General features: G+C 45.2%; 1 protein-coding gene across 2 annotated transcripts; it reads left to right on the top strand.

The window, feature by feature from the left end:
- Positions 1-57,523: 57,523 nt before the first annotated feature.
- On the top strand, positions 57,524-103,379 carry ABHD5 (abhydrolase domain containing 5, lysophosphatidic acid acyltransferase). 2 transcript variants are annotated; one of them, XM_075316639.1, is made up of 7 exons: positions 57,524-57,732; positions 89,372-89,457; positions 93,938-94,310; positions 97,508-97,662; positions 101,039-101,150; positions 101,482-101,668; positions 102,289-103,379. In XM_075316639.1, the coding sequence occupies exons 1-7, from the start codon at positions 57,629-57,631 to the stop codon at positions 102,376-102,378; spliced, it is 1,107 nt and encodes a 368-aa protein (XP_075172754.1). In that variant the 5' UTR covers positions 57,524-57,628; the 3' UTR covers positions 102,379-103,379. The 2 variants fall into 2 exon arrangements, with proteins under 2 accessions (XP_075172754.1, XP_075172753.1); XM_075316638.1 differs by having other exon boundaries at positions 57,538-57,702.
- The last annotated feature ends 40,800 nt before the right edge of the window (positions 103,380-144,179 follow it).

The following is a 144,179-nucleotide window of genomic DNA, read 5'->3' on the forward strand; positions in this document are numbered from 1 at the left end:
AATATCAGTTCATAATGAAAAAAATAAGCCGTCACTGAGCGCCAGATCCCAAAAAATGAGAACGCTATGGGTCTCGGAAAATGGTGACAAAAGTGCTATTCTTTTTTTTTTTTCACAAATAGCTCAATATTTTGTTACCGCTTAGATAAAAGTAAACCTATACATGTTTGGGATCTATGAACTCGTACTGTCAAGGGGAATCATAATGTCAGGTCAGATTTCCCATATAGTGAACATGGTAAATAAGAAACACAAAAAACAATTGTGCAATTGCACTTCTTTTGCAATTTCACCACACTTAGAATTATTTTCCCGTATTCCACTACAATATTGGGCATAATGAATGGCGTCATTCAAAAGTACAACTCATCCCACAAACAACAAGCGACGAAAAATAAAAAAGTTATGGCTCTTGGAAAAAGGGCAGGAAAAAAATGATAAATTGCTTGGGGATCAAGAGTTTAAGGGGTACTTTGCACGCTGCGACATCGCAAGCCGATGCTGCGATGTCGAGCGCGATAGTCCCCGCCCCAGCTGCGATATCTTGTGATAGCTGCCGTAGCGAATATTATCGCTACGGCAGCTTCACATGCACTCACCTGTCCTGCGACGTCGCTCTGGCCGGCGATCCGCCTCCTTCCTAAGGGGGCGGGTCGTGCGGCATCAGAGTGACGTCACACGGCAGGTGGCCAATAGCAGCGGAGGGGCGGAGATGAGCAGGATGTAAACATCCCGCCCACCTCCGTCCTTCCGCATTGCAGCCGGGACGGAGTTAGGAGATGTTCCTCACTCCTGCGGCTTCACACACAGCGATGTGTGCTGCCGCAGGAACGAGGAACTACATCGTACCTGTCGCTGCACTGGCATTATGGAAATGTCGGACCCTACACCGATGATACAATAACGACGCTTTTGCGCTCGTTAATCGTATCAAAAGGGATTTGCACACTACGATATCGACTGCGATGCTGGATGTGCGTCACTTTCGATTTGACCCCACCGACATTGCACCTGCGATGTCGTAGTGTGCAAAGCCCGCCTACATATCAGATGCAGATCTGTGTACAATAAGGCACTGTGACCTTCTGGTACCATACTTGCGAGAGATCCCCCCAGAGTGTGGCACACTCATGACATTATCAGAGCATTTTAAATAATTTTCAGCCAAAAAACAGCATTGGAAGTCAGAAATGATCCATTGATACTGACAGCAATCAGTGACTGTAAAGCGGGCTTTACACGCTCCGATATATCTAACACAATGTAGGCGGGGTCACGTCTTAAGTGACGCACATTCGGCATCGTTAGTTATATTGTAGCATATGACAGCTATGAACGAGCAGAAATACTCACCTTCTCGTTCATCGCTGACACGTAGCTCATTTTCTAAAAATCACACGTCCAATTGTTCGTCGTTCCCGTAGCAGCACACATTGCTCCGTGTGACACCACGGGAATGATGAACACAGCTTACCTGCGTCCCGCCGGCAATGCTGAAGGAAGGAGGTGGGCGGGATGCTTACGTCCCGCTCATCTCTGCCCCCTCCGCTTCTATTGGCTGGCCGCTGTGTGACGTCGCGGTGACGCTGAATGTGCCTCCCCCTCCAGGAAGTGGATGTTCGCCGCACACAGCGAGGTCGTTTGGAAGGTAAGTGTGTGTGACGGGGGGTTACAGGATTGTGCGACACGGGCAACAAAATGCCTGTGCCGCACAAACGATGGGGGCGGGTGCAATCGCAAATGCGATCGCACGACACATTGAAGCGTGTAAAGCAGGCTTTAGGGACTGATTGTTCCTCATTCTTGGAACCCTACATCTGATGTAATTTGTCACTATTAGGTAATGATTTCCTGCCTAGTTTCACAAGTGTTCGTTCTTTTCCATGCAGTGAACAAATAACCTAGCAACTAATATACAGTATGTCATGATTCTGCTCAGCGGTGCTCTGCCCTCCTGCAGAGCCTATGCTGGGCCTCATATTTTTCCCTGGTTCTGGATCGTGTCCTGTGTTATGTGGAAGGGGTCTGTTCTTTGAAGCCTCATTCCGAGTGATTGCTCCGCTTTATCTGGGAGCTGTTTCACCCGGAACGCCGCCAGTTATAGTTTCTGTTTTGCAGTGCACGTCTCTGGTTCCTGTGTCTGACCTGATTTTGCCCGCTACCTAGTTCTGCTATTCCCCTCCCATCTCCTTACCTACTGACTTGATTCCCTGTCTCCGGCTCTGCTCACTCCCTTGTACTTACGTGACCTCTCTGTTTACCGACCCCAGCTCGTCCCGTGACTCCGGCTCTGCTCACTTCTTTAGTCATTTACATTATTTCCTGGCTTTTTTGACAGCCCCTCTCTAGATGTGTCTAGCGACACCTAGTGTACAAACCCGGCAGATCCACTCCCCTAGTTTGCCTGGCAACACCTAGTGGTTTGGTGTCCTATTACACCCGGGTTCTCGTCACCACACAGTATAATTATGTTCTCAATTATTCTTTTCAAAGGGGTTGTCCACCTTTGGGGTCATTTTTGTTCCTCATGTAAATGCATGTAATTGGGTATAAAAATAGCTTCTGCAATTTGGTTTAATTAAAAATTGTTGCCTTCTACGGTCTGTGTTGCATTCGTCAGTCAGCTTGCAACATTTGTAAATTAAATCCATTTGTAAAAATGTTTTTTAAGCAATACACACATTTAAAGTCCTGCAAGGTGGCCAACTTATTTAAATTTTAATGATAACTCACATTCACAGATAGGCTCCTGGAAATACAGTTAGGTCCAGAAATATTTGGACACTAACCTAATCTTCTTGATTTTGGCTCTGTATGTCACTATTTCTTATTTAGCTGAAAGTGGATGATAAGGATTAAAATCAGCGCTGCTATTGAACGAGGAATGAAAGCAAGTTCTAAAAGGTGATTTTATTCAACTCATTTCAGAGTGGAAACTCCTTCATCAGGACATTCACCATTGTTATGGTCGCCAAGGAGCACCGAGCATCCTGGAGTGGACCCACTATGCCGTATGCAGGACTCCCCTGGAGGAGCTAACCTCGAGCTAATGCCCTATGAACGCAGGGACTGTCAGGCGCAGCCCCAGGGGCCTAAATGCACGATTGCCAGGACCAGTGGTATCAGCTCTAACAGACAGTACGGATGTGCATAGCTGTAACAGCAACAGACGTGGCAACAGGACATGCTATCTCGGACGTGGCAGCATGGAGGTGGTGACTCAGAGTTGGCAGCACGGAGGTGATGGTAGTAACTGACTCTAAGAAGAGACAGATTAGTAGGTACAAGTAACTGGTACTAGGACATATGACATAGGATTATACACAGTAACGGGAATGGGACCTGAGCATTAGCAACGCACTACAGATAGGCAATATTGCTCAGGTACCTCCCCTAAGGGAGGAATGTTTTAAATACCTTCAGGGTGATCGCTGACCTCAAGGATCACTTCTGGGTAATAGGATGCTGGCCCTTTAAGAAAGGGAGCATGATCACACTCGTACCCTTCGGGCACTCCCAGAAGGCTTGTGTGTGGCCTGGAAACAGGTGGAGGCTGCCGCAGACCCGGGACAGGAACAGGGTGATGGGCCCGCCGGTCGGGCTAGGAGAACAGCGCCCCCACTGACGCATGAGAATGGGAGTGTGCGGGGGTGCTGCATCGGGATCGGGCCCTACAACCATGTTGTGCTGTTAGGTAAAAGGACTGGTTAGCGAGGCCCCTGACTGGTGGCGATCGCTCACATGTAATCCTTTCTGCGAGTGTTTTCAGGCAGGCAAGCAGTGTACAGCGTCTTAGTGCGCGTGCAGATGGTAAATTAGGCTGTAATCCTTCATTGCATGTGATGCAGGGTTCAGAAGTAGGGAGGAGAAAGGAAAAGAACAGACAGAGGCAGACAGGAAAACATTGTGCAGAGTGTTTTTCCTCACATCAGAGCTTGATTCTGATCAAGACAGCTCAGCTCTGCAGTATAATGTCCTCCATATTGCTACAGCTTGTCTGGCTGAAGTTCTCAAATTCAGTCAAGAAAAAAACATTTGTGCACGAGATTTCTGAAATATCATAACTTTTGCTGTACTATAAATAGCAGCTGTTAATTTGCAGTAAAAAAACACAAAAAATGCTGCATGTAAACATAGCCTAAGGCCTTTTTCAGACATCCGTGCAAAACGTGTGTGGTCGGTGATGTAGGTGCATATGTGTGTGTTTGTGTGTGTGTTCAGCGTGTGCTGTCTGTGTGCTATCCGTGTGACATCCGCATAGCACACTGACAGCATGAACCTCTATACTTACCTGTCCATGGTGCTGCTTCCGGTCCAAGGTGCAGTGAGCATAATGAGCGGGGGTCGGAAGCGAGTGACAGCAGTGCTGGAGACATCAGCGGTGTAGACAGGTGAGTATAGAATAGAAAAGCATTTTATTTCACAGATATGTGTTTTCTCCGGTACTCGTCACACTGATGTTACACGGAGCACATCAGTGTGCAGGCCATGTGACATCTATGCTACCAGAGAAAAATGGACATGTCTACGTGTGGAGCACATGGACACATGGTCCATGTGAAAACACGCAGCTGTGAGCAAACCCATTGATTTTATTGGGTCTATGTGCATCCGTGTTTTCGGTATATGTGAAAACGGATGTCACACATACCGGAAACACAGACGTGTGAAGGAGGCCTATAGCTGTTTTTCATTGGAGTAGACTGATGGACAGGTCTAGTCACATGCTCCTCAACATGCTGGATTTTTGAGAACAGGAGATCTCCAAAGTCTGTGAGGAAGTCTACAGTAACAAGCTGATGGCTCTTCACATATAAGGTGATTTAGGCTAAAGCTGGTATTATCTATATATTCGATGTGTAAAAAAAATCATGTTACAACATATTTACCATAAAGTGGACCACCCCCTTTAAGAAGCTGTTAATAATGTTATCCTATAATATAACCTTCATAGCGTTTCTAAGGTGGAGTCTTAGTAATAAGAATATGCATGTGAAGTGTTAGAGATTAGCATTTACATGCTTTAAATTGTAGTTGTCTCGGTGTGCTGACCCATCTAAAATAAGGTGAGCTCACTGAACAGTATCACTGAGTTAGGATAATCTACTTGACTTGTTTGTTTCAGTACGCCTGCAGCTGTGTGGATTTTCTACCTTGTGAAGAACAAATTTTACTTCCAGTTCAGTGGGTTCTGTCATACAGTGACAGATCATATCTAAGAGGGATTTAAGAAGCATTGTACAGAGGCTGGGTACGTTTTCTCAAGCTGTTTAGCTTCTTTGGCTATTTCTAGTAGATAGAACTAATGAGAACACAGTTTCAGAATCCAGCATTCTTCATAAAACGTGACAAACCTGTAGTGAGGCCATCCCTTTAATGCATTTGATATAAAGTCATTTTTTATATATAGGTTATATAAGGTACACAGTAATTAAAGTCATAGTTAAATACTTGTGAATTCACACATTGCACATGTAGAAAACCAAACAGGTCGCCAATATGGCCAGGGATTGGCTGCAGTGGTCAGATGTATAAAACACAAAAAAACAAAAAAACTGAGCTGAAACAATGTTCAGTAAACATGCAACATTAAGCATGTGAATTGCAGCCTTAAGACTAGAAAAAAAACATAGAAAATTGCATGAAAAATACCCTGACTATAAATAAATAAATTGCAAGTGCTTAATAACAGGGTACTTAGTGTATACATTTTTGCAAAAAGGTAAAAAGCTGTCTTACCTCGTCAAGGTGTACCCATCTGAGACAGTCCCTAACCTACTGAAGTTAAAAACATTATCAATACCTGACTTGTGCTTTTTACCTTTTTGCAAAAATGTATACACTAAGTACCCTGTTATTAAGCACTTGCAATTTATTTATTTATAGTCAGGGTATTTTTCATGCAATTTTCTATGTTTTTTTTCTAGTCTTAAGGCTGCAATTGACATGCTTAATGTTGCATGTTTACTGAACATTGTTTCAGCTCAGTTTTTTTGTGTTTTTTGTATGTTATCTTGCTTTTTTGCAAGTTGGGGGCGCAGCCCTCCTAATACTGAGACTGAACAACTAATTGCGTCTCACTTCACTGTGTATTTAATCTGGGACACAGCTGACCACTTGCCACCATTCATATTGGAGTTTGACATGACACAAGTCAGGTATTGATAATGTTTTTAACTTCAGTAGGTTAGGGACTGTCTCAGATGGGTACACCTTGACGAGGTAAGACAGCTTTTTACCTTTTTGCAAAAATGTATACACTAAGTACCCTGTTATTAAGCACTTGCAATTTATTTATTTATAGTCAGGGTATTTTTCATGCAATTTTCTATGTTTTTTTTTTTTTTTTTTTTTAGTGGTCAGATGTATGTAGCATAAAACAGAATGTACAAAGACTGCCAATGGTCACCACTTTGACTAGTGATGGGTTGCAGCAGTCTTAAGCCTATCCAGGCTGGATGGGGAAACATAGAGGGTGGCAAGGACATGGGCAGAGTTAGAAGAGAAGTGTTTTGGATCTATAAGATTAGTATTTTTTTAATTTTATTTCTTAAAGCCTTTTTGAATCTTATGTTTTTTCTTGTATCAATATTTGCAGTAGGAAGTTTTAAGCAAAGTTTATACACTGTACAGAAAATCTGCAACGATTTACAATTCTAAAACATCTACATGTAGCAGATAAAAATTCATACTGTAAACCTAGCAATCTGTGAGTTAATAATGGGAGAGTTAGGGTAAAGGTCCCTATACATATTGGAAAAAAATCATCCATGCTCACCAATTTTGGTGAAATCGGCAAGCCATCTAACATGAATAGGGGCCTCCTGATTCTCCCATGATAGGTGACAGATCATGTCAGCGTGTCTGCTGTGTGGAGGATCAGTGAAGCTAAGCACCGGTGGAATGGAAGCGAAGTACTGTATGTGTCTTTTTTTCATGTTTCATATACTGTATATAGGGGACTATGTGGGGTTCATAGTATATAGGAGGCTATCTGGGGCTCATCAAGTATACAGGGGGCTATGTGAGGGCTCATAAAGTATAAAGACTATATGGGGCGTATACAGGAGGCTATATAGTGCTCATAATGTATATAGGAGGCTATATGGAAGCTTATAAAGTATATATGGGGCTATGTGGGGATCAAAAAGTATATAGGAGTCTATTTGGGGGCCATAATGTATATAGGAGTCGATGTGGGGCTCATGCTGTATGTTGGAGGTTATGTTGGGCTCATACTATATTTAAGAAACTATGTGAGTCTGTTATTTTATATGGTAAAAATTCTTGTATATATGTGCATACATATATGAGAAACGGGTTTTAGCCGCGCTAAAAAACTACTGTTGCCAGGGTATTAATTAAGGATCTCTTTTATTACAGCATGCCAACGCGTTTCAGAGACATAAACCGTCTCCTTCAGGGAAAAGAGAAAATGTCAAGACATTTTCTCTTTTTTTCTTTTTTCTCTTTTCCCTGAAAAAGGAGACGGTTTATGTCTCTGAAACGCGTTGGAATGCTGTAATAAAAGAGATCCTTAATTAATACCCTGGCAACAGTGGTTTTTTAGCGCGGCTAAAACCAGTTTCTCATATATGTATGCACCTATATACAAGAATTTTTACCACGTCCATTACGGGGCCGCTGCTTGAACCACGCTAACACTCGCATGCTCAATAAGGGGTTGTGACTGGCACAACCTCATCAGGTGAGTGTATTACGTCTTTACTTTTTACACGGTTATTACCGGGTAAGACCCTATTGCGCCTTTGTCTCCCCTTCTACAGCAGTTATTTTATATAGAAGACTATGTGGGGCTCTTAATGTATGTAGGAGACTATGTGGGGCTTATGTATATAAAAGGCTTTATGAAGGCTTATGCATGTGGAGGCTCATGCTGTATTATTAGGCTACATGAAGGCTCATACTGTATGTAGGGGGCTATGTGGGGGCTCATACTGTATATAGGAGGCTATGTGGGGCTCATAATGTATGTAAAACTATGTGGAGGCTCATTAAATAGGAGGCTTTGTGGGGCTCATGCTGTAAAGGAGGCTTATACTGTATTTAGGACGCTATGTGGGGCTCATGTGTATAGAAAGCTATGGTATATGGGGCTAATAATATTTATAAGAAGCTATGTGGAGCTCATCTATATATATAATTGCCTTATTCTGTCTGTCTGTCTGTCATGCTCCAAAATTGTGTCCTTACGGTGACACAAAGCTGATTGGCCGCTGGGCTCGCCATGGCCCCGCCCCCCCACACGGATTGGCCTCTCGCCCTGGCTCTCTGCAGGCCCCGCCCCCCTCACGCAATGCACGCTCGCTCTGGCCCAACTGACACGGAGCTCCGACTCCCAGGTGAGTACACACACACACATCAGATCACACTCACTCTCACACACACCTCACACATCACATCCACACACTCACAACATCCTGGGATATCGCAGACATAACCTTGCGATGCTGGGATCTTGACGGAGCCCGTGAACGCTGGTAACCATTATACACATCGGGTAACTAAGGTCCCTTGGTTACTCGATGTGTATCATAGTTACCAGTGTACACCGGCTCACACTCACTCTCACACACACACCTCACACACACATCACATCGCATCCACATACTCACAGCATCCGGAGATATCGCTTGCTTCTCGGCCTCGATACTGTGCTGTTGTGACCTTCCAGGACCTGCCGGAGGATCACATGGCCAGAAGCATGTGGTATCTCCGGATGTTGTGAGTGTGAGCGTGGATGTGCGATATCGTCAGTGTGTGTGTGTGTGTGTGAGTGTATGCGATCGGGTGTGTGTGAGTGTATGCGATTGGGTGTGTGTGAGTGTATGCGATCGGGTGTGTGTGAGTGTATGCGATCGGATTTGTGAGTGTCGGCAGAGGAGCACGGCGTGCTGGAGGAGGCTGGGAGGAGAGAGGCTGATCTTGGGGAAGGCTGGGAGGGGGAGGCTGATGCTGGGGGAGACTGGGAGGGAAAGGCTGATGCTGAGGGAGGCTGGGAGGGGGAGGCTGGGAGGAGAGAGGCTGATCCTGGGGAAGGCTGGGAGGGGGAGGCTGATGCTGGGGGAGGCTGGAAGGAGAGAGGCTGATGCTGGGGGAGGCTGGGAGGAGAGAGGCTGATGCTGGGGAAGGCTGATGCTGAGGGAGGCTGGGAGGAGGGAGGCTGGGAGGAGAGAGGCTGGGAGGAGAGAGGCTGATCCTGGGGAAGGCTGGGAGGGGGAGGCTGATGCTGGGGGAGGCTGGAAGGAGAGAGGCTGATGCTGGGGGAGGCTGGGAGGAGACAGGCTGCTGCTGGGGGAGGCTGATGCTGGGGGAGGCTGGGAGGAGAGAGGCTGATGCTGGGGGAGGCTGATGCTGGGGGAGGCTGGAAGGAGAGAGGCTGATGCTGGGGGAGGCTGATGCTGGGGGAGGCTGATGCTGGGGGAGGCTGGGAGGAGGGAGGCTGGGAGGAGAGAGGCTGATGCTGGGGGAGGCTGATGCTGGGGGAGGCTGGGAGGAGAGAGGCTGATGCTGGGGGAGGTTGATGCTGGGGGAGGCTGGGAGGGGGAGGCTGATGCTGGGGGAGGCTGGGAGCACGATGGGGGGTGCGCAGCATGGGGGATGGAGCACGTTTGGGAGTGCGCAGCATGGCGGATGGAGCACGTTTGGGACTGCGCAGCATGGCGGATGGACCACGTTTGGGAGTGCGCAGCATGGCGGATGGAGCATGTTTGGGAGTGCGCAGCATGGCGGATGGAGCACGTTTGGGAGTGCGCAGCATGGCGGATGGAGCACGTTTGGGAGTGCGCAGCATGGCGGATGGAGCACGTTTGGGAGTGCGCAGCATGGCGGATGGAGCACGTTTGGGAGTGCGCAGCATGGCGGATGGAGCACGTTTGGGAGTGCGCAGCATGGCGGATGGAGCACGTTTGGGAGTGCGCAGCATGGCGGATGGAGCATGTTTGGGAGTGCGCAGCATGGCGGATGGAGCACATTTGGGAGTGCGCAGCATGGCGGATGGAGCACGTTTGGGAGTGCGCAGCATGACGGATGGACCACGTTTGGGAGTGCGCAGCATGGCGGATGGAGCACGTTTGGGAGTGCGCAGCATGGCGGATGGAGCACGATGGGGGGTGCGCAGCATGGGGGATGGAGCACGATGGGAGGTGCACACCTCCCCCCAACACACACACACACAACACACCACACACACGCTGGGAACCACAAACACCGCCGTACACAGACACCCACACACACAGACAACGCTGCACACACACAACACCCAACACACAAACACCGCGGCATACATAAATATACGCACATACCACGCAACACACACACATTGCACAAAACATACCTCCCCCCAAAACACACCACACCCACACAAACCGCGCAACACACACACACACAACGCTACAGACACACAGCGCTCCACAAACAACGCAACACACGCAACACACATACAACACCGCTCTCACCCCCCGTCACACCCAGACAACACCCAGAACATGTACAGCGCCCTACACAAACACTTGGTAACTACACACAACAACATCTATATATATATATATATATATATATATATATATATAAACAAAAATCATACATTAACTACACAATACGTAAATTCTAGAATACCTGATGCGTAGAATCGGGCCACCTTCTAGTAATGTATATAAGAGGCTATGTGGGGCTCATGTGTATAGAAGGCTATGTGCGGATTGTGTATAGGAGGGGCTCATTAAGTAAAAAAGAGGCTACATGCAGCTCATTAAGTATATAGGAGATGATGTGAGGGTTCATAATGTTAATGGTGGATATGAGAGGCTTATTCTGTATTTAGGAGGCTATTTGGTGCTCTTATTGTATATAGGAGGCTGGTTGGGACTCAATGCATATAGGAGGCTATGCGGGGGTTGATAATTGTCACACCAATGTCACGCTCGGAGATGGCAGTTGCTGAATACATAGCGTGACAGCTGCGCTCAGACCCACAGAAGTCTGGCGCACTACACGACAAACAGGGGACGAGGGGGCACTTTTACAACGGTGTTTCTTAAGCTCTCTAGCATCCCTATACGGAGTGTTTCAACCCGTCAGCGATCCGGATACCTAATCCCTTACTAGCCCTACAAACACCCTGGCTAGTGAAATGGATGGTGGGAGACACTATCCCCACCACTGTAATAACAGGTAGGGAAAGGTAGACAGACAGGGAATACAACATAACCCAAACTTGATAGCTGCAACAGCACGACCCCAACAACTTGAAAAGCAGCAGAAATCTAGCAGCTCCTAGAGACGTGCAGTCATCTAGGTGGTGAGGAAGAGAAGATTTTATTTCCGGCAGAAGCTGCAGGATGGAGAAGTTACTTAAAGGAGATGGGAGGGGTAAAACACCGTCTGTACATAAGGTAAGGTACATAAGCAGCAAGGAGCCGCTAGCAGGAAAAACTGACATTTAACTTATGAAGTGCCAACAGAAAGCAAATACATTTAATATGCTGAGCCACCCAATAATGAGTGAAGCTCAGATCACAGGACCATCACGCATCCCTCAACCGCGAGAGACACTCTTAACAGCCCGGTAAAATCGACGAGAAGGAAATGGGTCCACTGGTCCAAGATACCATTCACTGAACAGGAGAAGCGGACCTGATCTGACAGAGTCTTCACTACAACCACAGGAGGTGGAAATAGGTACACACGCGGATAGGTAGCCGGCAGGAGGCAGTCCCGGGGGACCCTAGTACTTCGGCAGCTGGTGTCACAGGACATAGACAAGGAGTCAGAGCAGATGAGGCAGAAGATGGTGCAGACTGGTGCCGACTAGTTCCGTTAGACACAGGCAGGTGGGCGGATGCTTGCAAGGTCTAGAGAACACAGGATGAACACAGGTGGGTTCACTGATAGTACTAGGCAGAAACAGAACAAGGTCACTGGACAACACAGAGTGCGGGTAAGAACACAGGTACCTGACAACTAGCACAGACAGATTAGCTACTGGGACATGTTTAATGGAAACCTACCAATGGAGGAGGATGCCTTATATACACTGTGTCTCACTGTGGGTGGCCGCTCCCTAAAGAAAAGGGAGAACAGCTTAGCCGCTCCCTAAATGGACTCCCGAGACTCCTGCAACGCATGAGTGGGCCTTGGAAACCAGAGGACGAGAAAGACAGCGTGGATAAGGAGGGAGCAGGAGAAGGACGTCGGCGCTCCCGACACACGGGGATGGAAGGCACCGGCGGAACAACACAAGAAACTCGGCGGCCACGGGACCGTGCGGAGGATGCAACAGCAGGGGAGGGGCGCTTGAGCATCAGCGCCCCTGATCTGGGAGCGCCGACAGTGTGACAAAAATGTATATAGAAGGCTATGTATGGACTCATGATGCATTTAGGAGACTATGTGGGGGCTCATACTGTATGTAGAGGGTTATGTGGGGGCTCATACTGTATTCAGGAGGCTGTCTGGAGACTTATACTGTATAGAATAAGGCTATGTGAAAACTCACTCTTTAAACAGAGGGGCTATGTGAGGGACACATACTGTATATAGAGAGGCTATATGGGAGCTCATACTATATAGAGATAAAGGGGGTCTGTGTGGGGGCTCATACAGTATATAAGGAGTTGTGTGGGGTTCATTCTGTATATAAGGAACTATGTGGGGCCTCACACTGTATATAGAAAGGATATGTGGGGGCTCATACTGTATATAAGGGGCTATGTGGGGGGCTCATACTGTATATAGGAGGTGTGGGATCATCTTTGATATAGCTAGGCTATGTGGGAGACTAATACTGTAGATACGGGGTTATATCATTGCCTACCCCTGCTCCAGAGTATAAAGTCCTAGTAGTCTTCATATCTTTCAGCATGGAGCCTGGCAAATTGAAGTTACACTTTTTTTGTGCATGGGCTTTAAGGCTGGGAAGTCAGATGTCAGAAAGTTCTGCTGACAAAACTGCAGCCAAAAAAGCAGCAAAAAAGCAGGAAATAAAGCAGCGTGCGCATGTAGCCTTAGGCTACATGCGCACGCTGCTTTTTTTCCTGCTTTTTTGCTGCTTTTTTGGCTGCAGTTTTGTCAGCAGAACTTTCTGACATCTGACTTCCCAGCAAAGTCTATGAGAAGTCAGATTTGTCATGCGCACACTGCAGTTTATTTGTCAGCGTTTTTTTTGTCAAAAGTTTGTGACAAAAAAAATGCACCATGTTCATTCTTCCTGCGTTTTTGTCAACATTTGTCACCCATTGAAATCAATGAGGGCATCAAAAACGCAGGAAAAATGCATGCTAATCAAAAGTGGTGCATTTTACCTGCCTTTTACCTGCGTTTTTGCTAGCAAAAACGCAGGTGATTTGTCAGGAAGTGAGGTCAGGCAAGTGGTCCCGTCCCGTCCTCCACGTGTTCCCCGAAGTACCGCTGTCCCCAGGGGAGATGATGTGGAGGACGGGACTATCAGCAGCGGCAGCGAGAGGGGGATGGACATTGGCAGCTGAAAACATTGATTTTTCCCTCTTGCTGCTGCCGCCGCCGCTGGTAGTCCCGTCCTCCACGTGTTCCCCGAAGTACCACTGTCCCCAGCGTGCACGCACAGGGGAGATGATGTGGAGGACGGGACTATCAGCGGCGGCGGCAGCGAGAGGGAAAAATCAATGTTTTCCGCTGCCAACGTCCATCCCCCTCTCTCTGCTGCCGCCGCTGATAGTCCCGTCCTCCCCGTGTTCCCCGAAATACCGCGGTCCCCACACAGGGGAGATGATGGACCCCTCTCACCGCCACCGCCGCTGAAAGTCCCGAGCTCCACGCTCCTGCCGCCGGCTCCACGCTCCTGCCGCCGGCTCCAGGCTCCTGCCGCCGGCTCCAGGCTCCTGCCGCCGGCTCCACGCTCCTGCCGCCGGCTCCACGCTGTAGCGCGATCAGCTGAGCTGTCAGAGGTTACTCGCGGCCACCGCTGGATTCGGCGGTGGCCGCGGGTAACCTCGGTGACAGCTCAGCTGATCGCGCGGCTGTCTTCATTAGCTGCATGGAGGTGACCGGAGCGGCGGTGTCTGCTACTCCGGTCACCTCCATGCAGCACTGCTGGAAGCGACGCTGGAGCATGCTGGATTACGCCGGACATGGAGGGCTTTGTCGGGGTTAATAAATTGGTAATGAGGGAATGTGTTTGTGTTTTTTATTTAAAAAAAAAAATTAGAAATAAATAATTAAAAAAAACGGCGTGCGGTCCCCCCCAATTTTAATGCCAGCCATACGGCTGAAGGCTGGTATTCTCAGGATGGGGAGCTCCACATTATGGAGAGCCCCCCACCCTAACAATATCAGCCAACAGCCGCCCAGAATTGCCGCATACATTAGATGCGACAGTTCTGGGACTGTACCCGGCTCTTCCCGATTTACCCTGGTGCGTTGGCAAATCGGGGTAATAAGGAGTTATTGGCAGCCCATAGCTGCCAATAAGTCCTAGATTAATCATGTCAGGCGTCTATGAAACACCCTCCATGATTAATCTATAAATTACAGTAAATAAACACACACACCCGAAAAATCCTTTATTAGAAATAAAAAACACAAACACATTCCCTCATTACCAATTTATTAACCCCGACAAAGCCCTCCATGTCCGGCGTAATCCAGCATGCTCCAGCGTCGCATCCAGCACTGCTGCATGGAGGTGACCGGAGAAGCAGCAGACACAGCCGCTCCGGTCACCTCCATGCAGCCGCGCGATCAGCTGAGTTGTCACCGAGGTTACCCGCGGCCACCGCTGAATCCAGCGGTGGCCGCGAGTAACCTCAGTGACAGCTCAGCTGATCGCGCTACAGCGTGGAGCCGGCAGGAGCGTGGAGCCGGCAGGAGCGTGGAGCCGGCAGGAGCGTGGAGCCGGCAGGAGCGTGGAGCCGGCAGGAGCGTGGAGCCCGGGACTTTCAGCGGCGGTGGCAGTGAGAGGGGTCCATCATCTCCCCTGTGCGTGCACGCTGGGGACAGCGGTACTTCAGGGAACACGTGGAGGACGGGACTATCAGCGGCGGCGGCAGCGAGAGGGGGGATGGACGTTGGCAGCTGAAAACATTGATTTTTCCCTCTCGCTGCGGCCGCCGCCGCTGATAGTCCCGTCCTCCACATAATCTCCCCTGTGTGTGCACGCTGGGGACAGTGGTACTTCGGGGAACACGTGGAGGACGGGACTATCAGCGGCGGCAGCGAGAGGGAAAAATCAATGTTTTCAGCTGCCAATGTCCATCCCCCTCTCGCTGCCGCTGCTGATAGTCCCCGTCCTCCACATCATCTCCCCTGGGGACAGCGGTACTTCGGGGAACACGTGGAGGACGGGAGGGGACGGGACCACTTGCCTGACCTCACTTCCTGACAAATCACCTGCGTTTTTGCTAGCAAAAACGCAGGTAAAAGGCAGGTAAAATGCACCACTTGTGATTAGCATGCATTTTCCCTGCGTTTTTGATGCCCTCATTGATTTCAATGGGTGACAAATGTTGACAAAAACGCAGGAAGAATGAACATGCTGCATTTTTTTTGTCACAAACTTTTGACAAAAAAAACGCTGACAAATAAACTGCAATGTGCGCATGACAAATCTGACTTCTCATAGACTTTGCTGGGAAGTCAGATGTCAGAAAGTTCAGCTGACAAAACTGCAGCCAAAAAAGCAGCAAAAAAGCAGGAAAAAAGCAGGAAAAAAAGCAGCATGCGCATGTAGCCTTAGGTGGAGGATGACACCCATACATCCAATACATGCCATTCCTCTGCAGTGTACACCATATTGTGTCATGGAAAACACTACTCTACTTTGGCCTTGTACTTCTTCAGCTAACTGCTGTAAACTTGCATGTCAATTTTCTTCAACCCTTTTCATCAGAAGAAGCTTCTGCATAGGTGTTTACTCACTTGGTCAACGTGGACGTCTCTGTGATATGGTTACAGTTCCATATTTGTTAAACTTTTGTTTTAATAAGAAAGTGCAGCACTCCAAATCATATAACTTGATGCACGAATTGGGTCCAACCCCATAAAGTCACAAAATATAAATCCGGCACTCAAAGGAAAGTGAAATTTTTTAAAAAGATTTTGAAAAGGCAATTGTGTGACAAATATAACGTTTCAGTCTAAATGACTTTCATCAGATGCACACTAAAAAAAACTGAACAAAAATCGTACAATTTTTAAAAAAATATATACAAAATCATATACAAAGACATAAATGCACAAAATAATATGTATATGACAATATACAAAATCATATACAAGGACTTACTGTATATGAACATAATAAAATGTATGATACAATAGGATTGCAAAGATGCATGAAAATTGTTAACGATTATATTTGAAAAGAAAAAAACAGCAGATATCATAAATTTCTACAACTTTGGTAATAAAAAAATCAGTCTTATGTAGTAATGTCATATAAAGACATAGCTATCAGAAATGCTTTAAATATAACAGAAGAGGAATGGCTTTTTAAGCATATATTAAATGGTCTCCAAATATACAGATTATCATAAAACATCATGTGCCTATAAAGAGATATAAATAGTTCAGCAACATAAGGTATAGGTGGTGGCATATCAAATTACGACAGCCCTGATGCAGTTAGGTGTAAATCTGTAACATAAGGAAATATGTAAGTCCTGGCAACTAAAGAAATGTAGAATGTAGTAAAGCACTAATAATATGTGTAATATAAGATGATAGACTCACCGATTAGCCTGTGTAAATAACTGCACGTGGAAAAAGAGTTCGTGGAGTATTCCACCGCTGTGGTATAATTGAAATGAGCTCTGATGCTGGTGGGTAATGCAATATGCAAAGTTCCTGCATCCAGCGTGAAAACAAGCCCACTTTAAATACAGTAAATGACGAAAAATGGGCCCGCGTCATCCAACCACATGACCAGAAATGACGCGATAGGCGAAGGTTCTGCATCTAGTGTGTGAGCTTATACGCTTAGAATACAGGGTTTGGTGAAAAAAAGGACCTGCGTCCTAGGATCACATGACCGGAAGTGATGTAATAGGCGAAGGTCCTGAATCTAGTGTGTAAGCATACACACTTAGAATATAGGGTGTGGTGAAAAAAGGACCTGCGTGTCTGGATCCAGAAGTAACGCAATTAATTGGTAATGTAATGGAACACATGGATGGCAGAAGTACGCATGTGCCAGTTCTTCAGATATGTGGCTAATGCTACTATAAGTGTGTGGACTAGATATGTCCAAAAATGGCCGGACATGGACATGCAGTTATAAGGGGGTGATGTGCACAGGTCTAATAGGAAGTCTATAATAAATGTTAGTGGATAATAACATGGAATTAAATGAAATCTTATATAGATATGCATACAGGAGGTATGTTAATGGACCAAAAAAGACTTGTATATAATCAACATGAAGTTAGGAGAGCAAAAAAAGGGCACACATAAATTACTGTAAACACTATGGATAGGAATTGGTAGAGGAAAGTTAGGAATATGGATCAATATGAGGGAAGGTGAAGAGGGAAAACAAGATTGAACAAGGGGCAGGACAAAGGAGGAAAAGAAAAAAAGGAAAGGACAAAAAGGAATAGAGACAAAGGAAGGAGGGTATTGGGAAAAGTGAGAGGGACAGGTACATAGTTCCTGGATGTACTTTAGATAGGACTAAGAAATGAGAAGCATGGATTTATAAGGGGACGAAGGAGAAAAGAAGAAGAGGATCAAAGGAGGTTTGAAAAAAAATGAGATGGGAAGGGTAAAAAGAAGGAAGTAATAAAGGAGGGGGGGGACGGAAAAGGAATAACACAATTAAACAAGGTGAAATAGGGGGAATAAGGGGAAGGTATAGACAGGGAAGAGGTTGAAGGAATACCTATTATTCTCAATACTCCCCCGATTTGACAATCAGGATTTTTGCTACAATTGTATACAACAGAAAAAAACAACTAGTTATGGTTATACATTATTGACAATTCACATGTAGCGAGAAGTGTCGAAATCCCTATTTAAACCCCTGGGTTCCAATGTCTGGAGATTGAATATACAGTAATGTTACCTTTTTTTGAGAAGTTTTATCCTGTCCCCTCCCGTCTGTGGGATAGAAATTGTTCCAAAACTTGAAACCGTAGTTAATTAAGATTATGACCAGCTTTGTGAAAGTGAGAAGGTAAAAGTAGTGCCAATTTTTCACATCGAATAGTAGAGATTTATGGTGTGATACTCGATCCTTGACTGGCTGAGTCATTTCCCCAACATATATCAGTCCATAGGAACACGATGACATAAATTACGAACGAGGTATCGCAAGTAAAGTAATCTTTGATCGGATAACCATGGCCACTATGAGGATGTAAGACCTTATCTCCTTTCAATACATTATTACATTGTGGGCAATTTAGACAGTGCCCATTTTTTGTGTCAGTAAAGATGTTTGTGTTTTCCTTGAGGAAGCTGTGCCCAAGTCCGCTCTCAGTAGTTTGGTACCCAAATTTGGGGGCTGCCGGAAACAAGGTAAAAATTGTTTACCAAATTCTGGAATATTTGGATAACCCTTGTTGAGGATATGCCAGTGACTCATAATAAATTTGTGCATTTTGTATGCATAAGGGTGAAATGTATGGACAAAGCCAAAGCGATTTTGATTATCCAATCTGGTACATGTAAAAGTCCTGTCGATGTCATGCCTCAAATTTCCTTGGGATACCCGCTTGCTTTAAATTTAAGTTACGTCTCCTTCGATATTTTTGTTTCAATTCTGGCTGGCTTACAGTTCTGTCTACCCTCGAGAACTGTGACTTGGGAACAGATCGTTTGGTTGCCATGGGATGGCAACTGCTAAAAAGAAGTTGTTTCTTTTTTTTTTTTAAATTCTTTTATTTATAAATGTAATCCTTTAACAATACACGTAACAGTTCTTAAGATCAAATGGACCTTTGTAAGATACATTCAACACACCAAAAAATAGGACATAAGGCACACTTTACATTTTTACATCGTGACAGAAAATGTTCCCGCAAATGCCCCCTTTCAGGTGTATAGACATTCAAGGTTCCATCTAGCTGAAGTAAGTTGTTTCTGTTAGTGGGCTTAGACAAATCTGTATGTATCTGGCCCTCAGAATCTTTTGATACTGTAGTATCCAAAAAACTCAATTTTAAGGGCAAATTGAAGCTCTGACCATACTCCATTCAGATATTGATGAAAATTCAATAGTGAATCCATTGGGCTCCCCAAATAAAAAAAACATTATCAATAAAATGTTTCTAACAAAGACAATGTCTCTGAAATTGGTCCTGGGGTAAATGAAATGTTCCTCAAAATATGACATATAAGTGTTTGCATACCACATGCCACATTAGATCCCATAGTGGTTCCTTGTGTTTGGACATAGAATGTGTCCTGGAATAAGAAAGTTTTCATCAGTACCACTATGAATTAAGGCCATCTTATTGAGTGCTCTTAGATACAAATGGGCAAAGACAGTGGCCCATTTAGACAGTCCCCAGATATAGCCTATCTTCCCATAGTATGAAGACGGGGGCACCTCAGACGTAAAGGGGCGTACCCCCCACCGGTCTAGTGGAGAATGGGAGAGACATGTCTTTGCCCATTTGTATCTAAAAGCACTCAATAAGATGGCCTTAATTCATATGGACCTACCATAAGTCCATTGAACCCCTGATGAACGAAAAGTGGGGGAAACGCGTCGGGATGTTTCTTTGCATGATCCCAGTGGATAAGTTATACCTCTGGCTGGGATTTACCTATTAATATTTTTTGGCCTCTTGCATATTCTCTAGGAGTAATTAATATAGTTTGTTTCTCTTATTGAAAATTTAGAGCTCTTTTGGGCTCCCAGCGGATCTATATCTGCTCTGATTTTATTCAATGGATGATTTGCTGCTATCTATTTGATTAAGATTTTTTGTGGAACTTATTTACTGACTACTTAGTAATTACCCTGCAACGCCTATGTCAGCGTCTTTGCATTCTCCTGTCCCCCTCCCCCAGCGAGCACTCTGTTCCCTCACCTGCCCAGGCGTCCTGCCGCAATAGTCCCATCCTCGTCCCATGCTGCAGCCTCACGGAGTGTTTCTACTCCTGACAGGCTCCAGGCGTCGTGCCCATGACCTCGCCCCCTTTCTTACAGGCCAGAGTCCTCCTAACCCAGATGTGCCTCCCAGGTCAGCTGGGAGGCTGCAGGTATTTAAAGCAACTCTGCCCATTGACAGTTGCCTGGGCAACGAGTTAGACTTAGAGTCATTGCTGTAGTAAGGTTCACTTGCACAGTACTGCTACCATTTATACATAGTACTAGTTTAGTTGCTGATATCTGTTTGCAGTACAGAGTGCTGCTGCTGTATTCCTACCTGCTGCTTATGCTACAAGCCACCACACCGGTTGTCTATCATGATATTTGCTACCTTGAAGTATCATCACCAGTTGCTACCATCCATTGATCTTGGACGGAATCTCTACACCAGCTGCTGTCGTAACCCTATACCAGAGACTGTCGCTCCTGTACAATACACAGGTAGATGACAGGATTAGCAAAAGGTGAGGCCCCCGCTGACTAAAATAGGAAAGGACAGGAAAGGGGACTGATGGTGACCAGAGAAAAACCCTACAAAATACCAACTTCCTGATAGTACAAAAAGGCCCTCAGATCGCTCGATCTGAACTCCGTCCTATACCAGGTGCCCTTGTCATACCAATGAACAGAAAACAAGAATCATAGCAAATTCAACAAGCCACAAACACATGGACTCAAAGGAGCTATACTCCACACAGAACTGCAGGGAGTTCCTCAACAATCCACTGAGGGGAAAAATCCCTGCAAGCAAATAAACTGAAACCAACCACAGCAAATGACAAACCCAGATAAACAAAAGAACCAGACAATAAATAAAGAGCAAGCACTTATCTGGAGTAGATGTGGTGTAAAGCAGGATTAAGCAGGCTGGAGATACAAAGAACAACTGACATCCAGCAACAGCCTGCAATCAGACCAGGACTTAAATAAGCAGAGAGTTAGCAAAGGAAACACCCACTGCACAACACACCTGGTCCAAGTCCAAACCATTCCTGGCCACCAGAGGGAGCCTCCCAGCAGCCAAAACATAACTAACATTCACAACAACTAGTCTTTCCGAGTGGCACCCGAACCAATATCTGCAGCGCAACACCTCAACCATCAGAAGCTCTAGAGACCAGGCTGAGGTTTGTGGTCAAGCCTCTCTGGGTTTCCAGTGTGTTGTGGACCAGTGGGTTCACTAACATCTCAGTTAGTCCGAGGAGATAACATACCCTAGATTGGTTTTTGGCACATTTCTGCACTTTTTCTGGTGATGGGTGCCACTTTGTGGCAACAGTAGGCTAAATAGGGATAGAAAAACAAAAAGCCAGCACTAAATGTGCACTTCAGCACTAAAAATTCCAAACTGTACTTATTATAAACAATGTTGAGATTTTTGGCAAAAAATTGCAATTTCTTGAGCTGCCTCGCCACGTCACGGCAAATCTCATTTGAGGCAGTCCTACACTAAAATATTTTTATAAAATGTGCCATAAGGCCTCACATATGAATAGTAGAACTGCTCTTAGCAGCACTCACCTGGTCTATTTCAATCCCGTACCCATGACTGAGTCATGGCTGTGGGCGGGACAGGTCCAAGCAAATGCTGCATGAAGTAAATAGCCTGTGGACAAGGCCTGATGACAATGTGAACAGTCACCAACCGCCAAAATCTAGACAGATGGAATACATCCCAAATTGGGGTGCATAGCATGGTGGGGGTCAGCCACCGACCAATTCAATGAAGAAAAACAAAAAGCCAGCACTATTTCAGCTCAAGAAATTGCAATTTTTTGCCAAAAATCTCAAAAATTTTTATAATAAGTACAGTTTGGAATTTTAGTGCTGAAGTGCACATTTAGTGCTGGCTTTTTGTTTTTCTAAATAGGGATAGACTAGGGGCAGCTGACGTAGAGCGGGGGGCACCTAAAAAATTATGGTGCACCTCCACTGACAGGTAGGAGAAAGGAATGGAGTATTTAGTCCCCTATTCAGTCCTTTCTTGCCTATTATCCATAAATATAACTTGAAATATACAGGTTGGTCTGCACAGTTAGATACCTTACTATCCCTTTACTTAACCATCAGCCCTTGTGCACTTATTTCACTTGACATTTGTCTGGTTTATAAATATGGTAGTTATCTTACTACATAGTTTTTAACATTTGGTTTTAACTGTGATTAATAAAGTATTTCATTTTAGAGGTTTGATTAATTGATCTTTAAGTGATTTACACAAAACCCCCACCTTCCTCAGAGCATTGACGACCACCTGGACCTTTCCCAGATGACGTCCCAATCCACCCTGAATATTATGATATTGTCCAGGTATGCCACTACATAATTCTTATGGGGTGCCAGGATCTGGTCCATGGGCCTCTGAAAGGTGGACAAAGCTAACTGCAGTCCAAACGGCACCCTGGTTTATTGAAAACATCCATTAGGTGTAGAGAAGCCAATCTTCTCCTTGGCGTTTTGTAAAACGGGGATTTGCCAATATCCCTTTGTTAGGTCCAATGTGGTTATATACCGTGCCACCCCAAGCTTCTCGATCAGCTCGTCCACTCAAGGCATTGGATATACATCAAACTTGGAGACTTTGTTCAGTTTCCGATAATCATTACAGAATCTCCATTCTCCATTCAGTTTTGGCACAAGGGCCAGCCACTCTTGGATTCCTCAATGACTCTTAGATTCAGCATTTCTTCACCTTATTGAAGATAAACTCTCACCAGGCCTGTCACAAGGTAAGAAGAGATCTCTAGGAACAGAAAAGCCTAAACTGACCCTCAGGCTAGGGGAACCCTCGCTGACCCTGATTCCAAAGATACATCTGAAGGTGGCAATGTTTGGGCCGCCTTCCATAACCTAGTTCCTGAACAACCCTGGTCTTCTGGCCCCCCTCCCTCCACCCAGGAGATGGCCGGGACAGGAGTGATTAATCCCACATATGTTAGGGTGAACTCTTAACCAGAGATCACTAGTTGCCTACTGCCTGGCCCAATTGGTGTGGACCAAGTGCATGCGTAAGGAAAATCACGTCAGACACAGTCGGATGTGAAATCTCTTCTTGATCACAGTAAAGATGGCACCAATCAAGGCAGGGAAGAGCATGCGGCCTCTGTTATAGGCTAGGGGCATACACAAGTTCAGATATGCCCATTTAGTTCATGGGCTAGCCAATGGGGAAATCCGTGTTGCTGCTGATGGGTGGGTCTGACTTCAGTGGATGAATCCATGGTGTCACCTGATATGTGGCTTGGTACTCTAGCTTGGCCGGAGGGTCTTTTCCTTATATGGTGGTCTTCTTACATCTGGACATGCCTTGTATTCCAGGCAAGGTGTGGAAAACAGGAAATGGCAGCCATCTTTAAATCTGTGTCATGTGTATGATCTGAAACCTGAATTATGTAAGGTAAATCGACATATTTCCCACAATCCCTTGTCAAGAGGTTAATTAAGTATTTAATGGAAAGACTCTCCTCAACAGTCCCCCCCTAAGTATTTTATTAACCTTCTAACCCTACTCCTAACCCATCAGTCTCCAATACCTGGCTGCAACTCTTTTCTTTTTGCTGCCCGCTATACGAGCAATGCTAAGCCTTTGCCCCCAGGGGAACAAACTTCGATTGGAGCCTGATGTACTCGCCCTACTCTGACTGCCTAGCTGGGGACTGTGAATGACTGAAGGGGCCTAGCTGTTCTATATCTACAAAATAACTAACCTCCTAAGCTAGGAAAAGTGGGAACTGACGTTTCTACTCCTTTCTCGGTCATCTTCCATACAGATCATCTTCTATACACAGGGAAAGACACAACAAACAATAATAACTGTTCAAACTTACACACTGATCACAACCCGCGCACACAGTTCAGAGGCATAAGTAATGTCCCAGTCCTTAGAACAGACTATTTAATGCCGAAGAGCTCACCCAGAGTTTTAGATTAATCGATTAGAAAGAGTAAGGCAATTGTAAGAATAAGCTTCTTACCGTTGTGCTGCAGCTTTTAGCATTACTGTTTCTGGAAGACTGATTCTCAGTCAACTTGTCCGTGTCCTCGAGACTTTTCTACCTGAATACACCTTATTGTATCACAACATTAATGGATCTCTTATTGTCTCAGGTCCATAATCTACCACCAGGAGGCCTTTAACAAAATTTCCCTTACACATGTATCCAATTGCCTTCAGTAAAAGAGTAGCACTTTTACGGCTTCAAATACCAACAAATAAGACAATACCAGTTACCTACAGGTGTATGTTACCCTTACAAAATGACTTAAACCCTTAAACTAATTGGTTAGTTCAGGTCAGATAATGTTTTTCCCACTATGAACCCTCATTTATGTAATGTTCCTGTACCCATTGTTCCCTTATCTTGGTTATTTCCCATGTATCATCCCCAATCTAGAAATTCTCCATAAGGTTCTGTCACGAACAGCCGGGGGGGGGGGGTCACACCAGAATCCCACCTGCGGTTCACTGATTTAAGAACACGACTACTCTCTAGCGCCCCCTTAGTGTCAGGTCAATTTCGGAACTGCCGGACAATAAGTAAATGAGGCTGCTGAGCTAATAATGCCAAATATTGGAGGTCTCACAGCAAGGGTAAATGTATATATCAACAATTCCCGCTAATGGAATATATATATACCTCGGTACCCTTAATAATAGCACCCCATTAATTCTACACAACAATAATTCTGCTGCCACCACCGGACGTTTCACAGGCACTCCGGTCACCCGTTACAGATAGCATAAGGCCCTTCGGGTTTTTGGATTCGTATATAAAGCATGAGGAAAGAAACTATTAAATTTTATATATTCTGAAAATAGGCAGGGTTTATAAAAAATATACAAGAATTTACAAAAAGGGAACAGTACAAGTACAGTGTGCAGTTACATAAAAGAAAAAGGGAAAAAAAAAATAAAGATATTACTACACCTGGTCACGGATTATGGCTCAGAAATAGGAGGAGAGGCACCTCCTGGGAAATGGACAATCCTATACACAGAATGTATATCCTCTGGGCATTGACATAGTGGGTACTAAGACATTGGCTTTTATTAACCTCTGTCCCACCCGCAGCCCCCACCTCTGCTGACATCATGTAAGGGAGGGGGTTTTCCCCTCTTCCAACACTATGGAATCCTCATGGTCCTCATATCTTCGTGTGGGAGCATCCCACGTGGACGATATTACCCTCATTTTTTATATTATGATTTTAGCAGAAGGTGGATACCACACAAGTGGGATTCGGTATGTTCTGGGGGGCAGATATTAATTTATGGCTCTTCCTTATGTCCTACAATTAAGCTGAAATATGTGAGATGTGCGTTATGGAATTTCGAGATCAGCGGTATGCCCGCCATATCTGGGGGGCATATGTATCTCGCAATATTAATACTTCCCCAATGGAGACAATACGGCTGCCCTAGCCTTTTGATCAGCAAAGCTATATTCCTGCAGGAAACTTGTACTCTGCCCCGGTGTATACAGATTGTAGTCAGAGCGTCTCTGGCTACGCAGGGGTCTTTGAAGAACTGAGGAGAGGTGTTGTAAGCTAATTGAAAGATACCTGTTACATCCCCTAACAAGGAAATCGTTTCCTGGCTGTTAATTTGGTAGGGCTCTGGAGGGAGGGGGGAAAATCACCCCTGATCCAGAGATCATGAAAATATATCTGCTTATTATATTTTCATGACACCTCCCCCTTCTTGACTGCGCTATGGAGGCAGGACCTCTTGGTACTCATCCAGGCGCAGCTCCGCAGTCTCCCCTCGCTAGGATAACCCGTCAGCGTTGCCATGCTCGCTGCCTTTCTTGTGAAGAAACGGCCAAGTCGTACTGCTGGAGCGCGAGGCTCCAACGCAGCAACCTCACGTTGGTCCCGGACACGGTGTGTAGCCAGCTGAGGGGGTTGTGGTCTGTTACCACAGTGAAGGAGCGCCCATACAAGTAGGGCTCCAGACGCTGCAGGGCCCACACGATTGCCAGGCATTCCTTCTCCATAGTGGAGTAGGCCACTTTCCTCGGCAGGAGCTTCCGGCTTAGGTAAAACATGGGATGCTCCTGGCCTCCCGGATCGACCTGGCTGAGCACAGCACCGAGGCCAAACTCGCTGGCATCGGTCTGCACCAAACATGGCTGCGTGAAGTCGACCGCTTGGAGTACAGGGGCGCTGGTGAGAGTGGTCTTTAACCCTCGAAAGGCCACCTCGCAGTTGTTTGTCCAATCGACTGCATGGGTTGGCCTCTTTCTGGTGAGGTCTGTAGGGGCTTTGCAAGGCTACTATAGTTTGGTATGAACTGCCTAGAGTACCCTGCAGTACCCAAGAAGGACATCACCTGCTTCTTGGTCCTGGGGGTGGGCCAGGACGCAATGGCGTCCATTTTCTCAGGCTCTGGCTTGAGAGTGCCCCCGCCTACCCAGTGCCCCAGATAGTGGACCTCGCTCATGCCCAGCTGGCACTCCCCTGGCTTGATGGTCAAGCCTGCTTGATGGATGCGCCCGAGCACCTGTCGTAGATGCCCGAGGTGATCCTCCCAGGTTGGATTGAAGACGGCAATGTCATCCAGGTACGCCACGGCGTACCCCTCCAGTCCCTCAAGCAAGTCGTACCCCTCCAGTCTCTCAAGCAAGTGATTGACCATCCGCTGGAAAGTAGCAGGAGCATTTTTCATGCCGAAGGGCATGACTGTGGACTCATACAGCCCAAAGGGGGTGATAAAGGCTGATCTCTCCTGAGCCTCGGGGCTCAGGGGAATCTGCCAGTATCTCCGACTCAAGTCCATGATGGACAGGTACCTCGATCCGGCTAGCGGTCAAGCAGGTCATCGATGCACGGCATGGGGTGCGCATTGGTGACTGTTATGGCGTTCAGCCCCCTGTAGTCCACGCAGAACCGGGTGGTCCAGTCCTGCTTTGGCACTAGGACTACCGGGGAGGCCCACGCACTCTTGGACCTCTGGATCACCCCCAGTGTCAGTATCTCGTCGATCTCTTGACGCATGACATGCTGTACTTCCAAAATTGAAGAAAAAGACCGGCACTCTTCTTTATGAATGTAGATTCTTTTTATTGTACAATTCCATGTACAGGCGTCAAATATTAATGGAGCTGATTTGGTTAGTGGGGTCAATATTATTTCTAACACAATAGCGGGGGCTGCTAAAATAGAATCAGTAAGGGCGACTATTGGCCTCCCAGGTGGACATTGCAGTGATTTGTGCACTTTAGGTAATGTATAAAGGATAGGTGTAATCGGATGTTTTTTATGTAGGAAATTGGCCATTTTTTCATCAATTATTTTTAATTCTAAATACCTATTAATAATATTAAGCAGTTTTTTGTTAAATATCAAAAACCGGATCACAATTTAATTTCTCATATACCGCTGTATTGGAGAGTTGGGATTTAATTTCCTGAACATAATCCTTCTCATCCATAATTACGACACTACCCCCTTTGTCTGCAGGTTTTATTATAAGGGAGGGATCATCCATAAGGGATTTTAAGGCATTTCTTTCATCCCGACTCATATTGTTATAAAAATGAATTTGTCTAGCCTTAAAAGTTTTAGTCAATGATTGTATATCCCTCTCCACTAAATTAACATACGTCTCAACAGGATGGTGCGTTTTAGGTGGATTCATATTACTCTTAATCCTTAATCCCAAGTCATTCAAACATAAAACATTATCACCATTACCTGGGGTAGTAACCGTTTCAGATTTTTCAGTCCCTGCAAAATGCACACGCAGTCTCAATAGACGAAAAAATGTTTTTAAATCAATGTCCAAACCGAAGAAGTCAAAGTCCGTAGTGGGGCAAAATGATAATTCTTTTGAAAGTACTTGTAGCTGGATAGGTGTCAGATTTTTAGATGAGATGTTGAGGACTAATGATTCCCTCGAGTCTGGGACCTTGTCCGTATTGGATCCATGGCTCCGCCGATGACGGCGTCCTCCTTGCCTAATAGCTCCACTCTGGTTCTTTGCTTCCTTAATAAAAAAGAACCCCTTGAGGAAGCATTGGAATCGCTGCCAGATCCGGAGGACGGAGGTCCCGTCCGACGGAAACCCCGATTGAAAAAGGGTTTGACAGTCCCAGAGGAATCTTGCCATCTATAAACTCGATTATTTAAATAATCCTCAGTGTCTCTTATAAATTTAACACGTTTCTTCTGTTCAATGTCTTTTTTTAATTCTTTCTCAGTTTTGTTGATCCTATTTTTAAGCAGATTCAATTACTCTGAATTTAATGAATCCTTTAGTTGAATCTCAATAGATGCAATTTTATCTTTTATTTCAGTAATTGCTGACTGAAGATGCTGTATAGTGAGGATCATCAAGTCCATAGAACATTTATTTAGTATATTAGCAAACTGTGTGCAATATTCAACCTTGTCACAGAAAAATGTAGGTCTCAAATTAACCCTCAAGCCACGAGGAATTCTATCCCCTTTGTGGTATTGAGCTAAGGTTGCTGCATGTAACTCATAGGAAGTAAGACGTTTCACCTCCTTTTCCCAGTCTCTTCCTTTCCACTCAGCAGTGGGAATTTTCAGAAAGTCCGTGGGAATTGTGACATTCGCAAGAATATTACTTGCCTATTCCGCGCTGTAAGACAATGTAGTAGAACTCATAAGGTAATAGTGGTGCTCGCACTCCAGAGAAAGCCAGTATCAAAGAAATAAAGTTCCAGGGCGGCACTCAGGGATGAACAGTGCTCAGGTCTATGGAAGGCATCCACAATCAAAATTGAAGAAAAAGACCGGCACTCTTCTTTATGAATGTAGATTCTTTTTATTGTACAATTCCAAAAACAGGCGTCAAATATTAATGGAGCTGATTTGGTTAGTGGGGGTCAATATTTTTTCTAACACAAAATAGCAGGGGCTGCTAAAATAGAATCAGTAAGGGCGACTATTGGCCTCCCAGGTGGACATTGCAGTGATTTGTGCACTTTAGGTAATGTATAAAGGATAGGTATAATAGGATGTTTTTTATGTAGGAAATTGGCCATTTTTTCATCAATTATTTTTAATTCTAAATACCTATTAATAATATTAAGCAGTTGTTTTGAAATATCAAAAACCGGATCACCATTTAATTTCTCATATATCGCTGTATTGGAGAGTTGGGATTTAATTTCCTGAACATAATCCTTCTTATTCCCGCTAACGGCATATATATCTACCTCAGTACCCTTAATGATAGCACCCCAATAATTCTACACAACAATAATTCTGCTTCACAGGCAGTCCGGTCACCCGTTACAGATAGCATAAGGCCCTTCGGGTTTTTGGATTCGTATATAAAGCATGAGGAAAGAAACTATTAAATTTTATATATTTAATCCAAAAATAGGCAATATATACAAGAATTTACAAAAGGGAACAATACAAGTACAGTATGCAGTTACATAAAAGAAAAGGGAAAAAAAAAATGAAAGATTACTACACCTGGTCACGGATTATGGCTCAGATATAGGAGGAGAGGCACCCCCTTGGAAGTGGACAATCCTATACACAGAATGTATATCCTCTGGGCATTGACAAAGTGGATACTAAGACACTGGCTTGTATTAACCTCTGTCCCACCCGCAGCCCCCACCTCTGCTGACATCATGTAAGGGAGGGGGTTTTCCCCTCTTCCAACACTATGGAATCCTCATGGTCCTCATATCTCCGTGTGGGAGCATCCCACGTGGACTATATTACCCTCATTTTTTATATTATGATTTTAGCAGAAGGTGGATACCACACAAGGGGGATCCGGTATGTTCTGTGGGGCAGATCCTAATTTCTGGCTCTTCCGTATGTCCTACAATTAAGCTGAAATATGTGAGATGTGCGTTATGGAATTTTCGAGATCAGCGGTATGCCCGCCATATCTGGGGAACATATGTATCTTGCAATATTAATACTTCCCCAACGGAGACAATACGGCTGCCCTAGCCTTTTGATCAGCAAAGCTATATTCCTGCAAGAAACTTGTACTCCGCCCCTGTGTATACAGATTGTAGTCGGAGCGTCTCTGGCTACGCAGTGGGTCTTTGAAGAACTGGGGAGAGGTGTTGTAAGCTAATTGAAAGGTACATGTTACATCCCCTAACAAGGAAATAATTTCCCAGCTGTTAATTTGGTAGGGCTCTGGAGGGAGGGGGGAATCACCCCTGATCCAGAGACCATATCTGCTTATTATATTTTCATGACAGGTTCTATGTGAGATAATCCAGCACTATGTGTGTTGTGACCCTCATTCTTCTGGTACGATGCACTCTTTACAGCGGCTTTTGTCTCCAGATGGGTTTTCCCTCAAGCTTCATGGAAGTTGCTGTGGTTGGGAAAAGCTGGCCCATCTGATTCTGACTCATGGCTCATTCTGACTTGTCTTTTTAGGATCTCCCAGTCTCATGGCTTGACACCACGTGCTCCTGACACAGATTTAGGATCTGGAATTGGAGGATGCACATGTTTAACACACTATATAGGCAGTTGTATAAGGCTCGTACATCACTGGTCAGGATATCACACTGTATCTGAAGTATCTATGAGAAATATAATCACGTTCTAGGTGCTAAACCAAAAATATCTTATATAAAGATCTAATTATTAAGAAAGAGGAAAACGAACATTTGTTATGATTTGCCAGCGTTCACTATTATCTTGTGGATCGTTACATTTTTATGTTATAATCATTAAAATTCCAAACATATACCCCTGTGAGTAACTATGGACACAATTAAATATTCCAATAAAGAAGGGGGCAGGGATTGGGGCAATAGCCCTAAACTCTTCCTACCTCGCAGCGGAGGTCGGCACCCTATAAGGCAAATTGGCGCCCCCGCTCACCGACGGCTCACCCTCACTATCCCTACACTGCTAAGCTAATACGTGCTGCTAATATCAATGAAGGAATATAGAAACTGTCGTGGAAACCACTTTCTTGGGAGAGCTAATTTAGGGTGAGATACAAAGTGATCTCCAGATCTGCCAGTGTTGGTCCAATTAATAGCGATGCATTGGAGACAAACACACGAACACACAGTTAATGTCCGTGTACCAGGCTTTGTCTGAATCTCAGATGCCCAGACAGTAGTTTATTAACACCACAAAAGAAAAGGGGACGGCTTAGTACATGACCAAAAATGGAATGAAAGTTGAAAATAACAAAATCGTAAATTATGGATCCTGCTGCATTCCTAAAAATCTAGTTCTGTCCAGTTTTCTGGACCTTCATTAACAAAGACATTTGAGACAAAAGCATCCTTATAACAAAGAGTACACCCTGTGTTATTGCTTTTATGAATAACACTTATGAAGCTAATATAAAAGTACAAAATTATCAAAGATATATAGATATATAAATTGCTTAAATGATAATCAAACTTAATATAAAATATTAACCATAACAATTCCTCCGTTTTTATTATTTACAGACAATTTATCCATCAGCTATATCCCCATGCTGTGACAGCATGAAGGGGCCAACCCCGTTCACCGATAGATATCTTGTTTGTAAACTTCATCATATATGTTTACCAAGGGAGCACTTTGATGTTTTGCAGATGTGTTAACTGACGGCCTGTGATGTTTGATCTTACGAGTCTCTTTACATAATGTTGTCACAACAAATATACCAATTCTTGCAGCTACATACACTAGTAGTATCAACATTCCCATCTGTAGAATGCCCATCAGCCACCCAGTGATACCTGAGAACCAAATTGTCGGATACATTTGTCTGCAGCTCGGTTATATAGGGAATGTTTAGGTAAAGCACTTATATCTAGAACACCATGAGGAAATATGAAGGTAGCGGCATAAGGCGTGCAGAGGTGTCGATCCCCTCTGCGCCCCGGGGAAGTCATTTATAGGCCTGGTGACCACATACTAGATATAAATCCTTAGGCATTATGCAGTGTATTATGTCAGTGGTTCTCCCAACACAACACATATCAGTCAAACGTCCTTTGCTTCGAAGGTTTGGTACACAAATTTCAGCAGTTTTTGAGACAGACCTCATTCCTTCAGGATGTCTTAGACTCAAAATGTTAGTTAAATTGGTAAAGTTGTTCACAAGTCTACACAGAATGTGTAAACCACAGTTCACTATTGCTCAAAACATCCATGGTCACTTTTCTGGAAACAACTATCATTACAAATAATCACGAGTAATTGAAGTACTCTCACAATTTTTCCAGTCCTAAGAGTGGGAGCATCACAGGCGTAACTTATAGTCCTCATATAGGGTCAGGGGATCTGCAAGATATGGCGTAGAATTAGAAGATATTGGGCTCGGAGTGCATATCCAACAGTTCTTAGTGCTTTAGAGTCCATATCTTGGAACAGAACTTGGTGATGCTTTATCAGTTTGTGTGAGGCAAATCCCGGGATATGAAGATGAATTATGACTCCAGTCATAATCCCTCATCACTCCCTGGCAGTGCCCCCTCCCTTCTTGTTCTCAGTGTTCCACTTACACCTCCATGGCCATGTCCTGTGATATGGAAATTAGGTGGCTTGGGGACAATGGACACAGGATGACTCCCTGCCGTGACCCTGTAGTGGGGGCTGCTAGCTAGTTAGCAAGGCTATGGAAATAGCCAGACAGAACGACTCCAGTAAAAAATGGTTCATATCTCGCAAGCCATATTTCCGATAAATATGGCAACCATAAAAATGGTGTCTCCGCATGCGGACGATGCCGGCACACCCTTTTTATGGGAGCAGGACATTGGGAAATGCCCCAGGCGTGATATCAGCCAATGGGGAACTGGCAGACAGGTCATGAGTCCCCTCGTTCTGTAGCTAAATTCATAACTGTCACAATGAGAGCATTGGCGTCCGCCTACGACGCTCCCAGGCAAAGTTATGGCCCATATTCCATGTTGTGGATTGTCCATAACTCAAGCCAGGGGTGGAGCAGTGCTCCCTCTGAGGTCACTAAGGTAGGAGGGGACCTGGATTTGCCCAGGTTGATAACCCTACTTCGGCCATTTTCCAGTGTTCTTTTCGCTGGGGGCACGTGTAGGAAACATCTGTGGGAAGGATCCTAGAAACCTGGGTACAGCGCCCCCCTGTGGCCAGACGCAACAAGGTAACTACTGGAACTGTGTATGCCTGTTTGTAACCCATGCTTTGATTGTAACTGTACTCTGACATATGTATATTCTGTAGATTCCCTATTGTATATATTGTAGTTTCTAGTGTGCTTTAGGCTGATTAAATTATATAATTAATCTTGGGCTGTTCTGTTATCTCGATCTTGAATCCCACGTCTGTGTGTTCGGCTAATAGTTACCGTAAATCGGTTGGTGGCAGCGAATTGTGCCAAGGATTATTGTGGGGAGGCCAGTGAGATTCGGGGAGATTTTATATATTCCGCCCGCGGAGGTCGGGGGAATATATACCTTACTCTCACCGGGGACCCTTCAATAATCGGCATAAGTAGTATAGCGGCCTCCTTGCTTATGGTCGGGCAATTCCATAATTGGCCTGACTATAAGAGGGGCGCTAGAGAGCGCGTCACGTGCTCTGTCTGTCGGTCGGGAGGTATAAAGGAGGGGTGACCCCCACTTGTTACCCCCCGATTGTGACGTACTGGTAGCCAGCGCGGGGGGATTTCTGAGTGACCCCCCCCGGTGGTTTGTGACAGTTTGTTATCACAGTCCTCTTTTAGTGCCTCATTGATAGGACAAGAGGTACAGTTGCCATCAGCATAATCCAAAAGGCAGAGTGGTTATCTTTGTATCTTTACCTTGGATCTTGACAGAAGTGGCAGTGGTTAGCATCACTTAAGCCCACTTTACACGTTGCAATTAGTTGTACAATCGCATTTGCGATGTGACACGCCCAGGTTGCATACGGGATCTATGAGATTTCACGTTGGTCGTTCATTTGCTGTCACACGAGCGTTAGTAGTCTATGTTAAATTGGTCAATTTTGTGTGCGATCCTTTAGATCATGTGTTCTGTGACGTATGCATTGAGCACCTTTTTTTTTTTTTTATTTATTGACTTGACAAGCGTGTGTAATGTGGGATGCGTTTTTACTATGTCATCTGCCATTCAGCTCTGCTACATGGCCGCCAACAGCAGACACAGACAGCCATGTAGCAGAGCTGAATGGCAGATGACAGCAGACACAGACAGAGCCGCACTGTCAGAATGAACTCGGGTGAACTTCACCCGACTTCATTGTGATGCTGCGGCTCTGTCTGTGTCGCGTCCTGATTAGCGGTCACCAGTGAAGACTCACCGGTGACCGCTAATCTCCTGAGTAAGTGAATTGACCAGCCCTCTCTCATACTCACCAATCCCCGATCCCCGGCGCTGCACGGCGTTCACACTGCTCCGGCGGCTTTTACTGTTTTGAAAAAGCCGGCCGCCCATTAAACAATTTCGTATTCCCTGCTTTCCCCGCCCACCAGCGCCTATGATTGGTTACAGGGAGACACGCCCCCACTCTGAGTGACAGGTGTCACACTGCACCCAATCACAGCAGCCGGTGGGCGTGTCTATACTGTGTAGTGAAATAAATAATTAAATAATTAAAAAAAACGGCGTGCGGTTCCCCCCATTTTTAAAACCAGCCAGATAAAGCCATACGGCTGAAGGCTGGTATTCTCAGGATGGGGAGCTCCACGTTATGGGGAGCCCCCCACCCTAACAATATCAGCCAACAGCCGCCCAGAATTGCCGCATACATTATATGCGACAGTTCTGGGACTGTACCCGGCTCTTCCCGATTTGCCCTGGTGCGTTGGCAAATCGGGGTAATAAGGAGTTATTGGCAGCCCATAGCTGCCAATAAGTCCTAGATTAATCATGTCAGGCGTCTATGAGACACCCTCCATGATTAATCTGTAAGTTACAGTAAATAAACACACACCAGAAAAAATCCTTTATTAGAAATAAAAACACACACACATTCCCTGGTTCACCACTTTAATCTGCCCCAAAAAGCCCTCCTTGTCCGGCGTAATCCAGGATGATCCAGCGTCGCTTCCACCGCAGCTGCATGGAGGTGACCGGAGCCGCAGCAGACACAGCCGCTCCGGTCACCTCCACACAGCAAATGAACACAGCCGCGCGATCAGCTGCTGTCACTGAGGTTACCCGCGGCCACCGGTGGATGCAGCGGTGGCCGCGGGTAACCTCAGTGACAGCAGCTGATCGCGCGGCTGTGTTCATTTGCTGTGTGGAGGTGACCGGAGCGGCTGTGTCTGCTGCGGCTCCGGTCACCTCCATGCAGCTGCGGTGGAAGCGACGCTGGATCATCCTGGATTACGCCGGACAAGGAGGGCTTTTTGGGGCAGATTAAAGTGGTGAACCAGGGAATGTGTGTGTGTTTTTATTTCTAATAAAGGATTTTTTCTGGTGTGTGTTTATTTACTGTAACTTACAGATTAATCATGGAGGGTGTCTCATAGACGCCTGACATGATTAATCTAGGACTTATTGGCAGCTATGGGCTGCCAATAACTCCTTATTACCCCGATTTGCCAACGCACCAGGGTAAATCGGGAAGAGCCGGGTACAGTCCCAGAACTGTCGCATATAATGTATGCGGCAATTCTGGGCGGCTGTTGGCTGATATTGTTAGGGTGGGGGGCTCCCCATAACGTGGAGCTCCCCATCCTGAGAATACCAGCCTTCAGCCGTATGGCTTTATCTGGCTGGTTTTAAAAATGGGGGGAACCGCACGCCGTTTTTTTTAATTATTTAATTATTTATTTCACTACACAGTATAGACACGCCCACCGGCTGCTGTGATTGGGTGCAGTGTGACACCTGTCACTCAGAGTGGGGGCGTGTCTCACTGTAACCAATCATAGGCGCTGGTGGGCGGGGAAAGCAGAGAATACGAAATTGTTTAATGGGCGGCCGGCTTTTTCAAAACAGTAAAAGCCGCCGGAGCAGTGTGAATGCCGTGCAGCGCCAGGGATCGGGGATCGGTGAGTATATGAGAGAGGGGGATAGACTGACATGGACAGAGAGTGAGGGACAGAGATAGTGACGGACTGACAGAGATTAGTGCATGACAGACATTGTGAGGCGCTTCAGAACGCAGCTTTTCAGCTGCGCTCTGAAGCAGACCTTTTTTAAGCTGCGGTGCAGAGCGCACACCTGCGCACATAGCATCAGACATCAAAATCGTATGAGGGTTGTCACACGTTACAATTGACTAGGTTCGTGCAACAAAACGCTCAATTCTAGACAAAGATACGATGTGTTTGCGATCAACGGTTTTGCGTTCAATCCTGATCGCATGTAGCTGTCACACGCAGATACCTCACAAACGATGCCGGATGTGCGTCACTTACAACTTGACCCCAACGACGGATTGTGAGATATATTGAAGCGTGTGTAGCGGGCTTTAGAATGGCTCCCTGGATCTAGGCTCCAATGGTCTCTTTATGTGTCTCTTGACCACGACCCAGTCACCTGGTGCCGGTGTGTGTGTGCCGCTTATAAACATGGGGTCTGGGATGGAGGAAAGAACACAGTTATGAGTAACAGTCAGATGTTTGTGCAACTCAGCGACATATTCAGTGAGAAAAGCATACGAGGCCTGCAATTGCTGTAGGAAATATAATTCTGTCTCAGGAATACTACCAAACATTAATTCATATGGGGACAGCTTCTTTATACCTCTTCGGGCAGTTCTCACTGAAAGCAATGTGGTGGGCAAGCAATCTACCCAGGACAAGTGTGTTTCCTCCATGCACTTTAATTTAAGAGTACCGTTAAAGCGTTCCACCTTCCCACTACTTTGTGGGTCAAAGGGAACGTGGAAAGCTTGTTCTATTCCCAAAGCAGCCATGATCTGTTTCATTTAATTCTCCATTGAAGTAAGCACCTCTGTTACTTTCTATAGTTTTGGGAAACCCATATCTGCAAACCACCTTACTTATTACTTTCTTGATGGTAATTGTGGTCTTTGTATTATCTTTCATCACGGTCTAAGCTTCAGACATACCAGGACATATTCATAAGTACCCACCTTAGGCAGCAGTATGTAGTCCACCTGCAGTCTCTGAAATGAGTAATCTGGTTTTGGTGCTGAATTTCTGCGGAACTCAAATAGGCCTACCGGGGCTGTGTTTTGCACAAACAAGACATACTTTGCAGCCATATTCGGGAACCCTGGGGCACATCAGTTTTGCAGCACTACCGCACACGTCACACCTTTTCACCGGAGAATGTGCCAGGGCAGCCATCATGGGGAACAGGCAGCGTGGGAGGCAAATCCGGGTGTTTACCTGCCATACCCCTGACTCTGACCGTACAGCGCCCACTTTGACCCACGCATTCTGTTCGTTTGAGGCGGCCTGGGTCTGGAAGACCTGCAATAGTTCATGATCAACAGCCACTGGGGCCGGTACGGTGCCAGCCTCCTTTGCTGTAAGGGGGCACCCCGCACTATCGGTCACTAAGCTCCCTGAGAGGGCTATGTCTGTTATGGCCAGTATGTCTGTCAGAGGTAGTCTTGCTGCTTCTTTAGCCGCCTTGTCGGCCAGTGCATTCCCTACTGCAAGGGGAGTTTGTTCCCGTGTGTGTGCCGATACTTTGACTATGGCTGCCCTTCGGGGAAGGGTGAGTGCTGTCAGTAGCTGCTCTACCGCCTGCGCATTCTTTATGGGTTTGCCAGCAGAGGTCAGGAAATTACGGCTTCGCCAAATGGCGCCAAAGTCGTGTGCTACCCCAAAAGCATATTGTGAGTCAGAAAATACATTGCTCTTCTTACCTTTTCCCAGACTGCACATTACAGCGAATGCCTTCAACTCAAACCTCTTGCGCAGAGTAGCTCGAAGGGAATGGTTCTTACTGCCTTACCATTGTGGACTACTGCATACCCGGTGATGAACAGTCCTTGATCATTGTCCAAAGCTCTGGAACCATCTATAAAATACTCAGCAGAGGGGTTAGTGAGTGGTACATCAGTGATATTTGTCAAGTCCTCTGTTTCTGCCTCCACCAATGCCTGACAGTCATGTGTCATATCAAACTGAACTTCTTCATCTGCTAGTTTGAAAAACAGGGGCAAGTCTTGTCTCACGGTCTCTCCCACAGGGACAGGTCTTGGCTCACGGTCCCTCCCACTTCCCCATCCAAATATTCTCCTCCCTTTTCTACAATCCACTGTTAATCATGCAGCTGGATTTAGACCATTACAGTTTGAGAGCATTATGGGGGAATGTAAAGAGGGAAAAGCTTAATATTTGTCCGGCCTTTATACTGAAAGATGGTGGGTCTGAGCCTGTTGGAGTCTTTCAGATACAGCATGAGGAGCTTGGAGTGAGGGGGCAGCTTAACACTATGTCCTCTGTCTTTCTAATAGAGTCCTGAAACAGCTGCCCAGCTCTTACACAAGCAGGGGTCACTGTAATAACTGAATGTAGTATCCCAGAGTAATACTCTGGAGGGTGCTGTCTGCCACCGTGTTCTTGGGTGAGGACGCTGGCTATATGTCCAACCTGCTTGTGGCGGTAAAGGGTTAAAGGTTTTTCCCACGTCTATTTTGCTTATGTGAACACAACTGTCTGGATTTATTCTCAAGTCAAACAACTAGCTTTGGGAATTGTCAGTCAGGATTCGGAGACTACACAGAGTGCCTTCTTTTAAGGGGGGGGGGTGGTCACCTTGGGCCCAATTAGGGTAAATTATATGCAGGTCCCAATTTTCTGCAACACGTCTGTCCTTAAATTAATAAGTGAATATGAGAAAACTAAAACCTGGGTCACAAAATAGGAACAATGAATATAGTCCCCGGGGGATGACAATGGGGTTGTGGGAGACGTCTGAATTGTCAGTTTCCTATGGTGGTGGGGGTCACGATAGTAGTTGTTGCATTTTTGGGACATTTGTCCCCTCAAAAAAACAAAACAACCTTTTTGCCCACAAGCCCAACCTTTTACATTGCTGTAGTCTAAGCCCTTAAAGCCTCTACGGCTGTGACAACTCCACACCCTGATGAAGGTGACACTAATCACAAAACCACACATTGGTTCTGGACATCACACACCAACAAGATGTCCGTAGCGAGGCACCATCCTCTCACACATTGTGCTATCTTCCCATGCAGCATGGATGACATACCTTCAGTCTTTTTAGCTGACACATTTACCATTGCTACTGCTTGCACATTTTCTCTTTTTTTTTTTTTTTTTTTTTTTTAGCACCTTACATTTACACCATTTACTTTTGTATGGTTCTTCATACATTGCTGCTGTAATATACTTCACCATCATTCCATTCTGTTCTATAAACTCATTGCCTTACATACACACGCAGCATGTTACTTTTTATAACGCATACTGTTTTTTTGTATCATTATAGGTCAATACGGGTCTATTCACATTGCTGCTTGTGGTCATCATTATAAACATTCCATTATAATCCAACATTATAAATATTCCTTTTACATATTTTGATTGTTGTGATGCTGCCCTTTCTCGGTTGTACCCACTGCACCATTTTACTTGTTATCAATAAACATTATTGTGTTATTTCTCCTCTATAATGGTTACATATAGGCTATTTTTTTTTCCTCACTCTTTTGTGTATTCTTGTAGTTTAGTCTCTTATCTCCTTCTTGTGGTGGATTCCCCCTCTACCCCTCCCTTTTCTTCTACTTGGCTGCAGGGGGGCCAAATTAACGCTTTCCTTTCTAGTTCAGCTACCCAGGGGATATTTCCCTCAAATACATCCATTTAATATTGCTCCACTTTGGGAGACTGGTACAGTGCCCTGGACTGCAGGTCTATGGGCATTTATAACACACCGCAGCAATAGTCCATGAATCTTATCATTATGTTCATACCCAAAACTGAGTATGGTCCTATGCTACAATCTGCAACAAATCTTGTCGCTTATTCTGCCTAAAACCAGTGTCTAATCCTCTGTTAAACTCCATTCTCTGGAAAGTTACCAAGATTAGGTTTTCCTATGTGGCCAGATATACCTCCTGAATACCCTGGAGATATGTTCTAAATGTAAGGGTAATTTTACAGGAGATTCAGGATCTAGGTAGCAAGGACAATATGCCTGGGCATGGGGAAACACAGGACACGCAATATTAGCTCCAGAGAGACTGTGTTGGCCACAGTGTCTGCAGGTCTATCCCAATGATCCTGCATATGGCAGGGGTGCTGACGGGGGGAGGCAGCACAGGTTTTACATCAGTTATAGAGACTGCAGCGTTCCCTGGGCCTTTATACTATCACAGATTACATATACACCACCATGAATGGTTTAATCTGATTTATGGTCACTCAGTGAGAGACGCTTGGATACTTTACCACATTCTAACCTGTTTGTTTTTATCTTTCAGTCTTCACATTTGCAGAAAAAAAACATCTCCCAAAACAAAAAAATTCCAATAACATTTTGCATCAATCCATTGCTTCATTCCCTTTTCGTCTTTCTTCTATACCCTTTGTAGGGACATGGGTGGTACCTCTGAGGCTGATTACATCCTATAGCTGCCAGTCCTCTGACTGCAACTTCAATGCCCGCAGTTAACCGTAGAACTGAAATGGGCCATAGAGTCTTAACCGCAGAAGACTCTACTCTTCTCCCAGCACCAATTTGCTCGCAAGAGAAGGATTTCTACTCCCAGAACCACTGTTCTCGCAAGAGAAGAATTTCTAGGAAGCATCAGGTTACCAGCCCTCTGTACCCGTACAATTCTGATACAGAACCAAACAAATAACAATTCATAAACTCTACTACCAACAGTTATTGGGATTACTTCTACTTCTCAATATAATATATCATGGGAGACTAAGCTAATTTCCTACAAAATCTCCATCTACCTCTGACTCAAACAGATTACATCAAACACAAAAGAGACAGTGTATCCAGACCAGAGCATATCAGATTTCAACTACTCAAACAAGTTCCCTTTCTTGTCCTGTAGAGGGTGCAGCTCCAAAAATAAAATCTTCAATAAGTTTTCCCTCTCTGGCTAATGGCTATATGTTTCTTTGTCTGGATAAACTGGATGATTACAAACTACACCTCCTATTAAGCCAATTCCCATCTTAAATGCAAATTGAAGAGAACATAAACACCAGCACAATGGTTTATCAGATTTTTACAATACATCCGTCACTCAAACATCAATCAGTCCCACATTAAAGGATCCTCATAGCTTAAAATATAATTCCAGAGATAACAGTCATATAGAAAACACAGGACAACATATAATCTTTCAACTGCTGAGATGATATACTCTTCATTCAATTTCCTTCAACAATCATTCGCACATTTAAAAACACATTGATACATATAACAGATCACAGATGGCATATCTCTATTATTTCAATCATACACACAAAATCCAAACACTGGCAGAGGTTTGATAAGAATGGTCTTGTTGGACCACTACGTACCCGTCTCGGACCTCGGTTATTGCTTTTATGAATAACACTTATGAAGCTAATATAAAAGTACAAAATTATCAAAGATATATAGATATATAAATTGCTTAAATGATAATCAAACTTAATATAAAATATTAACCATAACAAAACCGTGAAATACAGGGGATAAATAGGCGTCAATATGCAATTATATATATCAAATTCATTCCCAAAGATTAAATATTCAAACTCTGTATATAAAATAGCTGTTTGGTAGCTTAAGTCAATATGATATAGCTAATTCAAGGACCAAACCCTAAAACAAATTGAATATCTCACATGTATAACATGTACCCACTGTATAAATATAATAATAATAATAATAATAATAATAATAATAATAAGGCCAGGTAAAGTCATGAGGAGATCTTGTCCAACCACAGACCCTCCACTGTACAATTGACACTCAGGCTAATAAAAATAAACGCATATTTGTCAAACACTTAGATTGAAAAAAGGCCAACGCATTTTCTCCCCTCTTCACAATGGCAGACAGGAGTTCATCAGGTGAGGACCGTTAGTGTAGCCAGTTTCCTAGCCTGTCCAAAATAGCTGCTAATCCCCAGATACTGTAAGATCTCTATAATGACCTCTGCTATAGAATATGCACTTTTGCTACTTTTTAGGAACTCCATTTTTACATACTACCAACATCTGGGTTTTTTCAGTAGTAACGTTTTCCATACTGGATATGTTTCAGAGCAGGCCTGAAAAGAAACTCACACAACACGCACAAAACTCATATAAACCTACTCATGGTAGATGTATATGACTAATCTGCAATCACCGGAGCAGTAGAGCGGATGAGGGGTGTTTCTACGAGGTCTTTACAGTTTTTTCTACCTTAATAGGCACACGTCTTACAAGACTGGATGTGTCCGGCCACCTGGGTACTGAAGCAGTGGTGCACGTGTTCATTAACCTTGGGCCATTTTTGAGTAGAGAACTCATGGCGAGAAAGCTTACTGCCCTTCATCCACAAACGTTCCTCAGTCACTGGCTCCCTGCATCTTACACTCCACTCCTTGCTGAATCGCTTGTTCCTGTAGGGATTTAAGAACACGAGGAGTGACAGGTGCCACCGAGGTATGGTCCATCTGCATTGATAAAGGACTCAACTCTAGGCCCATTCACTACCTCTTTGTTGTCTGCACCTGTGCGAGCATCTCCTCTGGCTCCATCAGTCACCGGCTTCTTTGATAACAGGAGAGCCTCCACCTGGGCTCACACCCACTCTACAGTCTTTATAGGTTTATCACGTCACACTAGAAAAGATCTGATGCCTATATCCATATTTGACTATCTGACCCCCTTCCGCTCTACGAACCACAGTGATCACAAATCTTCATCTTGTTCTCCTATTCCAATGGGAGAGGAGCGAGTGGTTCGATTTTTAATACCTTATGTTGCGTAACCTCAGCATATCCAGTTTAGAATCAACCAGCATCTTGGTATCTGGATCCATCTACGGAAAAACTCAAAATCTGCATTAGCAATGGAATCATCTGAGACATGTTCAAAACCTGACAATTCTTGTTACATCAGAGCAATCATGAGATATATGTATGTGTACTGTGTCCTCCTCACAGATAAAAATATAAAGACAACTTAATAGAAAAACTCAATCGATGAACAAATTAAAAAATTAACAATAGGTGTGACTTTCCACATCATCTTTCCCACCTTTTTTGAATCTATTATCCAAAACATAATTAGATTAAAAAAAAAAGTGTGTGGCACCAGAGTTCTACACATTGTGTAGATTGTATATAACCGGGGACACCATAAGTATTGTTTTTATCTGTAACATAATAATAATAATAATTATTATTATTTATCTGTAACTTATAATGGAAAACTATTTCAATGACTTTTCAACCTTCGCTTGAACCACAGAAATCTGCATTACAATCTTTCCTTATAAAAAGAAAGCAGATTATTCAAGACTAAAAGAATCTAGAACAAAAAAACTGGCCATGTGGGAACACATATGAAAAATTAATTTTCCAAACAAATCACAATAAAATGCTGATTTGCTATAGAAAATTATCTAACGAACAGACTTCTATGCTCGAATATCTATCAATAAATCTAAACATGTCCACAGTTAATTTTTATTTCTTTGGGATAAAATTAGTAAAATAAAAAAATAGTTTCGATTACGTTTTCCAATTCAATTTACAATGAATTAAAGGTGGAACCGTGGAACCCCCCCCCTTTTTTTTTTTTTCTTTTTTACAGACACATGACCCTGTAAGGTGAAACTTAAATAGATAGGATTACCCCCCTGCAAGCTGAAAAAACTTCAATTCTCTTTCCTACAAACTGGGAAAAACTGTTTTTGCTCCACCCACTAAGGCCAAAATCAAACAGGCCTTCTCCTTCTGTTGGACACATTAAGAAGCCAAATCTCTCTCCTCCCTTATACATATCTTTTATTGATTTTTTTTTTTTTTTTTAAACATGCAACTCTCAGGATCAATCTATCAGATCCATAACTGGAATATTATTTACTTATCTATCATGACCTCTACTGCAAAGGTACGTTATTTATTCATTTTTATCTTAATGCTTTCTTAACCTATCATTTTTAATATTGTAATGGACTTTAACATATTGATCCCTATGTCTCACACTGCAAATACTCATTTCATCTAATTCCTACTAAAGATGGGTGCACAGCACACGGTCTTCTTGCTAAAATAGGACCATGTGGGAAGGGAGGGGTAAACTGATTTTTTCTTTTGCTCAGCTATTTCCCCCTACATTCTATAGTCTGTATTTTATACACACACACACACACACACACACACACACACACACACACACACACACACTTAGGCCCGTTTCACACGTCAGTGAAAAACACTGACGTTTTTCACTGGCGTGTAAAACACGCACATGTCCCTCCGTGTGCCGTGAATCACGGCACACGTGGGTTGTCTAAGTGCAATCCGGGCTCTGTTCTCCGTGGCCCGTGATTGCACTTAGAGATTAACTTACCTGTGCCCACTCCCGCTCTCCATGGTGCTGATCGCTCCTGCGGTGCAGCATCCGGCCGGCGCTGACCCCCGCAGCAGCTGCTTCCGGGTCGGCTGTGTCGTGCATCATGAATATGCGCGACAGTAATGAGCCGGCTCAGAAGCAGCAAGCTGCACGGGCTGCAGAGGACATCGCTGGAGCCGGGTGAGTAAAAATGATTTTTATTTTAAAAGCACGTTTTTTTCTGGCACGTGTTTCACGGACCACACCACTGCGTGGTCCGTGGGACATCAGTGATGCCAGAAAAAAATGGACATGTCTCCGTGCGGCAATCACGGACACGCGGGTACGCCGCACGGAGACATGTGCAGTGAAAAATCACTGATGTGTGAGCAGACCCATTCATTATAATGGGTCTGCGTATGTCAGTGATTCTGGTACGTTTAAAAAAAAGCACAAACGTACCAGAATCACTGATGTGTGAAAGGGGCCTTATATATATTATATACACACATTCACATATCCACAGTCCTGGTTCAACTACAGTTAAAAACACTCATTTTTCTGTCCAAGTGTATAGTACTCCATCCAATCCATTGTTCAGACATTCAAACATCCTATGGTCTTCTGATTACTTTACACATCCCCCCACTCATTCCTGTCTTTGTCGCTGGCCACCATCTTGGGTGTGACTACAAACACATGCTCTGCCTTAAAATGGCTGCCACCAGGAATAACACAGTTTATCTCACACCTCCCCCCACCTCCCCCCACTAATTTCCTTTCTTTGTCTCAAACATGCCTCAGCCACCATGTGCTTCGTCCACCATTTTTTCTCTGTAGGAGCATGAGGCAGAAGGGAAAACTGACCTCACATCTGCTCAAACTCTTTCTCTCCTATTTTCTGTAGTCTGTACTTTTTATATATATTATACACACACACAGACACACACACAGACACACACAAACATATATACATGTCCATGATCTTAGTCTAATTAGAGATAAAAACACTTATTTTTCTGTCTGAGTATGTAGTAGTCCACCCAGTCTATTGTTCAAACATTTACACAGCACATGGTCTTCTTCACACATCCCCAACTCAATTCCTTTTCTTTGTTTAAATCATGCATGCCTTGGCCACCATGTGCTTCGTCCACCATTTCAAAATCTGACCTAAAATGGCTGCCACCAGGAATAGCACATGGTTTATCACAGGATTGTGGCCTAGAGTCCCCACATCATCCAGATTTTTCCGACCACAATTAGACACAACTTCATCAATTTCTCTATCTTTCTGTCAAGATAAACACCAACAAAAAAAAAAGACAGGGAAGATGACTCACAACTTGAACACTAAGTAAAGTTTTTTTTAAGTCTGCAGCAGGCACCTTGTCACGGTGTCCCTCCCTACACAGTTCCTACATGGTCCGTAATTCACAAAGACACCAATGGTGTCACCCCTGGCTACAAGGTGCCCATACCAGCTGATTCACGTCCAGCACTCTTTCTAGACCCAAAGACACCTCATACCAATTATATCACCCAAGCTTGCGCTAAGCCCCAATGGTATCCGTACCAGCCATTCCACGCTACACTGCGCTATGCCCTAAGATTACCACGTACCAGCAGTCCCACGTATTTCCTCACACAGCCATAAACTGTACCACAGGCGACAACCGTATACTATACCACAGACAATATCCTTTATGTTTCCAGACGATGCTTACAAAACCACTTGCTCTCCTAACTACCAGTCAATCTCCCCTCAAGACAAACACACAACAGGCAGCAGGCAACTGAACATGTGACGGTTCTTCCGAGATTAATATGGCCAATAGCCATGAGACCCGTCTTCCCGTCAACAGATACCCCAATAAAACGGACACGATTAGGCAATCAGTGCCACCCCCCCCCCACCTGAAGCCACGGGAAGACTGCAGATTATGATAAATCAGCAGACTTACCGTGCTCTTGTTAGGAAGTGATCAAATTCCTGGGGTTTCCAGCACGTCATGCCATTCCAGTTGTCGGTTCATTAGGATTTCAGGTGTCTCCGTCTATTGGCTCCACGTTGGGCATCATTAATGTTAGGGTGAACTCTTAACCAGAGATCACTAGTTGCCTACTGCCTGGCCCAATTGGTGTGGACCAGGTGCATGCGTAAGGAAAATCACGTTAGACACAGTCGGATGTGAAATCTCTTCTTGATCACAGTAAAGATGGCACCAAACAGAGCAGGGAAGAGCATGCGGCCTCTGATATAGGCTAGGGGTGTACACAAGTTCGGATATGCCCATTTAGTGGGACAGTTCATGGGCTAGCCAATGGGGAGATCCGTGTTGCTGTTGATAGGAGAGTCTGACTTCAGTGGATGAATCCATGGTGTCATCTGACCTGTGGGTTGGTACTCTAGCTTGGCCAGTGGGTCTTTTCCTTATATGGTGGTCTTCTTACATCTGGACATTCCTTGTATTCCAGGCAAGGTGTGGAAAACAGGAAATAGCAGCCATCCTTAAATCTGTGTCATGTGTATGATCTGAAACCTGAATTATGTAAGGCAAATCGACATATTTCCCACAATCCCTTGTCAATAGGTTAATTAAGTATTTAATGGAAAGGCTCTCCTCAACACATAAACACATGGGGAAAAAACAAAACTTGAACTTACAGCAATCAACAGAGGTATAGACAATACATGTTCAGGAGGAAACTAAAAGGAAGGGAGGAAATAACCAGAGAAGAGTATGTCCACAAGACACTAAACAGCACATAACAGTTCACCAGATACAGGTTATCAATGCACAAGGACCAGGATCGCAAAAGCTATCATCGGCATGGGAGACCAGGCTCCACCACCTTAAAAAGAGCACAGGCAACTGTGATAGGTCTCCTGCAACATGTGACTAAAGAAGTAATCCACAGACTAGCAGAAATTAACTCCTGGAAGCCCAATTACTAACAAGCTGGTCGATGAGCGAGACTGTCAGTGCAACTCAAAAGCATCGTGTGGAGTGTCTGACTCTGCTGTGTGAACAGTGTCAAAAGTAGTCCTGACACTCAGCAAGTTTTGAGCTAGACACCGTATGACAGGGCCTCGGGAAACCAGTAGAGCTTCAAGTTCACCTGCACATGGAGTTCCATTAGAGCCTCGTGTTCTATAATCTGGGTACGCCCCAGCAATTCAAAGAACAAGTCCCTGTTCCACTGCAGGAACACTCGGCACTTCCGCTTTTGGGCCTTCGATAGTGGCGCCACTATGGTGACATCTTCAGTGTCAGCTACCGGCGCCACCAAATATGAAGTCTCCATGGGCTTTCTGTCTTGATACGGACTAATAAGATTGACATAGTTGATTTAGTACAGCTTCCGTCTTGTTGAACCTTGTAGTTCACCTCTCCATGTTTCTCTGTCACTTTATAGGGGGCCTGCCTTTTGTCCAGAAACTTACTCTTGTAACTTGTGGGAATCAGCATGAGCACGCACTCACCGGGGCTGAATTACCTCACCCTGGCTCACCGGTTGTAGACTCTTGCTTGAGCCTCTTGTGCCTGGAGGAAATGCCCCTTTACAATGGGCATTACCTCTGCAATTCTCTCCTGCATCTAGGTGACGTGCATGATAACGCTCCGGTGGGCTGTAACTTTGGCTTTCCAGGTCTCCTTCGCTATATCTAGAAGATTGCGCGGATTTTGCACATATAGGAGTACAAATGGAGAGAAACCGGTGGAGGCTTGTGGAACTTCCCAGATAGAAAACAGGAAAAATGGGAGCAGACAGTCCCAGCTATGGCTGCAACCACATTTGGACCAGGTGTAGCAAGTCAAACATCTGGGAGCAAGAGGGTTTATCATAGTGATATCTTCAGTGGTGGACTCATTGCACCCTGACTGTCATTGTCACACCCAGGCACACCAAGATTTTGTTTTTTGTTCAAATCAAAGTTTATTGACGTTATAGACAAAATATCAAGGGACAATTATCCAAGAATTAATCATTGCAACCATACCATAAGAGAAAAAATTCACATATAATATTTGTAGTTGGTACTAGATTTCTTGTGTCCGATGTACATAATATTAAAACACACTTGTTTTAATAGAAAAGAAAGACGAATGAGAAAGCGAAAGAGCGAGGAATAATGTAGAAAGCTTAGAAGGTAAGAATGCATTAAAAATAAAAAGAAAAAGAAGAAAGTAAGAGAAGCCAAGGGAGATAGAATAAGTCCTGCATAGGGTGCCCGAGCCCCAACCCACCCTCGCCCCCACACCAATCCAGCCCAGTTATCCCATGATCCAGAGTCCCAATTCCGAGGAGTCCCTAAATAGAACCCAGGAAGTCCACGTCTAGAACTTTCTCCAAAGTCTCTGTTGCCTGACCTATTAGTTCTTCCATCCTGAAAATCTCACTCTGTTCTGCAACAAATTCGGATCTAGAAGGGGTCTTCGCCTGTTTCCATAATCTGGGGATCAGTCTCTGTGCAGCTGCCAAGAAGTGCCTGAGGATGTTCTTCTTGTATTTAGCAATGGAGAAATCACTCAGGGACAAAAGGGCAAGCTCAGGGGAAGGCCGGATTACCATCCGGGAAACCTTGTTGAAGAGGTTGAACACATCGTCCCAAAATTTCCTTATAGGGTGGCATTGCCACTAGGTGTGTATGTAAGAGCCCCTCTTGCGCGAACATCTCCAACAGGTATCGGGAGCTCCGGGAAACATGGCTCTGATAGTAGTCGGACACCACCAATATTTTTTTTAATTTTCCATACTCTTAGGCGTCCTCTAAGGCGGGCTTTACACGTTCCGACATCGGTAATGATATATCGTCGGGGCCACGTCGTTAGTGAAGCACATCCGGCACCGTTACCGACATCGCAGCGTGTAAACCCTAGGAGCGACGATCACCAATCGCAAAAACGTGAAAAATCGTTGATCGGTGACACGTCGCTTCATTCCATAATGTCGTTGCTGCTGCCGGTACGATGTTGTTTGTCGTTCCTGCAGCACCACACATTGTTGTGTGTGAAGCCGCAGGAACGACAAACATCTCCTACGTGCGTCCCGCCGGCAATGCGGAAGGAAGGAGGTGGGCGGGATGTTATGTTCCGCTCATCTCCGCCCCTCCACTTCTATTGGCCGGCCGCTTAGTGACGTCGCGGTGACGACGAACGCACCTCCCCCTTGAAGGAGGGATTGTTCGGCAGTCACCGCGATGTCGCCGACCAGGTATGTGCGTGTGAAGCTGCCGTATCGATAATGTTCGCTACGGCAGCTATCACCGCATATTGCATGTGCGACGAGGGCGGGTACTATCGCGCTCGACATCGCTAGCGATGTCGCAGTGTGTAAAGTACCCCTAAGGATCGGTCATTGTCACGAACAAAGGGTAGGAAGCAGAAGCTACAGCCCCCCTTTCCACCACCCTGCCGACAGACAGAGCACGTGACGCACGCTGTAGCACCCCTCTTATAGTCAGGCCAATTATGGAATTGCCCAACAATAAGCAAGGAGGCCGCTATTCTAGTATGCCGATAATTGAAGGGTTCCCGGTGAGAGTAAGATATATATTCCCCCGACCTCAACGGATGGAATATATATATATATATAAACCTCCCCAAATCTCACTGGTTGCCCCACAATGATCCTTGGCATAAATTCGCTGCCACCAACCGAACGGTAACTATTGCACAGAGCACACAGACGTGGAGTTCAGGATCGAGATAACAAAACAGCCCAAGATTAATTATATATTTTAAATCGGCCCAAGCCACACTAGAAAGTACAATATATACAATACGGGATTTACAGAATATACATATAGGTCAGAGTACAGTCATGGCCAAAAGTTTTGAGAATGCTACAAATATTAATTTTTACAAAGTCTACTGCTTAAGTTTTTCTAATGGCAATTTGCATATACTCCAGAATGTCATAAAGAGTGATCAGCTTAACAGCAATTACTTGCAAAGTCAATATTGGCTAAGAAAATGAACTTTAACCCCCAAAACACATTGCAACAGCATTGCATCCCTGCTTAAAAGGAGCAGCTAACATTGTTTTAGTGATTGTTCCATTAACACAGGTGTGGGTGTTGATGAGGACAGGGCTAGCGATCAGTCATGATTAAGTAAGAATTACACCACTGGACTCTTTAAAAGGAGGCTGGTGCTTGGTATCATTGTTTCTCTTCAGTTAACCATGGTTATCTCTAAAGAAACACGTGCAGCCATCATTGCTCTGCACAAAAATGCTCTAACAGGGAAGAGTATCGCAGCTACAAAGAATGCACCTTAGTTAACAATCTATCGCATCATCAAGAACTTCAAGGAGAGAGCTTCCATTGTTGCCAAAAAGGCTCCAGGGCGCCCAAGAAGGACCAGCAAACGCCAGGACCATATCTTAAAGCTGTTTCAGCTGCGGGATCGGACTACCAGCAGTGCCGAGCTAGCTCAGCAATGGCAGCAGGCTGCTGTGAGTGCTTCTGCACGCACTGTGAGGCGGAGACTCTTTGAGCAAGGCCTGGTTTCGAGGAGGGCAGCAAAGAAGCCACTTCTCTCCAGAAAAAACATCAGGGACCGACTGATATTCTGGAAAAGGTACAGGGAGTGGAGTGCTGAGGACTGGGGTAAAGTCATTTTCTCAGATGAATCCCCTTTTCGATTGTTTGGGACATCTGGAAAACAGCTTATTAGGAGAAGAAGAGGTGAGCGCTACCACCAGTCTTGTCTCATGCCAACTGTTAAGCATCCTGAAACGATTCATGTGTGGGGTTGCTTCTCAGCCAAGGGAATCGACCTACTCACACTCTTGCCTAAAAAAACAGCCATGAATAAAGAATGGTACCAGAATGTCCTCCAAGAGCAACTTCTCCCAACTATCAAAGAGCAGTTTGGCACCCAACAATGCCTTTACAAGCATGATGGAGCACCTTGCCATAAAGCAGGGGTGGGGAACCTTTTTCAGCCAGGGGCCATTTGGAAATTTCTACCAACCTTCGGTGGCCGCACAAAATTATCAATGTGAAAACTACCCTTAGTATATTTGGTCAAACAATTAATTAACTTACCCCTACTGTGGTGGCCGGAGCTGCTTCTCTTTGGTGTGGCTGTGATGTTTGGTGATACTAATCATGTTTCTTCTCACAGCTGCTTTTTCATTTTTGTCTGGGTCTGGCGCACAGTCAACTCTTTGTGATAAGATTGGTAAATCATATACAGCACATAACAGACGCTGTATATACATCACAGGAGACACTGGAGGCACATATATCACATAGGAAACACTGGGACTGCTGTATATACATCACAGGAGACACTGGGGGCACATACATCACTGGAAGGGCTGGGGGCATATACATCACTTAGGAGACACTGGTGCTGCTGCATATACACCACATAGGAGAGTCTGGGACTGCTGTATACACATCAGATAGCAGACGCTGGGCCTGCTGTATATACATCACAGGAGACACTGGAGGCACATATATCACATAGGAAACACTGGGACTGCTGTATATACATCACAGGAGACACTGGGGGCACATACATCACTGGAAGGGCTGGGGGCATATACATCACTTAGTAGACACTGGTGCTGCTGCATATACACCACATAGGAGAGTCTGGGACTGCTGTACATACATCAGATAGCAGACGCTGGGCCTGCTGTATATACATCATAGGAGACGCTGGGGGCACATACATCACACAAGGGGCTGGGGACACGTATATGCCCCCAGCCCCTCCTGTGATGTATATGCCCCAGCCCTCCTGTTATGTATGTGCCCCCCGCCCCTCCTGTGATGTATATGCCCCCCGCCCCTCCTGTGATGTATAAGTCACAGGAGATGCTGGGGGGCATACATATCACAGGAGACGCTGGGGACATGCACATCACAATAGACGCTGGGTGCTTACGCAACACAGGAGATGCTGGGGCGCAGACGCCACAAGAGGGTCTGGGGCGCAGACGCCACAAGAGGGTCTGGGGCGCAGACGCCACAAGAGGGTCTGGGGCGCAGACGCCACAAGAGGGTCTGGGGCGCAGACGCCACAAGAGGGTCTGGGGCGCAGACGCCACAAGAGGGTCTGGGGCGCAGACGCCACAAGAGGGTCTGGGGCGCAGACGCCACAAGAGGGTCTGGGGCGCAGACGCCACAAGAGGGTCTGGGGCGCAGACGCCACAAGAGGGTCTGGGGCGCAGACGCCACAAGAGGGTCTGGGGCGCAGACGCCACAAGAGGGTCTGGGGCGCAGACGCCACAAGAGGGTCTGGGGCGCAGACGCCACAAGAGGGTCTGGGGCGCAGACGCCACAAGAGGGTCTGGGGCGCAGACGCCACAAGAGGGTCTGGGGCGCAGACGCCACAAGAGGGTCTGGGGCGCAGACGCCACAAGAGGGTCTGGGGCGCAGACGCCACAAGAGGGTCTGGGGCGCAGACGCCACAAGAGGGTCTGGGGCGCAGACGCCACAAGAGGGTCTGGGGCGCAGACGCCACAGGAGGGTCTGGGGCGCAGACGTCACACAAGAGGGTCTGGGGCGCAGACGCCACAGGAGGGTCTGGGGCGCAGACGTCACACAAGAGGGTCTGGGGCGCAGACGTCACACAAGAGGGTCTGGGGCGCAGACGTCACACAAGAGGGTCTGGGGCGCAGACGTCACACAAGAGGGTCTGGGGCGCAGACGCCACAGGAGGGTCTGGGGCGCAGACGTCACACAAGAGGGTCTGGGGCGCAGACGTCACACAAGAGGGTCTGGGGCGCAGACGTCACACAAGAGGGTCTGGGGCGCAGACGTCACACAAGAGGGTCTGGGGCGCAGACACCACACAAGAGGGGCTGGGGCGCAGGCACTACTGGGGGAGCACAGATATCACTTGCGGAGCCCTTACATCAGTGAGGGGAGGAGGGGCACACAAACCTAGGGTGATACACAGCATTGGGGGGCACACAGCACAGAGGGGAAGGGGCCACAAAGCACTGGACAGGGCACACAGCAGCAGAGGGCTGGCGCTGGACAAACAGCAGCGCCGGACTCAAGCACCGGAGAGCAGGCACCGGACAGGCAGCTCCGAGGACAAAGGGTGGACACGCAGCTCCGAGGGCTGGGGGGCGGACACGCAGGGCCGGGAGCGGGCACGCAGCTCTGAGGGCCGGGAGACGGACACGCAGCTCCGGGGGGCGGGCATGCAGCTCCGAGTGCCGGGGGCGGGCATGCAGCTCCGAGGCCCGGGGGCATGCAGCTTCGAGTGCCGGGGGGCGGGCACGCAGCTCCGAGGCCCAGGGGGCGTGCACGCAGCTCCGAGGGCCGGACACGCAGCTCCGGGGGGCGGGCACGCAGCTCCGAGGCCCGGGGGCCGAGCAACGCAGCTCCGAGGCCCGGGGGCGGGCAACGCAGAGCACTAAACCCGCCCACAGCAGCACATGTGCGGATTTAAAGGGCCGGTGGCCCGCAACATGGCAGTGGCGGCTCGAGCACTGCAGCCCCTGGGAATCTGCCCGCGGGCCGCATTAAAGGGCATGGCGGGCCGTATACGGCCCGCGGGCCGGAGGTTCCCCACCCCTGCCATAAAGCAAAGGTGATCACTAAATGGCTCATGGAACAAAACAGAGATTTTAGGTCCATGGCCTGGAAACTCCCCAGATCTTAATCTCATTGAAAACTTGTGGGCAATCATCAAGAGACTGGTGGACAAACAAAAACCAACACATTCTGGCAAAATGCAAGCATTGCTTATGCAAGAATGGACAGCTATCAGTCAGGATTTGGTCCAGAAGTTGATTGAGAGCATGCCAGGGAGAATTGCAGAGGTCCTGAAGAAGAAGGGTCAACACTGCAAATATTGACTTGCTGCATTAACTCATTCTAACTGTCAATATAACCTTTTGGAACTCATAATATGATTGCAATTATATTTCTGTATGTGATGTAAACATCAGACAAACACAATTAAAAACCAGAGGGCAACAGATCATGTGAAAAAATAATTTTGGTGTCATTCTCAAAACTTTTGGCCATGACTGTATATTTACAAGTAAGTTATGGATTTCAAACAGGCATACAGTTCAAACAGTTACCTTGTGCGTCTGGCCACAGGGGGGCGCCGTAGACCAGGGTTCCAGGAATTTTCTCACAGGTGTGCAGCACACTTGACCCCCGAGCAAAGAACACCTAAAAATGTCTGAACTGGGTTTATCAAACTGGCTACAATCCATGTCCCCTCCTACCTTAGTGACCTCACAGGGGAGGACTGCCCCACCCCTGGCTCGAGTCTAAAATAATATCCCAAACGGATTATTGGCCATGCCTGGGAACGTCGTAGGCGGACGCCAATGCTCTCATTTTTACAGTTATGAAATTACCTTCACAACGATAGGACACATGGGTAGTTTGATGGTCCCCCACTAGCCAATATCAGGTTTGGGATACCTCCAAAGGTCCCACACCTATATAAAATAGGTACTGGAATCGTAAGATGCCCCGATGCCATATTTCTGCCTGACATATTTATAGGAAGCACGGCTCACGAGATATTACACATTTATTCCCACACAGGGTCACCGAGGGGGGTCTTCCTCCCCCTTTGTTCTCAAAGCATAAACAGGACACCTAATTTCCATATCGTAGGAGATTGCCTTTTTCTCAAGCCACTGCTAAACAGACAAGTTCCTCAAGTTAATTAGCATACTGATTGAAGCCTCCTTAGGTCTTACTACCTTGACAAGATGGCGGCTATAGGAATATGGCTTCATAGCCCAGAATATATCCCTATTTCCTCACAGTCATGATAGGTCTTTTGTGGCTCCCCAATTAGATACATTGCCATCACCTCTGCCCACTGCTCTGGTGGGAGTTTCTCCTGTTTGGTGACCCTTTCAAATAGTTAAAAATGCCTCAATATCGTCACCTGGGGTCATCATGCGTCTTACCGACTTCTGTCTTACTGCATTTGTCTTATCAACTCCTTGATATATAGTCATCACTTGGACCTGGGAGTAGGGTGGTCGCCCTGCCACAGACTGCCTCCGCTAGGAACGCCATCTGCTGCTCAAGGCCCTCCTACCGTATCTGAGCCTGCACAAGGTGTTTGACCAGGTCCTCCATGTTGTTGATCTGGTTTTTCCTGGCTTATGGCTGTCTTCACCCATGACAGTCAGCTCATCTTCAGCAATGAAATGTATTCCCTGGGAACGCTGCCTGAACTCTAGCACCAATTGTTAAGTTCTGACTTGTTCGGTTGCAAGTTTAAGGCAAGCACAGGAATGGGTTTAATTTAATTCCAAGCGGGTTTATTCCATCCTCATAAACCTCTTCAGAACAATTGCAAAAAAAACAGCTTTTTCCAGCACAAAATAATAAATAGAAAGTTAAAAGTCAGTACATATATCTGCGGGATTTTCCCACACAGGATTTCACAATATAATATCCCACAGGAGGTATTCCAACCTCCAAACACACAATGTGTGAGACAAACAATATCCATTTTAACACATGTACCATACTAATGAGTGGGGTATGTGAGCAACCAGACCAACCCATCTCTCTGGCTGCTCGTAAACCTCAGTTTTGATGCGTCCTGAGAATTTGCTTAGTACTAAGTGTACTAGAGCTTGCACTCGGGCTTAAATCACAGACGATAACCACCTCTGTGATACATACATGACAATGTGGGCGTGATAAGATGATTTCCATGAGTCGGTAACATTGCTAACTAAAGGAAATCCCGCATGTGAAATGGGAAGGACAGGGGTGTGATGTCACAGCTCGACTTATTCATGTTGAACTGTGAGGGTCTGTATACCAGAAATCTCGCTTCCTGGCTGAAGTGATACTTCTGGTGTAGCTCGCAGAGGCACAAGACCCTCATCAGACGCTCTGGATTCATGAAGAGAAGTGCACCTCAAACATCACTGGGTCCATTGGCTTCCATTTGTGAGATTCACCAGAGGATCGGACATGGCTCCGAAATGTTAAGCAGATTACTCAGTAACAATATACGGACATGTGAACAGCCCCATAGACTGTAGCCTGTGTGCACAAGTTGCGTTTTAAGGCTATGTGCACACACTGCGTTTTGGCTATGGGCACACACAGAGTATTTGGCTACGGACACACTGAGTACTTGGCTATGGGCACACACTGAGTATTTGGCTATGGGCACACACTGAGTATTTGGCTATGGGCACACACTGAGTATTTGGCTATGGGCACACACTGAGTATTTGGCTATGGGCACACACTGAGTATTTGGTTATGGGCACACACTGAGTATTTGGTTATGGGCACACACTGAGTATTTGGTTATGGGCACACACTGAGTATTTGGTTATGGGCACACACTGAGTATTTGGCTATGGGCACACACTGAGTATTTGACTATGGGCACACACTGAGTATTTGGCTACGGACACAGTTTTTGGCTATGGGCACACACTGCGTTTTTGGCTACGGACACACAGTGAGTATTTGGCTATGGGCACACACTGAGTATTTGAATTAGAATTTTCTACACCAAATCTGCATCTTCTGGCAGAAAAACCACATGAAAAACGCACCGACATGCTGCAGGTTATTTTCTGCACCAAATCTGCAAGTAAAATGCAACGTGTGCATGAGGCTTCAGGATTCTCATTCACTTTGCTGACTTCAGGATTACTTCTATCCTAGCAAATCACTGATAGAAATCTGGGGTAACACTGAAGTGTGAATGAGCCCCATGAGCCGGACACCCGCGGCCATTGTGGGTTTGGCACTTGCTCGGCACTGTGTGCTGCACAGTGTGTGCTGATAACAATCCTGTAATTCCCGGGATTATCCCCGAGTTGGCGGCAATTTCCTGGAAATGTCGGACACTGAGACTCCACGTCCTGCTGCCCCCTGTGCCTGCCTGGTGTCCGCTGCCCAGTATCCTTTCCTCATATCTCCAGTGAGTGTCGTGACCCCTGTCGTAAACAACCTGCCCACATCCAACATGGCGGCTGTGCTCCGGTCACATGACTCGCTGTCTCCGCCCTGCTTAGTGTGAGAGATAACGCAGAAAGGGGCGATCCCGACGATCTCACAACAAACCGCAGCTCAGCCGGGGACGGCGGGGATTCCGGAGCAGAGAGGAGAGCTGAGCGGACGGAGACAGGCCGACATGGCGGAAGACGCCGTAGTGTCCGCGGACAGAGGACTGATCAGCAGCCTGAGAGCGGCCGCCTGGACTCTTGTGTACGTACCAGCGAGGCAGCTAGACCGAGAGTGAGTGCCGGGGAGCCGTGTGGCGGGATAGTATGACCTCTGTCGCGATATGGGGCGGGGACTGCGGGATGTGACCCCTGTGCGGTCCGAGGACTACACTCCCCAGCAGGCTGTCCCCTCCAGATCTCCGGGCGGTATACAGCCCCGGGGGAGGCGGAATGGCGTCCTGCATGGCTGGAGTGGGTCTGTGACGTCACATGAAGAAATTTATGACGTCATCCATGTGCAGGTGCTTGCTGAGATCAGGGATCTTTAATGGGTATTTCTATGTTACATGGGATGGTGGCCACCTGTATCTCATAGGTGCAGACATGACAGTACCCACTGGTGACCCCCACACACAGGGCGCAGTGCTGCACGTCTGCCCACATCACTGGGGGTCCATGACTACCAGAATGAGTGGGCTGTCGTGGGCAGGAAGCTAAAGTCCAGTGTTCGGGGGGTCATGCATGTCGGTGATGGAGCCGGTGATCAGCAATCCAATAGTTCGGTGATAACAGCCAGTGACATGTAGTGCCCCCGAGTGCTGGGGCTGCATGGCAACTGACGCCTCTGACCACAGCAGAAAATCCAACATTTGGAAATCTTTGTGCTTGTCACATCTCTGGGGGCATCATGCGCATGTGCAGCCCGGTGTACTGACCTCTGTCTCACCGACACTGCAACTGGGGGCCATCAGCATCCCAAGTTTGCTGGTAACACCTCGATGCTTTAAAATGGCAGTGTGATCATTACTTCCCTATTAGGCCGGTTTCACACACCCGGCTTTTTGCCGGTTCCGGTGCACGCCAGTACAGTGTATACAGTACAGTGGCAGGGCTGTAACTTCCGGGTCACATGACAGCATGTGACCGGAGCTTGTCGCGCAGCCACTGTACTGTATACACTATACTGGCGTGCGCCGGAGCCGGCCTTACCCCTCTGCTAATTCACAGTTCATTTCATGTGGTTACATCTTGTCTCCAGTGATTAGCTGCAGCGGTCACATGTTGTAGACAGGACAACAATGATAGAGCCCTCTACAGAAAGATCCCCATGTGGAAGCCCCTTAAAACATGTCTGCCCCTATGCTCTTCCGGGGTGTGTGTCCCCAGACCGGGCAGCACTTGTCTGCTGATAGCTTTCCGTAGTGCCCTGATGCTGCAGTATGATAGGTTTGCTTACTGCATAGTGATGATATGTGTCCTGCCGTCATCACTGCGCAGCCGCACTCCACCGAGCGCTGAGTCTGCCACTGCTCCACCACGGGACGTCATAGCGAGTGCCTGTGACACGGCCCCTGGTGTGTGGCATCATTGCTCTATAATGACTTCTTCTTGTGTGTTGTATCACGTTCATACTCTTTGGCCTTTTATCTGTAAGGTGCACACCTGTAATGATGGCGGTGAGCACTGGGGCCTGTTCTCAAGATCTCTGTAGGTCCCAACGTTTGGACATGCGTCTGGTGGAAAAAGGACGACCCCTTTAGGGCAAGTTTTGTTTTATGCAGTTTTTCAAAGTAATTTTAGTAGTTTATGTCCTTTAGGTCGAGTTCAGACACAACTATAACACGGTCCGTACATAGACCCCAGTGCCTGGACTCACCGTGCATCTCTGGACCTCGTGTCTGAGGCTGTACGTTTGGGTCCGGAGTCCCAGCGTCAGTCCGGCCATTGGGGTTTTTATGGATGTGAAAGTCACCCAGCTGAGCCTGGCCTTAAGCTGGTGTCACACTAAACGACAGCGACAACGACGTCGCTGTTACGTCACCATTTTCGGTGACGTAACAGCGACCTTGTAAGTCGCTGTTATGATCGCTGCTTAGCTGTCAAACACAGCAGAAGCAGCGATCATAAGGTCGCTGTGCTACATGTTCAGAGAGCAGGGAGCCGCGCTTAGCGCTGGCTCCTTGCTCTCCTGCAGCACACATCGGGTTAATTAACCCGATGTGTGCTGCAGCTACATGTCACAGTTCAGAGAGCAGGGAGCCGCGCTTAGCGCTGGCTCCTTGCTCTCCTGCAGCACACATCGGGTTAATTAACCCGATGTGTGCTGCAGCTACATGTCAGTGCAGAGAGCAGGGAGCCGCGCGCACTGCTTAGCGCTGGCTCCTTGCTCTCCTTGCTACAGTATACATCGGGTTAATTACCCGATGCGTACTGCAGCCACATGTCACAGTGCAGGAGCCGGCACTGGCAGCAAGAGCGGAGGCTGGTAACCAGCGTAAACATCGGGTAACCAGGGAAAGGTCTTCCCTTGGTTACCCGATGTTTACGCTGGTTACAGCTTACCGCAGCTGCCAGTGCCGGCTCCTGATCGCTTCATTTCGTCGCTCTCTCGCTGTCACACACAGCGATGTGTGTGTCACAGCGGGAGAGTGACGACCAAAAAATGAAGCTGGACATTCAGCAACGACCGGCGACCTCACAGCAGGGGCCAGGTCGTTGCTGGATGTCACACACAGCGACAGCGACGGGACGTCGCTGCAACGTCACAGAAAATGGTGACGTAGCAGCGACGTCGTTGTCGTCGTCGTTATGTGTGACACCAGCTTTAGGCTACATCTACACAGTGGTCAGATCTTGTGTGTGTGTTTTTTTTTTTTTTTGTTTTTTTTGTTTAAAAGAAAAAATTTTAGGTTTGCGACAATTATATACAATTAAAAGCAGCATTTGCTGCTAGTTTAGGGCATAATTACAGAAAACAAGTGATTTGATCACATAAAGAGAAACGGTGTGAAAATGTATGGGTTTTTTTTTTTTTTTTTTTTTCAGAGCGCATGCCATAAAGTCAGGGGTGTGGGGAAATGTTTCTTGCCTCCGACTAATTTCAATAGTAAAACTAAGATGTGTGTGCCCACAACCTGGACACGTTCCACGGGTGCTCTCCACAGACTGCAGCTTTCAGTGCCCATGATCAGGGTTCGGGCCGCTGCAGTCTCTCTCTGTTTACCCTGTAGAGAACACTTGCATCTCCGTAGGAATAAATTGACATGCTGTGGCTTGGGAAACCACACTGCAGGTCAGTTTATGCTGAAGCCGTACACGCACAGTGGGCACAGGATTTCTAGAAATCCCATCCACTGTGCTTGTTCTTTACAGCGCAGCGTTCTGGACACAGCGAAAACACGTTGTGTCCAAAACACTCTGAACCTTGATCGTGGGCACAGAGCCTAAAGGCTGCTTTACATGTTACAATTAATCGTGCGATTGCACCCACCCCCATCGTTTGTGCGGCACGTTCAATTTGTTGCCCGTGTCGCACAATCCTGTAACCCCCACGTCACACGTACTTACCTTCCATACGACCGCACTGTGGGCGTCGAACATCCACTTCCTGAAGGGGGAGGGACATCCGGCGTCACAGCGACGTCACAAAGCGGCCGGCCAATAGAAGCGGAGGGGTGGAGATGAGCGGGACATAAACATCCCGCCCACCTCCTTCCTTCAGCATTGCTGGCGGGACGCAGGTAAGCTGCAGTTCATCGTTCCCGGGGTGTCACATGGAGCGATGTGTGCTGCCTCTGGTACGATGAACAACCGGCGCAGAGAAGTCACATGACGTGCGATATTTAGAAAGTGAGTGACATGTCAGCGATGAACGAGAAGGTGAGTATTTCTGCTCGTTCAAAGCTGTCACACGCTACGATATCACTAACGATGCCGGATGTGGGTCACTTACGACGTGATCCCGCCGACATCTCGTTAGATATATCGTAGCGTGTAAAGCCCACTTAAGGCTGTGTACCCAGAAGGAGTTTTTAGTAAGGTTTTGACAGTGTTTTTCATGGTATTTGGTGCAGGTTTTTTTACCTCAGTATTTGTAGCCAACAGCAGGAGCGGGTGATAAATACAGACGTGGTGTCCGTGCTTCTATTATACTTTCCCTCAGATTGTCACACTCCTGGTTTTGGCTTTTAAATACTGAAGTAAACATCTCACCAAATACTCAGCGTGTGCACATGGCCTTACAAATACTGAGGTAAAAACCTCACTAAATACTCAGCGTGTGCACATGGCCTTACAAATACTGAGGTAAAAACCTCACTAAATACTCAGTGGGTGCCCGTAGCCTTTGGCTTTGTTCGCACTAGAAAAAGGATTTTTCTCAAGAAATTTCTTGAGTCTGAAAGATTACTGCACTTGCGGTCAAAAACCGCACCGAAAACTGCATGCGGTTTTACTGCGGTTTTGTGAGGTTTTGGTACGTTTTTTTCCTCAGGTTGGTCCCTGCGTTTTTTTGCCATTATATATGGCAAATACCGCAGGTACCTGCAGAAAAGAAGTGGCATGCTCATTCTTTTTCTCAAGAAATTCTGCAGAAAGAATGTTCTTGAGAAAAAACCGCAGTGTGCGTGAAGCTTTTTTTTTTCTCATAGGTTTTGCTGGGGAATGTCTGCAGAAAGGTCACAACCATTTTCTGCAGAAATTTCTGTAGCAGAACTGCGGGTAAAACTGCAGTGTGTGAACAAGGCCTTAGGCTATGTGCGCACTTACTGGATTTTGCCGCGGATTTGCTGCATGTTTCGCTGCAGAAAATGTTCATAACATCTCTGCAGTGAATCACCAGCAAATCCTATGGAGAAAAAAAATCCTGGGCGGAATGTGACAGCTGCATGTTTTGCTGTGGGATTCCCGCAGCAAAAACAAGTGCATGTCACTTCTTTTCCGCACATCGCTGCGGGATTTCACTCCATTGACTCCAATGTTAATCATGAAATCCCGCAGGGAATAACGCAGGCAGCAAATTCTGTGCGGTTCACTGCGTTTTCCTGCGTTATTCCCTGCGGTATTTCGCGGTTTACCTCCGGTAATGTGCATCGCCTGTCTGCGGTTTTGCAGGGAAGTGATGTCATTACAGGAAGAGGAAGCAAAGCAGAGAGTAAACACACACACATCACAGACACAGAACACATCACAGACATAGAACACAGACACAGACACATAGAACACACATAGAAAGAAAACGGAAATATAGAAAACAAAGAACGTGGGCTCCGCTGCATATTTACCTTCCAGCCGAGGTAAGCACACAGCGGCGGCCCGGTATTCTCAGGCTGGGGAGGGAGAGGGGCAGGGATAATGTCCCCCGCCTCACTCCCCCTCCCGCAGCCAAGAATATCAGCCGCAGCTGCCCCGGCACTGTCGCATGCATTATGCGACAGTACCGGAGTGTCCCCGGCTCTTCTTGCTGCCGTGTAGCAGTGGCAGCAAGGTAATACAAGGGGTTAATGATGGTGGGGGACCACCGCCATTAACTCCAGGCTTGATCATGGCAGCGTCTTTGTGACAGCTGACATGATCAACCCGTAAGTAAAGTGAATAAAACACACACACACAGAAAAATCCTTTATTTAAAAAAAAAAAACAAACAAGCCTCGTTCACCATTTTATTAACCCCTCCCGCACCAAAGCTCCGGCGTAATCCACCGCTCCGGCGTAATCCACAGGTCCTGCGCTGCCTGCATCCAGCCGCGACTGTCAGACACCGCGCTGAATGAATGCAGCAGACAGAGGTAATTACCGGTCATTTCCCACGGCCGGTAATGTGAACTCACTGCCGACCGTGGGAAATGCAGCGATCTGTCCTCTATCTATCTATCTATTTATCTATCTATCTATCCCTCTGTCTATTCTTCTGTCTATCTATCTACTATCTCAGAATTAAATGACTTTTTTTTTTTTTTCAATGTGCTTTATTGCATTGAATGCAATAAAGCACATCCCAACCCGCACGCGGCAATACCGCGAACAATACCACGGCAAACCGCATGCGGTTTTCGGGTGCGGTTTCCCGCGTTTTTTTTACCGCGGGTGCGGTAATCTTTGAGAGCATGCGGAATTTTCTCAAGAAAATTCCATTTCCCAGTGCGCACATAGCCTTAGGCAGGTTTCAAATCCACAACATGTCAATTCTTCCTGCGGTTACGCGTTTTTTTTTTTTTTTGTCCAGATTTTCCATTTTGTATTTGAGTTTCTGCTGCAGAAATGCGTAAACGTATGTAATCCGCACATGACTGTATCAATAAAGTTGTATCCAAGACAAAGCAGCTTTGTTTAACCCCTAAAGCGGGCTTTACACGCTATAATATATCTTACGAGAGGTTGGCGTGGTCACGTCGTAAGTGACGCACATCTGGCATCGTTAGTGACGTAGTTGCGTGTGACACCTACGTGCGACCCTGATTGTTCGCAAAAACGATCGCATACACGTCGTTCATTTTCTAAATATTGTTCCTCTTATTGAACGAATCCGGTATATTGTAACGTTTGACACCCTACCAACGACGAGCCTCAACGTTATGTACGTCATATGCGACGCGGGCGTGTCTCTCCACGCCATGCCTCACGCCCACCGATATGATTGGTGGTACCAACTGCGTAACGATTTGTGCTTTATAAGGCGTATGCAACTCGTGTAATGTTAATCATTTATCCCTGTCTGCGATCCGGTAGATCTAACGAGATATTGATCGATGTGGCATTGTATAGAATATGCACGTGTAACGGCTCAGAGACGACCTATGTACGATCTCTGCAGATCGTATATATGACCTGGGCATGTCGCATCGCATACGAGATCGCATATGAAATTGTAGCGTGTAAAGCAGCCTTTAGTGACCAGGTAACATTTTTCAATTCTGACGTGTCACTTTATGTAGCAATAACTCTGCAATGTTTCACCATAGCCCAGTGATTATATCATGACAGCTATTTTGCGCTAATGGTAAATTTAGGCAGATCATTTTATAAAAGCAAAACATCAGAAATGTGCTAAAAATGTCTAAAAAAAAGTTGCATTTTTTTTTTCTCTTTTCTCAAATGATTATCCCTTTAATCTAGATGGTCACACCATCTAGATAGCCATTATTGACATCAGCATTTTAGGGGTTACACAGCCATGATCTGGATTCCATTCACTTTTTTTATTTCGGGTCAGTTTTTAGTTGTATTGGTGGCCACTAAGGGGTTAAAATATGACATACCAAAAAGAGACAAAAACAAACAGTCAAAAACGAAATAAAAACCCATGTAAGAAAAAAAAAAAAAATACAAGTAACCTAATCCTAAATACACGCAGAAATTCTGCAGAATCAGAAACTCCCCAAAAGTTCATTCTAAGGCCCCCTTCACACGCAAGTTCCTCCGGTACGTGCTAGGTCCGTACCCGCATGTACCGGAGACACTGGTATACGTGTGCCCATTTCAAATCAATGGGTATATGTGCACGCACATGTTCAGCCATTGGCTCGTGCCTCCGTGTAGAGCAGACGTGTGCCAGTGTGCTCCATACGGAGGCATGTCCGTTTTTCTCTTGCAGCACGGGTGTCACGCGGCCCGCACACGTACCACACGGATGTAGTGTGGATGCGGTCCCAGGTGACACGCACTGGAGAAACACACGTGTCATTGTAAAAATAAAAAAAACCACATACTCACCTCCACCAGCCCTGCAGTCTCTGCCGCGGCTGTCACTTGCATCCGTCCCCCAGTGAATTTGAACAACGCATCTTCTTCACTGGGGGCCGGAAGCAGTGTCAGCGGGGCGTGGCCTGTGCCGGACACTGTCATTCAGCACCACAGACAGCTCTGGAAGAATCAGGTAAGGCGGGACTTTCCGTTCTCCGTGTGTTATTACGTATAACACAGAGAACACGCATGTGCCACAAACAACGCACACGGGGAGCAAACCACCCCTTTAATACATCCATGAAAAAACGCTTTTTTTTTTTTTTTTTTCACGTGCATGTGAAGGGGGCCTTAGGGGGCATTAGGCTATGTGCGCACGTTGCGTTCAGTTACTTGCAGTTCTAACTGCATCCTCTGGCAGAAATTGTCTTTGTCAAATTTGGTTTTGACCACAAAAATGCTATAAATACGCATGCGTTTACCGCGTTTTACATGCTTTTTCACTGCTTAAAATCAGATGCGTTTTCAATACAAATACACTACTAAATAAAGTTTAAACATACAAACACTATGGGAAAAAAAACAATAACAAATATTATGCTTAAAATCATACACAATAGTTATTTTTGTTAAGTTAAATGTGATCTAATAGTTATGTTTCAAATAACGTTAAATTATGGATTTTCATTAATTTAATTGTCGGACTATGTGTATGTAAAGGGACATATCATGACCTCAATATAAAGTAAAAAACGCATGTTAAACGCTAGGATTTTGATTTGGGATGCGTTTTGAAATTTCTCATTGACTTTAAAGGGACTGTATCGTCAGAAAAAAAAAAATACCTGAAAAAATGTAAAGTAGTATTATTTTAATGTTTTGTTTAAATATTATTTTCTTTTTTTAATTGAGCAAAATGTAAAAAGAAAATTAAAAAGTTTAATATTTTCCACTGTTAAACACTAGGGGGAGCAGCTTCTGAAATCCTACAGAAATCCCACTGTAGGAAAAAGCTCACGTTACAGCCTGCAGTAAAGTGGGCGGAGTCTGCTCTCCTGTGTGTGGTGGCACGCCTCCCCCCTCCTAATCTGAGTGTTTACAAAGGATAACAGAGAATGACATGTAGGGACACAATGCACAGCCATTTTGTTGGTGACCAGAAATGTCTAAAGTGTCACCAAGGACAGCAGTAGTATCACACAGGACAGGATTAGATACACGGCTCTGCTGACAGCATCACACAGGACAGGATTAGATACACGGCTCTGCTGACAGCATCACACAGGAGAGGATTAGATACACGGCCGTGCACACAGCATCACCCAGGACAGGATTAGATACACGGCCGTGCACACAGCATCACCCAGGACAGGATTAGATACACGGCCGTGCACACAGCATCACCCAGGACAGGATTAGATACACGGCCGTGCACACAGCATCACCCAGGACAGGATTAGATACACGGCCGTGCACACAGCATCACCCAGGACAGGATTAGATACACGGCCGTGCACACAGCATCACCCAGGACAGGATTAGATACACGGCCGTGCACACAGCATCACCCAGGACAGGATTAGATACACGGCCGTGCACACAGCATCACCCAGGACAGGATTAGATACACGGCCGTGCACACAGCATCACCCAGGACAGGGTTAGATACACGGCCGTGCACACAGCATCACCCAGGACAGGGTTAGATACACGGCCGTGCACACAGCATCACCCAGGACAGGGTTAGATACACGGCCGTGCACACAGCATCACCCAGGACAGGGTTAGATACACGGCCGTGCACACAGCATCACCCAGGACAGGGTTAGATACACGGCCGTGCACACAGCATCACCCAGGACAGGGTTAGATACACGGCCGTGCACACAGCATCACCCAGGACAGGGTTAGATACACGGCCGTGCACACAGCATCACCCAGGACAGGATTAGATACACGGCCGTGCACACAGCATCACCCAGGACAGGGTTAGATACACGGCCGTGCACACAGCATCACCCAGGACAGGGTTAGATACACGGCCGTGCACACAGCATCACCCAGGACAGGATTAGATACACGGCCGTGCACACCGCATCACCCAGGACAGGATTAGATACACGGCCGTGCAGACCGCATCAACCAGGACAGGATTAGATACACGGCCGTGCAGACCGCATCAACCAGGACAGGATTAGATACTGTCTGATGAGCTGTGTATCTAATCCTGTCCTGGGTGATGCGGTCTGCTGAGCTGTGTATCACCCAAGAGAGGATTAGATACACGGCTCAGCAGATAGTATGAAACAGGAGAGGATAATACACAGCCGTGCAGACAGCATCAGCGGCGGTACTCGCATGCAGTGGGGCAAGGGCACACACATACACAGCAGCGGCGAGCAGAGCGGTGGCTGGGGAGAGCGGAGGGAGGAAGTGTCATCGGAGACGGTAACTGCTGGGGGAGGGGCGGCACTAGCGGGGGCTGAGGAGAGCGAAGGGATGGGGTGTCAGCGGAGACGGGAACGGCGAGGGGGAAGGGTGGCACTAGCGGTAGCGGGGGCTGGGGAGAGCGGAGGGAGGCGGTGTCATCGGTAACTGGGGCAGGGGAGGGGAGGCGGCCTGTACTCACACATCCCGGCGGTTGACAGGGGTGAAGTGGAGCAAACAGCATACGCTGTGAGCTCCACGATGATGGTGGCTGAACTCCTCCCTCTGCTGTGATCTGGACAGCTCAGGGGGCGCGTCCAAGTCACAGCATACGCCCACTGTAACGTCAAACATAGGGTCGGATAGCGACCACTATTCTCCGGGAGAAGGATTACGAAACCTATAGGTCGGGGTTCCTTACCCGTATACCATACCTCAGGTACGATATTGCTCTGTGTTTTGGTGCCATTTGCCACTAGTGATATACAGATTTGCACGTATTTGCTAGGATTATATATTTATGTTTGCACATGGTATCGTTAGCAGCCATTAGTTTTTTGCATGGGGTCACTTGCCCTTATGCTTATACCTCAGGTGCGTTATTGCTCTATGTTTCGGTGCCATGTGCCACTGGTGACATACAGAGTTGCACTTGTTTGCTAGCATTATATATTTATTTTGGCACATGGTACCTTCAGCAGCCAGTAGTTTTTTGCATTTACTTAGACTGATCACATGGCTGTCTTTGTGCTCTGCATGTACAACTCTGTTTTTTGAGTGGGACTTCTATTACTGTATTTGATAGCCTTAGTGTTCAATCTCAGGGTCCCCATAGACTGCTTACATGCCACATAGGTATTTATTCGCACACTGTGGTGGGTACATCAGAGCTGGTCAGTATAGTGGGGGTTGTGGCCCGGTGCTAGTAGTTATATTTGCACTTGTTGAGAATATTATATTATTTATCTCTAACACAAGGCTTCCACAACAGTAGGTGCACATGCATGCCGATTGATCTCTCTCTTTTTTGACCATCCATTTTGGCCTTTTTTGGCCCTCTGACTGCTTTCTATGTATAATATGTGCCAGGTTGGTATGTGGGTATCATTTGGTGGGTATCATCACCTGTCTCTACTAATTTTAATTACAATAATTGTTGTCTTTTGTATTCAATAAAATTTGTATCTGTTTTTCAACTACAAAGTCTCTGTACAGATTTTTCCTCTGTGGTTCCACTAATATTCTGTATATGGCTTTTTCCATATGCTAATTATGGCACGAGACTTCTCGTGTATATTGGTATTGTTTGTTCACATGTGCTCAGTGTGAACCTGCTTTCATCTGTGAAGAGTACAGGGCGCCAGTGGCGAATTTGCCAATCCTGGTGTTCTGTGGAAAATGCCAAGCGTCCTGCATGGTGTTGGGCAGTGAGCACAACCCCAATCTGTGGACGTCGGGCCCTCATACCATCCTAATACAATCGGTTGATAACCATTTGTGCAGACACATGCACATTTGTGGCCTGCTGGAGGTCATTTTGCAGGGCTCTGGAAGTGCTCCTCCTGTTCCTCCTTGCACAAAGGCGGAGGTAGTGGTCCTGCTGCTCGGTTGTTGCCTTCCTACGCAGGGCTGTGGAGTCGGAGTCGTGGAGTCTGAGTCGGAGCTCGTTTTGGTGGCGTCGGTATAAAATGCACCGACTCCTAAAATATATAATAAATTGGGGACAGTAGTGCAATACAGAATGTGCTGAATATTTTACTAAATAATATTTAGTATAATGCTTATATTTAAGTGAAAAATGTATTGTCGTGCAATGTGAACATCAGACATTTAATAATTTTTATGATACAATAATCAAGATATTTAGAACATAAAATATATTTATTGGAATACAACTTTAGAACACAAAAAACTAATAAATTGTAAATATGTAATATATATATATATATATATATATATATATATATATATATATATATATATATATATATATATATATATATATATATATATATATATATATATATATATATATAGCCTTAGTCTGTCTGTCTGTCTTGCTCCAAAATTGTGTCCTTACGGTGACACAAAGCTGATTGGCCGCTGGGCTCGCCATGGCCCCGCCCCCCCACACGGATTGGCCTCTCGCCCCGGCTCTCTGCAGGCCCCGCCCCCTCACGCAATGCACGCTCGCTCTGGCCCAACTGACACGGAGCTCTGATTCCCAGGTGAGTACACACACACACACACCCACACATCAGATCACACTCACTCTCACACACACCTCACACATCACATCCACACACTCACAACATCCTGGGATATCGCTTGCTTCTACACCGGCTCCGTCAGGATCCCAGCAGCGCCAGACATAACCTTGCGATGCTGGGATCTTGACGGAGGCCGTGAACGCTGGTAACCATTATACACATCGGGTAACTAAGGTCCCTTGGTTACCCGATGTGTATCATAGTTACCTGTGTACACCGGCTCACACTCACTCTCACACACACCTCACACATACATCACATCGCATCCACACACTCACAGCATCCGGCGATATCGCTTGCTTCTCGGCCTCGATACTGTGCTGTTGTGACCTTCCAGGACCTGCCGGAGGATCACATGGCCAGAAGCATGTGGTATCTCCGGATGTTGTGAGTATGAGCGCGTATGTGCAATATCGTCAATGTGTGTGAGTGTATGCGATCGGATCTGTGAGTGTCGGCAGAGGAGCATGGTGTGCTGGAGGAGGCTGGGAGGAGAGAGGCTGATCCTGGGGAAGGCTGGGATGAGAGAGGCTGATGCTGGGATGAGAGAGGCTGATGCTGGGATGAGAGAGGCTGATGCTGGGATGAGAGAGGCTGATGCTGGGGACAGAGAGAGGCTGATGCTGGGGACAGAGAGAGAGGCTGATGCTGGGGACAGAGAGAGAGGCTGATGCTGGGGACAGAGAGAGAGGCTGATGCTGGGGACAGAGAGAGAGGCTGATGCTGGGGACAGAGAGAGAGGCTGATGCTGGGGACAGAGAGAGAGGCTGATGCTGGGGACAGAGAGAGAGGCTGATGCTGGGGACAGAGAGAGAGGCTGATGCTGGGGACAGAGAGAGAGGCTGATGCTGGGGACAGAGAGAGAGGCTGATGCTGGGGACAGAGAGAGAGGCTGATGCTGGGGACAGAGAGAGAGGCTGATGCTGGCGCACGATGGGGAGTGCGCAGCATGGCGGATGGCGCACGATGGGGGGTGCGCAGCATGGCGGATGGCGCACGATGGGGGGTGCGCAGCATGGCGGATGGCGCACGATGGGGGGGGCGCAGCATGGCGGATGGCGCACGATGGGGGGTGCGCAGCATGGCGGATGGCGCACGATGGGGGGTGCGCAGCATGGCGGATGGCGCACGATGGGGGATGTAGCACGATGGGGGGTGCACACCTCCCCCCCAACACACACACACACACACACACACACTACCCAACACACAAACACCGCGGCATACATAAATATACGCACATGCCGCACAACACACACATTGCGCAAAACCTACCTCCCCACACAAACCGCGCAACACACACCTCCCCACACAAACCGCGCAACACACACACACACACACACACACACACACACACACACACACACACACACACACACACACACACACACACAGCGACAGACACACAGCGCTCCACAAACAACGCAACACACATACAACACCGCTCTCACCCCCCGCCACACCTAGGTGGGAAATAGATCTGAAGCCTCTGTCACTGCAGCTCTACCATAGTACAATAGACTTATTTGAATATAAAATTAAAAAGCGGATGTCTCAGTGACGGAGAAATGGATGGCCATATAAAAAGGTATCGTTGGACTTGCCTTTGAAACAGCTACACGCACAAATTATAATTATATATGTTGTGTGTGTGTATATGTGTATATATATAGTATATGTGTGTGTGTGTGTGTGTGTGTGTGTGTATATGTGTATATATATAGAGATAGAGAGAGATATATATATATATATATATATATATATATACATACACTAGAAGGTGGCCCGATTCTACGCATCGGGTATTCTAGAATTTACGTATTGTGTAGTTCATGTATGATTTTTGTTAATATATATATATAATAACAAAAATCATACATGAACTACACAATACGTAAATTCTAGAATACCCGATGCGTAGAATCGGGCCACCTTCTAGTAATATATATATAGATATATATATAATCTATATCTACTGTATGTTACATAGTGTATTACATATTTACAATTTATTAGTTTTTGTGTTCTAAAGTTGTATTCCAATAAATATATTTTATGTTCTAAATATCTTGATTATTGTATCATAAAAATTATTAAATGTCTGATGTTCACATACACATGTTCATGTATTACAATAAATTTTTCACCCAACTATAAGCAATATATGTAGGAGTCGGTGCAAGAGAAACTGAGGAGTCTGAGTCGAAGGTTTGGTTTACTGACTCCACAGCCCTGCTCCTACGGCCCCCTCCACATCTCCTCCTGGTGTACTGGCCTGTCTCCTGGAAGCCCCTCCATCCTCTGGACACTACGCTGACAGACACAGCAAACCTTCTTGCCATAGTTCACATTGATGAGCTGCACTACCTGTGACACTTGTTTGGGTTGCAGAGTGTGAGAACACAACCAACATTCAAAAGTGACCAAGACATCAGCCAGAAAGCATTGTACTGAGATGTGGTCTGTGGTCCCCACCTGCAGAAACACGCCTTTGAGTGTCTTGATAATTGCTATTAATTTCCATCTGATGTTTTCCATTTACACAACAGCATGTGAAATTGATTTCCACTCAGTGTTGCTTCCTAAGTGGACAGTATGATGTCACAGAAGCTTGACTAACTTGTAACTTGTAGTTATATTCGGTTGGATTATATTCGGTTGGTTGTGTTCCCTTTAATTTTTTGAAGTGTGTGTGTGTGTGTGTGTGTGTGTGTGTGTGTACATATGTATATATATATATAGTATGTGTGTGTGTATATATTATATATATATATATTATATATATATATATATACACACACACACACACACACACACACACACACACACACACACACACACACACACACACACACATATATACTATATATATACATATACACACACAACATATATAATTATAATTTGTGCATGTAGCTGTTTCAAAGGCAAGTCCAACGATACCTTTTTATATGGCCATCCATTTCTCCGTCACTGAGACATCCGCTTTTTAATTTTATATTCAAATAAGTCTATTGTACTATGGTAGAGCTGCAGTGACAGAGGCTTCAGATCTATTTCCCACCCATGTCCACCCTCTCCTGCTTGATTGACAGCTCCTTTGTCTGAAGACACACGTAGAGGCAGTCAGTCAAGCAGGAGCAGGTAGTGGTGTTAGGCAGGGAATAGAGCTGGAGTGACAGAGGCTTCAGGTCTGCAAATGGCCTTTCTGCCTCATCTATGTGCATTACATATACATCTTATTTATTTTGGGAAAGTGGATGGGATTTGTTTATGGGATGTGGGATTGCTTAAAACATGCAGTGGATTTTAAGTTGCTTAACTGCAGTGAAACCTCTGACCTAAATCCATGTATTTTACACGTTTAAACCTTGAAACTTCACTGTAAAAGCTAAGAAGAGAAATTAAGGGGACAGTGCAAATACATGTGTATATAGGTCAGCAGCTGTGCTTTACCCTCTACAACTAGAGATTAGCTGCTGCCCGGGCACACCATGCGGGGCGAGGTATTGTGATGTCAGATTATATTTGCTGGCTTTTTACTGTATAGGCTATGTGCACACACTACAGTTTTGTTTCTCCAGCGAAAAACGCACCCTCTGGCTGAAAAACACATAAAAAAAGCATGCGTTTTGGTGGGTTTTTGCCCCTGCGTTTTTTAACATTATCAATGGCAAAATGCAGAAAAGAAGTGACTTGCTGCTGCTTTTTTCTGCAACCAAAACTGCAGGGAAAAAATAAGCGACATGGGCACAGCCTTTCAGATTTCTCATAGATTTTTCTGGGGAAGGTCATACATACAGTTTAGGACCACAAACTGCAGCAAAAAAGCAGCGTGCGCACAGGGCCGTAGGGCTTATTCAGCTGTCAGAACTCAAACAATGAAAACTTATTACTTGCTTCCTCAGCACTCCTACCCATCAGTCTGTGGGACTGTTCACATGTCAGCGGGTTTTCGTTGCCCCCATAAAATCACGTGGGCATATCCGATTTTTGATCAGAGTCTTGGATCCAACTGTGGCCAAAGAAAATCTAGGGGTCCAGTGAACAAACATCGGACAGACCCCATAGGCCTCATGGGCTGTTTATAATGAGGAGCTGTAGTCTTGTGGGGTTTTTTTTTCTATTTTTTTTTTTTTTCTCCATCTGAGGAACTGATAAAACTCTGATAGTAAACACTGACCAATTAGTGATGAGTGCTGGGGTCACACGATCGTATATTCACGCTGCCATGGAATCTGATTGTTAATGACAGTCCCACCAGACTCAGCGTTTGATCAGTGTCAGCTTAGTGCTATCACAGTCTCTCACAGAATTGTAGCACAGGTGAGGAGAGGAAGGAGAACAAAATGTATTTTCCTCCATTCTTTTGGTCAGGGGAAATCAGATTATCATTTGAATGCAGTCCAATGATTTCTAAGCACCCATAGACTTGAGTAGGTGCTCTCCATCCAACTTGTGCTGCCACTTGCAGATGCTGTGTTTTGTTGTGTGGTGGTGTTTTTTTTTTTTGTTTTGTTTTTTTCCCCTCCCAGTGCTGAATTGGCATGAGAAACAATATGCTGATTAGCACTGCTCCATAATGTAACATTGGACCCAGTGCCATCTGATAAAACGTGATCAAGCCCTAAAAGTAGCAACACTGGGCTCTCACACAGAGATCTGCATTGTTGTCAGGTCCCTCGTCACTGCAGCTGTATTGCACTGTAGCACTCACAAACAGATCAGGTACCAGTATCCCTCTGCGTGAGTAATACTGCTTCTAGTCACCAGGGGGAGCTGACCACTGTAAGATGCAAGGGGGCCTGACAGTGATGCAGATTAGTATGTGAGAGACCATTCACATGCTGGCTCTAATTGTTTGAGGTCTGGTAAGTACAAGTGTCTGCTTTCTTTTGCCGGTAAACTTGGCAGTCCGTAGAGAATAATAGGCGCAGGTAATGTTTGGCCATTTTCACTTAGGGGTGTACTCTCCTTTTTTGCCAGTGGTTTAGATATTTAATGGCTGAGTTATTTACAGTGTTATACAAGCTGTAAACCAACTACTTTACATTGTGTCAAAGTGTTGTATCCTAAGTGTTTGTCCCATGAGAAGGCATAATAAAATATATATATATATATATTTTTTTTTTTCCCCCCAATATGGTTAAAAGTAGAACACAGGTTTCAGTAAGTACTGCAAACAAAGCGACAATGTTAGAGCATGCGTGCAGTTCTTGGAAGAGCGGAGTTCTTCGAAAGAATCTCTGGGAATCTAACCTTGTACAAACTGTCCCTGCTCGTAATCGGGCTTCTGTGTAATGAAATCTGACTTTCTTGCCAATAACCAAACAAACATGGAAAAAGCATCTGAATATCAACTCATTAATGTAAAGCAAAGGTTCTTTCACTTTCCTACTGTCCAAAGCCAGTGTAAAACTCCTCAGGCTGAAATCGGCTTACTTTTTAATTGTGTATTCCCTTTTTTTATTTTATTTTTTTTTTTTTTTTTTATTTATAATGTAAACTCTGTACCTTAGCCAGTGCTGCTCAAACAGGTCACTTCCTAGAAAACATTTTTACTACATAAAGAAGTTTTGCTTACACCAAATGTAGACAGGATAAGAATCTACCATTAGTGTCCCTTTTTAATCACTTCATTTTTAATAAACAATCAGAAAATGACCTATTAAATCAATTTGTTTTCTATATATATATATATATATATATATATATATATATATATATATATATATATATATATATATATATATATATATATATATATATATATATATATATATATATATATATATATATATATATATATATATATATATATATATATATATATATATATATAATTATATTTTACTTAGCTTTTCTTTTTTTTTTTTTTTTATTCAACGTGCAATTTTCACACTGGCCTCTGGAATTTCTTGAACTTTCAGCGAGCATTTGCAGCAGTTTTACTTCTCATCGGAGACTGGATTACAATGACAGAACACCACTGATAATGCAGAATCCACCAATCATAATAGGTCATGTCACACTTGACTTTCCAGAAGCCATAGAACATGGCTGCCTGCTGTGAGGTTCAGGCAGCGACTGAAGTGAGCTGCGCAATCAGCAGTGACGTCATTCAGGTGATTTGCGGTCACAGGTGAAGGACTCCAGCTGCGGCTAACCTGAGTGACGTCACTGTTGATCACACGGCTCACTTCCGTCTCTGCCTGAACCTCACAGCGAGCAGTCATATTCTATGGCACTCGCTGTGAGCTTCAGATGTAGCAGTGCTGGAAGAGTAGTGGGACCTCGTGTGGATTATGTCGGACCTGCAGGGGTGATTTGCGGGCTAATAAAGCGGTCAAAGAGAGGGTGGTTGTTTTTGTCTTTTATTTCAAATAAAGGATTTTTTTGGTTGTTTTGTGTTTATTTACTTTCACTTACAGATTGTGATGGAGGGAATCTCATAGATGCCTGCCATCACTATCCTAGATCATCAAAAGGGAACTGGAGGAAAAACAGGTTTTTCGCCGCGCTTTAAGACCACGAACATCAGTGTCAAATAAACGATTCTTTTATTTCATTCCTACGCGTTTCAGAGACCCCAACTGTCTCCTTCTTCAGGAAAAGGAACTTGGTGAATCGGTAAGTATGAAGCGCTTGCTCCTACTCCTTTTGCACTGGATTCTGGTCCCCATAGGCTTTTTATATAGGGACCGGCATCTGGCCAGATACCAGGGATCAATACCCCGCCGACCCTGAGTCAGCTGGGGATTGATGTGCCCGTCCTCAAACATAGGGACAAAACATAAAAAGAATTGACATGCTTCATCTTCAAAAACGTAGCCAAAAAAAGATGGTGTGCGTACAGCAAAATAGAACTCTCAGACTTTGCTGGGTGAAGGAAATGCATGCTTTTGAATACATCTTTTGTGACCACAAATTTAATAAAAAAAACAAATACCAAAAACTCAGTAAAAGATACATTGTGCGCATATAGCCTGCCGAAGCGCTGCGCAAAAAGAAGTGACATGTCACTTCTTTCCTGCGCGTTGCCGGCAGCTCCTGCACTGTCTATGGCAGGAGCTGCAGGCAGAGCGCACGTTCTCGCCGGCACCATGCGCTTCAGAACGGAGCTTTTCAGCTGCGCTCTGAAGCGCACCTTTTTACGGTGCTGGGCTAGTACGCAACGTGCGCACATACCCTAAGATCACAAAATACAGCCGTCTAAGGCTATGTGCACACGTTGCGTTTTTTTCAGCGCGGAAAAAAACGCACCCTCTGGCAGAGGGGAGAATTGTAAACAATGCTTTTTGAGAAACTGCATCGAAAACACATGCGTTTTTCATGCGTTTTTCTAGGTGCGTTTTTTAAGACTTGTCAGTGTTAATAAAGTTGGTTGAACAGACCTTTGGAAAAAAACCTGTGATGTCATTTCCTTCTCCACATTCTGTTTGGATAAATGGGAGGGCTTGGAATGGAAGGAGCACCATTTGAATTTTGGAAAAGTTGAAATAAACTTCGCGCACCATGTCACATTAGCAGGGCCCCTTGGGTACCTATACGTCAGAAAACCCCCACAAGTGACCCCATTTTGGAATCTGCACCTCTCAAGGATTTTATTCAGGAGTATATTAAGCATTTTGAATCCACAGCTACTTCCCCCAAAATGTTGCTGTAGCAACAATATTCTCACTTTTAGGCCCGTTTCACACGTCAGTGAAAAACACTGACGTTTTTCACTGGCGTGTAAAACACGCACATGTCCCTCCGTGTGCCGTGAATCACGGCACACGTGGGTTGTCTAAGTGCAATCCGGGCTCCGTTCTCCGTGGCCCGTGATTGCACTCAGTAATCATCTCACCTGCGCCCGCTCCCGCTCTCCATGGTGCTGATCGCTCCCGCAGTGCAGCATCCGGCTGGTGCTGACCCCTGCAGCAGCTGCTTCCGGGTCGGCTGTGTCGCGCATCATGAATATGCGCGACAATAATGAGCCGGCTCAGAAGCAGCAGGGAGAACAGGCTGCAGAGGACATCGCTGGACGCCGGGTGAGTTAAAATGATTTTTATTTTAAAAGCACGTTTTTTTTCTGGCATGTGTTTCACGGACCACACCACTGCGTGGTCCGTGGAACATCAGTGATGCCAGAAAAAAATGGACATGTCTCCGTGCGGCAATCACGCACACGCGGGTACGCCGCATGGAGACACGTGCAGTGTAAAATCACTGACGTGTGAGCAGACCCATTCATTATAATGGGTCTGCGTATGTCAGTGATTCTGGTATGTTTAAAAAAAAAAAAAGCTCAAACGTCCCAGAATCACTGACGTGTGAAACAGGCCTAAGGCTATGTGGCCATGATCCAGCGACACGGCGTCTAGTACAGTGTCAGCCTTCCTGCAGCTGCCCATGCCCACGATTTGGGTTCAGGCTGCTGTGGAGCTCTATGCTACCTGCAGAAAACACTCTCGTCTCCGCAGCATAAACTGACATGCTGAGGCTCGGGAAGCCACGCCACTGGTCAGTTTATGCTGCGGAGAAAAGAAGCACAGTGGGCATGGGATCTCCAAAAATCCTTCCACTGTGCTTCTACTGCACAACGCAGCGTTATGGATGCAGGGAAAACACTCAGCGCCCATAACGCTGCAAACCCTGATTGTGGGCACACAGCCTAAAAAGCGTCAATGGATGAAGGGATGTCAAATATATATATAACGTCCAACCCCCGCCTGCATATTCTAAGCTGGCACCTTTAGTACCTTTCATGTGGCACTAAAGGGTGCCTAGCTTAGTATTTATAAAAAAAAAACAAAAAACAATGAAAAAAATGGCGTGGGGTCCCCCCTATTTTTGATAGCCAGTCAGGGTAAAGCAGACAGCTGTAGCCTGCAAACCACAGCTGGCGGCTTCATCTTGGCTGGTGATCAATTTGGAGGGCTCCCCAGGCTTTTTTTATTTATAAATTAAAGAGTTGAAAAAAAAATAACGTGGGGTCCCCCCAAATTAGATCTCCAGCCAAGGTGAAGCTGACAGCTGGGGGTCTGGTATTCTCAGGGTGGGAAGAGCCATGGTTATTGGACTCTTCCCAGCCTAAAAATAGCAGGCCGCAGCTGCCCCAGAAGTGGCGCATCCATTAGATGCGCCAATCCTGGCGCTTCGCCCCAACTTATCCCGCGCCCTGGTGCGTTGGCAAACGGGGTAATAAATGGGGTTGATACCAGATGTGTAATGTCACCTGGCATCAAGCCCAGCAATTAGTGATGTCACGGCGTCTATCAGATACCAGACATAACTAATTGACAGTAAACAAAAGCAAAAAAAAAATGACAATTTTTTATTAGAAAAAACACTCCCCAAATCATTCCCTTGTTCTCCAATTTAATCAAAAGATTTGAAAAAAATGGGTCCGCAGAAATCCATTTGGACGTCCCACGTCGGCTCTGGACCTTCTAGAATATGGGGGCACGTTCAGGGAACGTATCCCCCATTTTCTAGGAGGGCAGACCCTCCATTTGAGGAGAGTGGGTGCCAAAAATCTGCACCCACTCTCCCCGGGTCACAGCTGCAGAGTGCCGAGCAGCCAGCACAGCTCACACTGAACACAGTGCTGGCTGTCAGCTGCTCTGCACATGTGACCGGCCGGCGTCTGCTGTGAAGGAGGAGGGGGCCGCGGGGGATCAGCGCTGCGACCGGACAGGTAAGGGGGGGAATAGGGGGTGACCGGGCAGGGCCTGGGGGGCATTTTTCTGTCGCATGTCTCAAGTCACATGCGACAGAAATCATAGGAGCAGGGCGGCCGGTGCGCTACTGTGCGCGCGGCCATGTTGGATTTTCGGGAGGGGGGTCGGGGTCGGGGCGGGCACTTTGGCGACACCGGGGGCTTTCAAGGACTTTGCCAGGAAGTGAGGTCAACAGGAAACCTCTTGACCTCACTTCCAGGTAAATGCCTGCGTTCTGGCATGCCGACAAAGCCCGCGGACCGAAACAAAAAAGCAGCTCACTGCGGTGTAGCTGCGTTCTGACCCCACATCATTGATTTAATGGGGGAGAGAACGCAGCCACAACGCACAAAAGAAGTGACATGCTGTTTTCTTAACGCACCGATTTTTGGCATCCAAAACGCTGTGTTTAGAAACTCAGCGTGTGCACTGATTTTTCGGCTTTCTCATACACTTTGATGGGAAAGCTGAACGCATGCAATTTGCCACTGAAACGCTGCGGTTCTAAACGCAGCGTTTCCGCGGTAAAAAACGCAACGTGTGCACACAGCCTAAACCTAGTGCGTGTACAAACGGCAGGTTCCTATGCGCCTCTGAGGCTGTCAGTTTGGTTTGGATATCCGCAGGCAGTTTGGGCATTGCCGTCCATATGCAGACATGACAGCCCTGTATTTTTTTTTTTTTTTATTTTTTTTTTCTTCCCTTATTTATGGCACATAAGAGAAAATTGTACCCACGAAGGGAACCAGATCTGTCTTGAGATCTTGAGAATGGGGTCCTGATGTGCACTGCACTGAGTTTAGAGGTTCTCTGAATCTCTAATCATTTGTATAGAATTCTGACCAACTCTCCACTGATTAGCCTCATTGGTTGCATCACTACCTACAAATAATTGGTTTCCAACTATGTATAAGACCCTGCTTCTCCCCCCCCCCCCCCCCCCGCCTTCACATTGTTTTACCTCTAGAACACTGCCCTTTCCATGGACAAAAAGAGTCCTAAAAAGTATTTGACTTGAATCCGCAACAATTTGAAGAATAGTGAAGTTCTCCCCCACTTTGGCTAACAGGACATGTGGCTGTTAGAGCTGTGATCTCTGACTGGTATAAGGAGCTTTAATTATCTTAAGTTATGTTCGTGTTTTCACTTTTTTTTTTTTTTTGTTTGTTATATGACCAGAACTTTGACACAACAACCTTCTATCCACTTCACTTGCACAATAGAAGTGATCAGAGTACGTGTAAAGACTGAGGCACGTTTTGACGATCGGCCCTAGGCAGAAGCAAAGTACAGACGCAGTTCTTGACCTTTTCCCCAATGATGTTCCAGCATTAGTTCATCATGTAAGAATAGACCTTTCTGAAGCTGCTTGTACAGTGCAATAAGTCATTACACTCAAACGCCAGATAACAAAACATGCAATTCACACAGTATAGTCAGGTCTCTTATTACTTTCTCTTTCAAAGCCCAGAATATTTTTTTTTTTTTTTTAAGTTTGTGTTTTAACACTCTGTGTGGCCACTATTTTCCCTTTCAGACTCCAATTTTCAATTTATAGATTAAATGCAGGTGTTTTCCAATACTCGGTGATGTTCTGACTAGGATTCCATCAAGAGGACATAATGTTTCCTTGAATATAAGACCTACCTCAAAATAAGCCTTCGCATGAATTTACAGGATTTTTTCAGTGTGCTTGAAATGGAAACGCTACTCCAAAAATAAGCTCTTGTTTAGTCAGTGCCAGCGTTGGGCTGCTTTCACACATCCGTTTTTTCCTGTGCGGCACAATCCGGCGCTTTGCAGAAAAAACGCAACCGTTTTTTGTTTTTTTTTTGCCGCCGATTGCGTTATTTTTGCATAGACTTACATTAGTGCTGTATTGTGCCGCATGGGCTTGCGTTCCGTCCGGTTTTTGCTGCATGTGGCAGATTTAGCCGATGCGGCGGCCAGATGGAACGTTGCCTGGCACGGTTTTTTTGTCCGGCAAAAAAAAAACCGCATTGTGCCGCATCTGTCCGATGCGGCGCAATTTGCAATGCATGTCTATGGATGCCGCATGCGGCGTCCTGCGGCAAACACCGCATTCGGCCGCCGTATGCGGTTTTTTTTTTTTTTTTCCCCCATTGCGCATGCTCAGTAGCCTGCCGCAAGCGTCAAAAACCGGCTGGGCCGCATGTAAAGGACTTATGCAAAGGATGCGGTTTTGTCGCCGCATCCGTTGCATAGGTTTTAGAGCCGGATTGGCTCTGCTAAAACCGGAAGTGGGAAAGCAGCCTTAGGGGGAGTAAAACTTCACAATTTCTAAGGGCCCCACTCTTTTAGGGACTCCAGCAGTTGCATTCTAAGGTTCAGATTGTTTAAGGACCTTTGGTGACTTCATAGTCATGTGACTAGTGTTGAGCGAGTAGTTAGCTATTTGTACTCGCTATGCTGTTAGCGAGTACTGTCCGCTACTCCCATATTTGTTACGAGTAGCAGGCACAATGTAAGTCAATGGGAAATACTTGCTAAGTAGCGAGTAACCCGAAAGCCGTACTATTTGCTACTTGCACAAAAAGTACGGCTTTCAGGTTACTTGCTGCTTAGCGAGTATTTCCCATTGACTTACACTGCACCCGCTACTTGTAATGAATATGCGAGTAGCGGACAGTACTCGCTAACTACGCGCTCAAAACTACATGTGACTAAAGGTCTCTGAATTGCAGGAGTCTAAAAGAACTGAATAGGGGACAGGCTGGTATGCATGACTGGCATTAGGAAAAAGGGAGAGCAAATTGGGAAATTTTCACCGGGCCTCCATTCTCCTAGGGGCCCCATTGTTTATCTCCAGATAACCCTGCAAGAGGCCCTTTTTGACCTCACATCATGTGATGAGATTGTCACCAAAAAGTCTCTTAATTGTAGGAATATAAATTGCATGGTAAAAAAATGACTATTTTGCGCAGTGTTTATCCTGCCAAGAGATGCAGAAATTTCTGCACCAAATACTTCACGTGCGCACATAACCTAATTGTGTACACACTGCATGTTCATCTGTAGACGGCACATGAAGCCGTTGAGTTTCATTGATCCTTATACACACCACATCCATTTAAAAAAAAAAAAAAAAAAAAACCACAAAAAAAACAACAAAAAAACTGTTCCATATCTGGTCTGCGAGACTCTGAGCTTATCCTATTCTCATCTGGTTTGTGGATCAGACTGCCATTAAAGTTTATGGGCTCTATATGAAGGAGATGGAACACGGGAAGCATACTTCAGTTGTCCAATTGAGTTTCATCCATTTTCAACTAATCCATTGTGAAGAGTCAATGGATAAAAAAACTTGACTGTTCACCTGCTTAATTTTTTTTTTGGGGACTGATGAGAAAAAAACAGGTGCAATAGGAATGGATGACACTTGAAAAAGATGTGGTTTTACACACATGTAAAAATAGATATGAATGTAGCCTTAGAGGGAAAGCAGGCAGGGGGGAAAACTGCAGGTCACAAGTCATACAATGGCCAGAATTTATTCTGAAAAGTTACTGGAAACGAGATGTACACTGTAAATGCAACGCACATATGGGGCATCCAATCAGGTGTTGTGTTGGTTTTTAATAAAAAAAAAAAATAATTCAGTGGAACCATGAGCAGCATGAATCTGAGCCTGGTTGTGCGATTACAGTCAGGTATGTTTTTTTATTCTGAGAGTGGAATTCCTGAGAACCTTTTGAAGGGTGGACTTCTCAACAGCTGTCACTTATTGACAGGTCTCTCCCATCAGAAGTTAGAGGCTTGAGAAGGAAAAAGATACCGTACCTAGCTGCAATTGTGTGGTCTGGATGGCAGAGATGGTTCAAGCGAGCAACTAGATTATTGGAAGGCCGCACATATGAGAAGTTGAAAAAGTTGGCTTATAAAATAAGATCTCCTCTGAGATGTGTTTTTTTTTCTATGTATAAATACAGTGGCATAACTAGAGGGCAGGGGCCCCTCGGGGTACAGCATGATTACGCTAACACTTGGCTCTTTCCCTCAGCACCATGCTTTCCCATGCTCCAATATACCTTTTTCCCCTCAGTACCCAGCTTTCAATGTTCTGGTATCCATCTTGACCTGAGCACCCAGGTTTCCAGTGCTCTGCTATACAACTTCCCTTCAGCACCCAACTTGCCCTTGATATCAGAGCATGGGAAAAAGCTGGGTGGTGAGGGAAAGATGTATAGCAAAACATGGGAAAGTTGAGTGCTAAGAGAAAGATGTATAACAGAGCATGGGTGGGTGACCAAGCACTCAGCATCAGCTGGGCGCTGAGGACAAGATGGATATCAGAGTATGGGAAAGCTGTGTGCAGAGGGAAAAATATATAGCCAAGCATGGGAAAGCTGGGTGCTGAGGGAAAGAGCCTATCTCCTTCAGCACCCAGCTGTTCCATCCCATGCTTTTATCTTTGTCCCCCATCCCAGTATATAGCCCTATCCTCTTTTCTTTTTTTTTTTTTTTTTTTTTTTTGTTTGCTGTACATTATTTTTGTGCTATAAATAATATTATAGATTTATTCATGTAGCATCTAATAATGGTGGTGGTGTATTTTGTTGTGTTTTTTTTTTTTTTTTTTTTTGCCCCCTTTTAGGTTTTTGCTTTTTTAGTATCTGAATTTTAAAAATGCCACACATGTACACATTCACACAAATGCAGACATATACACTAGATTTTTATATACTGTATATGTGAGCATTTTGTACACACTATGTACAAGGAAGTAAGAAATTTTGGATGTTTAACAGCAAACCATGAAGATGAGGAGACCCGGCCACCATGACAAGACAGCGGTGTGGCATATCATCAGTTACAGAGCAGTGCGGAAGGGGCAGGAGAGTGCAGCTGTGAGAGGCAAATAAGAGGATAGAAGTAGGTAGTGGGGCTAGAGTCATCGTTCAGAGAGCTCCAGTACTCACTTCAGGTCGCATTGTGTTCCTCTGGAGCCTCCCCCTCCTACTACTGCCGACTACAGAGCAATGGCAGTGCTGGGGAGAGGGATACAAACTCCTTAGAAGTCTCATATTTCTGCAGCACTCCCTGCACAGGCCTGAGACTTCACAGCAGCTCCGTCCTGTGGGTGGGGCTTACTCCCGGTAGGCGGGGCTTATTCCTATTAGGCTCCAGAGCACTGAGTGCAGGGGATGGCTGTGCTGCGGAGGAGGCAATACTCAGCATTTCTCCCCTCTTCTGATGGATGGAAATGCAGCATATATGCTGTATGCTAAAGGAGAGACTGTCAGGCGCCCAGTGGGGGATCCATTGCCGAGCAGATGCACAAAGCCAATGGCTGGGTGATCACTGTGCTGCTATTACTGCTCTCCACGCCCATAAGCCCGCCCACCTCTCGGCTTCAGTGGAAAGAGGTTGGCAGGATTATGGGCATGGAGAGCAGGGAATATGCAATTGCTTAAGTAGCCGGGAGACTTTTGTTAGCTCCAGAACTAGCTGCTGCCTCCTGTGACGCCGCAATTTGCAGCGCAGGGACCAGACCGTCAGTGCTGCAAGGTATTTCAGCTGCATCTGCACACTTGGATGCACATCCAGGTGAAACAAGTGCTGAGTTCCTCGGGCCCCCTGAACCCCTGGGTCGGTCGTAGTGGTGACCCCTGTGACCGCAATTGTTCCGCCCCTGTATAAATACATGTCTGGTCAATATTAAGGACTGGCACATGACTTATTCCATCCAAAAACAATACTAAGGACCGGGGGCATTCCCTGCGAGTGAAAGAAAGGCAATTCCGGCAGCTAAATAGGAAAGGGTTCTTGACAGTTAGAGCAGTCAGACTGTGGAATGCCTCCCACAAGAGGTAGTAATGGCAGATACTATAACGGCTTTCAAAAAGGGCTGGATGATTTCCTCAGTACACACAACATTGTCGGTTATAAACGATTTGGTGATGAAATGTACTTTGCACTATCTGATGTAAACATGGTTGACACAACACTTAATTATTATTGCAACAGTGGAAAAAAAACAAACTCCTTAGTTCCTCTTTTTGATTACCGTGCTACCATTTATATACACACTGTTCAACATTTGCAATTGCAATACTGAGAAGGAAAAGCCATTGATGGAAATCACAGGATTGATAATTAATGAAATGCAAATGATGAAAAAAACCTATAGAAATATTTCAAAACCTCTCGATTTGCTCATTGTCAAGTATGAGCGCTGTTCACAGATATACACGCACTTACAGATCTTGGTTGCTATCCATTAAGGCTTATTAATGGTTGACTTAGGAATGTCTGCCACTCTGAATATAGTTGGTCACGCAAATTGCCAAGATCCACTGCTGGCAGTTCCCTTTACAATTGCCTATCAATGAAGTCCAGTATGTCAGGAGACCCTGCAGGACATGGTAGAAGACTTTCCTATAGAGGAGAAGGCAGTTGCTATGGATTCTATGTAGCCTGAAGGAGGGAGGAGCTAGAGGCAGAGCTCCACCCCCTTCTATCTACATAGAATCTCATCAGTAACAGCTTCCTTCTCCTATGTCAGTAATGGTGCTGTAGTGTGAGACCAGAAGGAACAATAGGGTCTTACCCGGTTTACAGGGCGAAAAAATGAAAGAGCAATGCACTCACCTGGTGTTGTTGTGCCAGTCACAACCCCTTTGCAGACGTGGAAGAGCGCTTATTTGGTTCAGCAGCGGCCCCGTCACAGAGACTCATCCCGTTTCAGAGACTCATCTGCCTCCTGCCTCAGGGAAAAGAATCTTTTCCCTGAGGAAGGAGGCAGATGAGTCTCCGAAACGCGTTGGAATGATCTAAATAAAAGAACAATGCATCATAAATATGCTCGTGGTTTCCTAGCGTGGCATAAAACCTGTTTTTCCCCAGTTTTTTTTACTCTGATGTCAGTAATGGGAAAGTCTTCACTGAATACAGATTTTACCTCCGAATTGAGAATTCTGATAATGACTGATCAGTTCTGGCAGAGAAAGAAGCAGATTTGTCTGATAAGATACATTACAACGTTGCTTATTTTCATGTGTAGTATTGATTTAATGTCTAAAATTTTATTTGACAATTAAGCTTTAAGTCTTGCAGGCTGCTCACTATTACCTATTCACATAAAAGTGTGTGTGTGTGTGTGTGTGTGTATAAAATGTGTGTATGTGTATATATAATATATATTTTGTGTGTGTAATATATCTAATATTATAATGTGTAGTGTAGGGCTCAATGTAGCAGGAGGAAGTGAAGTAAATAGTCCAAACGCAGCACAAGCAATAGCACTGGGAGGGCTAACATCCATCAGATATTTTATATCCAGAGGCCCCTTATTTTATTAACTAACTCAATACATATTACTGAGGCAAGGCCTGTAGCATCATTGTACCTGTCCATCTGAAACATAATTGGTTGGCAATTGCAATAATAGCTGCCAGCTGCAGATTTTGATGATTTGCTGCCTACGTGTATTCAGTGTGACAGAACATTGCTCAGATTTAAGGCCGCTTTACACGCTGCGATATTGGTACCGATATCGCTAGCGTGGGCACTCGCCCCCATTGTTTGTGCGACATGGGCAAATTGCTGCCTGTGGCGCACAACATCGCTCAGACCCGTCACACTACTTACCTGCCTAGCGACGTCAGTGTGACTGGCGAACCGCCTCCTTTCTAAGGGGGTGGTTCGTTCGGCGTCACAGCGACGTCACTAAGCGGCCGCCCAATCAAAGCGGAGGGGCGGAGATGAGCGGGACTAACATCCCGCCCACCTCCTTCCTTCCTCATTGCGGGCGGGACGCAGGTATGGGGAGGTTCCTCGTTCCTGCGGTGTCACACGGAGCGATGTGTGCTGCCGCAGGAACGACGAACTACATCGTGGAAGAAGCAGCAACGATAATTGGGAGGAGGGGGGGGGGCATGTCACCGATGAGCGATTTTGAACGTTTTTGCGACTATTCAAAATCGCTCATAGGTGTCACACACAACGTCATCGCTAATGCGGCCGGATGTGCGTCGCAAATTCCGTGACCCCCCTCCCAACGACATCGCTTTAGCATTGTCGTAGCATGTAAAGTGGCCTTTAGTGTGCCAAGGTGTGTAATTGTGAGAATTTCTTCTCATGGCACTCTTACTCGATACTGAATAAATTGTGATGTTTTGAAAATTATGCATAATTTGTTTCAGCATTTGCCAATCATTGACATGTGTATCAATTCTGTGATTTTCCGAATTCCATAAAGTTTCCTTCTTGATGTTGCAATGTTGAGGAGTGTAAATATGATCTACGTATAGCTGAATCCTAAATTACGCCTTATTTTCAATACTTTTTGTCTTTCGAACCAATGGATAAATGAAAAGTTGGCCATAAAATAACATGGTGTAAAGGCCCCGTCATACACAACGAGATCACTAACGCGATCCTTGCTGAGTCACAGTTTTGGTGACGCAGTAACGATCCCGTTAGCAATCTCGTTATGTGTGACACCAGCGATCAGGCCCCTGCTGTGAGATCGCTAGTTGTTACCAAATGGTCTGGACCATATTCTTCAAAGGCGATGTCCTGCTGGGCAGGACGCAACGCTGTGTGACAGGGTCCCAGTGACCGCCGAGATCGTTATACAGGTCGCTACTGCGAACTGTATCGTTACTGCGTCGTTGGTAAGGTCTGACTGTTTGACATCTCCAGGCGACTTACCAGCGATCCTTATAAGGTAGAATCGTTATCGGGCTCGCTGGTAAGTCGTGTGTGTGTGTCTGTGACTGGGCCTTAACTCTCAATCTGTGTAGATTAAATCTTTATGCACAGTGTAAACTAAAGGTCCAGTCACACTAAGCAACTTACCAGCGATCCCAACAACGATAGGGATCGCTGGTAAGTTGCTAGGAGGTTGCTGGTGAGATGTCACACTGCGACGCTCCAGCGATCCCACCAGCAACCTGACCTGGCAGGGATCGCTGGAGCGTGGCTACAAGAGTTGCTGGTGAGCTCACCAGCAACCAGTGACCAGCCCCCAGCGCCGCGTGGAAGCTGCTGCGCTTGGTAACTAAGGTAAATATCGGGTAACCAACCCGATATTTAACTTGGTTACCAGCGCACGGAGCTACACGTGCAGGGAGCAGCGCACACTGAGCGCTGGCTCCCTGCTCTCCTAGTTACAGCACACATCGGGTTAATTACCCGATGTGTGCTGCAGCTACACGTGCAGAGAGCAGGGAGCAGCGCACAATGCTTAGCGCTGGCTCCTTGCTCTCCTAGTTACAGCACACATCGGGTTAATTAACCCGATGTGTCCTGCAGCTACATGTGCACAGAGCAGGAGCCGGCACTGACAGTGAGAGCGGTGGAGGCTGGTAACAAAGGTAAATATCGGGTAACCAAGGACAGGGCTTCTTGGTTACCCGATGTTTACAGTGGTTACCAGCCTCCGCAGAAGCCGGCTCCTGCTGCCTGCACATTTAGTTGTTGCTGTCTCGCTGTCACACACAGCAATCTGTGCTTCACAGCAGGACAGCAACAACTAAAAAATGGCCCAGGACATTCAGCAACAACCAACGACCTCACAGCAGGGGCCAGGTTGTTGCTGGATGTCACACAGCAACGTCACAAAAGTTGTTCGTTAGCAGCGATGTTGCTAGCGATGTTGCTTAGTGTGACGGGGCCTTAAGTGAACCCCTGCCACCGTTCCTGATTTTTTTCCTCTGTTGATAGTTGATAACTTGCCCAGTTGGGTATTGTTCATTTACGGTCATTGTGTTTAACTATTGTTTAATGACATCAGATTTAATTTTATTTTTTTTAAATGTGGCTGTAGAACAAGTGTTTTTATATATAACCTATTCTATTTTTTTATTATTTTCCTCTGTTCTAGATCAGGATGGCTTTCCAGCTGGCTGCCTGCATGGTGCCCGACATCTCTGGCTCATCTACAGGAGGCTGAAGACAAAATGCTGAAGTGTAAGTAAAATTGTTCAAGGAACCAGTGGACATGAAGATGTGGATTAAAGTATAAATGTAGAAGTTGAGCAAATTAAGGGAGGGGGATATTCGATTAAAATGAATCCACCTAGAAAGGGTTAAATGCTCACCTCCTCAGCCTTCCCCATATCTGTCCCACTACTGCTGCTCCCTGCCTTTCCTCCTTTTCACTTTCATTATTCCTTCAGTGATAATCACAGGCTGGCTGCTGGGCAGCGGTGGGACAGTCATGGGGAGGGCATGAGTGGTGATTGGTTCTTCAACATGGGTTTTTTTTTTTTAATCTTTTTGTGTTTATCCTCTTCCCGGCCACCAGACGTCATTTCACTGGATTTGCCCAAAGTGAATCGTCCAAAATTGGGATTCACTTGGATCCACAAATTTTGGGAAATTATAAAAAAAAACAAAAACAAAAAACTGAGTTTATACAGTGGAACCTTGGTTTAAGAGTAACTTGGTTTGAGAGCGTTTTGCAAGACAAGCAAAGCTTTTTACAAATTTGTAACTTGGTTTAAGAGCAGTGATTTGTAAGAGAAGCAAATACTCACCGTGCACACTTCCGGTTCTGTCCTTTCACCGCGCTCTGACCCACTCTGGAGGTAACTTTCTGTCCATATGTACTGTACACAGTATACCATTGTACAGTGCAGTATATACTATACAGTATGTCTATCAATTTGTATTTGTGGATACAGTATTGTACTTTCTGCTAACCAGTACTGCACATTGCTTGTATTGTACCTCCCGCACACCAACAATTCTATTGTAAGCTAAAGTGCAGTTTAATTTGTTTTTTTTACTGTACAGTATTTATTAGTGTACTGTGATAATTTTATATGAATACAGTGCATATTTTGTATTACTGTAATAGGTTTGTATAAATACAGTAAATATTTTTGGGTTGTGGAACGAATTGTCTGTGTTTCAATTATTTCCTATGGGAAAATTTGCTTTGATATAAGAGTAACTTGGTTTAAGAGCGCACTATTGGAACCAATTATGCTCGTAATTTGAGGTTCCACTGTATTCCGTTTGCGCATACCTAATGAAAGTACAAACGCTGTGCTTGAAAAAAAAATATCAAGTGTTAGAAATAAGGCTGAGTTCACATGCCCAGTAATCATCCGTTAGAATTGATCAAGCAGAGATCCTTTGGCAAAAAAAAAAAATGTTCAAATACAACTTTTTTTTTTTTTTTGTGTCCATTGTTAATTAACTGATGTCTGCCGGATACGGCTTTGTTTTTTAAACATTGAAGTCTATGGAGAACGGATCCGTTAACAGATTGCTATTTAGTTTTCCGTTCTTGAATTTGTAAAGGATTTGTTTTTTTCTTACAGAATCCATTTCAAATGGAAGATAAATCGCAATCTCTTAACAGATCCGTTCTCCATAGACTATCTATTGTAACTGATCATTGCAGGACATGTGAGCTCGACCTAACATGGCTGCTTTCTTCTAAAGACAGTGCCCCACTTGTGAACAGGTTGTGTGATGCTGCATCTCACTCCCACCATGGGTAGTTATTCTGATATTTCAGTACGGAACTATTTATATTTTTGTAATATTCTATAACCTATATATTTTGATCACCACTCAAAAAAGAGCCAATACAATCATAATGGCTATGTAGTTCGCAGTGAACCAAACTAAACCTACAAAGAGCTACAATGCAATTTTAGAAAATCTTTATTGAAGCATAAAAAATTATAAAATATAATAAACGATGTGCACAGCCAGACAATGACATGGAGGAACAACAAAATAAAAAAAAAATATAATTGTAATAATCCCTCAGTGGCTCAAAACAATGAGCAGTGGAGTCTAACCGGGTGTAAACAGGAATACCTGCCATATGTAGATATAAGTATCCCAAATAATTACGTGCAGTACCTTACCACAAACATCTGACGCGTTTCGCCTAGGCTTTATCACAAGGGTGCATATAGCCGGTTATTTGTGTATGATGTGGTATGTCATGACTCCTATCCTTTCTTTTTTGCCCATACTTTTCTATTTGGACTCTTATTACAACATTACTTATTGTTATTTATTTCCTGACACTCCTCATTATATATCCATACTACTTGTATTATCAGTCATTGCAGTATTACATCCGTTACTATCATTATAGTCATGCTGTCTCATTCCCATCTATTATCCACTTGCTATGCAGGGTGTTCGTTTGGCAAGGATCAACTTCTCAATATTTGATACATTTGTTCTAGTAATTTCGCACGTGGCCTTTTGTTTTTGTACATCAGGGTTTGTCCAGATGGAATTTTACCTGTTTATCTTCTGTGTCAGTTTTGACATTTGGTATTTATTCCTGTTTACACCTGTTAGACTCCATTGCTCATTGTTAGCCACTGAGGGATTATTATAATTTTTTGTATTTTGTTGTTCCTTCATATATCATTGTCTTGCTGTGCACATATTTTTTTTTTTTTTATTTATTTATTTTTTTTATGCTTCAAAAAGATTTTTTAAAAATTGCATTGTTGTTGTTCTTCGTAGGTTTAATATTCTATAACCCTTTTAGCAGGATCTGGTCCCCATTAGTTATCAGGAGCGGGGTGCCTATAGAGCGTCTCTCAGCCACCATATTTGTTTATTACATTCTTGGCCCATTCACTTTCTTTATGAATACTGACTGATATAAATGGACCACCCTTTTAATAAATGTTACTAATCTGTGCATACATAGGGCCCTATTAATTAAACCTGGTGTTGTGCATCCCAGTGTTACTGATGGTGTGCTAGAATAAGATGCGCCTAATTCTATAAGTGATACACACCACTTCATGAGTTAGGCTTAAGCCACACGGCGAGAAAATCGGTGCGAGTGGAGTGCGATAAAACATTGCATTCCACTTGGACCAATATTAGCCTGTGTGTCAGCGAACATGAGCGATTATTTTCTCAGCCCTAATCGGCCCGAGAAAACAGTCGCAGCATGCTATGGCTGTAATGCGAGACTTTTTTTTTTTTTTTTTTTTCTCTCGCACTCATTCAAGTGAATGGGGTGAGAGAAAAATCGCACTGCACTCGCGGTACACCGGTGTAAGGCGCGTGCAGAGCGAGACTTGCATTAGCTGGCTTCGGAGAAGAGAGGGAGATAAATCCCTCCCTCCCCTTTTCTGTGCCGGCCCGTCCCCCGCAGCTGAGGTCCGATCGTACAGTCAGACATCAGTCGCAGGGATACTAGCATGACGCTCTGCTGTACTGCCAGCGTGAACCGAGTGTCATACGAGCATCACACTAGTGCCCCGTGTGGCCCCGGCCTTAGGCACATCTTACCACTGTTGTACACCTCCACCAGAAATGTTTCTCTGTACTGTGATGTGGAGTAACGCTTCTAATGTGGGTATGTCACAATGTTTCATGACTTTGTTGGATGGGCTTTGTCACTTTCCAGCTCTGCCCACTCTGGTGGAGTTGGCAGAAGCTGGTCAACAACTCAAAAATTTGCCAAATTTTTGAGCATCTGAAAGAATTGTGACTTTTTGAAGGAGTTTTACCCCAGAATTTTATGACAAAAACCCCTTCATGAATGAATTTTGCCCATACTGCTAATCCACTAACACTAGTAAGTAGACACCTTTTGTTTTATGTATAACTGGTAAGTTGGTGGGTGGCGGTGAGAAGACTCTCCTTTACATGTGTTCACAGGACACTGACTAGTCCCCATTTATCCTGGTCAGTTTTTTCTATGACTCTTCCAGGGGGTCTGCAATGTATGACTTTTGATACTACACCTTTAAAAATATATAAAAGTATAAAAATCAAAAGACCAAAAATAAATGTTTTCTGTACTGCTGGATTAACGGTGACTGTCTAGTGTTCTGCGCCCCACGGTCAGCTGAGCGGTGTAGTCATGCTTACTAATGCACTTCTGAGGGTTGTGGCTTTATGGTTTGCTTGTTCTGCTGTGTTCTTGTCAGTCATAAGCCCTTATAATCAGCATTCATTACTGAGCTAAATCCACTTTAATTTGATGATTCACTTAACCACGGCAGTTAGAGATTGCAAAGCCTCCCATTGTCCATTTTAAAGAAATGTTGGAAGCCAAACTCTGATTTTGTGAACTCTCCTTGAATTATGTGTCTCGTTTCTCGAAATCCATTGTAAATCAGCTCTGTATTATCACTGTCTGTGCCACTTCTGCTCCTAGGGCAGGTCTTGAAGGGGTTTTCTGCAGTTTTTCTCTGGAGAAGTCATCCATATCAGATTGGGGATCTGACACTTGGGGTGGGGGGGCACTGATTAGCTGCATTCACGCTGCTGGATGCTGCCGATCACTTTGTCTTCTCAGGAAGCCATCACCAATCCTGTGTCTATCTTCTTAATGACTTCATTTGCCTCTACCAAATACAAGGATTACATTTTAATGTTATCGCATGAGTATACTTGCCCAATATTTGCATCATCTGTATCCATATGTTTCCTCTATGTGTAGGTATTACAAGCTCCTGTACCAAAGACTACGTTCTCATATCTGGTGGGAACCAGGTCTGGACCCTGTCATTTGTGCAGCCGCTTTCACCAAAGACCCCATTAGTTTTGTTGCACGGCTTTGGAGGAGGTGTTGGACTGTGGGCTCTCAACTTTGAATCACTCTGTCAAAATAGAACTGTGTACGCCTTTGATATCCTGGGCTTTGGACGCAGCAGTAGACCCCACTTTGATGGTGATGCTGAGAAGGCCGAGATGCAGTTTGTGCAGTCACTAGAAGAATGGAGACTGGCATTGGGTCTGGATCATATGATTTTACTAGGACATAATCTGGGAGCGTTTTTGGCTTCTGTTTACTCTTTGAAATATCCCTCAAGGTAAGTTGTATTGGGGATATGTGTTAAGAAATATTTGATAGGTTTAAGATGTTCTCTACCCCTATAAAATTTGATAAATATTTCCCATCATGGTGAAAATGCAAAAAAAAATAATTAAAAAGACAAATCTATGTTTAATCTCTTATATGTTCTCATACTGATGCACCTAATGCTCTCCCAGTCCCCTGACCGTCTCCACTGAGTCCTCTTCCATTAGACACGACATGTTGGCCATCCCTATGGTCAGGGATTGATGGCGGCTGTCGTGTATCTATACACCTGGAACATCATAGTGGGCAAATTAATAAAAACTAAAAATAGCGGAGAGCAACTTTACTTTTATTTATAATTAAGTTCACTAATTTTACTCATGTGTTTTAACCCAAAACTGGAACAAATGTATCCTCCCCAACAAGAAAAATCTGCAATTAAAAAATTACTATTCTGTTGAAATGCCATTAGGGGGCTTTAATGAGGGATGCATGTATGTTCCCTTACCTGTAGTAGAATACTTACCAGCCCCTGTCTTCTATTATCGGCGCTGTTCCGGTCATGCTCTGCTAGTTGTGACGAGCCAGATTACTCCATTGTCTGCTGGGTGAGGCAGAGGCCACTCCTTAATTTAAGTCTTTGATAACCACAACGATGCTGTCATAGACTTGCATTGAAAACTGATTACCTATGACAGCAGAAGATGGTGGCTGGTATTTTACTACGACAAGGGAACAAACATTAGTGATGCCAATTTTAAGAAAAAAAATGCCAGAGTGATGCTTAAAGGGGTTGTCCACTGCTAGGACAACTCCTCCTTCTCATTCCCCAATATTGTCTCCAGTAAAATAAAAAAAAAAAGCTTACACTCCCGTCCATGTCAACACTATTGCAGCCGTGTCAATGCTCATGTTCTCGGGGCTTATGTGAGGTTGTGACTTCCCACAAGCCATGTCCCCAATCACCCTGGCTTCTCCCCTCCTTCAGTTGAGTACTCAACAGGAAGTCAGAACTGCGGCTGCCACTCACGTCCTGGTAATTACTCATACATCCCAAGGTGGGGAGGGAGACGCTGGGGTAATTGATTTCGGGGCTCGCGGGGGCATCACATCCTCCCATGCACAACCTCTCTAAAGATTATGTAGAATAATGAAACTCTCTTTTGTTTTATTTTTTTCCTTAAATTGTTCAACCAGTATTGCAGAAAAAAGATCTAAAATTATTTGACTATACAAATGAGAGAAATGTGTGTCTATAAAACCTGCATATAGTTGGGCTATGTCCCACAGGACTATGTATTTTGCCGCGGAAAATCTGCGGATTTATCTGGATTTTCTAGATAAATCCGCAGGTTTCAGCATGTACAGACACTCCCCATGTTATCCTATGGGACATGGTGAGTGCTGTATCAATGCTGCGGTATGTGCGGCTGCGGTATATGCTGCGGATGTCCCGCAGCCGCACGTAACTGCATGTCAATTATTCCTGCGGAAATACCTGTGGAATTGCCAGGCCTCCACTATGGAGTTAGAGGCCGGGACTTCCGCAGGTAAGCCGCACAAATGTCCGCAGGTTTACTGCAGATGTTTCACTCGAACACTGCAGCAATGGATGGCTGCGGATTCCGGGGAGCTGCTGCGGGAAACCTGTGGACGTACCTGTGGATATATCCGCAGTTACCTAGTCCCGTGGGCATATAGCCTTAAAGGGAACCTGTCCTGTGTAATATGCACCCAGAACCACGAGCAGTTCTGGGTGCATATTCCTAATCCCTGCCTAACCGTCCTTGTTTCTAGTAGCTTACATAAAGGGATTTTTAGAAAAAGTATTTCTTAGGCTATGTTGCCCACGGGAGCTTGCTTCTGCGGATTTTGCCGCGGAAAACCTGCGGATTTACCTGGATTTTCCAGATAAATCCGCAGGTTTCAGCAAGTATAGACACACCCCATGTTATCCTATGGGGCATGTGGAGTGTCTGTGTCCACGTTGCGGAATATGCTGCGGATGTCCTGCAGCTGCACATAACTGCATGTCAATTATTCCTGTGGATTTACCTGCGGAAATCTGCCTTGGTCCCATACTTACCTGCCTTGATAGCAGACACCCGGTCACTTTCCCTCGGTGCACAGGAGCAGGAAGGAGGAGGTGGGCGGGGGCCTGCACGAGCTCCGGTCATGTGACAGCCGGAGCTAGTTCAAGCCCGCCCACCTTCGGCTGCACAGTGTAGACACGGCCGGAGACTGAGAGAAGTGCTGCGTGATGGAGGTAAGTATGAACACCCCGATCACTGCAGCACTTGTTCTGCATTGAGGATGCAGTGCCGAAGCCATGGTACTGTATCCTCAATGCAGAATGACCGCAGCATATCCACAGATATAACCACAGGACACTTTCCCCGTGGGCACATAGCCTAAAGATCTTTTATGATATGCTAATGAGTGCAGGGACTAGTCATGAGGACTTTTGTTCCCTTGGCTAGTCAGCCCCCTTAGCATGTTAGTACACCCCTGTGGGCGTGCTAACATGCTAATGAATGCTCCATGTCAGAGGCATGGTTGATCTCACCTATCTGCTGCCATCGGGCCTGACGCTGGTTTTTGGCTCAGTGCTCTTGATCAGAAGTCCCGGACTTCCAGTCATGCGTACTATGAAGCCGAATGTACGCGTCCTGGCTTCAAACTGGTGTAGTGCGTATGACTTTAAGTCTGGGGAGGTTCTGATCGTGTACACTGAGCCAAAAGCCAGCGGAGGCAGCAGAGAGGTGAGGGTGACCATGTCTCTCATGCTGCACATTCATTAGCATGTAACCACGCCCAAAGGGACATGCTTACATGCTAAGGCGGCCGACTACCCAAGGGAACTAACACCCATGCGACTAGTTCCTGTGCTCATTAGCATATGATAAAGGATCTTTAGAAATACTTTTACTAAAGATCCCTTTTATGTATGCTACTAGATACAGGGACAGTAAGGCGGGGATTAGCAATATGCACCCAGAACTGCTCGTGGATCTGGGGGCATATTACACCTGACAGGTTCCCTTTTTAAAAGAATGAAAATGTTTTCCGGCACGAAAAGGTAAAATGGTTCGTTCTTGAACTGGTTTATTGTGTTTAAAGTTTTGGGGGGTTTTTTGTGTGTGTCAGGTCTACTTTGTTTAAATATTCTTTTTATTTCTTCTTTTTGTTTTTTAATTAAAATCATAGGGTAAAAAGTTTAATTTTGGTAGAACCATGGGGATTCCCTGAGAGACCCGACCATGCGGATGAGGAAAGGCCGATTCCTATTTGGATTAAAGCGGTTGGTGCTTTATTAAGTCCATTTAATCCATTAGCAGGACTTCGCTTGGCCGGACCACTGGGTGAGCAAGATCACACTAGATGAAATGACGGCTCATTACTGACTGTAGTAGGATTAATGGTGGATTGAGCAGGGTTATTCATTCACCTACGGTCTTATTGCTTAAAGTGGAGTCTATTATATTGTGTTAGCTGAAAGATGCGGGTCCGTTATGGGTGGATTTACTATTAAGAGAAGTCTAAATGATCACTTTAGGCGCTAAACAGGTTGTGTGGCCAAATATCTCTATACTGCTGCTATATTGCAGTTGAATGGGGTCTCATTGCTTGCACTAAGGAACCATTGACCGCCTTGTGGCCTGTTTGTTGGGTACTTTGGGTCACATTGCAATCTATCGTTTTCATTGTGCTGCAATGTAGCAACGGTTTACACCAGTTTTTCCCAGCCTTAATCATTTACTAATCTTTTACTGAACACCCTTTTTACTACTAATCACAGCCATTGATGACAGAATGTATCCGTGTGAGAGTGGAAATTTCCATGGATTTTTATGCATAAACTATTAATGACTGTAAACAACATTTCAGCTGCATTGCACTCTAATTTTCTGAGGTTATTCCCACCACATTTTGTGGCTTTCCAGTACATACATTTGGCGCAGATTGTTCCATTAGTACAATATAATTGCTTATTTTATTTTTTAGATCCATAGTTAATTTTAAGTGCATGGTTGTAATCTGCAAAGAGGAGAGCTTGTTTCCACCTAGCCATACAAATTTAAATTAAGGCTGATTTCAGACGTCTGTGTTTCAGGTACGTGTGATATCTGTTTTTAACACGGATGCAATACGTACCCATGTTATTCTCTGGAGTTACACACACACACATGCGTGTTTTCACACGGACTGTGTATCTCCACAGGCATCATTGGTGTGTCACGGATCGCACACTGAGGTGATCCGTGTGACAAGTGTCTGTGAAAATACTTTCTATATTCACCTGTATCCAGCTCTGTTTTCTTCGTTTCTGCTGTCTTCTGCTTCTGACCCCCTCTCATTTTATTCATTGACTATTCCCTGCACCTGGAAGCCAGAGCATTGTCGGGGACAAGTGAGTATCCAGCAAGCAGTGTGTGTGTGCAGTGATGTCAAAGAGGTCATCAAAGTTCCCAATAAACTGAGGATGGTAACTTCATGGGTTCTATCAGACACCCTCTGTCGCTGGTGTGTCATCAGGAGGCCATCAGAGTTCATTGGGAACTTTGATGACCACCTGGACGTCACTGCACACACACTGCTTGGTGGATGCGATGCTGTCTCCGGCGATGCTCGTGCTTCCAGAAGCAGGAGGCAGCAAAGCTGGATACAGGTGAATATGGAAATCTTTTTATTACAAAAAACGTGTGTTTTCTCCGGTACGTGTGCAAACACAGATGACACACATATGACCATATCCATGTATGTGGCTTGTACTAGATTAAACACGGACGTCTGAAACCGGCCATTCCAGTGAGACTGACCGACCCATCTAGTGTCTAGGATGATGGCATCCCTTCCTTTCCTTTTGACACAAGTAGTGGGGGAAGAAGAATCAGGCAGATGAAGTACAACAGGCCTGATCTTCTTCTTCTTTTTTTTTTTTTTTTTTTTTAATTCACATTGATTTTCTCCATTCCCCCATCTGGAACCCATGAAGTCTCTGACAACCTGAGCGTACATGTATATGGGCTGTGGTCAGTAGGAATAGCTCCTGCGTAAATAAGTGTTTACCAGTTTAGGAAGACTGAGAACAGAATATTGTAAAAGTGCCCATTGTTTCCCATCTATCAAGCAAGCAGCACAGTGTATGGTTAAATTAGCAAGCAGGGCAGATATCTGATGGGAATTCTTAGTCTGAGGTGTAGCTGTTTAGCTGTACAGCATTACAAGGTTCAGCACTGGGGAATAACGTAACCTGGTTTCTGAGTAAATGATGTATGTGTCCACAAGGTGATCATTGTTTTATGAAGAGACTTTGACCTAATTAAATTATCACAATGTTCTCTTCTTCCAGCAAATGAGTGCATTGCTGTCATGCCCTTAGCTCCCTTAGTCATTCTCCTATTTCATCTTTTTAATTTGTTTTATATGAAACCTGCTCTGATCTAGTCATGTAGATAGAAAACTGGTGATGTGTTCAATGCGTTTTACAAGTAAACATATTTCTAAGGTGCTATTAACATAAATGTCTCACCAGATGTCAGTAACAATCCATCCAATCCACACAGGCAAAGAATTCAAACCATAGATATCCATATATTATGTGTGATAATGAGAAATAACACAGGTTAAAAGTATTGAACACATGAAGAAACCTGTGCAAAAAGCAATGGAAAGTGATGACGCCCTCTGAAATCTGTCAGTAATTAGAAAGCAATCCTGCCACTTGGTGAAAAAAATCAGCTGGTTCAACTGATCGCCTATAAAAAGGTGTCTCATTATGTAGGTGCCACACAAGAAACATCTCTAAAACCAGAACTTCATAGCCTTATTTTTGCAAAACATACTGATTACATTGGTTGCAGAAGAATTTCTAAACTACTGAAGGTTCCAGTGGGTACTGTCTTTAGGCCATGATCTGGAAGTGGAAAGAACATCATTTCACTATAAAGCAACCACGACCAGATGTTGCCCACAATATATCAGACAGAGAAATGAAAAGAATTATCAGAAGAGTTGTCAAAGAGCCAAGGACCACCTCTGGAGAGCTACAGAAAGACTTGGAATCAGCAGGTACAACTGTTTCAAAGAAAACCATAAGTAATGCACTCGAACTCCATGGCCTCTATACACGGTCACCACACAAGACTTCATTGCTGAACAAGAATGTTCAAGTGCATTTTTAGGTATCAGGATGAAGATGAAAGAAGAGTGGACATTTCAGTAAGACAATGATCTCAAACACACAGCCAAGGAAACTCTCAATTGGTTAGAGAGAGAAAATAAAGCTTCTAGAAAGGCCCAGCCAATCGCCTGACCTGAATCCAATAGAACATTTATGGAAGGAACTAAAGCTCAGAGTTCATAGAAGGAGCCCATGGAACTTTCAGAATTTGAACAGTGTGTAAAAGAATGGGTCGAAATCACACCTGAGCAACGCATGCAACTAGATTCTCCATACAGGAGGCATCTTGAAACTTCATCGCCAATAAAGGCTTTTATATTAAGTAAATTTCAGTAAGTGTTCTAGAATTTTCCCTCATTATTACAAACAACTTAATTTATGAACAGCTATGGTTTAGATTTCTTTGTTTGTGGGGATTGGATGGGTTGTTACTGAAGTCTGGTGAGAAATTAATGTATGTGTATGTATAGATATTTAAGGTGATGTCTAATATCGAACATTTTATTTTGTGTTTTAATGAATGAATTGGAGAGATATATTTTTTTTATTACCAGGACTAAGTCTTGTTCAAAGACTGAGACCAGATTTCAAGAGAAAGTTTGCGTCCATGTTTGAGGATGACACTGTGACAGAATATATTTATCACTGCAATGCACAGTCTCCAAGGTAAGTAATTCTCTGCATGTCCGGTGTAATCTATAACTACTTTTCCCCTTGTGTCTTGCAGTTTTTTGTTCCATTTATTCTTACACTTTGATTCACTGTACACATGGCGGGGGCTGCCTGTTCTCTCTTCCTGGGGAACATAAAGCCATGATTAGTTGACTTCTCCTTTTTTTTTTTTTTTTTTTTTATATATTATAAACCAAATCTGCATAACCTGTTATACTGTTATATAATGCATAGTTTCTCCTTTAGTGAATTGATACTTGCAATAAAAAAATGTACCCGGATCACCATATATCGTACATTAGACCGTATTATTTCATATTTGCAGTGGTGAAACAGCATTTAGAACCATGACTGTACCTTATGGCTGGGCTCGAAGGCCAATGTTGCAACGCATTGACAAGATACACCGAGATATCCCAATCGCAGTCATTTATGGAGCACGGTCTTGTATTGATGGGAATTCTGGAAGCACCATTCAGTCCCTGCGGCCAAACTCCCATGTGGAAACCATTGTAAGTGCTTTTGAGGGTTCAGTCAACATTTGTAGTAAAGAGCATTTCCCAATATAAACTTCATATATTAAAGGGAATGTCCAGTGTAAAATGATATCTTAGCCGTCACTCTGTGACTGCAGACTTGTGAATTCTCCCAGCGCACTCGCTGTGTGCTGCGAGGATTCACTCGTTTTTCAGTTGGGAGCTTCGATTACTTGACCGGGAGTATGCGATTTATGCGTCTCTCGGCCAGTACCCGACTAGTAGGCTTCTGGCCGGAAGTATGCATATAGGATATGTGTGGTCAAGTGATATATAAAACACAAAAGTGGCTCATTGGTTACTGAATTATGCACAAAGAAAAGGCCTACCACCGCCAATGGTAGCCTAAGTAATCAGCGGCCTTTCTATACCTCCCTGGGTGATGGCGGTTACTTGACTTGCTCACGCAATCGCTGCCCCTGCGACATTCTCTACTGCTCGGATGTAGATGACGACGTGTCCTTCAGATATTTTTGCTTTTTAAAGTTGTGTTTTTTTTTTTTAAATAAAAATGTTTTTGATCACATTTTAGCTAGTGTGAGTGGTGCTATAAATGTATTGTATTTTTCTCTTGCTAATATGTATTTGTTTTGTAGGCAATTCGAGGTGCCGGCCATTATGTCTTTGCCGATCAGCCAGAGGATTTCAACCAGAAAGTAATAGAGATTTGTGATTCTGTGGACTGAACTGTCCAGCTCCATTCACTTTCCGTGTCTGAATTGTCTCCTCATCTGGTGGGGGTATATCACCCCTATAATGCAGTTCACGGCATTTGCCCCATTTCATCGGTGCTTTTATTTTTAGAAACATTTGCACACTTGAATCTTAAATGTGCCTTTTTTTCGGTAGGAACTGATTTTAGAGATTTTAGATGGACTCTTGTACAGTTTTTACAATATCCAGAGTGCTTCTATTTATATAACATTTGTAATACAAATAGCTATATATTTCCAGAACAATATAGAAGTCATTTATAGCTTTTTAGACTGGACTTAAGGCCGACTGAGCCAAACTACTCCATGGACCTACCCAGTTCTGCCTGTGAGTTTCTATGCATGTTGGGTGTACTTTGTTGCATTGTATTTATTTTTGTACTGTTAAATACTCCTTTTATGTGTGCCAAATCCTGCATATGATGTATGCCTGCGTGTAGCAATGAGTAAGTGTCTGTTTTAAGACTGGAAGACTTTTGAGTAATTCTTGAAAACACTCCTGCGGACAGGAGACTATATGTCAGTGCCATAGTCACAGCAATAACTATAAGTGTGTGTAGTCTGTCTTCGTAATAAATAGAATGTGTCTGTGCATACACTGTGCTCTTCTGACCTTCACATGAATCGCAACCTACTATGATGGCCACTGCGGAGCAAATGCTTGGTCTGTGACTTTATATGAGAAAATCTATTTTCCAAGGGTCTTTTAATGATTGTCATTTCTCGGTGAAGGACGTGCAGTGCATGAGAACTTCTACTCCCGACCTCTAGCACTGCAAAGGGTTATCTAGTGTGTGTATATTTTAGTTCTTAAGTCTTTTGACTTTGTTTGTAGGCGCCTTATGTACTAAACTCAGACATGTTTTCTTGTCATTAAGCATGTACTTAAAGGGAACCTGTCACCAGATTTGGTGACTATAAGCTGTGGCAATCACCAGTGGGCTCTTATATACAGCATTCTAACATGCTGTATATAAGAGACCGGGCTGCTGTGCAGAACGTAAAAATGACTTTATAATACTTAAACGGTCAGTACGGTGCAGTTGGGTGTCTCCATTCTCCGGGTGCAACGCATCATCTTTTGGCTATCTTTGTCATCCTTCTGAAGCTGGGGAGCATGACGCATCCTTCGTCATGCACACGGGCCGCCATTGAGGTCCTGCGCAGGTGCACTTTGATCTGCCCTGCTCAGGGCAGATCGAAGTATTATAGTGTGCAATATATGTATCAGCGCACCGTGTAGAAGCTCACTCCCGGTTTCGTCCTGGAGCACGGACAGGCACTACCACAGCCCGATATAGCATAAAAGAAGAAAGGATGTCCAGCTCTTCAGGCAAAGAAAACCAAGGTCTTTATTTGATCATGATTAAGGGTGAGTGTTTCACCTGAAACGCGTAGTGCTGGTCATGTCATTCGTTGCATCTGCATGATAAAATAAAGACCTTGGTTTTCTTTGCCTGAAGAGCTGGACATCCTTTCTTCTTCTATATTATAGTGTGCCTTCGCAGGACCTCGATGCCGGTACGTGTGCATGACGTAAAATGTGTCATGCACCCCAGCTTCAGAAAAAGGAAGACCAAGATGGCCGAAAGAGGAGGCGCCTCACCCGGAGAACTGAGACACCATCTGCACCGTACCGACCGTTTAGGTAAATAAAGTCAATTTTACGTTCTACACAGCGGCCTGGGCTCTTATACACAGCATTCTAACATGCTGTATAGAAGAGCTCACTGGTGCTGGCTGAAGCTTATAATCACCAAATCTGGTGACAGGTTCCCTTTTAAGAAACCCAAGATACAGCAGGGCAGGGAAGCATATCTTCATGTATACCTATTCTATTGTTACTGGTGCTACATTGCTCTGCAATGTAATGCGTTAATCATTCGCAAATTAGGCTTCTAAGGCGGGCGCATCCATGCACTTGCAGTCCTCTGCCCTTATTTCCTTCTCTCCCACCAGTGCTGTCTCCAGTTCTCGATTCACAGTGTGGTATGAAGATTATGTTGGGCAGCAGATCCTCTGTCTACATTGTATTCAAGAAGTGGGGGTGCTGGCGGGAAGAAGAAAAGAGGGGTGAGGACTGCAAGTGCATGGCTAATTTAGTGTACGAATGAAATTCAAAGCAATGGCGTGTTGGAAAACACAATAGGTATCTTTGTAACCTCTTTCAGGTGTTAGTAATTTTTTTTGCATCGGGGGGGAGGGGCAATAAAAAACATACTTTGTGTTTTTTCTTTTTTTTTTTTGTGGACACTTGGTCACAGAGAACTGACATGTTAGCACCATAAACTTTTAATGGGTACTTTTTCTATAGTTGTGAAAAACCCAGAACATGTATGCAATTAATGGACATCTGAACCAGGTTTGCTTAATAAACAGATTGCACTCCATTTCTACAGATGAGTATATAAAGTGTTATAGTAGGGGTGCATGATTAATTACATTTTTTTTGTCTTGTATTTTAGAAAATTAAAGTCCCACATAAAATATAATTTCTCATTTTCTATGGGTGGTCAGGATGAGAAATGATTATGCTTATACTTTGATATTAGAGTTGAGCTAAAAGCTTTGTGCAGCTGTGGTCCATTGTCCTGTCCTCTATGGCAGGCTGCAAAGCCGAGTAAACGCCCACGAGGATCCCAGGATGATTGGTCGTCCTTCCGCCCCCATCTAGATGTCAGATCAGGGTGGCGAGAATCTCGGCTACATACCGTAGATTGTCCTGCACATCGCTGAAAAGCTTTTTGTCTCTTCCTTGTATCACGTTCAGCATTTAAGAGAAAGTGCTACATTGCTTGATTGAGTGATTCTCTACATACATGTGAAGATTATCCCTTGTATGAAAGCCAAGCAGATAGTGACAATGTATAGGGGGTCTCCAGCTGATCAGCATCAAAATCCACAGATTAGTAAGGAAAATAACTCTGTAAAAACGTGGTACAATTTCTCATGTGGAAAGTAGGATTTCTGTAGTTATCTTTATAGACCCAAAGCTGAAGGAATATAGGATGAGATATGATCTGTATGTTATCTTTTCTAACATAAACGGTGCAAATTTTCCATTTTTGTTTGATAAAATGGATTTTCTGGAGTCATTGAAGATGCCCAGAGCAGTAGTGCTTTCACTGGTCCTTCAGAAGCAAGTCTTGCATCTGTTGGTTACACAAAAGTATTTCTAGAATCGGCACATATAACTTGTTCTTAGGTTAGGTACTAGGTGTCTTATTGAGGGGGGTCTGATCAATCCCCACTAAACCTGAAATTGAAGCTTCTGTGAATGGAGTAGGAGTCAAGCCTGTGTAATGCCGCACTGTTTAGTCTGTAACTGATGGGGATGGCCAAGCAAAGCGGTGGGACCACTACAGATCACTTGCCATGTTGCCTGCAGGAAATCTGTGAGTTGCAGTTTAAGCAGTAGCATGGTGAATGTTATATCACCTTAGCAGGTGAAAAGTGTATGCCCCCCCCGATCCTCCCCATTAAAGAGGTTATTTTATAATATGTTATAAATTCCTCTTATGGGAGTCGCACCTACCCCAGGAGCAGGGCTCCCCCAATTCCTGTTACGGCTGGCTTTTAACCACCAATGACTGGAGAGGTGCACACGCACGCACGCTCGTCTTCCTTTCATTGATATAGTAGTTTTGAAAATGCTCTTGGCTGTATTCAGAACTTTACCTTTTCAGAATGTTTTGGAAACCATATAGTATTTGTACATTTTAGTCTAAATGGATTGGGGCCATGTGCTGGTAACCCTGTGCCGGAGAGGTGTACCACTGCTACAGCTACAAATTCTAACAAAGCCAGTGAGAAAGGGAGAAATAAGTATCCAATATTGTGTCCAGGCACTTGTAAGAATTCTGCAATGGCATCTGATTGCCATGACTTTATGCTCCAATTTCCTGAAATTGGAGGAGAAACTGTACATGACTGGATGTGGTATGAGACTGCATGATACCAAAAAAAGCAATAGATTGTTGCAGTCAATGAATAGAACCCATGACCATCCCATACACGTCAGTGGCCGCTGTGTCCCAAACAACCTACAGTGCTGGCCAAAAGTATTGGCACCCCTGCAATTCTGTCAGATAATACTCCGTTTCTTCTTGAAAATTATTGCAATCACAAATTCTTTGTTATTGTTATGTTCATTTATTTTGCTTGCAATGAAGAAACACAAGAGAATGAAACAAAAATCAAATCATTGATCATTTCACACAAAACTCCAAAAATGGGCCAGACAAAAGTATTGGCACCCTAAAGGCCCAGTCACACTAAACAACTTACCAGCGATCCCAACAACGATCAAACCTGATAGGGATCGCTGGTAAGTTGCTAGGAGGTTGCTGGTGAGATGTCACACTGCGATGCTCCAGCGATCCCACCAGCAACCTGACCTGGCAGGGATCGCTGGAGCGTCACTACACGAGTTGCTGGTGAGCTCACCAGCAACCAGTGTCCCAGCCCCCAGCCAGCAGCGCCGCGTGGAAGATGCTGTGCTTGGTAACTAAGGTAAATATCGGGTAACCAACCCGATATTTACCTTGGTTACCAGTGCACGCAGCTACACGTGCAAAGAGCAGGGAGCAGCGCACACCGCTTAGCGCTGGCTCCCTGCTCTCCTAGTTACAGCACACATTGGGTTAATTACCCGATGTGTGCTGCAGCTACATGTGCACAGAGCAGGAGCCGACACTGACAGTGAGAGCGGAGGAGGCTGGTAACAAAGGTAAATATCGGGTAACCAAGGACAGGGCTTCTTGGTTACCCGATGTTTACATTGGTTACCAGCCTCCGCAGAAGCCGGCTCCTGCTGCCTGCACATTTAGTTGTTGCTGTCTCGCTGTCACACACAGCGATCTGCACTTCACAGCGGGACAGCAACAACTAAAAAATGGCCCAGGACATTCAGCAACAACCAACGACCTCACAGCAGGGGCCAGGTTTGTTGCTGGATGTCACACACAGCAACATCACTAGCAACATCGCTGCTACGTCACAAAAGTTGTTCGTTAGCAGCGATGTTGCTAGCGATGTTGCTAGCGATGTTGCTTAGTGTGACGGGGCCTTTAGCCTAATACTTGGTTGCACAACCTTTAGCCAAAATAACTGCGAACAACCACTTTCGGTAACCATCAATGAGTTTCTTACAATGCTCTGCTGGAATTTTAGACCATTCTTCTTTGGCAAACTGCTCCAGATCCCTGAGATTTGAAGGGTGCCTTCTCCAAACTGCCATTTTGAGATCTCTCCACAGGTGTTATATGGGATTCAGGTCTGGACTCATTGCTGGCCACTTTAGTAGTCTCCAGTGCTTTCTATCAAACCATTTTGTAGTGCTTTTTGAAGTGTGTTTTGGGTCATTGTCCTGCTGGAAGACCCATGACCTCTGAGGAAGACGCAGCTTTCTCACACTGGTCCCTACATTATGCTGCAAAATTTGTTGGTAGTCTTCAGACTTCATAATGCAATGCACACGGTCAAGCAGTCCAGTGCCAGAGGCAGCAAAGTAACCCCAAAACATCAGGGAACCTCCGCCATGTTTGACTGTAGGGACCGTGTTCTTTTCTTTGAATGCCTCTTCTTCTTCTTTTTTTTTTTTTTTTTTTTTTCCTGTAAATTATGTTGATGGGTTTTTCCCAAAAAGCTCTACTTTTGTCTCATCTGACCAGAGAACATTCTTCCAAAACGTTTTAGGTTTTCTCAGGTAAGTTTTTTGGCAAACTCCAGCCTGGCTCTTTTATGTCTCGGGGTAAGAAGTGGGGTCTTCCTGGGTATCCTACCATACAGTCCCATTTCATTTCAGACGCCGACGGATAGTACGGGTTGACACTGCTGTACCCTCGGACTACAGGGCAGCTTGAACGTGTTTGGATGTTAGTCGAGGTTCTTTATCCACCATCCGCACAATCTTGCGACGAAATCTCTTGTCAAATTTTCTTTTCCTTCCACATGTAGGGAGGTTAGCCATAGTGCCATGGGCTTTAAACTTCTTGATGACACTGCGCACCGTAGACACAGGAACTTTCAGGTCTTTGGAGATGGACTTGTAGCCTTGAGATTGCTCATGCTTCCTCACAATTTGGATTGTCAAGTCCTCAGACAGTTCTTTTGTCTTCTTTTCTCCATGCTCAATGTGGTACACACAAGGACACAGGACAGAGGTTGAGTCAACTTTAATCCATGTCAACTGGCTGCAAGTGTGATTTAGTTATTGCCAACACCTGTTAGGTGCCACAGGTAAGTTACAGGTGCTGTTAATTACACAAATTAGAGAAGCATCACATGATTTTTCAAACAGTGCCAATACTTTTGTCCACCCCCTTTTTTATGTTTGGTGTGGAATTACATCCAATTTGTCTTTATGACAATTTTTTTTTTCTTCTTCATTGAAGACAAATTAAATTAAGATAATACCAAAGAATTTGTGATTGCGATCATTTTCAAGAAGAAACTCCGTATTATTTGACAGAATTGCAGGGGTGCCAATACTTTTGGCCAGCACTGTACGTGATTAAAAAAATTAAAAAAAATATATTCTATAAAATATATGTATTATTAAAAATGTGTTTTAAAACTATGCCACTTCTGACAGTCGGTATTATGTGGTATCTCTGCTCAGCTCCTTTTTTAAAAAGAAGGGGACTGAGCTGCAAAACTATATTCAGCCTGTGGACAAATTATGCAGCTTTTTAAGAATGCGTTTTGTTTGTTTTTTGTTGTTTTTTTGTTTGTTTTTTTTTTTTTATTTTATTTATCCTGGACAACATGATTCTAGAATTTACCTGTTTTACACATTTTCTGCACTTTTTTTTTTTTTTTTGGTTCCTTTTTATAGCTGCCTCTAAGAGTTTGATATAGATTTACAGTTCATTTCAATAGAACCAATGTGTAAGATCATTTTGCAGCCACCTATTTGTAGATTGATCTTTCCTATAGGAGTTATATGATGATGATGCATGGCTGACTGTGCAGGCATATCATTTTACTCTTCATCAATGCATAATCTCATGGATCAAAGCAACAGGCCAATGTATAAGCCAAATAATGTACAGAAGTGTATGAAGAATGTTCATGTTTTATTTAAATACAGATTATAGTTGACTCTATTTCTTATACACAGTTATATATGTAAATGTAAACTAGTCTATGTTGTGAAGTTTGATTTCTGCATCAAATAATAAGTGTAAGTCAAAGGACTACTCTGGCATTTATTTTCCCTTCATTTCCTCCACTGTTGTCCATCAGTAATGTCTGCAGTGAGTGCATTACTATACTTACCAGGCACTGTATTCTGCATTTTCCAGGCTTCTCTGATCCTCTACTGTATCATGTGATCGGACTTTAGAGCTGACAGCTCACACAGGAATTGAGAAAGTGATCTGCACACAATGTAAGTGTATGAGAAAGAGACTTTTATTAAAGGGATGATCTCAAGTTTAAACGTTATCCCCTATCCTGTGGCTAGGAGATAAGTTTCTAATCACTGCTGTGGACCCCACTGATCCTAACAAAACGGGACTTTAAAGCCTCAGCTGAATGGAGCATAGGTCTATCCTGCGCACTAACGCTCCATTCATTCTTAATGGGAGTGCCAGATTTTGCCGAGCGCAGCACTTAGCTGATCTTTGGTGTTCCAATTAGCATGAATGGAGAGGCAGTGCACATGATTGGGATTGGTGGGCACCATGAAGCTCAGATATCCAGCGATCAGAAAGTTATCCCCTTCCCTTTAAATAGGAAAACATTCAAACTTGAAAATGCCCCTTTTAGAAAAACTGGCTTCAGTGTGAACTCGCAAGAAAGGACGGCGGTCATATGATGCAGGAGAGGACTGGACTTGTGCTGTGCATGCAAAAAAGACCGCAACTTTTAAGTATTTTAATGCATATTCAATAAACATACATTATTGCTTTGACAAAGCTGGCAAAAAAACAAAAAAAACTCCAGTGTACTCCTTTTAATTTTAGTCATAGTTCATGGAATATGGTAAGAAATACTTCAGGTTTAAATATTTCTTAAAAGAAATATTGCTGGACTGCAATAAAATAAATATATATTTGACTAAACTTTTGTCTTGTTTTTAATTAAAAGCACATATTGTGAGAATAGGGGTGGCGGAGGTATCATGGGGGGGGGGGGGGGTATAAACATTGCTGGGGGATACATCACTGGTGGGAACAGACAGCCCTCCTTCAGTGGAATGGGAGTGCGTCCCATGCTGACCCCGCGCACAAAGTATGTCCTCATGTGACTTAATCCTGCAGTGTATGCGCACACAGGGATCAGTAGTGAATGCTGCGTGCGCATGCTAAGGCTATGTGCCCACGGGAGATTAAACCTGCAGATTTATCTGCGAAAAATCCGTGGATTTTCCAGATAAATCCGCAGGTTTCAGCATGTACAGACACTCCCTATGTTATCCTATGGGACATAGGGAGTGCTGTGTCCATGCTGTGGATACATGCGGCTGCGGAATGTGCTGCGGATGTCCCGCAGCCGCACGCAATTGCATGTCAATTATTTCTGATGAATTGCCTGCGGAAATCCTGGCCCTCCACTATGGAGATAGAGGCCGGGACTTGTGCAGGTAAGTCGCACAAATGCGCGCAGGTTTACCGCAGCTATTTCGCTGTAATCCCGCAGCTAAAAATAGCTGCAGATTCCAGCGAGCATCTGCGGGAAACTTGCGAATGTATCCGCAGGTACAAACCCCCGTGGGCACATAGCCTAATAGCGGACTTAGGGGTTTAAAAGGCCAGCAAGACGTGGCTGTTGCTCGACCACTGCGGTCTTCGGGAATCTGCCTGGGGCAGCAGAAAAGGTAATAGTAGGCCCATGGGCCGGAGGTTCCCCACCCCTGCTGTAACTAATATAGGCTGGAATCTGTAAGGTCTGTATGCATCCAGAATGCTGCTTATAGATCGCCACATTTTGTCCTTCCTATTCATGTATTTTTCTCCCCTCTCTGATTATACTTTCAGCTCTTCATGCTCTGGAGATCTGTGTACAGCCCCCTCCCTGCGGTTATCGCTAACACTGTGATAAAGGAGGTGGTAAAGTATGAGCGAGAGACAAACCTGTAACATTTTTAGCATGAAGACACTATTTAGAGATTTGCTAAATTTTGTACTTGGGAAGCAAATGAACAATAAAGGAAAAAAAGAATTGAACGAATGTGTACATAACTTTTAAAACACCCCTAACTTATTGGTTAATGTTTCATTAATGTCATTATACTACTTATATTCTAATTTATTTTTTTAGCAGTTCCCCCCCCATGTAAGATAAATGATTCTTATATAGGCCAGGGCGTCACAAATGTATATCAGGTCGTCACAGGGTATTGTGCAATCTGCCCTTCTGCACAGTATCTGCATCCTCCTTGGTTACGGGTCCCTGGCTTGTGGTGTTGCTAAGACTAAGCCAATCAAAAATCCTAGTAACACTGCACCACACCCACCAGACACACCAATAGGTAGCCTGACGGGAATAGGGCTGCCCACTTGGGGGGTTGGTTTGGGAGGGTCAGGAGCAGTCAGTTGAGTGGTGACTCTCGTGAGGAGAGGTCACAGGACGGTTGGAGGTGGTTAGAAGCTGGGCTCCTTCAGAATACTAGGTGGCAGATGTTGGACTGGGCCTGGTAGGAGCTGGAACCCCGATCGGAGGGGATCGTGACAAGGGGCACAGAACTGCCAAGGAGGGCAGCTGGCGGGCTTGTGCCCTCTCCGGGCAGGGGCCAGGGCACGACGAGGTACATGGACCCTAGGCCGGGAAGTAGCTTCAAGAGTCCTGGTAATTCACCCGACGACGACTGAGCCTTCAAGATTCATTCTCCACCCGCTCCAAAATCTGGGTACTAGCGCAACGAGGGGGATAGGACTTTCCCAATATACAGTCCAGAAAATTCCAAGCGTGAACCCTGAGAGCAAGCTCACTCCGTTAGCCATACGGGTGAGCGGGACCCGACTAGTTCTACACTACAGTGGCCAAATAGTAGAAAGGTGCCAAGGAAAAGGTCACAGGCTCACAAGCAACCCTATCGGGCACGGGATCCAGGCGTGTGCTCTCCTTGCTGCAGCGGTGCTCAGAACTTTGGTTTACAAGTTATCGGTGTTAGCGTTATTGGACTGAGTGAGTACGCAGTGACCCTTACCTTCCCAACAGTATCCCTTTGCCACCATCATCGAGCCCGGGGCATTCCCCCCCTACCCACGGAGGGGTTAAACACCTGGCTGCCATCCCATCGCCACTGGGTGCTCCCAACGGCAGCAGTGGTACTAGACCTTACCACACACCGTGGGTGGCGTTACGAACTTTACACACACCTTGTCCCATGTAAATACTCCCTTTTCGTTTTGAGTAGCCGCACGACCCCCGGGTTCGGAGACCCCTCGAGCCACCGCGGATCCGGATCCGAGCAGCAGTTCCGGCTGCTGACACTGGGGTGGTACACATTCTTCAACATTAAAAGTACAACAAGGAAGTCATGGAATTATAGCTCACAGGCTGGATAGACCTATTAATGATATGCAAATGATGAAAGAATTGGAAACAAAAGTTTCAAAACATCTAAAACTATTCGGTATTAGGTATGAGTGTGAACCACAGAACTCCCCTCACTTATATGCCTTGTCTGCTGTCTGTGAAATTAATAGTTGTCTGAAATGAGCTGCCACACAAAGTATTTGGACACTAAAACCTTAAAGGGAACCTGTCACCAGATTTGGCCCCTATAAGCTGCAGCCAGCACCAATGAGCTCTTATATACAGTATTCCAGAATGCTGTATATAAGAGCCCAGGCTGCTCTGTAGAACGTAAAAAACACTTTTATCATACTCACCTAGGGGGTGGTCTGGTCCGATGGGTGTCACTGCTCTCCTGTCCGGCGCCTTCTTTCTGCAGCGATCCCCATCCTCCTTCATAGGCCAGTGTGCGTGATGTGTCCTACGTCATCCACACTAGCCAGCATTGAGGTCCTGCAAAGGCGCACTTTGATTTGCCCTGCTTAGGACAGATGGAAGTATTGTAATGCGGGTGGTCTTTTAACCTTTCCTTGTTCCTGTTTATTACAGTACTTTGATCTGCCCTCAGCAGGGCAGATCAAAGTGCACCTGCACAGGACCGCAATGTTGGTATGTGTGGATGACGTAGGCGCGTCATCCACACTGAGCTGGGTAGAAGGAGGACTGAGATCGCCGCAGAGAGGAGGTGCTGGACCAGACAGCAGTGACACCCATTGGACCGGACCGCCCCTTAGGTGAGTATTATAAAAGTGTTTATGTTATACAGCATTCTGCAATGCTGTATATAAGCGCAGTGGTGGTGTCTGCAGCTTACAGTTGCCAAATCTGGTGACTGGTGCTGTATTTATGTACTAATGGTGGATCTGATCCTGCGTTAATGTAGATATAGTAATCCGTAATATAGTTATCCATATCAAGTCTAAATAATTATTGTGTGTGTGCTGTTGGTTACACACATAGACAAGAAAACAGACTGAAAATACAATAGTTTACACGAGACCAACTATGTCAGGCGAAAAGTGTTTGACCAACACTAATATACACTTTTTAGATAATGTCCGATGAGTTCACTTCCTCGCTATCCTGTCAATTCTCCCATACATAGGAGCACTCGCTTTGTGTTGAGCGCTCCACTGTTCTCTTAGTTGCTGCTAGACCTCTCTGGCAGACATCCATTATAGAAGAAAATAATCTGCAGTCTTAAATCTCCACAGCAAAATAATCAGAGGCACCCATACACGTTAGAATGTCGGCTGAACCAGTCGATATTGGCATAGTCCTCCGACGTTAATCTAATGTATGTGAGGATCTTAAAGGGAAACTGTCAGCAGGTTTTTGATACCTCATGTGAGAGCAGCATGATATAGGAAAAGAGATTCTGAATCCAATGATGAATCACTTACATTACTGGCTGCCGCTATCTGACACAATCTGAATTTTTCGCATTTAGGCATGTAGCTGAGCCCAGCGTGCCCACACCAGGCTTTCTATTGAGATTGTTCATTGACTGTGAGGTGTCAATCACAGCAGGGGGCGTGACTGACTTCTCTGCATGAGTTTCTAGTCCTGTAATAAGGGTCCTGCTGCTTAAAAAAATATAGCAAATAAATGATCAGACTGTGACCAAATAGGCATGCCTTATCCTTGTGTTAACCCTTGCAGTATGCGGTCTTCAGCTTTCATAGCAAAAACCTGCTGACAGATTCCCTTTTAACTACAGTCTAAATCAGTGTTTCTCAACTCCAGTCCTCAAGACCCACCAACAGATCATGTTTTCAGGTTTTCCTCAATCAGGTTTTCAGGATTTCCTTAATGTTGCACAGGTGATGGAATTATTCCCTGTCTAACATTGAGGAAAACCTGAAAACATGATCTGTTGGTGGGTCTTGAGGACTGGAGTTGAGAAACACTGGCATAGATGGTATTTTGAGGGAATTCCATTGAACCCAGCAAGTTTTTTCAGGCGGAAGTTGCTTCATGACATGCTGGCATTTTTTTGTGCCATCCGAAAGCAACTTTCTCCCCACCCCTCCCCTACATAGTTCGCCCAAAGATTTTATTTAAATTGTATTGAATACACTATTTGGCTTCCAAGTGGAAGAGCACTGAAGAATTGTCAGGTCAGTTCTTTTGACTTTTTCTTTGGAAACCTGAAGCTGTTAAAAGAAGCTCAGCAGTCTGAACACATCCACAGTAAGTTGTTTTTTCCATCGCAGTGCATATGCTCATTGTTTTTTTACCAATCATAGTATGGTAGAGTTGGAAAGGACCTCAAGGGCCATCGGGTCCAACCCCCTGCGAGTGCAGGCTTTCCTAAATCATCCCAGCTATATGTATATTTCCTAATGTCTAATCTGAATCTCCTTCCTTTTAAGTTTCATTCCTTTGCTTCTTGCAGCTCCTTGGGCTAAAGAAAATGGGGTGGTTCCCTTTTCTTTTTTTAAACTAAACATCCCTATATCTTTTAGCCGTTCTTAATAGGACATGGTTTGCAGACCTTCTACCATTTTAGTGGCTCTTCTCTGGACTTGCGACATATCGATGTCTTTCTTGAATTGGGGCGCCCAGAACTGTACACTGTATTCCAGGTGTGGTCTGACCAGGGCAGAGTATAGTGGAATAATTATTTCTCTTGATCTAGATTCAATGCTTGTCTTGATAGAAAGCCGTTGTGTGCCCATACCCTTAGGCGGGCTTTATACGCTGTGACATTGCTAGCGATGTCGAGCGCGATAGCACCCGCCCCCGTCGCACATGCGATATGTGGTGATTGCTGCCGTAGCGAACATTATCGCTACAGCAGCTTCACACGCACATACCTGGTCGGCGACGTCGCTCTGACCGCCGAACAATATCTCCTTCAAGGGGGAGATGCGTTCGGCATCACAGCGACATCACAAGCGACCGGCCAATAGAAGCGGAGGGGCGGAGATGAGCGGGACATAACATCCCGCCCACTTCCTTCCGCATTGTCGGTGTACGCAGGTAAGGAGATGTTTGTCGTTCCTGCGGTGTCACACGCAGCGATGTGTGGTGCTGCAGGAACGACAAACAGCATACCAGCAGCAGCGATATTATGAAAAGGAGCGACATGTTACCGATCAACGATTTTTTTAAGTTTTTGCAATCGGTGATCATCGCTCCTAGGGTTTACACGCTGCGATGTCGGTAACGGCGCCGGATGTGCGTCACTAATGACGTGACCCCGACGATATATCGTTACCGATGTCGCAACGTGTAAAGCCCGCCTTAGTCCAAGTTATCGGTTGGGTTTGTACCCACCTAAAGTGCTTTGAGCAGGATGAACAATAAATAGGGCCTTGGTCCTATGGGAGTTAAATGTAAGTGACTTTCTATGCTGTAAACCATTGATCGTCTATATTACATACTGAGAGTCCTTGACTTCTGAACTCCCTTTCTATTTTTCTGTTTCTCTATAATAAAAGAACTGATATCTGGATTACTAACGTCAGAATTTTTTTTTTTTTTTTTGGAAGACCTGATTTGAGGAATACTTTCTATACCACAATCAGACTAGAACGCATGTTCATGGCCAAAGGGCAATTGTGTGGGACGTTTCCTTTGTGTAGCTCGTACAACCTCCTAATATTTCTATAATTTTTACCTAATGTGAGTGTAGCATGGATGATTACCTGTAAAATATAATGCTTTTGATGGAATGCTATTAACTGTTGTGGTGCCATACAGAAAACTTTGGCATCATTCCAATTTACAATATCTTGAGCCAAATATTAGACCAAAAACAATGAGAAATGCAACAAGCTGGAACGCAATCTAATGGATGTTATATTCTTAGAATAAATATACAGTTTATAGTCAATATTAGGAAGTTTTGGTTGAAAGATTTTTTTTTTCTTATCTGTGTAATAACAAAATAAAATTTAAGTATAGAATGGAAAATATGAAACCTGATCAGATGAATGTTGGCCAAACCACAAACAGTATGATTCAGATATTAGCTGTGTTATTGCTGCCATGTATGTCAGAGTCCCGTGACTTTTTCCCACCCCTTCCACTAGACCATTAGACTGACAGGTCTATCCCTTTGTGTGTAAATACTGTAACAAGCGACCTTTCATTTAAGGAGATTGGTGCAGAGAGAAGCTGCCGGGATCAAAATGAGTAAAATCTAGTCCTGACGCTATTCTTCCAAATGGTGGCTGCAGGATGAGGCTGTATATACTTGAATGGAGCAATGCACTGCAAGATGTGGCAGGATATAGAAGGGCTCAGAGGAGTGATGTTCTGCATGGAGATGTATATCTGCATATCTATAGGAGAGGAGTGATGTACAAACGTACTGCCGGATGGAATGGAATGTATAAGAGAGAAGTGAAGTACTGTAGGTTGAGGCTGTATATAGAGGGCATAAGAGGAGTAATATTTTTTGTGATAGTACTGTATAGATGGAATTACACTTACCACAAGTACCAATCACATAGATGCCGGTATGCCTCTCCCCCAATGTTTTGCATATTTGTTGTGATAATTTTGCAATTTCTATATTCACTACCCATTGGCAATTATTAAGTACATAGTTTTGGATTTGTGCGATCTATTAGATTTAATTGATGATATAAACATCTAATTTGGAGGCATAAAAAACTTGCTACAGTTTGTAATACCGCACAATATTGCATACTTTTGCCCCTTTTCTGTATTCTTCATATTTTGCATACTTGCTGCACTTTATATATTTGCTGTCATTTTTTGTGACCCACTTTTTATTATGAGATATAGAAGTCTTTAGGGCCCATGTTGCTTATGTAATGCTTGCGGGTGCAAGCTGAAATGGAACCACTGGGCTGCAGCACTGGCTTAACCTGGAGGGATGTAGCTAAATGACTACTGGGTATAAACCATAGCCTCTGATGGTGAGGATGAGCTTGGCTGCCGGTAGCCACCAAGTGCTACTCCATGCAGTCCCGGTACTGCGACAGCTGACCCCAGGGTAAGGGATAGGATACAGTCTCTGTTATGGGTAGGTGTAGCAAATGCAGCAGGAATGTCAGGTATTGACAGGTGTAGCAGGTTGGGCTAGTAGAGTGAGCATGGATGGTAGAAACAGATTCAGTTGGTACAGCGGATACTAGGGTACGAATTTGTGTCCGAACACCTAGCATAAGACTTCAGCAATGTGGAATGGACCTGACAACTAGCAACACATCTCGAAAGATAGACCACCTTGCCCAGGCACCTCACATAAGGGAAGGATGCCTTAAATAGCTAGTGCCTCTTAGTCATAGGCTGGGAGGCATTTCTGGGTTAGGACTTGCTGGCCCTTTAAGACTAGGTGCACGCTCGTGTACAGGCTCCTGCACAGGCCTTGGAAGCTGGTGGCAGGGACCGGAGATGCAGGAGTTACCACTGAGCGGACGGGGAGGTGCGAGTGCTGGCGTCACCTTATTTCCGCACTGACCGGTGAAGGCAGGTGACTCAGAACAACAGGCTAGATGAGAGACATATGTAAGGAGTTGGGATTCCAAAAGGAGGTCGAAATCTTCAGCTTATAGGCGACCACATCGATCTGTTGGAGCACCTCGATGGGACCAATAAAGCGGGGATCCAACTTGTAGGATGGCAGCTTGAGATGGATGTATTTAGAAGAGTCATATCTTGTCTCCGGGCTGAAATGAAGGAGGGTTCAGGCATCTCTTGTTTTTTCATCAGAGTGGAAGATTGCTCCAGAAAGGTCTTGGTGTCTGCCCAGATTTTGGAGAAACTCTTGATGAGATCGTTGGCCACAGGTTTGCCGGAGGTGATAGCCATAGGGAAAGGGATTTTGGACTGCTGTCCATACACTATAACGAATGGAGAGTTAACAGAGGACGCACTCACATGATTATTGTAGGAAAACGTCGCCCATGGTAGAAGCTTACAATTGCTCTGGTGTTTGTTGACGAAGTGACTCTGAAAGTTTGGCAGCATATGGTTGACCCACTCCACTTGGCCATTGGACTGTGGATGAGAAGCCGACGAGAAGTCCAAGGAGACATCTAGCAGCTTACAGGTAGGCCTCCAGAACCGAGATGTGAATTGGATGTCTCTGTCGGCCACAATGTGGAGAGGTAGAGTTTGAGGGTTCGTAGGGGGAAGATATAGTGTATTAAGTGCTCAGTGAACACAGGCACAGAAGGAAGACTGGACAACGGAATGAAGTGAGAAACTGTCTACTACTACCCGGATGAGGGAGCAACCAGAGGACGCTGGCAGGTCTGTGATGAAGTCTATCGATGTGTGCTACCAAGGAGCAGATGGCACAAGTAAATGTAGTAGTTGCAGAGCAGGCAGCTTTTTCGGAATCATAGCTTTTTTAGGAGTCTTATTGCGGACATACGAGGGACAGGCTAGGACAAAGCCCATGACATTCTTGAGCAGAGATGGCCACTAGTAGTGTTGTGAGATAATCAGAGTAGTTTTCTTCTGACAGGCATGACCAGATAACTAATATTAACAACCCCACTGTAGAACTTGCTTTCTGTCAGATTCCACAACAAACGTCTTTCCGGGAGGTAATCGAGACATGTGTGCTGATGCTACCGTAAGCATTTTGGAGGGCTCAATAATATGTTGAGGCTCCTCCTCCTGGTCAGCCAACATAAAGGACCTGGAGAGTGCATTTGCCTTGATGTTCTTTTCGGCTGGAAATGGAGAACAAAGGCGAAGCATGTGAAGAGCAGCGATCATCGGACTTGGCACAGATTCAATCTCTGAGCTGCCGTTGGGTAGGCCAAGTTTTTGTGGTCGGTGTAGATGACATCTGGATGCACCTCTCCCAACAGTAGGCATTGCCACTCCTTCAGAGTCATCTTGATCGCTAACAATTCTCTATCATCAATGGAGTAGTTGTGCTCACAAACGGAAAACGCCTTGGAAAAGAATCCTCAGGTTACCATCTTGCCGGTAGCTGATTTCTGTACAAGAACTGCACCGGCCCTAGTTGAAGAAGCATCCACTTTCAAGAAGAATTGTCTGTTAACTTTTAGTCTATGAAGTGCTGGAGCCAATAAGAAGGCCTGTTTGAGGGAGATATATCCACTTTCCCTTTCAGGAGTCCACATCTTGGGATTCGCTCCCTTGTGGGTCAGGGCCGTCATAGGAGGATTCTGGGACAAGAATTGCAGAATAAATTGATGGTAGTAAGAAACTCAGGAACCGCTGAATCGCCTTTACTCCAGCAGGACAAGACCACTTCAGAACCGCCGACACCTTCTCTGGATCCATCTTCAAACCGGTGTCCGAGATTATGTAACCCAGGAAAGTCAGTTAAAAGAGACACTTCTTTGATTTGGCTTACAACTGATTCTCCCTCAGCCTCTGTAGAACCTGGTGAACATTTCTTGAACACAAGAATATCGTCCAGGTACACCACTACGCATGAGCAGAGAAGATCCCGGAAGATATTATTCATTAATTCCTGGAAGACCCTATAATATTTTATGGATGACTATGGGGTACATTAAAAAAAAATGTTTAAAAGAACTGAGAGTCCTCAGTGGTGATACCTTTTTTCTGAAAAGATGGTAATTTCAGTTAGCCATTAAAAATTTTTTTCTCTCTGTTGGCTAATACGGTACAAAGATATATATTTTACCTGTATGGGATACATTATAATATATGGAGAACTATGCAGTTGCGTTATAGTATATGGAGGAGTATGGGGGTGCATTATAATATATGGAGGACGATATGGGCTCATTATAATATATGGAGGACTATGGGGTGCATTATAATATATTGAGGACTATGGGAGGCATGACTATGGGGGTGCATTATAATATATGGAAGACTATGGTGGTGCAGTATACTATTTGGAGTACTTTAGGTCTTCATTATAATATATGGAGGACTATCAGGGTGATTTATAATATATGGATGACTATGGGGTGTGCAATTTAATATATTGAGGACTATGGGATGTGCATTATACTGTATGGATGACTATGGTCAGAGGCGTATCTAGGGGGGGCTGGTGGGGCATGTGCCCCGGGTGCAGCTGTCAGGGGGCGCCATTGGGCTGCCTGATGCAGCGCTCTGAGAGTCTCCCCGGCAAATATGTTTTACCACCCTCCATAGTAGGAGCATGCTATTCTCTGAGTTTGCCAGTCAAGCTGACAGCCAGACTCAGAGAAATTGTGGCGCGTGGCTCCCTGTGATCTATTGCATGGCCGACCTTAGCTATGTGTGACCTGTGCAGTCACACTGCGCCAGCCAGCAGACTGCACTGGGGGTCCTGCACGCTCCCCTGTCAGATCACAGTTAGAAGCAAAGTGATGGTGGAGGGGCCTGCACAGCACTGAGGAGGCTGCATAGTGCCACACGCTCAGCCTCTCCCCTACCCCCGTCCTGTGCACGCAGGCCTTTGTGCACCGTTGTTTAGCTCTAACACCGCAGAGGAGGCAGAAGACAAGAATGAAGCCAGCACTGATTGGCCACACATTAACCACTCAGTGCCTGGCTGCTTTCTGCTGTAGCTCTTGAGATCAGCTGCTGCATGCATCTTACATGAGGAGGGTGTCAGTCAGGAACTTGTGCTGCATCTGATCTTACAGGGGAAACTGTAGCAGGGGAAACTTGTACCTGAGTTACTCGTCACTGGGCTGGTGTTTTGGTCTGGGATGTTGCGGTGGCCTGCCCGGCTTCATGCCCCGAAGTGTACACCAATAGGGATGGAGGCTGATAGGGGTTGTAATAGGAAGATTGTCGTGACGCTACCTGTGGTACGCAGCCAGGGATAAACCACCGCTGCTGTCGCTATCCTCCGGGGTAGATGGTTATAGCAGCCGAAGATGGTATTGCTCCCCACAGGTGCAGTGGGCCCCGGGAAGGATGATGAGGGGAGTAGTGACAGCTAAGGCCTTTGACGCCGAGGAGCAGGGCGGCGGTAATAAGCGTCAGAGTCAGATGCTGCGGTTCAAGGTGTCTTTACTCACTCTGTGCCGCTCACCCGGGCAGTACTGGTCACCCGCTGTGATATGCCCCGTCGACCTCGGATAAGTTAGAAACAGTCACCGGTGTTTGAAAGAAGAAAGTCCTTTTTCAGAGTTGCTCTTCCAGCCTTGAGGAACCTGGGCTAAGTGTCCCACTCCAAACCGCAGGCCCCGTGAAGAGAAGAGAAGGAAATGGTGATGGTGTAGTGTCCCAGAACTGGTGTCCTGGGTAGACTGACTGAAGATTGTGTGAGTTTGCATCTACTTCTACTCCAAGTGGAACCCACCCCCCCCCAGGTGGCTGGCTTCAGTGACTGGGAAAGTCCCATGCCTTGTGATGGCCACCCCCCCTATCTACCCTGAGCCATTCCCCCCTGTGAGAAGGCTCCTAAGCTGTATGTAAAGTGTGAATGTGGAACACCGAAGATTAACCTCTTCCTTACCCGAGGCGAATAATGCACCTTAAGTAAGATGCAAAACTCTGTGGCGACTGGAGCCTCAGGAGCGCCACACCTTAGCAGCAGGTACTTATATCTGGGCTAACTGTGTTTATATCTAAGATATACCACCATGTATCTAATGCATTAGTGACTTCAATGTTCAGTGTATGTGTGCTGTATATGTTCAATGTGTGACTGCTGCATAAGGGGTGTGAGAGTGCTGTATACAGTGTGTGAGAGTGTTGTGTATGGGGGGTTTCCAATGCATGTGTACTGTATATGGCCAGTGTGTGTCCTGTGCAATATACAATATGAGCAGTGTGTCAAGGTTGTGTGCAGTATACGCCCAGTGTGTGAGTACAATGTGCGGTTTACAGCCAGCGTGTCAGGGCTGTGTGCGGTTTACAGCCAGCGTGTCAGGGCTGTGGGCTGTATACTGCCAGCGTGTCAGGGCTGTGGGCTGTATACTGCCAGCGTGTCTGGGCTGTACACGGCCAGCGTGTCGGGGCAGTGGGCTGTACACGGCTAGCGTGTCTGATCGACCGTAGTCCGGCACATGGCATCCTCACCAATCGGCTATTTTAGGTACTGGCGGCAGCAGCAGACAGCTGGACTGTTCAATTCCAGATTTGCTCCATCTCCCGATAGTGGTCGTGGCTGGGTACTGTACATCCGCTCCTATTCAAATCAATGAGGCGGCTGTGCAGTACCTGGCATACTTGTGCTTACAAGACTGTCCACTCTCGCCACTGGCATGCAAAAATCCGAAAACTGTGCAGAGCATGCATTGTGAGAATTCAGAAGCCTAGAGTCACCTAGAGTGCCTGCAGATTTTCATCATAAACATGGACAATCCCTTTAACTATAAGATTAAGCCTTGTAGCCCAATCTGAATGGCAAGTAATACACTCACTGTCAGGATTCAGCTCTGCTCGCTGGTTCCAGCAGTCATCACATGGCCTCTCCACTCATATGCAATTTTCATGTTTAGTCATGTGACAATTAGCTTCTCTTTCTACATCTGTTTTTCATTGAACATTGAGAGAATTAGCAAGAGCAGCCTGCCTGCATGTTACTAAGTGTGAAAATCATATCTGAATGAGCGGTCACATGACTACCCAAACCGCAGGGGGGCGCCAAACAGAATTCTTGCCCCGGGTGCCAGAAAACCACTACCTAGAAATGGAGGTATAACACCCTAGGGTTCAAGTCGTGCCTCCTATCCACGGTGGCTATCCCTATATCTTTCCTCTAAACTCCCTGTATTAACCAAGACAAGATGGACTAACGTAAGGATACATAAACATTTATTCCATCTTGTGCAATAATATTAATAAAGCCAAAGAGGCCACAAAAACTTATCTTTTCTGGATGGTATCATCGTGGATAATTTTTCATATGGCATAATTACCAAAAATAGGCATTCCTGGATAGGTGTCAAACAAGAGGAGTCTTCCAATCTTGAAGCGTTTCCCCCCACTTATATATTGGGGTTCATCAGGAGGCCAGGATAGGGCACAATTGCCTGTAGGATAAACACTCACGCAAATCAAACCCACCTCTTATTAACAAGAAACTGGTGCAAACAAAAAATATATAATATTCAAACGCACATACCATCATTAGTGTCTCCTAGAACTGCACATATGGGAAGAGGAGTCTCCCAGTACTGCACGTGTGGCAAGAGGCATCCATCCCATTCAGCCTGATATCACCAAGCCCGGCTCCAGTCTTCCTGAGTGATTGGGATGTGGCCAGCGTTTCACCGCTTGTTACAGCCCAGCATCGCTCCTGCTTGTGGCGCTCTGCAGTGAAGGAGTGCGAGCATAACATGCTGTGCTGTGATGCTGGGCTGTGATGAGCAGTGAAACACAACCCACAGTCCAGTCACTCAGGAAAACTGGGGCCGACCGCAGTGATGTTCAGTCAACTGGAAGTTGACGTGGCATCACCAGATCCCAGAGGTTACGGAACCCAGGGGTTTGCTTCATGGGGATGAGTGGAGCGCGATAGCTTGTTCAGCCAATTCTGCCTGTGAGCAGCGCTATTTAGAAAAAGCCTTCCCTATCAGTTTTACAGGGATGTGCCCACTATTGCAGAGTAGTGAACACCCCCCCCCCCCTTTAAGCAGGGTAATGTGTTACCTCAGAAAGCAGCAGTTGCAAGCCCTGCTGTATCATCTGAATACTCTCTTATCATAAGTCACTTTTATGCTTTCCCCACAAACCAGGAGCTGTGGTATGTGCGTGTAGGAGATGGTTAGGAGACCCCCACCCCTACAAAGTGTTGTATTAAAGTATATTTTATAATGCATGTTTGGGACTACTTTTAAAGTGTGAGCTATGTGTGTCATTCTTGTATTATGGTTATATGTATTGGAACAGAGGGAAGGTTTGTTGGTGCAGGAAGAGTACAATGCAGGTGCTGGCAAGCATAGAAATAGATACTGTTTGTAACTAAGGCTACAATGGCCCCTGTTCCAGGTGGGAATTGGATTGGCCGACGCATCACCTCCTTGAGACTTTGTATGGTTTAACCCAGACAGAAAAAGTGCGGGAAAGTGTCTGTGAGGAAGGGAGAGACTGTCTGAGGGAGATCCAGGAAGTGGTTGTGCCACAGGTTAAGAGAAAAAGCCAGGATGTTGCTTGAGGAGAAAATGCAGAGGATTACTCAGTTGGTACTTGACCCAGGAGAAGACATCGCCCGGATGAGTTCAGCTGACCTGTGACGCAAGAGAAGCAAAGCTGCCTCCATTCAGCCCCACTAACAGACTCTTACCCCAAGAGAGGCCCGATTACCTGGACGGCACCGTGAGTTTCAACTTGTGCACACTGGTTAAGGTTTAGTGCATGCCTCCATAGTTAGGCTGGTTTCACACTACGTTTATTTAACATCCGTCCATAACTTTTTTTAGCGGAAAAGCGGATCCAGTGCAAATGCGTTTTCATTTCAATGCATTTGCAATGGACTCGCGTTAACATGCGTTCACCTGCGTTTGCGTGCGTTATAGTGAGGATCCAGCGACTTGCAGTTTTTTAACATGTTTCAAAAACGCTACTTGTAGCGTTTTTGAGCTGCGTCCAAATACTGCATGTCACCGGATCCTGACTAAACAGCACGCAAACGCAGGTGAACGCTGGCATGCTGATAGACAGGATCCTGCTTTTGTACTGAGCATGCCCAGAAAGTACTGAGCATGCCCAGAACCAGTCTCGCGTGATCTGTCTCTCTCTCCTCCTCCCTCACCCTCTCTATCTCTGTCTTTCCCCCTTCCTCCCCTTCCTCTCTCTCCCACCTGAGGGCTGCGGACACTCGTAACCAAGGTAAATATCGCGTAACCACTTATCTTAGTTACCCGATGTTTACGTTGGTTACGTGTGCAGACAGCCCTGCTCCTAGCAGCTGCAGACACTCGTAACCAAGATAAATATCGGGTATCCAAGCCCGATGTTTACCTTGGTTACCAGCGTCTGCAGCTGTCAGAAGCCGGCTCCCAGTCTAGTTCCCCTCACTCCCGATCACATGACTCCAATGCCCGCCCCTAAACATCCACTGACAGGATCCTGCAAAATAACAGATGCGTTTGCATGCGTTTTTTGCTGTAAAAGCAGGATCCGCTTTTGCAGCAAAAAAACGTTCCTGACGCATGTTAAATAAACGTAGTGTGAAACCAGCCTTAGAGTGCGCTGTCCGCACAGCCCCATTAGCGAAGGCCAGTTACTTTAGAACGCAGGGTAGTATAGTATAATTGTGTATTTTCTGCAGTTGTTTGTACTGTTTTTCTTTTGTGATAGTTGGAGCGACAGTTGTTGTTCACTCCAGCTAAGTCGCTCAAATTGTGTATTATTGCCTGTTTCAGAATACCCTTTTTCTCTGGTGCCTAGCAGCTCTTACCTGTTATCCTCCGCAATAAATTACCTTGTTCGGTCTGCAAATTCGTCAGTTACCGTTACTCGGCACCGTGGTGGTCCCTCGTTCATCAGTTCATGCCGACCATCATGAACTGGAGCAGCTCTGAATGGTAGGACATATAGCAGTGCATAGCAGGCAGTAAGGGGTTAAAATGAAGTGATTAAGGATGATAATTGTTGCTACGCTGTCATTTGTTGGGTTATCTAATGAATGGATTTAATCTGTGATACTAATGTGACATTTCATGCGTAATACTCGCACTAGACATCAATGACATTCCTTTCAGAGCAGTTCTTGACTATGAATAAAATCACACATCTCAGCATAAAGCATACAGCTGCTGCATGCTCCTCGGATTATGTATTATAACATAAAGTAATGACTCTTTTGACTATTTTCACATTTGTGTCAAGATTACAGATTTTAATATATCCAGACACTGAAGAAAGGCCAGATGCCATTATAAGAGATGAAGTAGGTTTATATAAAGATCCGAAGGACCTGAAATAAAAGTCAAGGAAAAAAGAACAATGCAGATATTGATTTTATTTGAAACCCCACAAGGTCATAAGATTTGAAAAGGAAATTAATGCAAATGAAAAGAGATTGGAAAATATAGTTACTCATACATATACTCACACATATAATTTATAATTCATAATGAAAAAGTAGGTATACTGGCTGTTGTGAGGGTATAAAAGATATTTCACTTGATTTTATCATCTAAACTTAGTACCTCTTCCAACTGGTGCTGCTCCCTTTATTTTGGAACATTTTTTTTCTTCTGTGGCCATCTCTTCCAATATTATGCCTTTTAGTAATAGTAATAGTGGTACAATTTTTCCCTTCAACCAACAGGACGTATGCCTCAGAACCTCTCTGTTGGCGTGTTGCTTTTTCTCCTCTGATGCTGGTTAATCAAAACATGGCCACAATCATGGAGAAGTACTTATGACAATGTGTTTGAAGGAAAAAGATGGTGTCAAAAGAAGCGTAGCAGAGGCCACAGAAGTGTGCTGGCGGAAACTGAAGATGCGGGCAGGGGGTGATCACTACGCTGCCTCCTTATGATGACCTGTTTCGAAGGGGGTTGACCACTACGCTGCCCTCTTGGGATGTCCTATTTCGAAGTGGGGTGAAAGAAGCTGTAAAGTAGGGTCATCCCCATACTCCATCCTCATGTAACGTGCAGAGCGCAGTAGCCATGGACGAGGAACTCGCTTTCTTCTCCTCAACGCGCTACATAAATAAGGAGTTCCTTGGTATGTGTGTGGTTGTTGTTCCTGTGGACACTTTCACCTTCGGGCCTGCCATGCTCTGTCCGGCATCTGACCCCTTTATCCCCCAGGATGAGGAAGCTAGGCAAGTGGATACAAACAAAGTTCTCTTTTTTTTTTTTTTTTTTTTTCAACTCAGGTATACAGGGTGGCAGGCATTATACAAATCACAAAAATCAGTTTTGCAGCTAAAGGCTTAGTATTTGTATTAAAAGAAAAAATTAAAAAAACATATCCAAAATTGGTATCGCTGCTTCCGGAACAATCCAAGCAATAAAACTGTCATGTTATTTATTCCATATGGCGAACACCATACAAAAAAATAATTTAAAAAACATGGCAAAAATGTTACCTTTTCATCATACTGTCACAAAAAAAGTAATTAAAAAGTGATGAAAAAGATAAAAAAAAGGGGTATAAATGAAAATTCCAAACAGTCCCGCAATAAAAGCAAGACATAATAGGACTCATTCTGCAATAAATAAAAGTTACAGCTCTCAGATTATGGTGATGCAACATTAAATTAATTTCTGTGAAATATATATTTTAGTGTGTAAAAATAACAAAGCATAAACTATAAATCTGGTATTGTTGTAATTGTACTGACCCAAAGAATAAATTGGTCTTCTCATGTTTACCGCACGGTGAACCGCGCAACAAAATATATATAAAAACAATAAGTGATTTGTTGGATTTTCTTTGCATCTGAAAATTTTCAATAAAAAATCAATAAAAAAATGGTACATATGCCAAAAAATGTTTCCAACTCATTGAGCAAACAATAAGCACTCAAACAGCTCTGTTTACCAAAAGATAAATAAGTTACAGCTCTCAGGATATGGTGACACAAAGCGTTTTTAGTGTGTGATAGTAGCAAAACATTAAAAAAAAACAACAAAACATATAAATCTGGTATAGCTGTAATCGCACCAACCCAAAGAATAAAGCTGTCTTACCACTAATAATGCATTGTGAAGTACACAAAAATAAGAACAATTCTTGTACTGCTGTCTATTTGTTCATTCTACCACCCAAAAATCGGATAAGGCTCCGTTCACATTTATCCTGCCTTCTCCACTGAACGCTTACATTAGGGTTTGCGTGTAAATCCCAAAAATAGTAATTCAGACAAAACCCCGGATAAAAATACTCACTATACTGAGGCAGATGGAGTCACTTTGGGCTTTTGTTTGTGTTCCTCTGGTGTCCCATCATCACGTCTTTTTAGCACACAAGTGTGGACAACCAAAGTTCTGTGCACACCTATAGATACCACCAAAACAGAAGTGACTTCATTGCCCCATTAGTGAGTGAGTGGTTCCATCTGGGATTCCTTCTGAATCACATTTTTGGGGTTTTACATGGAAACATAAATGCGTAGTGTAGAACACAAGAATATAATCCCAATCTTATACTAGAAGCAATCAAAAAAAGTTATGTACCCGAAAATGTTAATAATAATAATAATAATAATAATAATAATCCTAACTTATCCTATACAAGCCCAGCCCCCACTCAGGTCTGTCATCTGTCACCTGTCACTAGAAATAGAGGGGGTTCCCACGTTACTGATAGAACAAACACTATGGATAAGAGATGTGCTCTGAAATCCAAATGCCCACTATGAGCTCCACTGTGCCTAATCCGCAGTAAGTATGGGGAGATAAGGTATGCACACCAGTGACTATGTAAGCGGAATACATGAAATAGCAGAAATTGATGTGTGAATACTGACATGAAAAATTCAATAGCTATATGTAAGAATGAAATGTGAAAAATGGAACCTGCATTACTGCCATGAATATATGAATAAAGAGAAATTTAGCTACTGAATTGATCAATGCAATAGAGCCCCAACACTACGCCAAAGTATTTCTCTACGTTGGGGTCCCTAGCTTGTGTGTGTCCTCTCATGCAGTTAAAAAACTTACCGTGTATGGGAAGCTGAGACCCAGGCTATATATACGATGTGGATTGGCAATAGGTGTGTATGGGGAGGGTTCACAAACGAAAAACTACTAACAAATAAGAAATAACGTTTGGAACTCCATTCTATGTCTGAACTGGGTGCAAAAACCTAAAAAAACATTACTATGGGGAGATAAGGTATGCACACCAGTGACTATGTAAGGGGAATAAATGTAATAGCAGAAACTGCTGTGTGAATACTGACATGAAAAATTCAATAGCTATATGTAAGAATGAAATGTGAAAAATGGAACCTGCATTACTGCCATGAATATATGAATAAAGAGAAATTTAGCTACTGAATTGATCAATGCAATAGAGCCCCAACACTACGCCAAAGTATTTCTCTACGTTGGGGTCCCTAGCTTGTGTGTGTCCTCTCATGCAGTTAAAAAACTTACCGTGTATGGGAAGCTGAGACCCAGGCTATATATATGATGTGGATTGGCAATAGGTGTGTATGGGGAGGGTTCACAAACGAAAAACTACTAACAAATAAGAAATAACGTTTGGAACTCCATTCTATGTCTGAACTGGGTGCAAAAACCTAAAAAAACATCACTATGGGGAGATAAGGTATACACACCAGTGACTATGTAAGGGGAATACATGTAATAGCAGAAACTGCTGTGTGAATACTGACATGAAAAATTCAATAGCTACAGTATATGTAAGAATGAAATGTGAAAAATGGAACCTGCAGAATCCGCAGTAAGTGACCAGGTGTGTGGCATTATTGTAGTGGGAAGAGCCCAATTAACAATTTACGAGGTGCGTGTTGCCAGAAGCACAAACTGGGCACAAATTATGGGCATAGGCTGGCGTGTTTTCAATTCTCCAGAAAAAAAATGTGTCGTGGATGTTACAATATCATTATTGCAGCCATAGATTAATTGACAGGTACAATTTCTACAATGGGGTCACGTTTGGGGTTTTCTGCTGTTCTAGTACCTTAGGGGATCTGCAAATGTCACCCACAAACTATTCCAGTAAAAATGTGCTCCAAATAGCACTCCATTCTGCTCAGCCCTGCTGCGTGGCCAAACAGCAGTTTCTGATAACACATAGGGCATCACTGCATTCATGAGTAATTGCACAATAAATTGCACGGTCCAGATTTAGCTTTTAACCCTTGTGTATGTGACAAATTTGCAGATAATAAAAATTACAATTTGACTATTATAATGTTAAATTTCCAAGTCCAAATGTTATAAAATTCTGTGAGGCTCCTGTAGATTCAAAATACTCACTACACCTCTAAATAACTTCCCTAACCAGTGAAGTTTGCAATATGGGGTCACTTGTGGGGTTTCTACTGATTTGGCACCGCAGAGGCTCTGCTAATGGAGCCCACAATCTACTCAAGGTGAATCTGCATTCTAAAAACTAGCAGTTCTCCTTCCCATCCGATCCCCTGCCATGTTCACTAAAAACTATGTAATACTACTCTCCATTTTCTCCTATTATTCTTTGTGTGAATTAAAATATTGAGACTAAAGTAACACTTTAGCATAAAAAAACATACGTTTTTCATTTTCACGGCCCAATCTTATAAAATGCTCCGTAGCTTGTTGGTTAAAAATACTCATTACACTAATAGATTAATTCATTACGGGGTTTACTTCATCAAATGGGGTCACATGAGGGTATTTCAGTTGTTTTGACACTTCAGGGGCTTTCATTGTCCAAATTTGAGTTAAAAGAAAAATGAAACCGCACAGTCTGCTTTCCAAATTTTGTCATGTGCCCAAACATTAGTTATTGACCATATATGTGGTATCACTGTGTTCAGGAGAAATATAGTAACAAATTATGGGGTCCGTTTTCTCCTATTATCCATTGTGAAAATCACAAATTTGGGGCTAAAACAACATTTTTATTTTCACATCCACATTTTAAATAGTTCTGTGAAGCCTTATGGGTTTACAATGCTCAGCATGCCATTATATGACTTCTTTGATGACTCTAGTTTTCAAAATGGGGTAATTTGTGGGGGTTTCTGTTGTTTTGGTACGTCAGGGGCCCTGCTAATGCAACATGGTGCCCTCAATCTATTTCAGCCAAATTTGTGTTCCACAATTCCAATGGTGCACCTTCCCTTCTGAGCCATGCCATTTGTCCTACATTTGGGGTATCGCCACACTCATAAAAAGTGGATCACAAACTTTGGGGTCCAATTTTTCATGCTACCTTTTGCAAAAGTGAAAAAGGTGGGACTAAAGCAACATTTTTGCGAGCAAAATGAAAATCTTCAATATGAAGACCTAATGTTATCAAATTCTGTGTAGTACCTGTGAGTTAAAAATGCTCACTATACCCCTGGAAAATATCCTTGAGGGGTGTAATTTCCAAAATGGAGTCATTTGTGGGGGCTTCTACTGTGTAGGCAACGTAGGGGCTCTGCAAATGCGGCATGGTGCCCACAATCTATTTCGGCCAAATTTGTGTTCCAATATTCAGATGCTGCTCCTTTCCTTCCAAGCCTTCCCGATTGTCCAAACAGAGGTTTCTGACCACATGTGGGGTATGAGTGCACACAGAAGAAACTGGCTAACTAATTGCAGACTCCATTTTGTTGCGCTACCCTTATAAAAGTGAAAAACTTATGGCTAAAGCAACATTTGAGAGTAAAATTTACAATTTACTTTTTTTTTTCATTCTACTTTGAATTAATTACTGTGTAGACTTGAAGGGGATAACATTTTTTCCTTACATCAGTTTTGAAGTATTTGAGGGGTGCAGTTTTTAAAATGGTATCACTTTTGGGGAGTTTCCAATATATACTGTAGGCACCTCAAAGTCTGAGTAGGTCCCTAAATTAATTCTTAAAAAAAAAAATGAGAAATTGATGTTTAAGGTTAAATCCTTCTATCATCCTAACAAAATAAAATCACTCTTGAAAAATGATGCAGATGTAAAGTAGACATGTGGAAAATGTTATTTATTTATGATATTGTGCGGCATCATTAACTGGTTTAAGGATATAGGAATTGTGAAATTATCACCAAATGCCAATATATTCACAATTAAACGCAAAAAATGTTGACTTAAATTTATCACTAACATAGAGGCCAATGTGTCACAAAAAACAATCTCAGAATCACTGGGAAATATTACAGATTTGCAGAGTTATCACTATTGATGGGCGAAAAGTAAAATATTCATGGTCGTATTATTTGTACTGAATACCTAGTAGTATTCAAGAGAGAGTAAGGACACAAAGTCCGAACCTAGTTCTTACTGTTGTAATTGTTCATTGGATCCTAACATGGACTTTAACCCCTTCACGACCATGGACGGATATATCCGTCATGGAGCGTGTCCCGTTAAGCCCGCGGGCAAGCGGCGGCGGTTGGCACACATATCAGCTGTTTTCAACAGCTGACATGTGTGCCTGCATGTTGCGAGTGGAATCGCTTCCACTCGCAACATTTAACCCCTTAAATCTCGCTGCAAAAGTCTGGCAGCGAGATCTATATGCGTGCTGCCATGATTTTTACTTACCGCCTCCCCCACCGGAAGTCATGTGCGTGATTACGTGACTTTCGGTAGTTGCCATCGTAGCACAGGGTCATGTGATGACGCCTGCAGCTATGAAGTTTCACTTTTGTTTTCCCTCGGCCGGGAGCAGAGAGAAACAGGAAGTGACTGAATCTGCTGTTTACAGCTGTATAGCTGTGATCAGCAGATAGATAAGAGCGATCGGATTGTTGATTGCTATAGCCCCCTAGGGGGACTAGTAGAATAAAAAAAAAATAAAAAAAACGTTTTTAAAAAAAACCCAAAACAAAAAAAACCTAAAAGTTCAAATCATCCCCCTTTCCCCCTATTGAAAATTAAAGAGTTAAAAAATAAATAAATATACACATATTTGGTATCGCCGCGTTCAGAAATGCCCGATCTATCAAAATATAAAATCAATCAATCTGATTGGTAAACGGCGTAGTGGCAAAAAATATTCCAAACACCAAAGTTACGTTTTTTGGTCGCCGCAAGTTTTACGCAAAATGCAATAACAGGCAATCAAAACGTAGTATCTGCGCAAAAATGGTACCATTAGAAACGACAGCTTGAGATGCAAAAAATAAGCCATCACTGAGCCATAGATCCCAAAAAATGAGAACTCTACGGTTTTTGGAAAATGGCGCAAAACATGCGCCACTTTTATTGGACTAGCTTGTGAATTTTTTTAACCCCTTAGATACAAGTAAACCTATACATGTTTGGTGTCTACAAACTCGCACCAACCTCAGGAATCATACCCACACCATATAGTGAACACCGTGAATAAAACATCCCAAAAACTATTGTGCCATCACACTTTTTTTGCAGTTTTTCCACATATGGAATTTTTTTGCTGTTTTCCAGTACACCATATGGTAAAACTTATGGTTTCATTTAAAAGTACAACTTGTCCCGCAAAAAACAAGCCCTCATATGGCAAGGTTGACGGAAAAATAAAAAAGTTACAGCTCTCGGAAGAAGGGGAGCAAAAAACAAAAACGCAAAAATGGAAAGTGCCCCGGGGCTGAAGGGGTTAAAAGTGGATGGAATTTTTAAAATTTGAATACATTTTTGGATTTTAAATATGACCGGAATGTGACTGCTGGATATCCTATCTGAACTGACCTAGTACTATTCCAATAATTGTCACCTAATGCAAGTCGGTGGTGAACCTGTGCATTTTTCTTGAAGATTTTCCAGACAAAGGCTCGAGTTCCCCATTGACTTGTATTAGTTTAATTATTTGTGATGAATACTGGAATAGTACGAGGTATTCGGTATGAATAATCCAAACCTGAATATATTACTATTTGCTCATCACTTATTATCACATAAAGTGTGTGAGACTGTGACCGGGGTTATCTATGACGGCCGGTATGTCTCGCCCCGGTTTTGCTCACTCCATGATAGAAAGTAAATCCACTCTAGGGTTAATGCTGTTTCCCTACAGGCTGAAGGAAGGGTTAAATAGAATCAGGAACGAGGGCAGGTGTGCCGGGTGTGAGGGAGTGAACAGAACTCCCTGAGTTTTCTGCTGGAGAGGCACATGTATTGTGTTATGGACTTTTGTTTGGACATTAAAACCGTGTGCTGTGAACCTTAATGCCTGGATCCCGTGTCTTCTGCTGCGCAGCCGACCGTGCTACCTCACATATGGTGGAGAATGCGGGCATGACAGCCGGTGAGGTGTAGCATCCATCCCTAGTGACCCAGCTGCGCATGTCCTGGATTCGAGCGGCTATACTACAGCCCAAACCCGGCGACGCCATGGAGGACATACTAAAGCATTTGGCTCAGGCTAATGCACAGCAGCAACAGGCTAATGCACAGCAACAACAGACCAATGCACACCTGCTCCAATCCTTGTAAGTGCAGGAAAAAAAACTCCAAGAACAGATGGATCAGGCCAATGCACGTCAGCAGCAATCCTTGCAAGTGCAGGACAAAAGGCACCAAGAACAGATGGAGCAGGCCAATGCACGTCAGCAGCAAGCCTTGCAATTGCAGGAAAAAAGGCACCAAGAACAGATGGTTCTCCTGGCCAAGTCGATCCGTGCCGGACCGGCAGCAACAACCCCGGGACCGGGTGACGACGGCAGCGTCCGGAAAGCGGTGAGACAAGCGTTGCAAAAGATGACCCCGGGTGATGATGTGGAAGCGTTCCTGGCGGTGTTTGAGCGGGTGGCCGAGCGGGAAAAGCTGCCGACCCCGCAGTGGGCTGAGGTATTGTTGCCCTATCTGACGGGGGAACCCCAAAAAGCGTACCTGGACCTCTGTGCCGAGGACGCCATTGACTATGTGACCCTGAAAGCCGAAATACTGGCTCGGTTGGGGGTGAATACCTATGTACGGGCTCAGCGGGTAAATCAGTGGTTCTATGAGGAAGCCAAACCCGTACGCTCCCAGGCCTATGACTTGTTGCATCTTGTAAAAAAGTGGTTGCAGCCTGACACTCTGAGCCCGGCGCAAATGGTGGAAAGGGTAGTAGTGGATCGTTTTGTGCGCACTTTACCCGTCACCGTTCAACGGTGGGTCGGACAGGGTGACCCGAGTACCCTGGACCAATTAGTGTCCCTGGTAGAGCGGCATGTGGCTACGCAGGACTTGATACGGGACACTGAGACTTTGCGTACCGCCCGTCAGTCCGGCCCCTCCAAGCCTAGGGCCAAGGACCCACCGCTGACAACAGTACAGGAGTCCCCTACCGTCCCGTCTGAGGCCGCGGTCGCCATTCCTGAGGTCCGGAAGGTTCTGTACCCTAAACGACAACCCGTCAAGGGGGTTTCCGTCCCCATTAGATGTTGGCGGTGCCAGCGGGTGGGACATATGGAAGCCCAGTGTCCACTCACCACGGAGCCCATGGATTGTGGGGTTACCCGGCGGGGTTCAATGTATGCTCAGGTGGTGTGTACCGCTGACCTGGTCTCCCCAGAGACGGAGCCCCATTTGTGCCAAATACAGGTGAATGGATGTCCGGTTACAGGATTGTTGGATTCCGGAAGCTTAGTGACCCTTGTGCGATCCACCTTGAGAGCTAAAGTAAAGGCCACAGGACGCACCGTGGGGGTGGTTTGCATACATGGGGACCGCCGCGACTATCCCACGGGGATTGTCACCATCACAGCACCTTGCGGTCAGGTGCAACATGAGGTGGGACTTCTTAACACTCTTCCTTATGACGTGATCCTAGGAAGGGATCTGCCCTATTTTTGGACTTTATGGAGGGGACCCCCTAAGTCCCCTCAGATATTGGTCGGTCCGGGACCTGAGCCCTACAATCCTGAATCCGGGACACCTGCCGTAGGGGTCACCATGATAGGGACAGAGTGTGAACCCGATAGGTCGCCCCTAGAGGTATTGGCAGGAGAGGCTGAGACGGTCGAGCCCATCCCGGAGTTGGAGGCGTCCACGGATACGTTTGGGACAGCCCAACTCCAGGACCCTACGTTAATACATGCCCGGAGTCGGGTGACAGTAGTTGACAGGATGGCACAGCTGCCCGGTGCCCAGGTAAGGTACCCCCATTTCGCTCTTAAGCAGGATTTACTCTACCGGGTAGATGAAATACGGGGCATAGGGGTAGAACAGTTGGTGGTGCCCCAGCCGCATCGCCGGCGGGTCCTCGACTTGGCTCATAAACACCTGATGAGTGGCCACCTAGGGGTCAAGAAAACGCAGGAGCGAATATTGCAAAGGTTCTATTGGCCCGGGGTCTTTGGGGAGGTAAAACGGTTCTGCGAAACCTGCCCGGAGTGTCAGCTTACTGCACCCCTGACCCATTTTCGCAGTCCGTTGGTACCGTTACCCATTATAGAAGTCCCTTTTGAGCGGATAGGGATGGATCTGGTGGGGCCCCTCGTAAAGTCGGCTCGAGGGCACCAACACATCCTAGTGATCGTTGACTATGCCACCCGGTATCCCGAGGCGATACCTCTCAGACATACTGCAGTAAAGCTTATAGCTCGGGAGTTGTTTGCTGTGTTCTGCCGGGTGGGATTGCCCAAGGAGATCCTTACGGATCAGGGGACCCCATTCATGTCTAAAGTGACCAAAGAGCTATGCCGGCTACTCCAGATAAAGCACTTGCGTACGTCTGTGTATCATCCTCAAACGGACGGTGCGTTTCAATAAAACCCTGAAAACCATGCTAAGAAGGGTGATTTCAAAAGACGGGAAAGACTGGGATATGATGCTTCCCTATTTGATGTTTGCCATACGAGAAGTGCCACAGGCATCCACGGGGTTTTCGCCTTTTGAGTTGTTATACGGGCGACATCCCCGGGGATTGTTGGACCTGGCAAAGGAAACATGGGAACAAGAGCCCTCCCCCCATAAAAGTGTGATTGAACACATTTTGGGTATGCAGAACCGCATAAGCGCGGTCATGCCAATTGTGAAGGAGCATTTACCGGAGGCTCGACGACAAGCCATATCGGAGGAAGTAAAGACAATGTTACGCCTGGGGGTCATCGAAAAATCCCGGAGTGAATGGGCTAGTCCGATTGTCCTAATACCAAAACCCGATGGCTCCTTAAGGTTCTGCAATGACTTTAGGAGATTGAACGAAATATCCAAGTTCGATCTCTACCCCATGCCCCGGGTGGATGAGCTGATTGATAGGCTGGGACAGGCGCGATATTTTACCACGCTCGACCTGACCAAAGGGTACTGGCAGGTGCCACTAACGGAGTCCGCCAAGGAGAAAACCGCTTTTGTTACGCCGGAGGGTCTCTTCCACTATGTTGTCTTGCCTTTTGGGTTACATGGCGCACCGGCCACGTTCCAGAGGTTGATGGACTTAGTGCTGGAACCCCACCAGGCGTATGCATCAGAGTACCTGGATGACATCATTATTTACAGCTCCGATTGGCAGACCCACTTGGAACAGGTACAAGCGGTGGTGGACGCGCTTCGAACAGCCGGATTGACAGCCAATCCCAAGAAATGTGCATTGGGACTCACGGAAGCCCGCTACTTGGGCTACGTGATAGGCCAAGGAGTGATTAAGCCCCAAATTAACAAGGTTGAGGTGATCCAGAAGTGGCCTAGACCCCTGACCACGAAGCAGGTTAGGGCCTTCCTGGGTATCGTGGGGTACTACAGGAGGTTTGTAAAGGATTTTGCGGGACTATCAGCCCCCTTGACGGACCTTCTCAAAGGCAAGAAGTCCGTCATGGTGCGCTGGACTCCGCAGGCCGAGGACTCCTTCCGGGCCCTGAAGGAGGTCCTGTGCGGACAGCCCGTTCTGGTCAACCCTGATTTCCGGAAGGAGTTCATAGTACAGACTGACGCCTCGGAGATCGGCCTGGGGGCAGTGCTGTCTCAGGTGGTTCATTGGGAGGAACACCCCGTCACCTTCTTGAGTAGGAAGCTCACCCCTCCCGAGCGGAATTATAGCGTAGTGGAGAAGGAGTGCCTGGCGATTAAGTGGGCCTTGGAGTCCCTACGCTATTACCTGCTGGGACGGCAGTTTCGCTTGGTGACGGATCACTCTCCACTGGTCTGGATGAGGTCCGCCAAGGAACGGAATGCCCGGGTTACCCGGTGGTTCCTTTCTCTGCAAAACTTCCGGTTTACGGTTGAACACCGGGCCGGTAGGTTGCAGGGCAACGCCGATGCCTTGTCCCGCGGCCCGTGTTTGATGGCGGGAGTTCAACCCCGCACGCTTGAACTGAGGGGGGGGGTATGTGAGACTGTGACCGGGGTTATCAATGACGGCCGGTATGTCTCGCCCCGGTTGTGCTCACTCCATGATAGAAAGTAAATCCACTCTAGGGTTAATGCTGTTTCCCTACAGGCTGAAGGAAGGGTTAAATAGAATCAGGAACGAGGGCAGGTGTGCCGGGTGTGAGGGAGTGAACAGAACTCCCTGAGTTTTCTGCTGGAGAGGCACATGTATTGTGTTATGGACTTTTGTTTGGACATTAAAACCGTGTGCTGTGAACCTTAATGCCTGGATCCCGTGTCTTCTGCTGCGCAGCCGACCGTGCTACCTCACAAGTGGCACTGGTCAGATTTAAAAAATTGAAAGGGGTCACAAAAGGGACATTGCCATCTCCAAAATCCTATCCCAACATGTATTAGGTGTAGTAATACCGTGTTTTTCCAAAAATAATGCCTCCATCAATAATAAGCCCTAGCAGGGATTTTCAGCATTTTCGGAGCAAGGCTTAAATACAGTGCCTACAAGTAGTATTCAACCCCCTGCAGATTTAGCAGGTTTGATAAGATGCAAATAAGTTAGAGCCTGCAAACTTCAAACAAGAGCAGGATTTATTAACAGATGCATAAATCTTACAAACCAACAAGTTATGTTGCTCAGTTAAATTTTAATAAATTTTCAACATAAAAGTGTGGGTCAATTATTATTCAACCCCTAGGTTTAATATTTTGTGGAATAACCCTTGTTTGCAATTACAGCTAATAATCGTCTTTTATAAGACCTGATCAGGCCAGCACAGGTCTCTGGAGTTATCTTGGCCCACTCCTCCATGCAGATCTTCTCCAAGTTATCTAGGTTCTTTGGGTGTCTCATGTGGACTTTAATCTTGAGCTCCTTCCACAAGTTTTCAATTGGGTTAAGGTCAGGAGACTGACTAGGCCACTGCAACACCTTGATTTTTTCCCTCTTGAACCAGGCCTTGGTTTTCTTGGCTGTGTGCTTTGGGTCGTTGTCTTGTTGGAAGATGAAATAACGACCCATCTTAAGATCCTTGATGGAGGAGCGGAGGTTCTTGGCCAAAATCTCCAGGTAGGCCGTGCTATCCATCTTCCCATGGATGCGGACCAGATGGCCAGGCCCCTTGGCTGAGAAACAGCCCCACAGCATGATGCTGCCACCACCATGCTTGACTGTAGGGATGGTATTCTTGGGGTCGTATGCAGTGCCATCCAGTCTCCAAACGTCACGTGTGTGGTTGGCACGAAAGATCTCGATCTTGGTCTCATCAGACCAGAGAACCTTGAACCAGTCTGTCTCAGAGTCCTCCAAGTGATCATGAGCAAACTGTAGATGAGCCTTGACATGACGCTTTGAAAGTAAAGGTACCTTACGGGCTCGTCTGGAACAGAGACCATTGCGGTGGAGTACGTTACTTATGGTATTGACTGAAACCAATGTCCCCACTGCCATGAGATCTTCCCGGAGCTCCTTCCTTGTTGTCCTTGGGTTAGCCTTGACTCTTCGGACAAGCCTGGCCTCGGCACGGGAGGAAACTTTCAAAGGCTGTCCAGGCCGTGGAAGGCTAACAGTAGTTCGATAAGCCTTCCACTTCCGGATGATGCTCCCAACAGTGGAGACAGGTAGGCCCAACTCCTTGGAAAGGGTTTTGTACCCCTTGCCAGCCTTGTGACCCTCCACGATCTTGTCTCTGATGGCCTTGGAATGCTCCTTTGTCTTTCCCATGTTGACCATGTATGAGTGCTGTTCACAAGTTTGGGGAGGGTCTTAATTAGTCAAAAAAGGCTGGAAAAAGAGATAATTAATCCAAACATGTGAAGCTCATTGTTCTTTGTGCCTGAAATACTTCTTAATACTTTAGGGGAACCAAACAGAATTCTGGTGGTTTGAGGGGTTGAATAATAAATGACCCTCTGAATAAACTTTTCTCAATTTAAAAAAAATAATTAAAAAGAAATAACATTCTTTTTTGCTGCAGTGCATTTCACACTTCCAGGCTGATCTACAGTCCAAATGTCACAATGCCAAGTTAATTCCGAATGTGTAAACCTGCTAAATCTGCAGGGGGTTGAATACTACTTGTAGGCACTGTATAAGCCCTCCCCCGAAAATAAGCCCTAGTTGAGGTTCAATAATGAAGTGTCCATGCAGCTAAAAACGTTAAAGAATACTGCAAGACACTTCATTATATACAGCAGACACCCCGTAATGATGTTCCCCAGACGTAGAGCAGAGGACCGGCAGTGATCGCACCCCCACACACACATCCGAACTCACACACACAAACATCGGATCACACACACACGTCCGGGTCTGGTAAGTATGAGTCTCCTGGGAAGTGGGGAGGTCTGCTTTTTTCAGGTGGCAAACGTACTCCTACCATGTTTCTCCAAGAATAAGAACTCCTCCAAAAATAAGCCCTAGTGCTTTTTTGCGGTCCAAAAAAAGTATAAGACAGTGTCTTATTTTTGCAAAAACAAGGTAATATTAGAAATGTAGCATAGTTCTGATATAGCCATGTCTCTTACCTTACGAGCAGGGCATTGTAGCTTAGGTAACTATTGTTACTAGCACAATTAAGAAAAAAGACATGAATCGCACATCCCGAAATTCATACTTTGATCTAAAGCCGCTAGGCAAAAATTAAATACTAGAACATGAGGTTCTTAGTTTAACATTCTGATCAGATTGTATGAAGCCCACTGCCATGTCACGGCGACCCTCTGAGTGGGTCCCTAATCTATACCTAGGCAGTGTGGCACCGCGCGACAACCACCGCAGCAGCAACAATGCACCAGCAGGGCAGGCGACCTGGTGCCTCACAACACCCATGCAGCAAGGCTGAGTCCCCATGACTCCAGGCCGCTCCGCACCACTGAAACAAAACCACCACCACGGCAGCCACCACACAGCACCAACACTATGTGAAATGTGAAACGAGCTGTACACTCACCTTCCACAATCAGGATCCCTCTTTTGCAGTCTCCTGTTGCTTAAAGCGCCTGTGCCAAATGGAGAGGAGTGCTGACTAACTATTGTTACAACCACGGGCAACTAACTAACCGTCACTATAAAAGTGGATGTGACCATGGATACTCATGGAAATGCTTTTTTTTTAATCTTGACTCATATTGTACACACTGGACTTGTTTTAGCTCATCCAGAGCTTTCAACAGCAGTGTGGTTGAAATATGCCCAGTTTGTATAATAAAAGAATCAAGTTTATAAAATTTATGTGAGTGACAGGATCCTTCTGACTTCATGACTTAAAACTACAACTTATTCTGCAAAAAAAATAAAAAATAACATCCTTTTACGTCTATGTGGACAGTAAAGTAAAAAAGGTATGGGTTTTGAAAGAAGGGAAGAAAAAAAATGAAACAGCAAAAATAAAAAATCACCTTGTCGGGAATAGGTTAGTGAACACCAGACATTATAACTGACATCAATGGAAAAATAAGAGAAAATAACCCATAGATGTGCATTATAAGGATAAAGCAAGCATTAATAATAATATAATAATAATAATAATTAATAATAATAATATTACATCTAAACACAATACTTAGATAACTTAAAATCAATCATGAGGTCCGGCTAAATGTCTTCTGTGAAAAAGGTCACACCTTGTTGAGTAATGCCTGCAAATCCATTACAGATGTAATGTAAGAAATAAGATGGCAACAACTCAGCATTCAGGTCCAATCTGAATGGAGTCAACTCACAAACCGGACAAACTATGTCGTTTCAATAAATTACGAAGAGAATTGCGAGATAGATATTACGGTTTTCGGTTATGCCAGTAGCATATCTGATTCTCCAGACCTTTTATATGTCGTTGTTAAAGGGAACCTGTCATCAGAAATTTGGCTTTCAACCTAAATGTTTCCCCCTCTGCAGCTCCTGGGCTGCATTCTAGTAAGGTTTCTATACTTTTTGTGCCCCCTTTTAAAACAAAATAAATACTTTATAAAACTGTACCTTTCGGTTGGAAAATCTTGTAAATTATCCATGGGGGTGGGCCGTCTGGCATCCGTTGCTGTATCTTACGCCGTCCCCCATGCTCCAAATGTTCACTCAGGACGCCAACCACTGCGCCCGAGGTCCCGTGCACGCCGGGACACCTAGTGACGTGGTCGCAGGCACGAGAGTGAAGTGGCCGCAGGTCTGACCGCGGCTGAGTTCCCATAATCTGCGCCAACAAAATCCCCACGCTCAGATTTTATGCAAGGGTACATTTCTTTACTGGTAAACATTTCAATAACACACGCAGCTGGCTTAGCAGCACACATAATCAGAGTTTGCTATACGGGTCTCTATCTTCGGACACACGGCACAGAACACAAAAAAAACAGCAATGATAAACAAGAATTCTGTCCCTGACTTGCCCTATGGGTTATATTACCAGTCCAAAACACAAGGAGGGAGGGCTCCCACATGGACTCCTGGACTCCGGGTAAACAGCGGCGACTCAAAGGAGCAGAGATGGGGAAATCTTCAGCCCTCTCGCCAGAGGACTAGCTTACAGTCTCTTGTTATGGAGGAAGGAGACGGTCCAGAGGTCCCTTGAGTCCAGGATCACCTCTGCAGCAGTTCTGGCAATCCCTCACACGTCAGCGATGAGGGCAGTCCGAGGCAGATCTGTTCAGGTACAGCTCCAGTAGCTCAGTGTCTTTTTTCCCGCACTTTTTTCCTGTACAACCCGTCCCTGTGGGAGGGGGATCAGATTTTACAGCGTCCGCCCCTCGAGCAATTTCAGCACTTGTCCACAAGGTGGCAGCACCATCCTGTGAAATGTCAGTCTCCATGTCTTTTTCAGCCACAACACAGTGAGAGTTGTTTGCCTCGTTACATATCCCCCCACTGAAAGGTTGGCAGTCCCTGTCAACATTTACAGGTTCCAGGGCAGCGAGGACTGAGGCTGTGGCAGGGGGAGGCTGAGAAGCGGGCCATACATACTGGTCCCTATAAGACTGCCCAGGAGGAACCCCGGCAGTGGTGAGGGTAGTACGCCGCAGAGGTTAATTTCCCTCCACTCTATCACCGGTTACACTCTCTACCTCCGTCAATTCCCTAGAGGGAGGGCCAGTCTGCGCAGGCGGGTAACCAGTCCCGGAGTCAACAAGGTCACTATGCTGAGTAATGTCAATGGTGTCAGTCATGTCAGCAGTGTCGTCCTCACCGGGTACTGTGGTCAGGGAGTCAGGCTGGGATCGGCAGGGGCGCAACATATTCCGGTGCAAGGTGCGAGAGTTGCCGCTATCTTCGCCCCGGACTCTGTACACATGACCATCAGGGTAGGGGCGCTCAATTACCCGATAGACTTCAGCTCGGAGTTTTCCTTGAGGCTTCTTAATACGAACCAGGACTAGCTGTCCTACTTCTAAGGGTTCTTCCTGTATGGGGAGCGGGTCAGCATGTCTCTGGCCCCGGATTTGTTGGCCTACCAGTCGGTATACAGTTTCCATCTTCTGACGATGAGTGTGTAGCCAGGATGTATAGGTACCGCCGGTAT

The sequence above is a fragment of the Anomaloglossus baeobatrachus genome, chromosome 6 (genome assembly GCF_048569485.1).
Source record: "Anomaloglossus baeobatrachus isolate aAnoBae1 chromosome 6, aAnoBae1.hap1, whole genome shotgun sequence".
NCBI lineage: Eukaryota > Metazoa > Chordata > Amphibia > Anura > Aromobatidae > Anomaloglossus > Anomaloglossus baeobatrachus.

Excerpts from the sequence above, each read along its gene's own strand:
- ABHD5 (XM_075316639.1), top strand. The coding sequence starts at position 57,629 with ATGGCGGAAGACGCCGTAGTGTCCGCGGACAGAGGACTGATCAGCAGC. Across the intron at positions 89,458-93,937 it reads TGAAGACAAAATGCTGAAGT|GTATTACAAGCTCCTGTACC; the intron begins GTAAGTAAAATT and ends CTCTATGTGTAG. Across the intron at positions 101,669-102,288 it reads ACTCCCATGTGGAAACCATT|GCAATTCGAGGTGCCGGCCA; the intron begins GTAAGTGCTTTT and ends TTTGTTTTGTAG.